This window comes from Lagenorhynchus albirostris, chromosome 20 (genome assembly GCF_949774975.1).
Source record: "Lagenorhynchus albirostris chromosome 20, mLagAlb1.1, whole genome shotgun sequence".
Taxonomy (NCBI): Eukaryota; Metazoa; Chordata; class Mammalia; order Artiodactyla; family Delphinidae; genus Lagenorhynchus; species Lagenorhynchus albirostris.
In genome coordinates this window covers 57,903,123-58,047,301 of record NC_083114.1, presented here as the reverse complement: position 1 = coordinate 58,047,301, position 144,179 = coordinate 57,903,123, and the positions used below count along the sequence as shown (strand labels likewise).

General features: G+C 41.5%; 2 protein-coding genes across 2 annotated transcripts; both read right to left on the bottom strand.

The window, feature by feature from the left end:
- Nucleotides 1–55,517: 55,517 nt before the first annotated feature.
- LOC132510901 (ATP-binding cassette sub-family A member 10-like) lies at nucleotides 55,518–62,435 on the bottom strand. The gene is given in 5 exon segments (XM_060133424.1): nucleotides 55,518–55,542; nucleotides 55,544–55,686; nucleotides 57,654–57,757; nucleotides 58,107–58,271; nucleotides 62,367–62,435. Coding segments are annotated over 5 exon segments (465 nt in total). The 5' UTR covers nucleotides 62,395–62,435.
- A 14,751-nt stretch (nucleotides 62,436–77,186) lies between these two features.
- ABCA5 (ATP binding cassette subfamily A member 5) lies at nucleotides 77,187–139,672 on the bottom strand. The gene is made up of 39 exons (XM_060133519.1): nucleotides 139,576–139,672; nucleotides 128,343–128,462; nucleotides 127,063–127,267; nucleotides 125,109–125,270; nucleotides 124,116–124,204; nucleotides 122,344–122,573; nucleotides 120,611–120,752; nucleotides 119,087–119,275; nucleotides 117,508–117,655; nucleotides 115,415–115,583; nucleotides 114,226–114,284; nucleotides 112,905–113,015; nucleotides 111,284–111,459; nucleotides 110,645–110,764; nucleotides 109,448–109,586; nucleotides 108,867–108,957; nucleotides 108,540–108,679; nucleotides 107,454–107,573; nucleotides 104,494–104,695; nucleotides 101,607–101,776; nucleotides 98,952–99,079; nucleotides 98,421–98,558; nucleotides 96,130–96,243; nucleotides 94,636–94,806; nucleotides 93,549–93,662; nucleotides 93,023–93,157; nucleotides 91,573–91,647; nucleotides 90,706–90,797; nucleotides 84,747–84,873; nucleotides 84,324–84,441; nucleotides 84,132–84,223; nucleotides 83,194–83,369; nucleotides 82,723–82,798; nucleotides 82,035–82,129; nucleotides 81,190–81,309; nucleotides 79,943–80,092; nucleotides 79,486–79,565; nucleotides 78,145–78,200; nucleotides 77,187–77,624 (listed from the first exon to the last, which is right to left on the bottom strand). Exons 2-39 carry the CDS (start codon nucleotides 128,442–128,444, stop codon nucleotides 77,517–77,519), a joined length of 4,929 nt encoding a protein of 1,642 aa, XP_059989502.1. The 5' UTR covers nucleotides 128,445–128,462; nucleotides 139,576–139,672; the 3' UTR covers nucleotides 77,187–77,516.
- Nucleotides 139,673–144,179: the final 4,507 nt, after the last annotated feature.

Below are 144,179 nucleotides of genomic sequence, written 5' to 3'. Positions count from 1 at the left end.
GGGTAAGGGATGCTGGGTCCTGGGCCAGAATCGATTCCTCTCCCCGCAAAGGTGAGGCTGACCCTCTGGGACTCAGGACACAGTCTGTGGCTATTGAGCTAATTGGCCTGTGTGGCCTTTGGTTTCACCGGGCACAGCCGTCTTGGGTCCAACCCTGGCTATTACCTAAGTACGGAAATGAGAGTTTTGGAGCCAGACGTTAAGTCATGACGAGTAGTAGCTCTGCAGACTTGCGTCTGACGACCTAATTTTCCACCCTGTTCGCTGTGTCCCATCACATCAACTCCGCCCTTGCCCCAGAAGCCTCCAGGCCCAGAGCCCCGTTTCCCAAAACGGAAGGATGCCTGTAGATGAGCCAGTCTGGGCCGGGTCTGCAGCCCTGAGCTGGCCTTACCCTTGGCATCTTTTCGTGGTTCTGTTTTGCCAGGAGAAGGGCCTTCCTCGGCAGCCTTGTCACCCCCTGTTTCCTCTGTCTTGTCGTCCGTGGTCTGGGCCCCTTGCCCCGTCTGCAGCATCTGACTGTAAGGCGAGGTCTGGGCTTCAGGCAGATCTTCCTTCTTGTTCTCCTTCCTTCTCCCACGGAGAGCTCTACACGGAAACCCCACCACCAGCTGCGACGCTTTTGAGGGATTCAACTGCCCCTAAATAAGTGGCCTGACGTGTGGTCATTAAGAGGAAGGAGGCGAACTGGAACACTTAACTTCATGAAAAATTATGTACGGGACCTCCCCGGCGGTCCAGTGGTTAAGGCTTCACCTGCCCTGGTCGGGGAGCTAAGATGCCTCGTGGCCAAAAAACCAAAAAACATAAAACAGAAGCAATATTGTAACAAATTCAATAAAGACTTTAAAAATGGTCCCCATCAAACAAATCTTTAAAAAGGTTATGTAATCTGGAAAGAAACTGAATTGATGCCGTTAGCTTATTCTTGCGTATAGTAGAATGAGAGAAGGGTGACAGTATCCCCCAAGTAGCAGGACGATTGGAGAACAGGTATATGTGTGCGTGTGTGTGCGTGTGTGTGTGCGTGTGTGTGCGTGCGTGTGTGTATGCATACGAATGAATGAATGAAAGAAAATAGTTCTTACAGGGATGAAACACAGGAGGTCAGGCTACAGCTAAGGTCTAGCATTTCATTTTTATGGGGTAGGATTAATATACTGCACGTCAAACTGTGTTCTCTCTTTCAGTTTTCCCCATTTCCCATTATATCAATTAAAAAGAGAGTATTTGGGGGAGTATTGAAACAGTTCTTCAGTGACTCTCAAACTTCCAAGTCATCCCTCTTGGCGGGATCCACAAAGGTTCTTCCTGATTTGACCCCTCCTCACTTCATCCCCTCCCCGCTCCCCCGAGTGCTGGAACACCCCAGGGCCCTCAGGCTTGCGTGACCCAGCTTGCGTTTCTCACTCTGCTGGGAGTGTAACCCTTTCCCCCTTTCCCTCCGTTGTACTCCCACCCTACTGGGGACTCCTCATTGCCACGTCCGCGAATTGTCCCAGCCATCGATGTAGACCTGCCCTCCCTCTGGTCCCCAGCCCCTTTCAAGCACCTCCATTCTAGTACTGACCAAGCGTGCAGTCAATGATCCGTCTTCATGTCTGTCTCCACTGTTAGATTTTACGTTCCATGAGGTCCTAGCCTCTGTCTGTTCACCAGTGTTTCCGAGCACGTGGCACTGTATCTGGCAAGAGGTAGTCGCTCAGTTCATATTGATGCATGGAAGGGTGGATGGGTAGAGGACAAAGTATTGGGTATAGGGAGAAGGGAATAAAAGACAGTAGATTAAAAATATTAACTACATGGGCTTCCCTGGTGGCGCAGTGGCTGAGAGTCCGCCTGCCGATGCAGGGGACGCGGGTTCGTGCCCCGGTCCGGGAAGATCCCACATGCCGCGGAGCGGCTGGGCCCATGAGCCATGGCCGCTGAGCCTGCGCGTCCGGAGCCTGTGCTCCACAACGGGAGAGGCCACGGCAGCGAGAGGCCCGCGTACCGCAAAAAAAAAAAAAAAAAAAAAATTAACTACGTGGAAGGGAGAGACGCGGGTGTGATCACTCCACTGCAGACCCACAGTGGTACCCAGGGTCAGTCAGGGGCTGAAGGTCAAGGTCGTGTTTGTACCAATGTTGTCTCTGGGATTTGTCAAGAGTGTCCAGCTGCGCTAAGGGCCCAGAAAACAGGACATGGTTTTGCCTTTGCCTTTCGTGGTTAGCACATCTGAAGAAGCACTAAGTGGTAACATCTCTGCTGAGCTTAAGTTCTTCCCTGAAAGCCAGAGAAACGTAATCTGAAACCCAGGCTCCTGGAGCTGAATCATTAGAAGAGAACATTAAGGTTTAGAAAGAACAGTGTCCCTCTGGGAGCCTTGCGTTAACACCACGTACGGAACTGTCCTCACTGAGCTTGGACAGGAACCTGGAATTTTCTCCATACCATATAAAAACAGAAGTGCATGGTTTTTCTCTGATGAGCTTGAACTTGGTTTCTGGAGTTGTGGTCTCTGAAGCCTCTATTCACTTATGGTGGTTCTCTGGCCCCTTCTCCAAAGATGCAACTTCAGCGGCTTGTGTGCGGCACAGTTGTGAGTAGCCGGGCAGTTTCTTAAGAAAAACAACATTCTTGAACTGAGAAGAACATCTGCTCTGTGTCTGATCATCAGAAACCTCCAACTTCGCTAGCAAGTTGTAACATTTGAACCGATCACCCAAGGCATATCTTGGCACATTAAGGAAATCTACACTCAATAAAGATGCTATTGTACGTGTCTCTAGGGCCCTATTCAAGGATGGAGGAGGGTTCCCCTCAGCCAGGAATGCTTGTTTATGAAGTTGTAGCTGGTGGTACCATTTATAGGACCCAGGCAGATAGGCAAATGAGTGTGGCCCACAGGACTCAGCTAAGCCTTTCCTTGTCAAGCTGAAATGGGCCATCGAGTGGCTGCCGAGGGGCGGGGATGCGGCCCCCACCCCGAGCACATTCTGGCCTGTAAAAATTACGCTCATAAAATGTTGGAAAGAAGAGGAGACCTTCTAAGGGGCCCCACGTCAAGTCACCCGTGGGGGAACGGACCACTTCCCATCTGTTTTAAATTAAATGTGTTTATTTTCTTTGCATCTCGCTCCCCAGCTCATTGTAATCGGTTAGAAAATGTCTTCTGTGATGTTAACTGAAAGCATATTTTTAATAAGTTGAACCGGCTCTTTGCTTTCACACACAAGGCAGTGACATGGCTTCTTTCACCGTGACTCTGGCGTGTCCTCCATGGCAGCTGTTGGACGGTGCCTGGGGCTCTATTTGTTCAACACTCGTTTTTTGTTCCCTGTGACGCCCCAGACTCTATGCTGGGTGTTAGGGGTAGAGTGGAGACAAGAGCGTCAGTGACTAAATACATAAAGTAATTGTCCTTCGTGAAAGTGCTAGGAGGGACATAAGCAAGGGACAGGGAGAGTGTCATTGTCAAGGACCACCTTCTGAACTGGGTGGGCTGGCTCTCTGGGCTAGAGGATTTGGATCTGAGGCCTGGAGGGTCAGAACAAGCCATTCAGATAGAACCTGGGAGATGAGTATTCCAGGCAGAGGAAACAGCTGTGTAAAGGCCTTGAGACAGTCGAGGGTTTGCAACATTTGAGGAAGAGAAAACAAGCCAGGGTGGTTGGAATAGACGGAGAAAGGGCAAGTGGGGAGGGATGAGGCTGGAGCAGGGCCGGGGCAGGCAGGGCCTCCTGGGGAACGCTCAGGATTTTCGATTTTATTCTAGAAGCCACAGAACGGCAGGAGAAAATGCCAGGCTTGGGTTTGCCTCTTACGAGGATTAGGTGGGCGAAATTGAGAAGGACAGACTGGAGAGGGGAGGGATGCCGCGGAGGCACCGGGTGGGAGGGGCTTGTATCAGTGCAGGTAGTGGTGACGCAGCACACTTTGGCGTGGCATCCTTGGAGACGGAGGTCAAAGGGTGGGATTCAGAGGTTCTGGAGGTTAGACTTGACAGGACCTGCTGATGCATCAGCCAGAGCGGGGGGGGGGGGAGAGGAAGACTCTAGAACTCAAGGGATCTGGTGGTGTTTTGACCTTAGCAACGGGGCAGTTGAGGGTGCTATTTACAAAAAGGAGAAATCCAGGGGCAGGGCTGTTTCGTGGGAAGGTGGGGAACAGAAATCCGTTCCAAACATATTGAGTGGGCAGTTCTGTTACTAAGCTCCGTGTAGAAAGGTCTCTTAGCTATAAGTCTCCTGAAAGGACACACTTTATAATTTATCGTTATAACTTTAGAAGTAATGATGGAAACATTTGGAGAAACGTGTGACGGAGCTTGAGACGGGGGAATCAGAGATGATTCAAGGGCTGGCAATAAATCTAGTGACGAACATCGCGTATGGAAATACATAACCGCGGATTTTCTCCTTTGCAAAGTCTCGTTGGACTTTATTCCTATATTGGAATAAAAGTACTGGATGAGGTGTGTGTGCAGGGAGTCTGAGAGCTGTTTGTGCCGAGAGGGATGGCTGAAACATCCAGAAAGGCCGAGGTGAATTACGATGCAGAGAAGCAAGTATTAATACTTAGGGCTTGGAAAGCATGCCTAGGGAGTGATACAATCTACTTATTTAATGTTATCCTTTCAGTTCCAGCAAGGGGAACCCATTTTTTTAAGCTACTCTTTAAAAATGACATTTTCTCTGTACATCAGGTATTGAAGAAAAAAAAAGGGGGGAACGGAGGCACCTCTGAACATTTCTTCAGCGGAGTCTCTGCCTTCCTATTAATTTTCAGCAGACTCTGTTTTCCCACCAGCCTGCCCACTTCCAAGTACAGGCAGTCCTATGCTTTTCTTTGCTTTGCTTATCTCTTTTCCTGTTTGCTGTTCTAAAGGCGTCCGTGGTGCTTTTAGGAAGCATAGTGTTTGGATGGTTGTTGACCAGCCTGTACTGCAAAATGCATTAACCTGAGGTTATCACAGGTAGCTGACTTGGAAGAAAAGCTTTTCCCAGTGGGTTTCTGGTTTGTGTGCCTAGGATCTCAGAGTTGTGCAGGGGAAAGTCTTCTAGTTTTGGTAGAAAAAGCTTAATTTGGGGGTCAGAGAGGCTTGGGTTGAGTCCTTAGCTCTACTGTCTTCTAGCTTGTGACTTAAAGTTTTTAAAAATTGAAGTACAGTTGCTGTACAACACTATATAAGTTACAGGAGTCCTAAATAGTGATTCACAATTTTTAAAGGTTATACTCCATTTATAGTTATTATAAAATATTGGCTATATTCCCTTTGTGGTACAATATATCCTTGTAGCTTATTTTATACCTAATAATTCGTACCTCTTAATCTCCTACCCCTATATTGCCCCTCCCTCCTTCCCCCTCCCCACTAATAACCACTAGTTTGTTCTCTGTATCTCTGAGTCTGCTTCTTTTTTGTTTGTTTGTCTTTGCAGTACGTGGGCCTCTCACTGTTGTGGCCTCTCCCGTTGTGGAGCACAGGCTCCGGACGTGCAGGCTCAGCAGCCCAGCCGCTCCGTGGCATGTGGGATCTTCCCGGACCGGGGCACGAACCCACGTCCCTTGCATCGGCAGGTGGACTCTCAACCACTGCACCACCAGGGAAGCCCTGCTTCTTTTTTTTTTTCATATTCACTAGTTTGTTGTATTTTTTAGATTCCACATATAAGTGGTATCATACAGTATTTCTGACAACATTTTTGAACCCTGTGTTTTCATCTGGAAGACGTGGGTAATGAGATATATGTAAATTGCAGAGTAGTGGTAAAGATGAGATGAGATGACATATGTGAAGTTCTTAGCATGAGACTTAATTCATACTGGTTACCACAAATATTATTATTAGACTTACAAACACAATGGTTGTCAATTGGACAGGAAACAAACGTCCCTGGTTTGTAGCTCTGTAAAGGCTGTTGACAAGCATCATAGCCGTGTGTGCAGGGGTGCTGGGGTAGGGTTCTCCATTCTAGTCTAACAGAAGTTGCACGCTGGACGTCCTGATTGTATAATTAAAATCAGCCATTTTTTCAGTTTGAATGAAAACTGTAAATTGAACAAGTAAGTTAAAAAATGGGGACCTTTTCTATGCAATGTGGATTACAAACTTCTTTCGAAAAACCATCTGGTGACATGGGCCCCCCACCGTTCCAGATGGCAACCATCAGCTGTGACTTAGAAGCTGATGGTAAGGTACCATGTGTCCTTCCCTGCTCCCTGCCCCTCTTAGAGAGCCTGGTCTTATATTTTATATGCACCCTTGGCTAGCTTGTATGACCTTGGGCAAATTCTTCTACTCTTTTAGCCTTGGTTCCCCCATCTGTAATGGAGATGTTAATAATAAAGCTTACCCCAGAAGTTTCTTTTGAGGATGAAAGAACATCGACAACAAGTTTTTCCACAGTGCTTGGCATACAGAAAGCACTCAGGGCTAGCTGCTGTTGTCGCCATCAGAGCACTTTGCAAATTAATAGCCATCTGATCGTAATACATACTTAGACGGACACTGATAGAAGTTGAACTGTGGGTAAGACAGACATATGTTATAGACATATCATATTTTTGAAAAAATACCAATACTGTTTTCTTTTTTGTACACCCTTGTACTTGATCCAATCCCCACTCCCCTTCCAGGGAGTAGCTTTTAGGCTGGATCTCGTCCATCACATCCACTCTCTACTCTTCTCCATCTTGGAGCTGACCAGTTGGGTTCTATCAGTGGAACCCCAGCCTCTGGTGTCCAGTTAGGTTTGGCCAATGGGATGCTCCAGTGAGGGGTGGGGAATCAAAAGAAGGGAGGATAATCATGCCAGTATTTATTCCTGTCCGGTTCCTTCCCTGAGAAGTTGCCTTGAGCCTGCGAAGATCCCAACCCAAGGATACTGGTTCTTTTTACACACTGTCTCCATCTGGGTTTGGAGAACACTTCCCTCAGACTCTCAGGTCTTGGACCTATAGGTGGTAATGATTACATCATTACTAGTCCCAGACAACATGCTATTTCTTGCTTTTCCCTATACCTCTCCCATAACTTTGTAAAGCCACTTTGATTTATCCTATGTCATCAGGACATTCCACTGTCCTGGAGAAAATTAGGATTATTAAAGCAGAAAGCAAAGAAAATGAAGTCAATTTTAAGATCCTGGCATTTCGAATCCACAGCGAGGTAGAAGCCAGGCTTTGTGCAGAGAGAAAGGGTTTTCTAAATTCCAAAAGGTTTCCTTTAACACATAAAGAGCCAGGCTAGACCAAGGAGGGTCAAAGCCATAGTGCAGAGCAGGCAGAGGAAATGCCTTCGGGGAAGTGTCCACAGGACGGGAAAAGAACGTGAAGACCGTGGCCACAGGAGGGCGATCCTGAGCGGAAAGCTAGGATGCTGACCGCAGCTCGGCCACCGAGAAGTGACTGTCTCCTCCCTCGGCGCCCCTGGCCCCAACCTGGTTTAAGCAAAATTAGGGGGTGATGAGGCATTAGAAGCCCTCACAGAAACCCTGGGAGGTGTGGGGGAGAGTCCCCCATGCGCTCCCAGTGTGTCTGCCGGGGTTTGGAGGTGGCGGAACAGCCAGGACGCTGGGCTCCTCGTGGCCCCGGTGACAGGTGGCCGAGGTGTTGAGAGCGGTAGTCCTGGCACAGACCTGTGTTCAGGGCAAGGAAGCAGGAGGCCACAACGCATAGGGACCTGGTGATTTGAGGGACCCCAGGGACCATGGGCTGCAGCAGCAGATGACAGCAGGACACCACGAGGGGCAGCAAGATCTGCCACCCCTGAGTCATCAGCAGCCCAGGACATTTAGAGACAAGACAGGCCCATAGCCAAGGACTCCGAGGACGCCTGTCACCTCCCTCTGCACCCGGTCCCTGCTGGGAAGGAGTGGGAGAAATGACCCCTTGATGGAGGGAAGGAACAGCCTGTGAGCTGACTCTTGATTTACCCAAACGAGGCTGAGTTAATGTCAAAGTGAAATGTCTCAGAGAACAGAATAAGTTACCCTTAATTGGCAATTTTTATTTTTCTTGGCCATCAGGAGGAATGGAAACTCCAGCGTCACAGACTAGTGATAAACTTCCTCTAGCTTCATTTTTCCCACACCCCTGTGCTCTGTGTACATTTCAATGCCGTCTCCTCGACTTTCTTACAAGATGGGTCCTTTACACTGGACCCTTGTCTTTTGAGCCACATTGAGTCAAACTAAAGGTGGTGAATCTATTCCGTCTAATACAATGCCTTTTACTTATTAAATTATTTTTACTATAATAACTCTAAAGTTATTATATTATTATTTCTTTCTTTTTATTTCTTTCTTATTAAAGAAAGAAAGAAAAATGTGCATATCCCCTCTACCATACCACAAAGACATCCACTTTAAAAAAAGTGGTTTTCTCATCCATGTTGCTAAAATCCTAGCTGACATGTTGGTTAAACCCTCTGCTTAAGGAAGGCTCTGCTACCAACACTCAGAGACGGTCCCCAATGACATAAAGGAAGAGAGATTTGAGCTGATTACCTGACCTTGTCATATGGCATCGGGCTTCTGCTCACTTGGGAGACCTTCCAGTTAGTGAAATGGGACATTCTTCGGACGGTGTTCAGATTCCACAGTGTGGACAGGATTTCACTCTTTGCTTCCTACTTCTTAGCCTTTGCCCTCATACAAAATCCCAGGCTTCACGGGAATTCCTCTCCATCCTTTCTCTGGCATCCTAGACCCTGGTTCTGGGACTCTGGACTTATTTGGAATTCTCTGGACGTTATGATGCTGCCGATGGAATTCCTAAGCCTTTTTGAGCTGGAGTCCTAAAGACGAGATCTTAGCTCTTGCTGACCTCGGCACGGTTTTTTCTCCTTTGTGCTCTAATGCACATGACATTGGGGGAGTGTTTTCCTTGGACAGGGGAATGAGCAGTGAAGCAAAATATATCCCCCTGCTCTTGGGTGTATTGCCCTGATTGGGAAGCATAGGTCGTTCCAAACGATGGCTTATTCTTGTGCTTCCATTGACTTGGAACTGGAAAGAGATGCGATCAGATCTGCCCACATCCAGGAGTAGGGGAGATGCCTATTTCAACAGGATTGCCTACCAGCTTCATCTAGATGTGAGATTATGGGTCTAGGACCCTACCGTGGTAAAGGCAAGCCGCTGGTGTTTTGAGATGCCATTTAGTTTTCTCTCCAAATATTCCCAGGGGTGTTCCCTCTGCCGTCCACAATTTGCAGGTTCTTCCAGAAGAGCCTTGGCTCATGGCCACCTTGGGGCCACACAGGAAGTTCTCAGTACCGGCAATCATGCTCCTGTGGACTGGCTTTTCAACTCTGACGGCAGAGGCTCTTCTTATATCAGCCCTGTGGAGTCAAATGGAGGAAATCCTGAATAAAATCTAGACACAAAATGTATGGACAAATGGGTGAAATAAATAAGCCATTTAATTGAGACTTTATAGTTTTTCCCATGAAAAACCAGGCTTTTTTTTTTTTCGTTCCTGAGGCCTGCTGTACTAGCTTTGCTGACGTTATCAGATGTTAAATCACACTGACTGAATAAAATGGGAAAAATCAGATCATGACAAACCAGCTTGGTGTTATTTCTATCATGATTTCCTCTTTGACCCATGCATACATAATGGATCAAAAGAACCATTTTTAGTTTCCAAATATACAAGAGTATTTTTGGCTTTTTTTGCAGGGGGGAATTGAGTTCTCACTGTATTGTATTGTGGCAGAGAATATAGTACATGTGTTTTACTGATTCTTTGATTTTTTTTAACATCTTTATTGGAGTATAATTGCTTTACAATGGTGAGTTCGTTTCTGCTGTATAACAAAGTGAATCAGCTATACATATATATATATCCCCATATCCCCTCCCTCTTGTGTCTCCCTCCCACCCTCCCTATCCCACCCCTCTAGGTGGTCACAAAGCACCGAGCTGATCTCCCTGTGCTATGCGGCTGCTTCCCACTAGCTATCTATTTTACATTTGGTAGTGTATATATGTCAATGCCACTCTCTCACTTCCTTGATATTTATTGAGATGTCCTTTACAGTCTAGTGTGTGCTCAATTTTTAGAAATATTCCTCGAAGACTTGAAAAGAATGCAGATTATCTAAGAGTTGAGATAAAGTTCTAAATATGTGAATTTTATAAGGGTCTTAATCATGCTGTTCAGCATCATTATTAATTTTTGATCACTTCATAACAGACGAATGTTAAAATCATAATTTAAGAAATTCAGTATTTCACAATTCTATTGACCTTTACTCTCTATGAAATTACCGCTTTTGTGGGTCAATCGAATATTGAAAATTTTATATGGTTCAATGTAATATTTTGAGGCTATGTTGCTGATGCTGGTTGTCTCTGGAATCAGAATCAGAAATCACCAGAGAGGGAAGAAAACGTCCCATCAAGAACCCAAATATTGGGACTTCCCTGGTGGCGCAGTGGTTAAGAATCCGCCTGCCAATGCAGGGGACACAGGTTCGAGCCCTGGTCTGGGAAGATCCCACATGCCACGGAGCAACTAAGCCCGTGCGCCACAACTACTGAGCCTACGCTCTAGAGCCCGCGAGTCACAACTACTGAAGCCTGCGCACCTAGAGTGTGCTCTGCAACAAGAGAAACCACTGCGGTGAGAAGCCCACACACTGCAACAAAGACCCAACGCAGCCAAAAATAAAAAAAAGAACCCAAATATTTCAGAGAGAAGCTAAGTCAGGATGTGTCCGTGTGACACAGGGCATTGAACTTCCAAGCAGTGGAGCAATTCTTTTATGGAGTAAGTATTTATTGAGAACCAGGAACTGTGCAAAGCACTGAGATACTTAAAAAGATAAGTAAGACCGCTCCTGCCTTCAGGGAACTTAGAGGAGGGAGAGAACATGATGTAAACAAGTACAGCTCGCCACATACAGGGCGTGGGAGAGGCGGAAAAGAGAGAGTAGTCAGAGCCGTCAATTCTGGGGTGCAAGAGCTGAAAAGGATTCCGAAAGGAGTGTCTTCACGAGCCGGACGCCAGAACACTGAGAGGCTAGCAGGAGATTTTGAGAAACCTAAGCCTATTGCACTAGGAAGTGGTGATTCCCTTTGGGTCAGACTGGACGATATTTGAGGTCATTAAAACTGTGAGGTTTGAAGAATTTTCTTTCTTTTTTAAAATACAGAAGAGGAAGATTTCAGCGAATGATGTAAATGGACCTAGAATTCTGGGTCTGGATTCCAGATTCACCATTCCAGCTACAGAGGCCACCGTGGTAGCCACCCTAAGCCGTGCACGCTGGTGCCGTGAGGCCATGGTGTCTCCTTTGTCTCCCAAAGATACGCCATCATTGGAGAGACCTGGAATCGGAGCTTAGTTAAACTGCAGCCTTCCTTCAGGAGGAGTGGGTAGAAGGGAGCTGGGATGATGGAGGAATGACCGCTTTTCCACGGGACACTGTCAGTTAAAAGAGACTAAAAGAGGCCCCCCGAGAAGAGGGTTAAGGAACAGTAATTACTCCACTAGAGAAGCAGCTGAGAGCTGGATCTATACGGGTTCAGGTATTTGTTCTGCACCCTGCCCAGGGCTTGGTCCTACATGATGAAGCTGGTGGTCATTTTGTTCTTTACACCTCAGTATGAAAATGGATTCCAGGTTAAATGTCAAGTATTAAGATTAGACTCAATACAACTTTATTAAATTCAGCAGTTTCAGAAGCTATAATGATGTAGATGGAGAAGAGCTGATGCTTACCTTAACTGTTTCTAAAAAGAGAGAGAGAATGAAAGAGACAAACTACAATAGCAAATCTTTTCTTCTACTGAAAAAAATATCTATTTGTATAAGATGATCAATCTCTTCATTCAATGTTATTATTCTTTATTCATTAAAACATGTTTCCGAGGTATTACTACTTGAAAAACCTGTTAGCTCTAATTGAAATTACTTCACATATGCATGGAAAAGAGTCATAAAAAATGTCTTGAAAATGTAATAATTCATATACTTCATCAGATGCTTAGATGATCTCATTCATTCATTGATTATTCAACAAAAATATATCCCATGCCAACCCTGCCCTGGGCATTGTGCCACCCAGTCCAAAGTCGGGGCATTTCATTATGTAGTGGGACACGTGAAAAGATGTTCCAGAAACTTCCTTAGATGTCACTTTATGGTTTCCGCTGAAACCGTAGATGAGTTTAAATGCAGACACGTGAGGACAGAAACGTGGTTTAGATGACGTTACCAGTCACAAAAGACAAATTTTCCTTCCCTGTTGAAGTCTAATAGATTGGAACTAAAAATGAATTATCTATGATGCTCTTAATACACTCTATTGGTAAACAAGGAATGTGTTTATTTTACTTAGAAAAGGCTTTGTGGGGGGACTTTTTCGTGGCACGTTCTTTCTTTTTTAGTGATCATACCCAAATGGTTCTTTTTATAAAAGCGTATCATAAAATCTCCAACATAGCCCTCAAAAGGAAACAGGTTCACATAAAATAACGGAGGTTTTGCTTGGATCTTCCAAAGAGGTGAAGTATGTCATTGACAAAACCGGAACGACCTCAGTGTGATGGGGCAGCTGAGAACCAGAGGAGTCAACAATTTGGGGGGAAATGGAAGCACCCAGGGCCTTTGGTGAATAAATGCTGGAAACGTCTGGGGAGATTTGGAAGTATTGCAGGCAGCCACTGAGTAATCGGGGGGCTGCTTCTTCTGAATGATCGTATCTAGACGGGGAAGAGGGAAAGTATGTTCAGTGGGATAGTCATGGCGTCGGATCACACACACACAAACATGCGTATATGTGGACTACATGCATATACATTTGATCACACGCATTATCTACATATATTTATAGTACAATTTTTACATCATATATATTTTTTGCGGTACGCGGGCCTCTCACCGCTGTGGGCTCTCCCGTTGCGGAGCACAGGCTCCGGACACGCAGGCTCAGCGGCCACGGCTCACGGGCCCAGCCGCTCCGCGGCACGTGGGATCTTCCCGGACCAGGGCACGAACCCGTGTCCCCTGCATTGGCAGGTGGACTCTCAACCACTGCGCTACCAGGGAAGCCCTTTACATCATATATTGTACTAATTGAATGCTGCTGAATTCCAGAGCCCACTATTTTTTCCACTCTATATTGATGTCCAGAGAACAAATCGTTGAAAACTTTAAAAATCAAATTGTGTGAACTTGGGCACATTTTTTTTCTCTGGGCTTCATTTGACCATTTTGAAAAGGGGAATCACAGAAATCTCACCGCCTGTCGTCAAAGGTTGCTGGAAAATTCAATGAAATAATCAAGTCAAGGTGCTCAGTAAGCTATACAAAGTGATGTACAAAAATAGTATTGTAAATGTACTTTATAAACATAGGGACCAGATGTCTTAATTTTACGATTGTGCAAGGAAATCAAAGGAAATTACCAAAATGTAGCCATTGACTTAGGCAAAGATCAAACAGAATGACAAAAATACTTATTATTTCAACTTAAGGAAAATAAAATGAACAACGTCTTTATTTAGAACAGTGGAATGTTGATGATTGTTCAGGCTGAGTGCTGAGTACGAGGGATCCTCGTTGCTTTTGTGTGTTTGAAAATTTTCATCTGAACAAAAGTATGAAAAACCATTGTTTGACCGTTAACGTTAGGTAGGATGGTGCTTACGAACAAGGACTCAGGAGCTAGAAGGCCAGGGTTCGAATCTGGCTTCTGCTAGTGTGCTGTCACACTTGCTGTGTGACCTTCAGCAAGTTTTTTGTGCCTTAATGGCCTCATCTATAAGATGAGGATAATCATAGCGCCTACGTCGTAGGCTTGTTCAGAGAATTAAAGAAGTTCGTATTTGATAAGCACTTAGTAAATTATGTATAAGCGTTTGGTAAAATAAAAATCTTTCGGGTTCTGAATAGGTACTATTATTTACAAGGAACATGAGGCTCAAAAAAGTCAAACAACTTCCTCAAGGTCACAGAGTTAGTAAGTGGCTTTGCCTGGGTTTGATTCTGGCTCAGGCTGTGACTCTAAAAGCCTGGCTCTAAAGGCCAGCGCTGTGTCCTGTGGGAGAGTTTCTACAATTCAGCCAAGTCGTAATTTGGCGAATGATACCATATTCCCCGTTGTGTTTAAGGGCATTTTGGAGGTCAGGAGGGTTGCTGGGCGGGTCTGTTTGCAGGAGGCCCAAGGAGCAAGTACTAAGTAGGGGTGCAATGGGAGACCCTCTCCTGTGACCCCAGACCTTTCTGGAAGGGCTTTGAAGGAGGCCAGAATTCCCAGGGGGCAGAGGTGGGGCCTGAGGAATTCTTTGCAGACTGTCATTGGGCCTCTTACTCCACAGCTGCTACGGATGTGACGTTCCAGAAACTGTTCAAAGAGCTTTACACATATGAGTGCATTCGGAGCATAGGTGCTAACCTGGATTCTCTTAGCCTACCCGCCCAAACTCCGGAAGCGTGAATCCTCCTTCAGATTTACTGCCATCATTTTGCACGTTGGGCCCATTTGACCTCTTCCACAATTCTGTGTGGGAAACTATAGTTATAATCTCCTTTCTAGAATTGGGAGAAACTGGAGTCTGGGGAGAGTTTGAGACTTTTGGACCACTGACCAAAAAATAGTGAACCTCTGGTGGGAAAGACTGGTCCATTTGGGCTGCTGTAACAGAATACCATATGTGGGTTTCTCACAGTTCTGGAGGCTGGAGGTCCAAAGTCAAGGCACCGGCAGATTTAGTGCCTGGTGAGGGTCTGTCTCTTGGTTCATAGACTGCTGTCTTTTTGCCATGTCCTCACATGTTGGAAGGAGCAGGAAAGTTCTCTGGGGTCTCTGTTATAAGGGCACTAATCCCATTCATGGCGGCTCCACCCTCATGACCTAATCGCCTCCCAAAGGCCCCACCTCAAAATACGGTCACACTGGGCGTTAGGATATAAAATGTGAATTTGGGACAGGAGGATGCAAATTCTATGGCACTGATGTTCATAAAAACAGATGTTGCACGATACTGAAAATATGAACTTCCAAATAAATGCCCCAAAAAAAAATTTAGCTCACGAAATTATTTGTAAAACAGCAATCCTAGATCCTTAGGGAATAATATACATGCCAGATTTTTCTGCAAGCTTGTTAATTATGTTTTTTTCCAGGCAGATAGATAGGCAACCCTTTGCAAAGCCACTCCATGGAATGATTTCATTCTTTAAGGACAGATTTTCAAGGTTTTGGGGCCTCACTGAAACATGGTCCAGTTGTGTCATCTGAGAATTCTTGGGATTGTCAAATATAGGAGGAGAAGCCCACTGATTTACCCAGTCCATTCAGATGACACTGCAGGGAGAATTTAATCAGAATATCTTTCATATAAAATGGCATTTCCGGAGATTTATGTAAAAAGAGTGAATATAAAGGATTATGATGAAGACAGCCTATTTCTTTTTCCTTTTGTTTTTTTTTTTTACATCTTTATTGGAGTACAATTGCTTTACAATGGTGTGTTAGTTTCTGCTTTATAACAAAGTGAATCAGTTATACATATACATATGTTCCCATATCTCTTCCCTCTTGCATCTCCCTCCCTCCCACCCTCCCTATCCCACCCCTCTAGGTGGTCACAAAGCACCGAGCTGATCTCCCTGTGCTATGCGGCTACTTCCCACTAGCTATCCATTTCACGTTTGGTAGTGCATATATGTCCATGCCACTCTCTCACTTTGTCACAGCTTACCCTTTCCCCTCCCCATATCCTCAAGTCTATTCTCTAGTAGGTCTGTGTCTTTATTCCCGTCTTGCCACTAGGTTCTTCATGACTTTTTTTTTTCTTAGATTCCATATATATGTGTTAGCATATGGTATTTGTTTTCCTCTTTCTGACTTACTTCACTCTGTATGACAGACTCTAAGTCCATCCACCTCACTACAAATAACTCAATTTCATTTCTTTTTATGGCAGAGTAATATATACAATGGAATATTACTCTGCTATAAAAAGACAGCCTATTTGCAGAAAGTTTCCTTTTTCACCTAATCACCAGCTAATGTAACTTGGAGGGAGGCCAGGGTGGCGCCCGTAACCTTCCTTGGTCATTTAGTGTCTCTGAGAGGGACATACACGGACTTTCTAAGTAGCAACAGGCCAGCTGGGTCTCCGCTGTCCACACGGTGACTTCACCACCAAAGCTGGGGGTAGCAAGGAGATCCAGAGGAGAGTCATCCACAGCGAAGACGTATTTTGTGTGGAGCCGTCCCCCTCTCCCAGAGTAGTCAGCAACCCCACGAATGTTCTGGAAAGAACCACAGAGGAAGACACTAGTCTGAGTGCCCAGAGGTGGTAGGTTACCCTTGCAGAGTGGACGGGGGGATTCTGACAGCCCCACCCTCCAAAATGAGCTCTGGGAAGCCTGGAGCAGGACTCTGAGATCCCAGCCACGGCCCCCCCAATCCCCCCACCCCGCCCTGTGGAGAACGTGCGCTGGGACGCCTGATCCAGACTGCTTTGTGCTCTGGGTACTAATGACTGGGTGAATCAGACACACAACAGCCAGTGTCTGCTCTCACCAGTGATCTTGTGGTTCATTTCTCCCGCCTTAACCCATTAATTGTCCCCTGTCAACATACTCTTGGAATTACTGTATTTTTCTCTTCGTGTTTATGCTGATTACGTATATGTTGGTCTTGCCTCCTGTACGCCCTCTTTGAAGGCCGGGGATGCGTCTCTTCTCCAGCATCTGTTATCCTGAGTGTCTGCTAACAGGTCGTCGTGCCCCAAGGGGGTGTGGGAAATGCTTCTTTACCCACCATCCAGTTTCTCTGTATGTCCTGCCTTCTGCTCTGGGAGCTGGCCTGACCAAACCTTCGATGACGTCTGGTCAAGGCAGTCCAGGTCAATGCCATTCACGGATAATAAGTTCCTCCTATGCTCGTAACACAGAGCTAGGCTCTTTAAGTGACTGAGATGCAGCCTGGGTCTTCCAGAGCCTTTCGAGTCAGAGGAGGCATGAGAGGAGCATTTCCAGCCTTGCTGTTAACACTCTCTGTTGGGTACCGTTAGTCGTGAAATGTGTCATCAGTAATTTGTTACTACTAATAAAATACTGAGTGAGGATGACTTATTTTTTAAAAATAAGTTTGGGACTTCCCTGCTGGCCCAGTGGTTAAGAATCCACCTGCCAATGTAGGGAACATGGGTTCGAGCCCTGGTCTGGGAAGATCCCACATGCTGCAGAGCAACTAAGCCCGTGCGTCACAGCTACTGAGCCTGTGTTCTAGAGCCCACGAGCCACAACTACTGAGCCCGCGAGCCACAACTACTGAAGTCCACGCGCCTCGAGCCTGTGCTCCACAAGAGAAGCCACCGCAAGGAGAAGACTGTGCACTGCAACGAAGAGTAGCCCCCGCTCGCTGCAACTAGAGAAAGCCCGCACGCAGCAGTGAAGACCCAGCACAGCCGAACATAAATAAATAAATAAATAAAGTGCTAAAGACTTAAAAATAAATAAATAAAAATAAGTTTGAGTGGATTCAGAGTTATTTTTATAATACCCCCTCATCATGTTTCTAGCATTATTTATAAGTGTGAAACTTTGTAGTTTTCAACTTTTTTTCCCCTTCTGGTGTACGTGCCTCACACACCCCCGAGGGCCCGTACAAGAAGTGGTTGCTTCATTTCAGCTGAACCGTAAGGAAGCTGGGAGGCAGCGTATGTGTGTCAGCCAGCTTACCGGCTCTGACCCCATGCCTTTCTCGCCAATGCAAGGAAGCTTCTCTGAATGCACATCATTCATGGTGACATGATCACAGATACCATCTTTTACGGGGAGAGGGAAATGCGTTCTGATGAGGAAAAAAAGAATGGCTAAAGTTGTTGGCTAGGACAGATCTAAGCTGGGTCTTGAAAGGTAGGCACAACTTGGACCGAGAACTGTGGTGTGCACGGGTCACCCAGCAGTGAAAAGATCTGGGCAAAGTGGCAGAAGGAGGAAAGCGTTGAAAGTGTACGGGGTCCTATGAGTTGTCCAGTGTGGGAAGAATGGTGCTGGGAGGGCTCCACGCTAAGTTGGGAAGAATACTGAAAGCTCTGGATGGAAGATGGAGGTGTTCAGACCTCATTCTGTATAGAGTGCAGAACCAAGTTATCCAAATATGCACATCGATTTGTATATTTCTATGTGCCAGGTGCATAGAATAGTTCTGGAAGAGTTCCCGAAGACATTGTTTCTAAATATAACATAGCAGGTAAGGGTCCTGACTCTGGAGACGATTAATCTGGATTCAAAATCTGGCTCTGTCGCTTATTGGCTATAGACCTGGGTTCACTGTGCCTCGGTTTCTCCACCTGCAAAACGGGGATAATAAAAGTGCTTACATCATGGAGCTGTTTCTAAACATTAAATGCATTAAGTGCTAAGTATGAAGTGGGTTAAAATATAACTTTGCTCAGAACAAGCACTCAGTCACTGGCAGCTGCTAATGGGATGATTTTTATTAGGATCTGGGCTGAGTGATGAAGTGGGTGGTCTGTGGTTGTCTGCTGATGACGTGGGTGAAATATGACACATCTTAACGAATCAAGTCGTATTAGCGGAGTGATTTCAGTCGCTGTGTTGTGTTCTCTGAGCAGTAAGTCGTGTACACAGCCCTCCAGGATGCGGCATCCAATGATAAACACAGACATACAAGTGTGGAAGAGTGAATCCACAGCAAAGCAAAGTGGTACCGATTCACTGGATCGCACAACCCAGGGCCAGACGAAGGTTATGACAACACGTTTCTCTAAGAGTTTGGAGAAGGAAGTGATGCCGTGCAGGTTGGAGACCTCTGGGAAGTCTTGGAGAGCTGAGGAGGAATTTGACCTGGCGATGTCAGTTTGGGTGGGAATTAGGTATCTGGAGAAGGGGGGCGGTGCTTCTGTCCTCTTTCAGGGTGTTGACCCAATCTGGTCATGCTTCTCACTCTGCATTCTTTCATTTATGCATCGTTTGGTATTTTAAGGTGTTTTCTAAATGTTCTCAAGCTCCATTGCGTGTGTGTCTATGCTTCTCAGGCCTTTATTATCTTTAGGACCTTCCCAATGTAGGGCTCTGTATAATCGTACTTTCAAGAAGGCATGCTTCTCCGGTTCTACAAATTATAAATATGGCCATCATATTTATCTCTTAGAGATCTATTAATCTGCACGTACAAATCTTTGCACGTTTTCTAGTTTTGAGAAACATTTTTTCCTTCGACCAAATCCTTTTTTTGTTGTTGTTAATTGGTCAGTGGGCCACTTATGGCATAGAGCAAACCTCCATTCACTCCACAGCTGTTTCGAAAAACTGCCTGAAGAGCTCTGCAAAAGAAGCTCCACTGACTTGGCCAAAAGAGGGGAGAGGAGCAGAGGAGAAGAGACCAGGAGGGAGGGTTGTGTGTTCCGTTTTCTCAGTAGCAAAAGCACCAGGAAGCCACATAGAAGAGAAATGGAGCTCGGAGATATGTGAAAAGGGGGACTGTCTAGAAGATGTTCAATGCAGTCTTTGCTGTTTCTTGCTCACGACTATTCTTTCTTGCATTCACCCTAATTTCCTTTGAAGGAGATAAACACCGTGGAGGGAGGGGCCGCAGGTGATGTCAGATGGGTGGCCTGAAGTGTGGTCAGCATTTGCTGGGCGCCCAGGCTGGCGGTGAAGGACCACCTGGAGAGTGGCAGATGGTAACGGGAAACACACGCAGAAGATCCCATGACAAGCATTCTGGGAGAGGATCTTCACTCAGCAGTGACCAAAGGGCCCAGGGCAGAGAAAAAGGATAAGAGAGGTGGGAGGAACAGGAGTTAGTGGCTCAGGAATCAGGGAAATGAGGGGGAGGGAACTGTGTTGATTGGATCTCTAGTGTGTGATGGTTAATCTTACGTAGCAACTTGGCTGGGCTACGGTGCCAAGATATTTCATCAAACCTTATTCTGGGTGTTCCTGCGAGGCTGTTGCTGGGGGTGAGATTTACATTTAAACTGGGGGAGTGTGAATACAGCAGATTGCTCTGCATGGTGTGGGTGGGCCTCATCTAATCAGCTGAAGACCTTATGAGAACAAAAGGCTGACATCCCCGGAGAAGACGGATTTCTGCCAGCACGCTGCCTGTGGACTTGAACTGCACCTCTTTCCTGAGTCTCTAGCCTGCTGCCCTCCCCCATCAGATTTCGGACTTGCAAGCCTCCATAAGTGCCTCCAATTGCTTCAAATAAATCAGTCTCTCTCTCTCTCTCTCTCTCTCTCTGGAGAACACTGACTAATACAGCGGTGTAATAGGTATTCTGTGCATATCTCATTTCGTTCTTAGGAGCACAATTCCAGGTCTCATAGAGGCTCAGTGGCAGAGACAGTATCCAAGTCTAAGTCTGACTTCCAATCTCCTACTCTGCTCATCATTCGCTTCTTAGGGTCCAGGGAAGGGCTTTTGAGAAACTTAAACTGGAATCCCTGGCTTCCTGTCTGTGGAGAGTCTAATAGGGGACCTACTGGAGACCCAAGTAACTGGGCTGGCTGCCTCACTGTGTGGTGCTGTCTGAGAGCAGCTGGTCTTCAAGGCTGAGAAATCACAGCCGTGGGTCCTTCCCTCTGAGCCCTTCCGTTTCAGTGGAAGGGGAGGTGTCGTTTCCATCCCAGGTGCCTGGAAGTGCAGCTGAGGAGTCTGTTATCCCATCAACAGCCTGCCAAAGGGATGCTCTGCCGTTCTGTTCCTTCTCAACATTTCCTGGCAGCTGCTGCCCCCTTTATTCCTGCCTCTCTCAGTCTAAACGTGGGGTTTGGAAAGCACAGGGAGGAAGGACGTGAATTCAGGGTTCAAGGGATAGGAGAGGAACTCCGACCCAGGTATGACCCACGTCTCCCGTATTCATCTTCCCTGTTTAGAACCGAGAAGCAGAAGGCCTGTGATAAGGAGGGAATTTTCTCATGCTTCCTTTCTGATCTTTGGAAGCTCCAGTTGCAGGATTGCAAAACCAGAGCAGGTTTTTCCAATTGCTTTGGGCAGCAGACTGAGCTCTCAATGTCACAGGCCTGAGCTCTCCACTTCATATATATATATATATATATTTTTTTTTTTTAATTTTTATTTATTTTTTAAGTTTATTTTTGGCTGTGTTGGGTCTTGTTGCTGCGTGTGGGCTTTCTGTAGTTGTGGCGAGGGGGGACTACTCTTCACTGTGGTGCGCGGGCTTCTCACTGCGGTGGCTTCTCTTGCTGCGGAGCACGGGCTCTAGGCACGTGGGCTTCAGTAGTTGTGGCACACGGGCTTCAGTAGTTGTGGCACTCAGGCTCAGTAGTTGTGGCTCGCGGGCTCTAGAGCGCAGGCTCAGTAGTTGCGGCGCACGGGCTTAGTTGCTCTGCGGCATGTGGGATCTTCCCGGACCAGGGCTCGAACCTGTGTCCCCTGCATTGGCAGGCGGACTCTCAACCACTGCGCCACCAGGGAAGCCCCTCCACTTCTTGAAATTAGGGCCAGCTGTTGGACAGCTGGCAGCTGTGGAAGGAGGGGGCTGGGAAGTATAAAACTCCACCAGCCTAACTGGCTTTATGCTCCTTTGAGCACTGCAAAGAGAATGCAGAAAGGGAAGCATGCCTTGTTTTCTTCAAAGGTTTTCTCTCAAGGAAATCTTTGTAACTGTAAATAAAATGAGGATGATCTTTTAAGTAGTGAGTGTATCAAAAGTTATACATCCCAAGGTGGATTAAACATATGAAGTGCTATCAATGTAGTCATCTTGACCACAAGCTTTTCTAAGTCTTTGCTGGAGTGTCTCTTCTGTAGTTGCATCTCTGCCCTCAGAAGGCATGTGTAAAAGCCCAGACGTTCATCACAGAGGAAGCAAGTTAAGATTAGCATGTCAGTAACTGTAAGGGGGCTAAGTATCATCGTTTCCACAATATGACAGGATTACGAAGCAAAGCCCAACTATAAGCTGAGAAAAGAGACACACTTAAAACAAAGTGACTCACAGAGGTTGAACTTAAAGAGTGGGAAAGGTCATGGCAGGCAAATATAAGTTAAAGTGTGACTCTTCATCTTGGTGTCAGACAACGTTAAAGTCATGGCGAAGAGCATGAAATGAAACAAAGAAGGTGCTTTACTATCTTAAAGAGAACCACATTTAAAATAACAAGGGCTTCCCTGGTGGCGCAGTGGTTGAGAGTCCGCCTGCCGATGCAGGGGACGTGGGTTCGTGCCCCGGTCCGGGAGGATCCCACATGCCGTGGAGCGGCTGGGCCCGTGAGCCATGGCCGCTGAGCCTGTGCGTCCGGAGCCTGTGCTCCGCAACGGGAGAGACCACAACAGTGAGAGGCCCGGGTACCGCAAAAAGAAAGAAAGAAAAAAAAAAGGCCAGTTGTCCATCCACATATCCTTGTGTTACTGTGCTTTACTCTCCAAGGGGAGAAGCTGAGCTTCTCTGGGAGGGACTGATGGCCCTGGACAGCTTGGTCAGTCACCCAGCAGCCCTTCTCCAGGGACGTTGCACAGACATTCTGGGAATCACCATCTATGAAATTCAAGGGCAGATTCTCAGCTATTCCAGGGATGCAGTGAGAAGGCTTTGCTTTCACCGGCTCTGGCTGTCCATGGAATATGCCTGGTGTTCTTCCCGCAGTGAAGAGAGAGTAAGATGTTTTCTTTTGGCTGTTTTCCCTTCACAGAGAAAACCCCGCAACTCCATATTTTAGGGTGTAGTGCCTTAGCGCATCACCTGGAGACCATAGCTATTTATACAAACAGCAGCAGACCCTGGACAGAGCTAGTGCCAGGATTCCCAGGTCCATTGCTCATCACCCTGACTCACCCTCCTAACACCAGCGCAGTCAGACAGTTAATTGGAACATGGCTCCAGGGCAGAAGAGATCCTGGTTCCATTTCTTAACCATGTTCTGTACCCAAATGCCCTTAAAGAGAAGTAAAAAGGTCTGAAAATGAACGCAAGCCAATAGGACGTTTTGAAGACAGCGAAGGGCACAGGATCAAAGAATCACAACTAACTGATAAAGAGTTTTTAAAAGAAACCTCCATAATCGTTTATCATTGATCAAGTTTTTGCTGGGTTCTGGGCACTGTACAAAGCACCTCACGTGGATTTTCTTGTCACATCCTCTCAAAAACTCTTTGAGAGGGTGCAGTGATCATCCCCGATGAAAATCGTGACAATGCCAGGGTTTTAGTGGGGTTTAGCAGGTTACAAAGGGCATATGGTAAGTTTTTGGACCCTTTTCATTTCTTAAAAAAAAACAACACACACACACACAAAACAAAAAACAACAACAAAAACTATATCTGGGTAAAGTCAAGTTTTAGCAACCTTGAAGAGAAGAAAAACACCCCCATAATCTCTACATTTCTTGGATTGCCTTTGCAGTAGAAGGGTGTTACGGGCTGGTTGAAAGAGTATGGTCAGACTGATTCACTTTGTTACACAGCAGAAACTAACACACCATTGTGAAGCAATTATACTCCAATAAAGATGTTTTAAAAAACAAACAAAAAAACCCTCCTTCCCTCCTTCCTTCCTTCCATCCTTCCTCCCCTCCTTCCTGACAAGATGTCGAAGTTAGAAACATTGTCCCTCTGTCCATCCATTTGCCATAAATTTTCAACTTTCTTTGGTCACAAACACCTGACACGGTGCCTGGTATGAGTTTGGGTGATGATATACAACTGCAGCTTAAAAATACTTGTTAAAACAGGAATGTGCCCTTTGCAAGGCTTGACTTAAATATGTAAAGGAACAGCATTGCCAGCCACCAATGCAACACTGAGGGAATTCATCTGGTTAATGTATGTGTCACACTCAGGCAGTTATCCTGAATGTCTCTAGACGTAGAAGTTACTAGTCCTGTAAGTGATATGGCTTTTTTTTTTCCCCGTGGGTGTGTGTGTGAGTTTGGGGGATTGGTTGGCTCTTAAAAGAAGATATCTGATCCACAGAAAAGGGCTGATTCTATCAGGTTCCCTTGCTCTTCTAAGCTTAGCGCTTGTAGTTGTTTAAAGAAGAACTGAGATGATTATCCTGATACCAATGTCTGCAAAAGCCATAAAGTGAAGACAAATCTTGTCGTTGGTCCCAAAGCTCAGGAGGAAGTTAGAGAGAACGGCCTGGCATGGGGTGATCACCCTAGCCCAGCATTTTCATTCCTTCTAGGTCAGTATATTTTTCTGAGATGATCCAGGACACTTCTACAGAGTTGGAAAACTAACATTATGTTCAACAACAAATGGCGGCACATAGGGTCATTGCCGTGAGGTCTTTGTTCCTCCAAAGACTTCAGACTAAGTATGTGCTTTTTCTTAGCTCCTCTGACTAGGAAAGGCTACCAGGGGTGGTGTAGGAACTTCAGTTATAGGGCAAAGCTACCCGCTCTTCTGGACAAATAAAAGGGATGAGAAGTATGTTCCTAGAAGAAAGTGGAAGCTTTTATCATTGTAGAAAAAAGAATTACTGCCTCGGGGTTATGGCTTTGTTTTGGAGAGAGATGAAGAACTGAGTGGTGTTTTAGGACTACCCTGGTAATCAAGCTTTCAAGGGACTGAAGGACACACTTCCAAAGGGCTGGAAATGGGAGGTCCCCACTGATGCCAACAGTGGGACAGCAGGAGGGAGCTCAGGGTGGCCTTGAGTGGAGATGTCTGGTGCTTTGGAAGGGACGGGATGGGGCCCGTCAGAAGGAGGAGTGGCCTTGATCTGCTTTCTGTTCCATAATCTCAAGATTGGAGAACTTCCATGGTACTTGGCTTTGGTCAACCATCAGGATGCTGTGGGATGCCACAAAAATCTCACTGTCTCTAAGAAGACTAATTCTGTGAACTCTGGAATTCCCCAGCATAGCAAAGTAGACTATGAGTGGAGGTCATTGCCTACACACCCAGCCCTAGGCTACAAAGAGATTATAATTTTATACAGCATTTCCAAAAGGGTATTTCAAGGAATATGATCGCAATGATGTCAACAGAGGGGTACTGTGGGGAAAAATCATCTATGTTTAAGGAAGTTTGGAAAAATATGTGGTTAAATGAGTTAAACCATTTCTTTTCTACATGATTTCTCAGGGCTTTTCATCTGCTATCCTGAACTGTGTATGTCTAAGAGGGAGATTGTATACATTTCAAGAGTCAGGTTTCAACGTAAAAGGTAGGTGACACTTCTCCTTACTTTTGGGTTATACAAGTAACAGAATATCATTGGCACATGGCTTAAAGCTGCAGAAACAGGCATGGATTTGTGTACTTGTGTGAACGTGTATACTCTAGGAAAGAACCAAACCAATGCCTTATATACAAGGATAGGATTATTGGTGGGGTATGGGGATGAGGCTGGGGTCGGGGGGAGAAAGAGATTCTTTGTGGCAGAGATTTAGAAAAGTCAGCACCCCTAATTGAAGGTCAAGGGTCCATGATTCTAATTCTGAATCCCTGGATGACCTTTGCAGGGTCACTTGGCCTATCTGGTCGTTTCCCCATACACAAAGCAGAAATTTGAAAACTAAGGGCTTTACAGACTTACGAAAAATCACAAGGATTAAACAAGCCCACGCTGTTAAAATGTTTTGAGCCCTGTGGTCGAGTACACGGGCTAATAACAGGGTGTGGTCCTCACCGCCAGCAGGATTAACTGAGGGGTTTGCCCAGCAGGCATGGAGTCAGTTCCGCCAGAACTGCGGGCAGCTAGCGCCCTGGGGTCAGGGTGAGTCCCACCCTGTGTGCTGGGGCTGTAGTGGCTTACCTCCCCCAGAGACAGCCCTGAAAACTGGAAAAGAAAGAAAACCTAGAACAATGAGCAGGTGGCCTGTCTCCTGTTGCAGCCGGAAACAAGGCAAAATGGCCCAGCCAACCTTCAACCAATATGACACCGTCCTTTTCTATTAGCCTAGGGCTTTTATGGGAGTGCCCAAGTGGTATCTGCTTGGAGACCCCTAAATCCTATACCAAAGACACGGGACTCCCAAGACAGGGTACATCCAAAAGTAATTTTTTGTGTTGGTGGTGATAGCAAGCTTGTGTACGTTGGGCGTGTAGCAGTATCCGCTGTCCAGACTGTATGCTTCCCCTCTCCCAGTGCTGAGTCACTGGGCTGTCGGGCGGTCTGATTTGAAAAGCCCTTGAGGCCGGGCCTGCCACAGGGAAGCGTGGCTCTTTTGAGTAGAGCAAGAGCGCCACCCTGAGTGGTACGCGAGTACTGCAGCCCCTACTGGAAAGCAGTTCGGAGATGGAGCCCAGCAGGCTGATTACCCGAGGCCCTTGGAAGTCTCAGCACCCATTGGAAATCTTAAATTCGAAATTGCCATTTTGATTTCCATCAACAGTTTGGGGCTCCTGGTTACTGACGTCCGCTCTCGAGACTTGGATTTACCCTAATACAAAAACTGATCAGATCCCCGAGCCAGTTCTCGACAGCAAAGAACAGGCTGAATCAAGCCGGACCCACGTTTGAAGTGCTCTTTCGTGGGGCTTCTAGCAAGCTGGGCTGTCCCGGGGGCTTGTCCCTGTCTGGCCTCTTGCCTTCTCTCCAGCCTCTGACTCTGCTCATGTTACCATGAGGCAAACAAATGTTTGCCTGTTTACGTTCTCTACCGAATATACCCTAGTACGAGCCAGGTCATCCCGGGCGAGAAATCAGTAAGTTGTGATGTTCTCAGCAAAGACAGTCAGTGGATGGGTGATGGTGGTACCCAGGAATATTAGCTACTGGATATTCATTTTTAGCCTAAGCTTGCATCAGAGGGGCTGTGTAGCTCTCCTCTGGTGGAAGGGAACTCAGAAGGCCCGGATTGAATCTCAGCTCTACTAGTTGATTCATTCAGTATTAAGTGAGCACCTGCCTCGTGTCAGGGTCTGTTCTTTGTGTTGAGGACTTACCAGCTAACAGAAAAGAAAAAAATCCCTGCCCTCGTGGAACTTATGTTACAGCAGGAGGAGGCCAACCGTGAGCATTATAAGTAAGAAAATTATTGTATGACAAGGTGATGAGGTCTGTGGGGAAAATAGCACAGGTCAGGGGGAGGGATAAGGTTGCAATGCTCAGTAGGGTGGACAGGGCAGGACTCTTTAAGAAGACGGCATTTGGGCAAAGACCTGAGGAGGTGAGACGACAAACCATGAGACATTCGGGGGAAGAGTTTTCCAGGTGCAGAGAACAGTGTGTGCAAAGGCCCTGAGGTAAGACAGTGCCTGATGTGACATCAGGGAGGCTGGAATGGAGGAACTGAGTGATTAGGGATGGGGAGAAATTTGTAGGGTTTAAGGCCAAGGAGGTATTAGGGTCTGACTGTATAGGGTCTATAGACCGTTGTAAGGGGAACTTTGCCTTTTACCCCGAGGGAGATGGGGAGCCGTCGAAGGGGAAGCCACCTGTGTCTCTGAAACACTGAATATGGGGGATGAGAGACAAAGCAGAGCTGAGTACGAGGATCTTGAGACAAAGGTCCTGAAGGATGGAGCTTCCTTTAGTGGAAATGGGCAAGAGTGTGTTTGGAGCAAGTTTGAGGGAGCAAACTCAGAAGTTTAGCTTTTTACCTGTGAGTCGGAGATCTCGAGAAGGCAGTTTGCTATGTACGTCTGGAGTTTGGGAGAAAAGGCCTGATTTGGAGATAAAAATTGGGGAGATGTCAGTATATCGATGACATTTAAAACCATGAGCTTAGGTAAAATTACCAAGGGAATGAGTATAAGGAGAGGCAACATAAGGAAAAGAAGATTCTAGAACAGAGGTTCTCGGGTAAGGGGTCTCCCTAGTCGCTAGTGAGTCAGGAGTTCACGGGAGAACTCAAGGATGGCCTGTCAGCGTCAATGGTACTATTCGTGCCTATAACCGCAAGGGAACTTACGTAGGTGCCTTAATTGTCGGTGATGCTTTTTTGTCTGACTGCAGCCTACTTCCCTGAGACTCAGTTTTCTTATCTGTAAAATGGGTCTAAGTATAATAACTCATAAGGTTATTGTGGTCATTGAATAAGAAGGTAGAAGTAGGGTCTTTAGCACAGTTCCCAGCACGAAATATGTGCTGAGAAATGTCAGCTCAATAGAAGAGTTTATAGCATCATTTGAGTCAAGATTCTGAGGCCCATAGTGGGAGAAACCAAGAAAATGGTTCTGTTCGTAGATTCTGCCTTAGCCTGGCTTATTCTCTTTGAACTTCTGTAGGTTATAGAAAAAACAGATACAACATTTGCTATGAGACATAGGACAAAAACATAAAATATTTAAAGAAAACCCCACACTATATAATAGATATATTTTCAGCAAATATACTAAAAGATCTAAAGAAATTTTGAGCAAGAAGTGATGATGATACAGATGGTGAAACGTTTTTTTTGATGATGATGAAACTTTTGATAACAGTTCACTTTAGAGAGCATTTACTATTTGTCAGATACTGTTTTAAGTATCATATTAACTTAATTCTCACATCAACTCTTCGAGGAAGGTATTAATATTATGTTTATGTTATAGTTGAGGACAATGAAACACAGAGAGGTTAAGTGACTTGTCCAAGGTCACCCAGCTAGGAAGTGGCAGAGCTGGGGTGAATGGAGTCTGACTCCAGGATCCTGGGAATCACAAGGGTGGACCCTTGGCATTTGAAGTCATTCTTATTTTTAAAGAATTTTATTGAAGTATAGTTGATTTACAATGCTGTGTTACTTTCTGCTGGACAACAAAGTGATTCAGTTATACATAGATATACATTCTTTTTTATATTCTTTTCCATTATGGTTTATCACAGGACGTTGAGTATAGTTCCCTGTGCTACACAGTAGGACCTTGTTGTTTATCTATTCTATATATAATAGTTTGCATCTACTAACCCCCAAACTCCCATTCCCTTCTGCTTGGCAACCACGAGTCTATTCTCTGTGTCTGTTTCTTAGATAGTTCATTTGTGTCATATTTTAGATTCCACGTATAAGTGATATCATTTGGTATTTGTCTTTCTCTGTCTGACTTACTTCTCTTTGTGTGATCATCTCTAGTTGCATCCATGTTGCTGCAAATGGCATTATTTCGTTCTTTTTTATGGCTGAGTAATATTCCATTGTATATATGTACCACCTCCTCTTTATCCATTCATCTGTCAGTGGACATTTAGGTTGTTTCCATGTCTTGGCTACTGTAAATAGTGCTGCAGTGAACATTGGGAAGAGGGAAAAGAAGAGGCTACTTCTGTCAGTGTAGGGCATTTGCTCAAAGCTGGAAAGGGCATAACCACATGCTTAGGGAATGAGAATATTCCCATTTCCCTTAGTGGGGGGGTTGCAAAGCAATGCCAGGAATGATAAGGTTATGCCAGGAGGTAGAGGGCTTCATGGTTTGAGGTCAAGTGGTTTGACCTTAATGTGATGGCTTGCGGGAAGCACGGACTTATGCTGTAGTAAGATTAATTTGAAAGGGGTTATATCAATGGCTTGAAGGAGAGTAGAGGTAAAAAGACTTGTTGTAGAGCTATTTTTATCAACTGCAAATTATATGACCTAATTTAGAAGCAGGACCGCAAAAGCACAGCTGCCGCTGTTCGCATTGTGCCTCACACATGGCTCTATGTAGCGACCTGTTTGGGAGGTGAAGTGAAACTGAGAAAAGCAGGACTTGGAGTCACACAGCATTGTCCTTGGCAGCTGATGGGCCAGGAGGCCCTGGGCAAGTTCCTTAAATGCATACGTTGGTTTCCTTACAAGATTGTTTGAGGATTGAATGAAATGGTAGAAACAAGATTGCCCACCGGCTATATTAACCTCAATGTCAAAGGAGAAAAAGAATGAGCACTTCCTTTAAAAAAGATGTTCTTTGCTTGTCAATCATCACCTATTAATCGCTGAGATTCATTTCCCCCAGTATTTCTCCTTGCTTAAAATGTTTTCAACATTTCACACGTGTTAATTAGGCAACGTAGCTCCATCTATGGAGGGCAGAAACTAGGAAAACCTTAGCGCTCTGTATTGACCACAAACGTCCGCTGGAAAGGAGAACCCATCGGTGATACACTTGAGTATTGCTAGAATTGGTTTCTTTAGCTTCCCTGGGCTAGAGTTGAGGGTGGTACATTAAGAAAAGATGGAGACGGCGTGAGAGCAGGGGTGTGGTGGGAAAAGAAAGTAACCTGTAGGAAGCAGCAGGGGGATTTTCATAGTGAGAGTTGGGAATTCAAATTCTCATAAGGCCAAGCGACTACCACAATCTCCATTTCAGGTAAAGAAGTGTGCTGGCCCATTCCTGGATGAGAATTCTTTCACCCTCTGTGAGATGCCTGCCTCATACCTGAAGCCAGCAAAGGCTTAGATTTCAAGTCCGAAGGAGAAGACCTTCCTGAGAAGGAACTCTGGTGGTCCCAGTACTTAGAGCCTGGTAGCTGAGACGGACCCTTTTGGAGCTCTTGGAGAGTAGACATTTTAGGGGGAATAAGGTGGAAAATTTACTTGGGGGAACGTTGTTCCAGAGCCCATTCAACTTTCAGATCCTGGGTGTTTTTTTTTTCAGAATCCTAAAGAGAAAAGCAAAGAGTACTTCTGAGCACTCCAAACACCCTGGGTCTAAGTCCCCTGAGACTTTTCTTTTCACTGTAGTCATAGCTAGATGAAGAAATAGGCCAGCAAAGCTGTCATAGGTTCAATGAGCGTATCTACCCTGTAAGATATTTGGAGTTGCCCAAGTTCCTGGACACAGGTGGGGACGCGATCAGACCGGCAGCAACTTCTTTGGGAAAGTCTAAAAGTACCTTAAATACACAGCATGACAAGGCTTACTGAGTTGGAGGTGGCAATGGGTCTTCTTTGTAGGGAGTCCAAGATAAGGTCATTGAATTTCAACTTGGCCTTTTCACTTCCACCCCTCAAATTTCTGACTTTGTCACACTGCAGGCTAGTGGCAACTGATGACCAGAAATCACCTGCCCTTTTGGTCAGCATGGGCAGAAGCAACCATGGACATCTCCTTCATTGCGGATAGATTTTTCCATAGCAGAGTGGAAATGGATCGGCAAGACCAGGTCCAGCATGCTTGCGTGAAACCTGAAGTGAAATTTCTCTCTGACTTGTATTGAAATGGGCACTTGCATCTGGTAGACGACACTTGAATAGTTATTTATTTATTTATTTGGTTGCCCGGGGTCTTAGTTACCACACGCGAACTCTTAGTTGCGGCATGTGGGATCTAGTTCCCTGACCAGGGATCGAACCCGGGCCCCCTGCATTGGGAGCATGGAGTCTTACCCACTGGACCACCAGGGAAGTCCCTAGACAACACTTTAGATTGAGCTGCTCAGGAGAGAGGGGATGGTATCTCCGCTCCCGACAGCATATGACAAGTAAGTCTCCGCAAGGGTCTGTGATGACTTTTAGTGGAATTGTAAGTGCTTAAAAAACCCAGAAGGAGGAGAGTAGGTTTCTGGGGCATGGTGCTTAATCCCCCCCCCTTTTTTTTTTTGCTTAAAGTAGCAAAATAAAGGGAACCAAATCCTTGCAGAAGAATTCTCTGTGGAAGATGAAGGTCAAGTGGAAAGGGAAATGTAGCTAGTTTATAATTTACTACTCTTGAGGGCAAAGCAAATTGCATTTCTCCAAGATCTGCTTAACCCTCCGCAGAATTCAGCCAGAGAAACCCATCTGCAAATCCCCAGACGATGATTACGGCACATAATTCTCCCTTTCCCTCTCTTCCAAACCGGGAAACGCAATATCCCACAACAGTGACCGAGAAATATTTAAAGTAGTTATGTTTAGTATGGAAAACATACAAAGAAGTTCTTTTCAAATTTAAAGTTCTAGGAAGGCATCAAACAGGAGAACATGATGAATTTCTTTTTTACTGTTGGTGCTACGAATTTTTAAGGCTGAAAGAGCCCATGCATTCTCACTGTACAGAGAAGAAATAAAGATCCAGTTCTGGGGGGAGGAGTGATCGATACAGCAAGAATTCTACCAGGTTCAGTGGAGACAGAATATTAAAATGCTCAGGTTAGAATCCAGCGCTTCCGATACCAGTGGGTTGATTCGCTTCCTAAATGGTTTATGGGGAAGCTGATTTTGTTGTTGTCATAGCTACAATTGTGCTCTCATTTCCTGGAACTCAGATACTGATTATGGGCAAAGCTTAGTAGGATGGTAAAGATGGGTCCTCAGCAACTCAAGGACCTACTGATTCAGTCTCCCCTCTCTGCTCTCAAGTCATGGAGTTGTTTACGTTGTCACATAGCAACCATGCACTGGGTCCGGGTTAAGGCCCATCGCTCCTGGTTCTGGGAAATTATCATCGACAGCAACAAAACCCTCACATACCTACTTCTTTATGAGCAATGTTTCCTGTGTTGTGTTCTTTAGAATGCTAGTTCCTGAGGGTTCCTTGTTAGATGGTCCTCTACGTAAATATTCTTTGGCCCATGAAGTGTGAAACTTTTGATGTGAAGCAAAATGAATCTGCTGAAATCTTTATTTACTTCCAAATGTCTCAGATCCTTCATAAGCTCGTAGAAGGCAAATATAAAACAGAGTATTTCCCCAACTTGTTGGAGTACAGACACCTTTTTTGCCAGGTGTCTTGAAGGATGGGTGTCCCAAGGAACATACTTTGGGAAAGGCTGTATTACTTCAGGCTGTACCTTAAGACCAAGTTCTCCTGGTAGCTATCTATTCCTGAAAAAAACAGCTCAAAATGAGGTTTTCATATAAAATTTTGTTAAACAGCAAATAGACAAAGTTCAAGGATTTACCTTGTGACAAATCAGGTACATATTTAAGCTTATGTATGAATGTGTCTTGATGTCATGCTCCTTTAAAAAACATCTATTTTTTTGTTTCCTTTAAATCCTGTATTTTATTTTATTTTATTTATTTATTATTTTTTTTGCGGTACGCGGGCCCCTCACTGCTGTGGCCTCTCCCGTTGCGGAGCACAGGCTCCGGACGCGCAGGCTCAGCAGCCATGGCTCACGGGCCCAGCCGCTCCGCGGCACGTGGGATCCTCCCGGACTGGGGCACGAACCCGTGTCCCCTGCATCGGCAGGCGGACATTCAGCCACTGCGCCACCAGGGAAGTCCTTGTATTTTATTTTTTTTTTAATTTTAAAATATATTTATTTTATTGAAGTATAGTTGATTTACAATGTTGTGCTCATTTCTACTGTACAGCAAAGTGATTCAGTTATACATATACACATTCTTTTTCATTTTCTTTTCCATTATGGTTTATCACAGGATACTGAATATAGTTCCCTGTGCTACACAGTAGGACCTTGTTGTTTATCCATCCTGTATATAATAGTTTGCATCTGCTAACCCCAAACTCCCACTCCTTCCCTCCCCCATCCCTCCTCCCCCTTGGCAGCCACAAGTCTGTTCTCTATGAGTCTGTTTGTGTTTTGTAAATAAATTCATTTGTGTCATATTTTAGATTCCACATATAAGTGATAATCATATATTTGTCTTTCTCTTTCTGACTTACTTCACTTAGTATGATAACCTCTAGGTCCATCCGTGTTGCTGTAAATGGTATTATTTCATTCTTTTTTATGGCTGAGTAATATTCCATTGTATATATGTACCACACATTCTTTATCCATTCATTGGTCAGTGGACATTTAGGTTGCTTCCATGTCTTGGCTATTGTAAATAGTGCTGCAATAAATATTGGGGTGCATGGATCTTTTCCGATTATGGTTTTCTCCAGATACATGCCCAGGAGTGGGATTGCAGGATCATACGGCAACTCTATTTTTAGTTTAAAAACTAAATTGATGTGTTTCATCTAGAATAACTAATTCATACTGCTATTTTCCTGTCGTTATTTGAAATACTGATGTTTTTCTCAAAAAATCCTAGTCATGTATGGAAACATGTCTTTCTTTTTTTTAATATGATTTTTTTTTTTGGCTGTGCTGGGTCTTCGTTGCTGTGTACAGGCTTTCTCTAGTTGTGGCGAGCAGGGGCTACTCTTTGTTGCAGTGCGCGGGCTTCTCATTGCGGTGACTTCTCGTTGCAGTGGCTTCCCTTGTTGTGGAGCACAGGCTCAGTAGTTGTGGCGCATGGGCTTAGTTGCTCCGCGGCATGTGGGACCTTTCCGGACAAGGGATCGAACCCGTGTCCCCTGCATTGGTAGGTGAATTCTTAACCACTGCGCCACCAGGGAAGTCCCTGGAAGCGTGCCTTTCATATCAGCTTTCTGTGTCTAGAACGGAAACCACCAGATGGGATGTTTCAGTTACCTGAAAGACATCACGTTTCAGCAGCAGCTGTAAGTGTGCATGACAAGTCCAACCTATTTCAGATTCCCAAAGTGCTGATGAATATTGTTCTGGTAAAGGCTGCTGGTCCCTTAAGAATGAAGAATATTCAGGGGTCCTGTTCTCCTTTCCTCTTTTATCCAGAGAGTTGCTGAACAGGAGTTTTCAGGGCATCCCAGCATCCAAAGCTACACTGAGGCTGCTGCTGAGGGATTGGAGCCCTTCATACGGCGTCTTAGGACCCAAGAGTCTCAGGCTCAGCTCCTGAAGATGTTGGTCTCCCACGAAGCTTGAGAACCTGGCGGATGTGGGCGTGTCTCCGTCCTGTGTACACCGGCCTTCTTCCTGCTCTGTTCCACCGTGGGAAGGCTGGAATGGGTGGTTTCATCCAGATTTTTTTGAGCTCCAGGAAGAAAGTTTGTTATTTTGGTGACTTTTGAACCTGGGTTGATTTTTTCTTGCCTCCTTTCACCCAGATTTTGGCTTAGATTAAGATGTGAGGGCTTCCCTGGTGGCGCAGTGGCTAAGAATCCGCCTGCCAATGCAGGGGACATGGGTTCGAGCCCTGGTCCGGGAAGATCCCACATGCCATGGAACAACTAAGCCCGTGCGCCACAACGTAGCAACTAAGCCCGTGCGCCACAACTACTGAGCCTGCACACCTAAAGCCTGTGCTCTGCAACAAGAGAAGCCACCGCAATGAGAAGCCCACGCACTGCAATGAAGAGTAGCCCCCGCTCGCCGCAACTAGAGAAAGCCTGCGTGTAGCAACAAAGACCCAACGCAACCAAAACTAAATAAATAAAATAAATAAATTTATTAAAACAAAAGATGTGAGTCAGGGAGGTCGTTCCATGTTCTGTCTTTTGGGCTCAGGGCAGAGGCACAAATGGAGTCCTGGGGGCTTATATGTAGAAAGTGGTCCACACAGGCGCTTTGACCCAAAGCCTGTGTTGATAAACAATGAGGTTTCTCTCCAGCGACTCCTTCACATGTAGCCTCGGTGAACCTTCGGTCATAATAAACAGATGGGGGATTTGAAATTCTGGTTCCCTCTCTCCCTCTTTCTCTCAATCTCTGTTCATCAGAGTCACAGAAGTAGTTTTAAGTGTGTTCAGACAAGTAAAAACCAAGTGGCTTATACATCTGATGATGCTGGCAGCTAAGAGCATTTTAGAAAGGCCCTGATTCGAGCCCCCTTTCCCGAGGGTAAACCTACAGGACAGCATAATGAGTAATTGCTCTTCAGTGGAGAGAGGTGCTTCCAAAGAAATAAACATTGAACTTTTCAAACTGTCCCATGGTTTAATGTGAATGTAGTTCAAGCTGTCCCCTCCCAAGAGGCCCCGTTTAAATTCTGGGGAGATGGACCTTTCCTATCCTGCTACCCTGATGGCATGGACTCGGCGCCATGCTAAAAGCAAGTAAGGCACCTGCCAAGGTGGTGTCCACATTTGACCAGAAGATGGCATAATCCGAAAGCCTATTTCCTCATTTCAGTGGAAGCAACGCGTTTCTGTTGTTCACATTGAGGTCAAAGATACAAAGCAGAATTGGAAGAAGACCAAATATCGTAAAAGGCCATAATTCATATCCTGAAGATTCTTGCTGTCCTTGGATGTTTCTTTGGGAGGGCCTGGGGGAAAAAAGCAGACAAAAGAAATCTCATATGTACATTCTGGGAATTTTTTTTTTGCGGTACGCGGGCCTCTCACTGTTGTGGCCTCTCCCGTTACAGAGCACAGGCTCCGGACGCGCAGGCTCAGCGGCCATGGCTCACGGGCCCAGCCGCTCTGCGGCACGTGGGATCTTCCCGGACCGGGGCACGAACCCGTGTCCCCTGCTTCAGCAGGCGGACTCTCAACCACTGCACCACCAGGGAAGACCATTCTGGGAATTTTAAAGACAATTTCCCATATTCTTTTAGAGAAAGGTACAGAAACAAAGCATTTTTATGTTGTAAAGAACAAGTTGGGGTACAGATGGGAAGAAGAAACTTTTCATTCCTCTTTTAGAAAGAGCTTCATGATTCCAGTTCCATGACCTTTCTTGCTGCCCCGAAGGAATAGAAACTTCCTGGCTTCTACAATCAGACCATTTGACAATTCTTATTCTCACGGAATTTAAGAATTGGAAAGGAGTTTTGAGAACATTTTGTCCAAGCTTTACCCAGCACAGCAATCGCTCTCTTTAGTAGACAGTAGAAACTCCGTCTATATGCAGACCTCACGAAGGTGGCTAGTACATTCACTCATGTTTCCGGTTCACCCTTGGACCCACTGGTGAGGTTGTTGTCTCAGTTGGACTGTTGCCATGACTACTCCTCCTAGGACTGCTTATTGAGTACTTTTCTCATTCACAGTCCACTTATTAAATGAATGTTCATTTATTTAATTGGTATTTACCCATGGCTTCCTGTGCCAGGCACTGAATGAAACAGGTGGTATATACGGCTTACCTTACTGAACCGTACACCTAGCACCTGAGACAGATGCCGTTAGCATCTCCCATTGCGGGGAAGGGAGCTGACACCCAGAAAGATTAAATAACTTGTCCAAGGAAACAAAGCTAGTAAGTGGAGGTGTTCATGGCAGGGGACTTACTCACAACTGAGTCTGCCTAAACGAGTTCATACCCTGAACCACCATGCTCTTGCATCTCTCAAAGTGCACGTAGTGACCCCCTCAGGGCTCCTGTCTTCTCGCTCTGCCATCTGAGCGTCTTCTTTGAACGTCTACAGACACATGTGCCTTCCAGGGCGCCTGGGTCCATCCTGTGCTCTCCATCTCCTCACTCTTCCACATGAGAACTCTTCAAATATTTGAGTGTTAAGAGCATGTCCTGGCATTTCTTAAGGCTAAACAGACCCAGTGTTCTAACTGTTCCCTAAAAGACATGGCTTGCGACCTCTATCCTGTTGACTCTCTCTTAAGGTCATCTTTTGTCAAAGTTCCTCTTTAAACAAGGTGCCCACAGTGGTGCGACCAGGCTAGAGAACAGTGGGTGTGATTGCTTTCCTGATCAGTCTAGGGTTCTGTCCAGGGTGAGAGGATATGGGTTCTGCGTTACATTCCCACAGCCAAACCAGCTATCATTTGACCCCTTAAACCGTTTAATCCCTTTGGGATTCGGTTTCCTGACTTGTAGGCCTCTTTTGTACCCGTTGTAACCGTTCTGAGGCGTGTTATTCTTCATTTGCTGGACGTCTGCCGTCCGCATTAGACAGTGCTCTGTGGGGACAAAGGCCAGGGCCGCTCTGTTCACCACTGAACCCCTAGGGCTTGCTCAGGTCCCGGCACAGGGTAGCTGTTTAATTGGTAAAATAATGAATCAACCACATGGGAATAATGATACCTTCTTTTCCTCCTTTACTGGATGGTTGAGCAAACAAATGAAAAAATGCATGTCAAATTTCTCTGTCCTGCTAAAATGTTGCTGCTACCATTACCAAGAAGCTCCAACACGTATGCTTTTTAAAGAAGTCCTGTTGCTGACGTGTGTGGAATGCAAGCCTCCCCGGAAGTTTATTCCTTAATGTATACAGTTGGTCATTCCTCCTTATTTATGTTATTTATTAAGCGTCTACGATGTGCTCAGATAATGTACTTTAGTTTCAAGTCCTATTTATAAGCTCAGCAAATTCTTCTCTCTTCAAGTCACGCTACTTTCCTGGATCCTAATCTTGGCACTTTTTCTATTGTCCCATCTACTTGTATCACTGACATGTGTACAGTCTCAACATATTACTTTTATTACACATGCAGTGGATTGGTTGGGTTTCTCCTTACCTTAGATGCACGAAAGCCATGTGTTTGTTTTTTGTTTGCTGGAAAAATCACGTGGGTGGAAAAGGCTGTAGAGCCTGTTTCAAATACAGGAAAGCATTGACGTGTTTTACTCTGTTTCTACCAATGAAGAAGAAGAAAGTGTGGCTTAAAGTGCTTTAATTACACCAGGGAACATTTTTTATCATGATTGAAGGTAATCAGTCCCTAGAGGAGTTTGTCCATTTTAGGCTGAAAGGAGCCTAGAAAGTAAAGACTTTAAGAGAAATTGATACTGATGATGATGGTATTGTTTTCAACTTAACTAATGTTCCCTACAAATGTGTTCCACGGAACTTTATCAAATTAGATTCTCCACAAAAGACTTGTCTGTTATATGCCCTTCTGGGAGATATATAATGTACTGTCAAGAAGCCAATATAACATTGTTTAACCCACTGTTTTCCAATCTTTTTTTGCTTTTAATTTTATTTTTTTTAATTAAAGTATAGTTGATTTACAATGTTATGTTAGTTTCAGGTGTACAGCAAAGTGATTCAGTTATATATACATATTCTTTTTCAGATTCTTTTCCATTATAGGTTATTACAAGATATTGACTATAGTTCCCTGTGCTATACAGTAGGTCCTTGTTGATGATCTATTTTATACATTGTAGTGTGTGTAGGTTAAGCCCAAACTCCTAATTTATCCCTCCCCCCTCTTTCCCCTCTGGTAACCATAAGTTTGTTTTCTAAGTCTGTGAGTCTGTTTCTGTTTTGTAAATAAGTTCATTTGTATCATTTTTTTAAAGATTCTACATGTAAGTGATAGGATATGGTATTTGTCTTTCTCTTTCTGACTTGCTTCACGCAGTATGACAATCTCTAGGTCCATCCATGTTGCTGCAAATGGCATTATTTCGTTCTTTTTTATGGCTGAGTAATATTCCATTGTGTGTAGGTACCACATCTTCTTCATCCATTCATCCGTTGATGGACACTTAGGTTGCTTCCATATCTTGGCTATTGTAAATAGCGCTGCTATGAACATTGGGGTGTATGTATCTTTTCGCATTAGAGTTTTCATTTTTTCTGGATATATGCCCAGGAGTGGGATTGCTGGATCATACGGCAGCTCTGTTTTTAGTTTTTTGAGAATGCTCCACACTGTTTTCTGTAGTGGCTGCACCAATTTACATTCCCACCAGCAGTGCAGGAGGGCTCCCTTTTCTCCACACCCTCTCCAGCATTTGTTATTTACAGACTTTTCAATGATGGCTGTTCCGTCTGTCTTGAGGTGGTACCTCGTCGTCTTGATTTGCATTTCTCTAATGATTAATGATGTTGAGCAGTTTTTCATGTGCCTGTTGGCCATCTGTATGTCTTCTTTGGAGAAATGTCTATTTAGCTCTTCTGCCCATTTTTTGATTGGCTTGTTGGCTTTTTGATATCGAGCTGTTTGTATATTTTGGAAATTATTCCCTTGTCGGTGGCATCATTTGAAAATATTTTCTCCCATATATATATATATATATATATGTGCATTTTGTTTATGGTTTCTTTGCTGTGTGTACATTGGTTTCCAATCTTGACTTCATTCTTAGACATATGCTATTTGCAAAATTCTTCAGGAAAAATGAAAGAGGCTAAAAATGTCTCTTTCCTTCTTGTAATCTGTGTCTGAGAGGCAGATATTAAATGAGGCCTCAGGGTTTTCTATTACAACAATAATCATAAAGGTCAATATAAGCCTTGCCCACTCTCTGAAGATTTTTAGTGCCTCAGATACCTAAAGCACATTCACGGAGTTCTCGCCCAGCCGTGGAGGCTCTGTCCTTTAAGTCTGGCCAACTTAGTCAAGGAAGCTACCTCTTTGGGGGAAGCCACCTGAGCTGAGGGAAGTGTTCCTTCCACCCCAGAAACTCTGCTTTGGTCCCTCTGCAGAAGGTGGGGCTGTGACCACCCAAGCCCCGGGGATCCCACACTCCCCAACACTCGTGACATTTTTAACTCACGCACCTGACCCAGAGTCATGCCAAAGGATAAGTGGAGTTTCCGTTCCAGCCTACATCACCTTTGCTGTGGCGAACTCTGTTGTTTTACTCTGCTTCTCCCTTCAGGGATCCCACCAGGCAGGATCTTGTAGTCCCGTGATCTGTCTCACAGGAATAAGAGGCAGCTGGAGCAATGCACTTCGGGAGACTTAGTCCATTTAGGGCGGATCTCTCAGTTTCCCAGGTCTTCACCCCTGCCTACCGTGTCCTAGTCCCGAGACCACAGACTCAGTCCCTGACCCTTCCAGGACCAGAGGCCAGTTCTGCCCATCTGCTGATATGAAAGGTTTATTTCTTGAGCATTCACACGGTGCTGGCCCCAGGTCTCCCTGCTCCTAAACCACGGTCGGGGGCTCTATGCCAGGAACCCTACTGAGTTCCTGAGTCTAATCTCGAACTTAACACTCCACTTAGTAGAGAGGAGCTTCCAGGTGCCCCCCCTCAAAATTGGGCAGCCTGGTCCCTGAGTCTTTCCTAAACAGCCTCAGTTACTTGACCACGATCTTGCCTGATCTTTCACCCTAGAAGACAGTGACGTGCAGTTGGACCCACGGAGCACACTCAGGACTTCACGAGATGGTAAAGCGTGGAGGTTATTACATGGACCCTGGGACCAGACTGCTTTCCTTCCGGTCCCACCTCTGACGCTCTACAGTCAGTGACCTCTGGTAAGTCACCTAGGCTTCCCAAGCTTGGATGTCCTCATTATGAACACAAAACAGCAAACTCATACAATAGGGTGGTCTATAGGATAGGGTCACTTTGAAGATTAAATTCAATATTACACTTTAGCGCAGTACCTAACACAAAACAGGTTCTCAATAAATAAAAAGAGAGGACGCATCAAAGAAAGAGATAGTGGCACCCTGAATTCTAATGCCTGGGGTCTGAGCTCCCTGGAAACAGGTTTCCTGTCAAGAACATTGAGTGTCATCCTATCATTAGAGCAGCGCTCCTCCACAGTGGATGTATTGCTGTTCTGACTTGGCTAATTCTTCTGTGTGGTGGCTATTCTGTTTAGGGGTGTCACTGGCCTCTACATACTAGATGCCAGCAGCACCGCCCTTCCCCAAGTGGTGATAAGAAAAAGTATTTCCGGACATTTCCAAATGTTCCCCAGGGGACAAAATCCCTCCCAGTTGCGAACCACTTCATTAGAGCAGAAACAGGTTGCTGAAAGCCAAACAACTCGAAGGCACGACGGTATATTCAGCTGATCATTTGCTTCTAAGCAACACTGTAGTTTGTCATCGTTTTTTGTTTGTCCTTTAACTGCCATGATACTAAAAAACACTCGATCGCATATCAGCATAAGAACCTGTGTTACTAAGGAAATGAAACGTTTAATAATAACAATCAAAGTAAATATTGAGTGAGAATTAAAAAAATATGTGATAGTGTGAATTGATCCTAGAATTACAAAAGAGAGGTAGGGACTTCCCTGGCAGTCCAGTGGTTAAGACTCTGCGCTTCCACTGCAGGGGGCGCGGGTTTGATCCCTGGCTGGGGAACTAAGATCCTGCATGCCACGTGGCCAAAAAATGTAAAACTGAATAAATAAAAAATTAAAAACATACCTAAACACAATATTGTCTGTAAAAAAATAAAATAAAATAGAAGTAGTCATTTATGGAATGCTCTATTTTAAGACATTTTGTTATTTACATGGAAATCTTTAATGTAACTGATTTTGGTATAAGCTATGGGGCGTGTATTAGCCTTATTGTTATTTTTTTCCGGATGGCTAAACTTTGCCCCAACACTAATTATTGAATGATCCACTAATTATTGAATAATCTGTATTTTCCTTACTGACCTGATGGCATCATATCCTGTAAAAAATCCTCCTCTTCCCCTGGTCTGGTTCTGGATTTTCTGGTGCTTCCTGTTGCTGTCTATGAGCCATTGCAGTTGGTGCCCCCTGGTCTGGAGAGTTATTGATCACTACTATTCTATGTGTTTTAAAAAATTTTTTGCAATTAAAAGAATTAAGATATAATTCATGTAACACCACAGTCACCATTTTTAAGTGCACATTTCAGTGGGTTTTAGTAAATTCAAAATGTGCCATTATCACTGTGTAATTCCAGAACATTTCCATCACCCCCGAAGGAAACCCTGTACCTGTTAGCCGTCACTTTTTTTTTTTTTGGCGGTACGCGGGCCTCTCACTGTTGTGGCCTCTCCCGTTGCGGAGCACAGGTTCCGGACGCGCAGGCTCAGCGGCCATGGCTCACGGGCCCAGCCGCCCCGCGTCATGTGGAATCTTCCCGGACCAGGGCATGAACCCGCGTCCACTGCATCGGCAGGCGGACTCCAAACCACTGCGCCACCAGGGAAGCCCTAGCCGTCACTTTTAAGTCTGCCTTCGTCTCTTCCCCCACCTTTCCCCGGCAACCACTAGTATACTTTCTGCCTCTAGGGGCTTGCCTATTCTGAACATGTCTTATAAATGGAATCATACAATTTGTAGCCTTTTGGCTACAAATTGTATTTGGATTCTTTCACTTAGCATAATGTGTTCAAGAATCATCCATGTTATAGCATGTATCAATACTTCATTCCTTTTTATGGCTAAAAAAAATTCCATTTCATAGACATGCCACATTTTGTTTATCCAGTTGATGGACGTTTGCTTTTTCCCACTTTTTGGCTATTATAAATAATGCTATTATGCACATTTGTGTTCGAGGTTTGGTTTGAACATACATTTTCAAATCTCTACTCCTGGGAGTGGAATTACTGGGTCCTATGGTAGCTCTATGTGTAACATTTTTGAGGAAGTAACAAACTCCCTCAACGCTAAACCATTTTGCTTTCTGACCAGGAATGTATGAGGGTTCCAGTGTCTCCACATCATCACCAACACTTGTTATTTTGTATTTTTCTTTCCTCTTTTTTTTCCTTTTTAATTGCAGACGTCCTAGTGGGTATAAAGTGGTATCTCGTTGTGGTTTTAATTTGCATTTCCCTAATACCTAATAATGTTGAGCATCTTTTTATGTGCTTGTAAGCCATCTGTTTATCTTGTTTAGAGAAATGTCTATTCAAATCTTTTCCTATTTTTAAATGGAGTTATTTATCTTTTTAGGTTGAGTGCAAGATTTTTAAAATATCTGTTTTGTGTACTGATCCTGGCCATGTTTGATTTGCAGAAATTTTCTCCTACTCTGTGGGTTATCGTTTTCCTTTCTTGATAGTGTCTTTTGACACACAAATATTTTTAATTTTGAAGTCCAATTTATCCATTTTTCCTTGTTTGCTTGTGTTTTGGTGTAATATCTAAGAAACTGTTGCCTAATTCGAGGTCACTAAGAAGTGCGTCTATGTTCCTTTTAAAGAGTTTTATAGTTTTCACTCTTACATTTACTTTTTGGATCCATTTTGAGTTAATTTTTGTATATGGTATGAAGTAGGGGTTCAGTTTCATTCTTTTGCATGTGAATATCATAGAATGTACTCTTGTCTTATACTTTCATGTTGGAAAAGGCCCAGTAAAGTCTTGGCAATTATACAGTTTCCAAATCAGGAAACTGACTACTTAATTCCAGTTGCGATTATGTGTAGCTGGAGCCGTGATTCGAATGCCAGCTGTTAGGGAGAGAATCGCATTCTAACAAACCCCGAGAGACTCTTAAATGACCATATAGCTCTTCTATATAAAGTTCTGAGGCTTCAGATTATGTCCCTTTGGCGGGGGGCATTGACTAAGGTGGAGACAGCTTTTAGGCAGAAGGAGAATTTGGCTGTAACAGCACTTGGTTAATGGAATTTTGCTTCCAGGGATCTTGCAACATTGAGTTCTGGGTCTGAAAATGGATAATGTGATGACAGGGTCAGTTCAGGGCCCGTTTCAGGGAGGTTCAATTTCCTTTACAGAGTGTCTCTCTTTTTTCCCCTGTATGCCATAGACTCAAATATATGAGACAAACCAGACCCCCTGATATGCTAAAAATTCCACGCTCTCCACAAAGGTGATTCAAAGATTAAAATGAGAAGCGTGGAGAGTTTTTATTCCTACTGGGCAATGGATACACTTTTTTTTTTTCATCCCCTAATGAAAAGCCAAGTTCTGTAGTGCTTTCACGAGGTGCCTCCTTTTTGGAACCATCTCTCCCCTTTTAGATTTGATGACTATTAAGTGTCCAAAGGTTGAATTAGGATCAATAATTGTGGCAGGCTCCCTTCATCTCTCTTGGCAAAAGAATTGCCATTGGAGAACATTTAAAATGTGAAACCCCCTTGACCCTGAGGTTTGGGCCAAAAAGTCCCACACAGACAGATCCTTTGAATTAGGTTCAGGGGTTATTTGTTGCTTGGAGTCACTGTGTTTCGTATGAAACAAGTGTGGATTGTCCCGGCCCATGTCGACAGTCTGGAATGGAATGTTGTGTCACCCGTCGGGGTGACAGGAGTTGGGTTTCCATTAATGAAGACTGCCCGTCTGTCACCCAATGCCGGTCCTAAGGATGAAACCTCCTCCGAGAAGGGACTGCTTGTTCCCTTGGTGTGGAGAAAGCCGAGGTTGTGTTTGTGTGGCCTTGTGTACCAGTGTCCAGTGGCACTCGAGCAAACGTATCGCCGTAGGACAGCGTCCAGGACACCTGCGGCCAGCCTCTTGTGAGCAGCCCGTGAGCACACTGGCTTGAAACACTGGATGGAAAGGATGCAATAGAATGAGGGGCCAGAGATGTTTTTCAGATAAAGCAAAGGAAGCCCCTGTCACTCTGAGAACTTGTCCGTTTGGCGCAGAGACTTTTTTCCGCCCTGTTTATCCCACTCACTTGTTTGTTCACTGCAAGGGGTTGAAAGACAACAAACATCGGAGTGGGATTTATTCTGATTACAGTTCTGGGTTCCTGGTAGAAAACTCAGAATTGCAGCTTCAGGAAACCACCGCTGTGGAATAAGTGTTCATTATCTCTTTTAAGAATTTTAAAATTTTATATTGGACTGTAGTTGATTTATAGTGTCGTGTAAGTTTCAGGTGTACAGCAAAGTGATTCAGTTATACATATACACGTATCTATTCTTTTTCAAGTTATTCATTATCTTTATTCGAGGCACTGTAAGACAGCCTCTGGTCCTGGATGCCAACATGGAGGCGAGAGGTCGCCCCTGCCACTTGGGGCGTAAAGCAGCAGGAATAACAGTTCCGGTCTTCTCCAGTGGAGGATCAACACAGTAGCACTTTGGGCTAAAATGCACATTCACCCCCTAACCCTCTTCCAACAAGTGAGGTTACTGAAGAAGAAGCGTGCTCTGAGCATGGAGCACATTATTTGGAAATAGGACGCTCATAGATAAAAATGTAAACAGACACCCGGACTATCACCGAGAGGAAGCGAATCTGAATTTCCGTCTTACCAACCAGCATTTCGTTCCCCCTGGAGCACTTGTAGTGCCCAAATCCCCTTTCCAGCCTGTTTGAAAAACAAAGCCCAAGATCTGTTCTATGCAGATCAGATTAGATCTTTGACCCCAACTAGCATTTTTTTTAATACATCAGTCGCAGGTAGTCAGGTTATCTTCATATAAGTTTTTTATGCTTTGGAGTTTTAGATCCTGTGCTACAATTCATTGCTCTCAAGACACATGCAGCCAAGTTTAATGTTTATAATCTGTCCACCTGATGAAATACAGCTTGAAATGCTTTCCTCCCATTTTCGGACTCTATTTTCCTCCATTTAACTCTAATAGATTTATTCAATGAAATCAAAACGAATTAAAAGCACCTGACAACGAAAAAAATACATCCGAGGCAGTTGGTGAGCAGTGACGTCTTTGCGGTATGTCCGTGCTAATGATGTTTCCAGGGTAAAAGCTTCAATTGTCTGAATTGCCATGAATTCTTCTTCCAGTGGGTAGTGAAGGTGGCTTCTGGAGACGTTTACTGAGTGCTCACTGGGGGCCAAATACATGCGTAACAACAGGCTTTCTGGCCCTTATCTCACTGAATCACTGTGACTGAGTTAGAAGGCAGGGACTCATCATCTGTGACTCACAAGGAAACTGAGGCTGGGCCGCCACGGGAACTTGACCCAATTGTCCAGGGAGGAAATGAGCGGGCCAGGGAGTCTGAAGTGAGGGCCTGACCTCTTAAGCACTAATTCCTTAGGTATTCAACTTTCTCGTTTATAAAGTGCTCTCTTCTTTTATTCTGCCCTTGACAAAGGACGATGTTTGGCCTTGTGTAAGCAAATACTGGTGACCAGAAACCCCATTAAGTATTTACGAATCAAACAACTACAGAAAAGGAATTGTTCCAATAAGCCATGAACTGTCTACCAGCTGAGCTTCATCTGTGCAGGACTCGGGTGATGACCCAGCCCCGCGTCTGCTCCCCTGCAGCACCCTGGAAAAGCGCAGAGGTCCCTGCCAACATTCAGCAGCTGCCTGTGCCCGGATGGCAGGAGACCAAGCCGGACAGAAGCTGGAGAAGGTGAAGGCCACCTCGGCTTGTGAGCACGGTCCTGTGGAACTTAAAAGTCGTCTGAAGGACTGAGCAGGCAGGCTAGGCTGGGTTAAGCTTCGTCTCCGTGTTTGGAAGGTTGTCCAGGTGTCTAGAGGGGACACTGGTACCCGTCTCATGGCTCTCATGCGTCCTGGGCCATGAATGTCAGTGCGTGAGGCAGAGACCTCCACAGCCCTGCCCGGGGATGGAGATCTACCACCACCTCCCGCAGAGTGCGTGTGGCCAGCGGGTGACGGTCCTTGCCCAGTCCACGTTCTTTTGGGATTCTTATATCATCCAAGCCAGGGCAAAATACGCAGGCATATAGACTTTGCTTTTTCTTTTCTTTTCTTTCTTTTCCTTTCCTTCCTTCCCTCCTTCCTTCCCTCCTTTCCTCCCTCCCTCCCTCCCTCCCTCCCTCCCTCCCTTCCTTCCCTCCTTCCCTCCCCTTTATTTTTTCAAAACACATAGTCGAAGGATCCCAGACCTTGGAGCCAGCCAGCCGTCTCTTCATCTCAAGCTCACGCACTCATGAGCTAACGACTTTCCCTCTTTGACCTTTAGTTTCCTTATTTGCAAAATGTGCAATGACTCACCCTCCTCAGTAAGACTTCAAAGAATAGAACAGCGGGCTTCCCTGGTGGCGCAGTTGTTGAGAGTCCGCCTGCCGATGCAGGGGACACGGGTTCGTGCCCCGGTCCGGGAGGATCCCGCATGCCGCGGAGCGGCTGGGCCCGTGAGCCATGGCCGCTGAGCCTGCGCGTCCGGAACCTGTGCTCCGCAGCGGGAGGGGCCACGGCAGTGAGAGGCCCGCGTACCGAAAAAAAAAAAAAAGTGAACCCATAAATACCCTAAACTGCCCCCAAGAGTCCAAACAGACAGCAGAACCAGCCCTACTACTGAACCCCCTCTCTCAAGGAGACGAGGAAGGATGCTGTCATCGGCCAGGTGAGAAATGTAGGGTTTGTGGAGAGGAGCTTCTCTTGTCCCCTCCCCGCATTAAAGCCGAGAATGAAAGAGGGTCCTCAAGAGAGAATCTTTAGTAAAGACGAGCGATGGGGGGCAGCTGCACTCGCATCCCTTTTGTGTCAAATATGCTGTTTCTGTGGGTCACGTGCCGGGGCACCAAGGAAGGAAGCTGGGCCGGCGCCATCTTGGCTCCCAAAAGCTTGCCTTCAGGATGAGGGCTTACCGGCAGCTCGAGGCTGCAGGCTGCACTGCTCATGGCAGAATTGAGATGGAAAGTTATGCCTCTTATGTGAGGGAACTGAACCATGGGGTCGGCCCTCTGGAACGCAGGTCGACAGCCAGCTTTTCAAAAGCTGCCTCTCAGACAGCAACGAGGGCCAACAACGTTGGCAAGAGATGCTTCGTCCACACTTGACGGAATGAGGTCTACACAGCAGCTGGTTAAGTAGAGACACTCATCCCCACCCATCTCAGTCAGAATCCTAGTTCAGTCCTGTGTTCGGGTCGGAGGATTTTAACGCTTGCGGAAGGAAAGGGTAAATGACTAGCAGAATTCGTATTCAAAGGTGGAAATATGTTTGACAAGGATGAGAGAATGACCGGAAATGGGACCCTGGGACACTGGGACACTGGGACACTCCCCGTTGACTGCGTCAGGACAGATTTGTCCTGTGTGCCTGGGACTTTTCCACTTTCAAAACGTGACGTCCTAAGTCCTGGGAACATCCGGTTTGGGGCAGTCCTGGCTGGTTGATCACCCACTCTGTCAGCTTCCCTGGAGTGACCCCCGCCAGAGGCAGGTCTCCCACTCCCCGTGTGACATTTTCTAGGGCTCGAAATGTGCCAACGACTTTAAGGCCGGTGTGACTTTAAGGTGGAAGGTGGTGGTGGAGCTCTGTCTGGAACATGATCAAAATGTGAGGTTTTCTCCTAAATATTTTAATAATTCGTGGGGTTTTTGTGGATAGGTTTGTAATCAATTTAGGGCTTTCATTTCTGAAACATGTGAGGTAAAGATCAATATTTCCTTTCCCCCAAATCTTTGAAATGGAACGCTTTCCATTTTTCCTGTACCATTTATTAATCATTCTCTCCTCCACAAACAAATTACTCCTGTTTGTGCAGAAATATGTGTAAGAGACTGTTCGTAACAGTTATTTTTGTCATAATAAAAAACAGAACTTCATTTAAATGTCTATCACTACGTAGATGTGTTTACATCATATTTATGCTGCTTTCGCTTCCGGAGGGTCTTGGAAATGTAGTTTGATACTTTCATCAGTTTGGGAAAGTTCTCTGCTTGTCTTTTTTCTGATACAGCTTCTGCCCCATTCAGTCTGTCCTTGCCTTCTGGGAATTCCAACTGCATGTATGTTAAACCTTTTGACTACATCACACGTATTTCTTGTGCTCTGTCCCAGCTTTCCTTTCTTTTTTTCTCTTTGTGCTTTAGTTTGGATATTTTCTGATGACTCGTCTGTGAGTTTACTAATCCTGTTTTCTGCTGTGTCTCATCTGTTGTTAAGCCTGCTGAATAATAATCAGTATCAAGGTTGCAAAGAACAAAGAACTTTATTTAGGGTCTTAGGAATTGCAATTCGAGAGACACAGACTCAGGTCAAACTGAAAGAGGATTCCGGGAAAGACAAAGTGGCTTATAAAGGTAGAAGTCACAATGTATTTAAAACTGTCTGGTGAGAATTGTGATCGACTCTGACACAAGAAAGGAAATATTTATCCTTAAGGGACAGGCGACCATGAGTTATTTAGGGTAAGGGTCCAATAAGTACCTTGAGTTTCTGGAACATTATGCAGATGTTCTGGGTCCTACGTTAAGACAATAAATGGTCATAATTCAGATTCCATCTGGGCTGAGACATGCATGAGTCTCACTACCTCCAGAGCCTCCGGGCTCCGTTCAGAGAGCTCTTTTTGCAATACAGACTCTGTTTTGATTTTCCTTTCACAAGCCTATGCAATGAGTTACTAATTTCAGATATTATATTTTTATTTATAAAATATTCATTTGATCAAAAAATTCTAGTTCTCTATATAAATTGCTATTTGTTTATCTGTTCTTTTTTTTAATTTTTATTGGAGTAGAGTCGATTTACAATGTTGTGTTAGTTTCTGCTGTACAGCACAGTGAATCAGTTATACATATACATATAGTCCCTCTTTTTTAGAATCTTTTCCCATATAGGTCATTACAGAGTACTGAGTAGAATTCTCTGTGCTATACGGTAGGTCGTTATTAGTTATCTATTTTATATATAGTAGTGTGTATGTGTCAATCCCAATCTCCCAATTTACCCCTCCCCCCTTCCCCCCGGTAACCATAAGATTGTTTTCCTTTTAATTTTTATTTATTTATTTAGTTGCAGCATGCGGGATCTAGTTCCCTGACCAGGGATCGAGCCCAGGCCACCTGCATTGGGCGTGTGGAGGCTTAACCACTGCATCACGAGGGAAATCCCCGTAAGTTTGTTTTCTACATCTGTGACTCTATTTCTGTTTTGTAAATAAGTTCATTTGTACAATTTTTTTTTTGGTTTCCGCATATAAGTGATATCATATGATATTTGTCTTTCTCTGACTTACTTCACTCAGTATGACAATCTCTAGGTCCAGCCATGTTGCTTCAGATGGCATTATTGCATTCTTTTTTATGGCTGAGTAATATTCCATTACATGTACACCACATCTTCTTTATCCATTCCTCTTGCTTGTCTATTCTTTCTTTTCTTTTTCAGTTCAGGGTGGACATTAAGGTCCTCATCTGCTAACTTCAGTATCTGAAACTCTTGAGGTTCCAGTTCTCTTGTTGGCTGTCTTTCTTAGCTGATAGTCAACTGACTCCCTTTTTATCATTGGCTGAATGATAAGTTATAGGGGCTCTGGTTTTCCTTCCAGATGGGTTAAGTTTTTTTTGGCAGCAGACAGAGACCCAGCAGTGCCCCCTTGACCATGAGCTGTGTAAGGGCTTGTCTACTTAAGTTTTGCCTTTCTGTTTTTCAACAGAAAACCCCTCTAACTTGGCAGACTTTGCAAGTATAAGGCAGCTTCTGAAATCTCCGTGAGCAATTTCACCCCCTTCTGCTCCCTTCCACTAGATTTCTTGGAGCTCCAGCCTACACTGAAGCTGTTCAGGTATACACCAACTATTAATATTCCAGGGAAACTTGTGTGTAGAACTTGGGGCTCACATTTTGTGGTTCCCTCCTTTCTAGGATTAATTTCCAGCCGCTATGAAAGCCATGAACTCTGGGCTCTGTCTCCTGAATTCAGTATGACTGCTACCTTCCACTTACGCTCTATTCCCGGAATTGGTAAGTACTGGAAATTCCCCTTAGGAGGAAAGCTGGATACATAATGGAGCTTGCCAGCATGTGTCCCTTTTTCTAAGGATTATATTCTATCCAGTGTTTGCATGCTTGTGGTGTTCTCCATTGCTTTTGAATAATTTCCCTCAAGTTTTGTAAGGGTTATGTCATCAGGAGGGTCACTCTGACATAAAACTATTTTGTCAGGGTGGGCCTGGCACACTATTGTTTGGATTTAAGTGTACATTGCCCTCAGAAGAGCAAGACAGGACTTTAAAACTTGACGTGATACGGAGGAGGGGTTGGGGGAGGGATGGAGTGGAAGACTGGGTTAGCAGATGTGAGCTATTATACACGGAATGGATAAACACCAAGGTCCTACTGTAGAGCACAGAGAACTATATTCAGTATCCTGTGATAAACCGTAATGGAAAAAAATATTTTAAAAAGAATGTATAAATATATGCATAACTGAATCACTTTGCTGTACAGCAGAAATTAACACAACATTGTGAATCAACTGGACTTCAATAAAAAAAAGCTGCAAAAGAAAATTTGACATGATAAATGATTTAGTGACTCAAATAAACAAGAGAAATTGCAGTATATTGTGTTGGAATAAGCTTCAGGTTCCAGGGTTGATGCCATTTTGAATATGTATGAGAGCTGGAAAATACACAGTGTGTGGACTATACGTTCCTTTGGCAGGAAACAGCACTACAGGGCAGCACAGTGTCCCTGGTGTGGAGACTAACTGTATTTGTAGGACATAATGCTGACACTTAAAAGCGCCTTCAAATCTGCAAGCATTACACTTCTGCAATGCTCATCCTGCAGGAACGCATTTCCCGCGCGCGCTTGTCAAGAAGCTTGGGTCAGATTCTCAGAAGATTTGAGACATTTGATGCCACCCAGGTGGCGGGAAGTAGAAAGCAAATATTTCTCTATTAGTGCAGGGACCATGCATAGGAAACTTCTAGAAGCATCCCAAAGTGGAAGTCCACGGATATTTAACAACTCAAACCAGAAGGTGGCATCCTTTGAAAATTCAGCTTGGCAAATAAAAGGAAAAAATACAGACAGGTGCTCCATCAGTTCCAAAACATAATGCACGCTGGGAAAAGAACAGCACTTTATTAATGCCCTGAAATGACATCTTAATGATGCTTTGAGGGATTTTTCTTGTTAAATTGTTTTTGGTTTTGAAAAAATTGGTAACAGAATCTCATGTGCTTTCTGGGAAAGTTGCAGACATTTCACAGTGTTCTAAAGAAAGTTTCAAAGGAAATTTTTTTGTTGGTATAAATAACAGCATGGAGTCAGAGGCACCTTTCTTTTCATTCTCTCTTTACTAGGGAAGAATAGCTACTAGCTACAGAGGCAGGAAGTGAAATAAAGCTGTCAGCCCTGAGACTTCTTGTACTAATGGTACGTGTAGGGGTAATTGACTTTCTAGCATCAATACCTAGCATTAAGGTTAATTACTTCTTAGAATCAGGAACCAAGACTGGCCAGTATAAGAACTCAGTTAAAATCCTGCCATGTTTAGAAGCTGTTAACACATAGAAATTTCTTTTGCTCTGACTCAGAGGGTATTCATATTTTGCATCCATATCTGGAAAATACGATAAGTCCCAAACACAGGAACGTAATTTAACATTTACTTGGGTTGCTGCTATAGAACATTGGAAGATGTTTTCTCTCTTCCACATTTCCACATTCCTAGCCTTAACAGTGCTCTCCGTTGACTTGATTTCTGATGATGGAGTTTCATCTCTTAGGGCACTCCGCCTCACCGACCATTTTTCCGGGACCCAGGAGAAAATTTTAAAAAGTAATATGTTGTTCCCAAATTTTGGGAACCCACCCTCTCAGTTTATAGTCTTCAGATACCCTTCTCTGCTCCAGGAATCCCTCTGGCTTTGCTTGGTCTACTACCAGCACATTGGGAAAGAGAATCTTAGTTTCATTATTATTCCTTCTCCAAATAAATCCACGTCCCTTTCACCCAAATACCTACCTTTGTTTGTTGCCAGGGAGCAAAGCGTTGTTTGTGATGGCTCACAGTATGTGTGTTGAAAGGGAAGGGAACAGGGTATCTTATGAAGAAACCAAAATAGAAAGCGGGGCAGGTAATCCAACTTGGTCATTGATCCCAAAGGACAAGGATGAGAAGGGAAATGCAGCTGAGAAATAAAAGACAGAGTCCAGAGTCAAGAGTGGAAGGCAGAGCTTGGAGAGGTCGTCTGGATGTAGGAACACTTTATAGATTTTATAAGTTGCCTGGACCCTGGCATACAGGCAAGAAGTTCTCAAGGGTGCTCATCTGGCTCAAGGTGGGGAGGTCAGAGTAGGATGATGAGGTCAGTACAGGTCCATATGTTGCCACAGGTTGACTATAAAGATAGAATTTGCTGGGGAATAGGGTGGGGAATACTTTTCTTCTCTCCCATCGATATCAGGCAATTTCCGAGTCTCTGGTTACTGTCTGTTTCGAACTATTTTTGCTCGGATATCAAAGGAGTCCAGTTTTCCACCCTTGAGACTTACAGTTTACTGCTCACACCACAGTGAGAGGGTCCCTTTCAAAACATGTGCTAGCTTGAGTTAGGGCTCAAACTCTCCTGTGACTCTCCACCCCTCCCCTCCCCAAGCCCTAGTCTAAGCCCTTACAGCCACCCCTCCTCCTGCACCGTCCCTGACCATGGCTCCTGCTTCTCCCCGTTGCTCCGCCCCTGCAGCCCCCCAGCTGTGTCTTTTGTTCCTTGCATATGCCCGGCATGGTCCCATGACAACATCCTTCTCCCACTCTTGCTTCTCCTGCCTGGAAGAGTCCTGCTTGCGGTTAATTTCCTCACCATCTTCAAGTCTTGGCCCAGATCTCACTTGGTGCTCTAACCACTCTATTTAAAAGGGCGATTCACCCTCTCTTCGCTCCTCATTCTCAATCCCCCTTTCTCTGCCTCCTGTTTTCTCTTCATACTTATCACCACCTAAGGTACCCTCTGCTTATGATGCTTATTTAATTGATTGCCTGAAATAATTTAAAAATGATGGCAGTCAAGACATGGAAGCAACCTAAATGTCCACTGACAGAGGACTGGATAAAGGGGGTGTGGTACGTACATACAATGGAATATTACTCAGCCGTAACCAGAATGAAATAATGCCATCTGCAGCAACATGAATGGACCTAGAGATTATCATACTAAGTGAAGTAACTCAGAGAAAGACAAATACCGTTTGATATCACTTATATGTGGAATCTAAAATATGACACAGGGACTTCCCTGGTGGTCCAGTGGTAGAGAATCCGCCTTCCAATGCAGGGGACACAGGTTCGATCCCTGGTCTGGGAACTAAGATCCCATATGCCACGGAGCAACTAAGCCCGCACGCCGCACCTACTGAGCCTGCACGCCACAACTAGAGAGAAGCCCGTGCACTGCAATGAAGAGCCCGTGTGTCATAACTAAGACCTGACACGGCTAAAAATAAAAATAAATAAATAAAATTTAAAAATAATAAGTAAAATAAAATATGCTTTAAAATATGACACAAATGAACTTATCTATGAAACAGAAACAGACCCACAGACATAGAGAACAGACTTGTAGTTGCCAAGGGGGAGGCGGGAAGGAGAGGGATGGACTGGGAGTTTGGGGTCGGTAGATGCAAACTATTACATTTAGAATGGAGAACAAGGTCCTACTATATAACACAGGGAACTACATCCAATCTCCTGGGATAAACCATAATGGGAAAGAATATTTAAAAATAATGTACATATGTGTGTAACTGAGTCACTTTGCTGTACAGCAGAAATTAGCACAACATTGTAAACCAACTATACTTCAATAAAAATAATTTAGAAAACGGTGGCAATAATTATTGTTCCATTGGAAGGAATACTTTTAGGTGATGGGATAACTTATCCTGAAGTTTATGTACATTCTGGGAATTTTTTTTTTGCGGTACACGGGCCTCTCACCGTTGTGGCCTCTCCTGTTGCGGAACACAGGCTCCAGACGCACAGGCTCAGCGGCCATGGCTCACGGGCCCGGCCGCTCCGCGGCACGTGGGATCTTCCCGGACTGGGCCACCAACCCGCGTCCCCTGCATCGGCAGGCGGACTCTCAACCACTGCGCCACCAGGGAAGCCCCAATATTGCTTATTTTTAAAATCTCTATTTCTTGTCTTTGAAGAGAAAGAGGGGTAAAGAGCATATTTATGCAAACACCCTCCCCAGTAACTAATGCAATATTAAGTGAATTTTAAAAATCTCTAGCCAGTGCAAACTCTGCTACCTTGGACAGTTCTGTATCAGGAAAACTTTATGCTGCTAACTGATACATGCATCACATTTTTTTTTTCTTCAACTCAGGGAAGCATAAGCACAATCCTTACTTATTTTCTACTGCTATTAAAATCTAATACAGGGGGCTTCCCCGGCGGTCCTATGGTTTCGACTCCACGCCTCCACTGCAGGGGGCACAGGTTCGATCCCTGGTCAGGGATCTAAGATCCCACGTGCCACGCAGTGCAGCCAAAATAAACAAATAAATTAATTAATTAAAAAAATAAAAATCGTAAACAAGTGAGGTCATTAAATTGAACACATGCAAAAACAACTCGTGAATGCATCTCATTTCTTTATAACCTAATGAGTTTCCCCATGTATTAATGTGTAATACACAGGTAACTTACCAGAAGGCCGACTCTGGGAGACCCGTCACTGTCATCTTAAATTTTTTTCATTCCTTTGTAATGTTTAATGATGTATACAAAAGGGGAGAAATAAACTACACGAATAAAAATAAACCATTCATTTGTAGTTTCTTCATTAGAAATGAAAGGGGGTGTACTGATATTTATTCCAATAACTGATGTCAACTCTTCCATCACAGAACGATTTGTTGTGACCTAAATTGGGTTGTTAACAAACAAATGCATTATGTTAACTGTAGAAGAAATACACAAGAAAACTATATTTTGTTTCTTTCCATTTTCATATAGAAGCATTTACATATTTCTATCAGCTTTTTAAAAATATGGTGAGATTCATAAAAAGGAATGAAATGGTGACATTTGCGGAGATGTGGATGGACCTAGAGATAGTCATACACAGTGAAGTAAGTCAGAAAGAGAAAAACAAATATAATATTGCTTACATGTGGAATCTAGAAAAATGGTACAGATGAACTTATTTGCAAAGCAGAAATAGAGTCACAGATGTAGAGAACAAACTTATCGTTACCAAGGGGGGAAGGAGAGGTGGGACAAATTGGGAGCTTGGGATTGACATATATCCACTACTATATATAAAATAGATAACTAACGAGAACCTACTGTATAGCACAGGGAACTCTACTCAGTGCTCAGTGCTTCCCTAAATGGGAAGGAAATCCACAAAAGAGGGAATATATGTATACATATAACTGATTCACTTTGCTGTATAGCAGAAAGTAACACAACATTGTAAAGTAACTATACTCCAATAAAAAATTAATTTTAAATGTCTAATAAATTTTTTAAAATATGATGTGTTAGATAGATAGATGAGGCTGGAGGAATAAACCACTCTCACAGTTCAGGCAAGAGATGCTAATGTCTTGGACAAGTGCTGGTGGCAGAGCTGAAGAGAAGTACGGAGATTTGAGCTTAGAATTAACAGGGCTGGATGAGAGACGGGATGTGATGGGTGAAGCAGAGGAAGTGATCTCTGATAATTCCCCAGTTAAGTGCATGGCTTTGGCATTCACTGAGATAGAGAAAAAAATTTTAAAGACTCAGTCACATTTAGAGAAAAACACCCACATTCAGTTTGGAACATACTGGTTTGAATTGCTTATGGGGCATCAAAGTAAACAGTCAGCTACTTGGGACTACAGTAGAACAAACCTCGTCCGCCACCCGTGTTTGCAAATAAAGTTTTATTGGAACCAGTCACGCACATTGCTTTATGACTGCTTTCACATTACAACAGCAGAGCTGAGTATTTGTAACAGAGACCGTCTGGCCCCCAGAGCCTAGAATATTTGCTATCTGGTCCTTTACAGGAAAAGTCTGCTGGTCGACAAGTTGAAGCAGGGTTCTTGGAGTTACCAGCATGTAAACTGTAATTAAATTTATGTAAATGGATGACACTGTGTAGAGAAAGTATATAGGGTGGAGAAATATGCGTTGGATAGAACCTTGTGGAACTACAGACTGAAAGATGTGGGAGTGTAATGATGGATAAGATTGCAAGAAGACTGAGAAGGAATGGCTAGAAAAGTGAAAGAAAGCCAGGCGAATGCTGCTGTTTAGTTAAGAGATCAAGTAAGACAAGGAAGGAAAATGTCACTTGTTGATTGACATGAGAGCTGTTACTGACCTCAGAAAAATTCATTTTGGTGGTGTGGTGGGAATAGAAATTATAATGAGTTGAGTCGAGCCTTAAGTGAAGGCAATCCTTCCAAGAAGTGGAGATGTTACAGGGAAGGAGAGTATTTGCTTGAGGAGGAAACATGGATGAGAGAAGGTTTTGGTAATAAGGGAAGAAACTGATCATTTTAAATACTGAAGAGAAGTATCTAGTTGAAAGGGGGAAGTTGAAGAAAGATGACACAGAAGGGAAAATCCGTTGTGCAACTTTCCTGATAGTGTTAAAGGGATAATGTTTCCAGCCTTTGAACTGAGGAAAAGGGTGGGTGTAGAGAGGAGTACGGCCATAGTTTGTCAGGGTTTGTGTTGGGAAGTTGGGGAGTGTTCCCATCCTACAGGTTCTATTTCCTCTGAGAATGAGAGGCAAAGCATCATCTCCTAAGAGTGTAGGGGTAAAGGGTGGAAGAGGAGGGAGAGACTACAAGTGAGGGAAAGGATACAGAAGATTTAAAATAGGCAGTTACTTCTATAACTGCAGCATTAATTGTGGTTTGAAAAGCCACAAACCCTCTTTGCCAGTATGTTGTCAAGGAACAAAAAATTTCATCACGCATAGCCCAGCAATGTTCTTTAAAGAGGAAGAAAAACATTCCCATCGTTATGCACTGGAATCAATTAATGGAATTAAAACACTAACTTTGGCTCTGAAGTGAAATATCTAAATGTCTGCTCCAAATCCATGGTTACAAAATCTAGAGCATTTCTAAAGCACTCTGCAAAACTGGAAGAAAGAAGAATATTATTAAATGGTTGCCACGGTAGTGAGACTCATTCTGTAACAAAAACTTACCATTAAGTTCAGGAGCAAAAAGTATATTACTTCCTTTCTTGATTTTATTAATTTTTCTATCAGTCATTCCCAACAGCGGATTCGATGAAGTAGCAAAAAAGATTGGAATCAATTCTCATGTAGTTACCTGAGTATTCAAAGTGTTCTCTCATAACTGGGATTCTATGTCCCCAGCTAAACTTCAGCCAATATGAGTGAGTATCATTAAACACAATTCCCACCATTTCCGAGTAGTTTTTTGCAAGTACTATGTCCATGGTTTCTTCATCAGGAGTCCCAACGATTGTTCTTCCTGCCATGTGTAAAAAAATATAATTAATCATATAAACTTATTACTAGAGGACACAAAACCAAGTTGCAACTGTTTAGGGTTCCCATAAAATTATTGGTGTTATATACTATCCCAAAGAGGTGCCTCTAAGGTAAGGGCTGAAAGTCTTTCCTATTGTTTTAAGTTCAGTGTGAATACGTGAGATGTGAGTGATACACCATTGACCCTCAGCAGTGGAGGTTTCAACTGCACGGGTCCCCTTATATGTGCATTTTTTCCAAAAGTAACTGCATTACTACACTACCCAGGAACCGGTTGAATCTGAGGAGGCAGAAAGGTGGGTGGAGGAACCTCAGATGCTGAGGAAACACAGATACAGGGGGCCGACTATAAATTGCTTGGATTTTCGACTTCCTGGAGGGTGGGCTCCCCTAAACCCCCTGTTGTTCAAGGGTCAACTGTATTGTTTTTAAAAAACCAACTGGCAGCATATTTTTTAGCATAATCGTAATCCCCATTTAAGTAAATAAAAACTGAGTTTGTGTGCCTATGTGCATAGAGTAATATACGTCTATATATGTGACCGTGTGTATGCTTGTGTGCCTACTACCCAGAAAAGATACACACAAATTTATAGGGAAGGAAATGGCGGCTAGGACGAGGGCAAAAGCTCTCATTGTTTGCTTCATACAAGTTTATATTGCTTAACCTTTTTAGGCTGGCTATTACTTTGGTAATTAAAATAATTTTAAAATTAGAAAAAGTATTTTAAATAACCAATAAAAATACTTGAGAATTTGGTGGGGTTTTTCCCTGCCAAGATTAGAAGCTGATTTCTCTCATGTGAAAATAGTATGCCAGTAGAAATAAATTGCATGCAAAGAACCAGAGTACAAAAATCAGAAGTAAAGTTAGAACCCACAGAGAGTTTTTGGAGTCAAGGACACTAACTTAAGAATTAAGCTCACACAACATTTATAATGAATGAGTTTACAATCTGCAGAAGCAATCCGCCCAACAGGTGGTTAATAAGTCCACTAATACTTTACGAAGTCCAATTTATGGCCTCCTTTTTAGTACTTTTTTATATTTGCATGTTTTATGTCCTAACACTTTTACTCCTTTTAGCACAGTGTTTAAATCCCATGCAGGCTGATGTCTACGTGAAGAAGAAACAGATACTCATTTTCATAGGGCGGCTGCATCTTTCAAAACTACTCAGCCTTCCCAACATAGAGTAAAAGGCCGTGGAACTTTTATGAGGCCAATGCAAATTTCACTGATGTTTCTCTAGAGGTTATACAAATCCTGTCAAGGTCAGAACAGCAAGAGTTAGAAGGATACAGACCGAGACGGTGAAAGAGGCGCTGTGACCAGGCCGGGCTGGCCTGGTAGCTGGCATTGGGTGTTTCTATAAGAAAAGGAGAGAGTCCGATGAGCCCTGAGACTGGGGGCTGGAAGCAGCAGCCGGCTTGCTGCGTGCAGCAGAGACTAGTCCCCGAGGCTCGTGTAAATGCTTCCGGAGTTACAAAGAGATGAGGTCAGGGACCACACGGAGAATGCACGGAGCGCCAGGTCTGGGCAGAATCCACACTGGGCAGGAGAGCCCGTGCCCAGCGTGGGTAAGCGAGGCGTGCCGAAGTCAGGGTTCCAGAAGCTGCAATGAAGAAAAAAAGAACGGGGCAAAGTGTCCAGGGGTAAAGTGTGCAGTCATCCAGCATAGGGTCCAACCTTCTTTTCCTGCTCCAACCTTACTTTTCGGGGCATGCAACATACGCACAATAATAATGACTCACAACACCACAGATTTCCAGGACGAGAGGGTGGAAGGTGTGGGCGCTCTTTAAAAAGCCCCCCGTTAAATCTATTTCCCTTCGAGAGGCGCCCTTACCTGTAGGTCCACAGCAACCCCTCCACCACGTATGAAATGAGGATCCTGCGCCAGTTGAAAACCACTAACCCACAGGCTGGGTAAATAAACTCAATTTGCAAAACAAACTTCAGTTTAAACATGAATACGTTGCATGATAGTGAAACGCGGGTCACTGAACAACACGCCTTTCATAAACGAAGCCAAAGCCATCTTATCCATTAGCCTCCGTGTAGGCCACCACCACCAGATCAAAGGCATTAAACTTATCCACGCGTCCCAGGACTTGAAGAGGCTGTTCATGAAAATGAGTAGCTTTGAAGAGCGCCGAAAAGAAGCACAAAGAGAGCCCCAGGAGCAGCGCTGTGGTCCACTCCTCCAGTACACGAAAGAAGAAAAATGAGCCAGGTTATCATGTGGTCCAGAGCAGTGAGAAACAGTCAAACACGTTTTAAGACAGAAAGTATCGTCACTGAGCGTGGCGTCATTTCACCCTCCAACTGTCTTCCTTTCCCAGCTACTATCTATCCTTTAAAGAAAACACCATTTCAAAAAACATACAACTTTGAGATAATATCAAAAATGTCTATTGATCTTAATCTAGAAATACAGCTCCCCTAATAGTAGAACCACTGCTGATTGTATGCCCTCATATGGATGTAATATAATTACATAGCATCCCATAGGAGATATTCTTGTCCAAAGGGTTTAACCTGAAGCCAAAATCCAATTTTTTGATCTAAATTCTGTTTGCAAGAAATGTAGGTGGTTGTAAATCAACTATACTTCAATTTAAAAAATTGCTTTAATAAAAAATAAATAAAAAAGAAACGTAGATGGGAAAGGAATGAGTTAAATCACAGAATGCAGAAGCGATCAGGTAAATACAGAACGTGGGTATTCAACAAGAGAACAGCTTGGGTCTGGTTGGTGCCTCGCTTGAACAAACCAACTTTAAGAGACGTTTGGGGGCAATTTTAGGAAACTGAATTTGGACACGGAATTCGATGATGCTATGCAATTACTGCTAACTTTACAAAGTGTACTAGCGGTCATGAAGGAGAATATGCCCTTAATTTTCATAGATGCCAGCTGAAGGCTTTAGAAGTCCAGTGTCATATATTTTAAGAGGGGAGTTGAGGGGAGATGGGGAGAGGAAGCCAACATGGCAGGATGTTAGCAGGTGGGTGAACAGGATAGGATGTGAGTTCATTGGGCTAGCATTTCTGCATTTTGAGATTTTAAACATTATTAATAAGTTTTCTTAAAGGTTACGTTGGGTGATCCCTGTAAGTGTACCCTTCATCAACACAGCCACTAAAATATTAGAATTGAATTGCTTTAGGAGCTAAGGATGGCGTGAACTCTGCTAGCTCCCATCCAAATGTTATTGGCAACCTAAATGGGAAAAGAATTTGAAAAAGAATAAATATATGTCTACGTATAACTGAATCACTTTGCTGTACACCTGAAACTGACACAACATTGTAAATCAACTATACTTCAGTATAAAATTTAAAAAAAATTTTTTTTAAAATAAAAAAAATATTTTTAATAGAAAAAAGAAATGTTATTGGCTCTTTTTCAACAGAACACAGCCTCTTTGTGGCCAAGGTGGCCCCAGATAGACCTCATGGGAACATACAGCAAACCTCTTTGTGCTGATGTGCACGTCCTTATACTAGAAACTAAAGAGAGCACAGAGATGCTGACAGTCAGTGATCTGGATCCTGAAACCACTCTTATGTGTGTAAAAGTATAGTCTTCAAAACAGATCCCCCCAAAGTTCTCTACTGTTGCTCATAATTTTTTCCCCCAGCCCCACCAATTAACAGAATCTTATCAAAACGTCCCCAGTCGAGTGCTATGATTCAACCATTAAAATCTATTTCATTTTGCCTGGCTTTTTTAAATTTCTTTTTTTCCTACTACTGAAGTTTGCCCAGGGTAAGTCTGAATCACTCCACAGATTCAAGTGGATTACTTATTTGGAGAATGGCTAGCTCTAGTCAATAAAATGTTACTTACTTTGTTTTTCAGGAACTGACATATGAGCCCATTAGTTAATTTTACCTTTTGACATAAATATTATCCTATTCTGCAACATTTGCAAAATATTATGTTTACAACCCCAAATCAACTAGCCCATAGAATGCGTGAACATCAAAAAGCAATAAAAATGGCATACTATGAAATGATGGATTTTCATTCACTAAATATGGTAAAATATATATTGTGAACCATACCAATAAGCTCTCTTTTTTCATTCTCCATTTTTTAAGAAAATTCTTAGACAGAAGGGCCTGAGTTTGTTGACACACGTGCCTCTCTTTTTTAATCATTTTGTCCTGTTCATCAAGAGAAGAGACAGTAAATATCACACAGCAACAACCGGGCAAGAAAAAGAGCAAAAACTAAAAATAAAAAATAAATCCAGTTACCCAAAACAGCTTCTGAACACTTTGAAAACATACTCCCGGATGCCCTCGATGAATGCCTTATTTGACATTACAGTAACACACATTCACTAGTTTTTAAAGAGTATAAAATATTAATGAATGTAAAATATCCTGCCTGTGGGCCTTTCTCTCCAGGCTTTGGTTATGAGCTAGATGAGGGCTAGGGTGTGTCTTGTCTCAAAAGTAAAGTTTTCTGCCACATCTTGACATTACAACAACCTAGAGTAAATAACTAACACAACATCGTAAAGCAGCTATACTCCAGTAAAAATTTCTAAATAAATAAATAAAGTAAATCAGAGAATAAGATGTTAGTAATGTTTAGAATCCAAAACAGACTTTGCCCTTGACTTAGTTTTTTTTTTAAAAGTTATAACAGAAGTAAAGGAAAGCTGAATCACTTTACAGTCATTCTTAGAATCCCAAAGAACTCATTTCTCCTCTTTAAACTCATGGGTCTCCCTTTAAGAAGTAAGTATGTCAGATACATACAGATGAAAACCAGAAACATTGGTTAGCTAGTATGATTGGAGTATACGATACGCGTAGAATCATGATGGGTAACAGGGAATCCTTCTGTGTTTTCAATTTAAAATTCCGGAGATGATCATTTGGTATCACAGCTCTGGTGACTTAAACGCATTCGAATAAATGTTGATGTTATATGCAAATTACAATGTTTAGAAAACTTGCTGGATTTCCTTTTTTTTTTTTTTTTGATAAAAAGCTAAAGCTACCAAATACCAAAATCACCTCTAAATTCTAACGTGAGAAAGTGTCTAAGGAAAAACACCCATCTTCATGAAAAAGAACCCACAGGGAGAAGCAACTTGTCCTAACGCAAACCCATTCCCAAGAAGTTAAACTCTGCAAATTCTCAGACGGCCAACCTGAGAAGCGTAAATCTGACACTCAACAATGTTAAGTATATTTACACACACTTCTGAGTCTATCTTCCATTTTACTCTCATGCTAAAATACGATTTTACTGAGTTTAAAAAATTAAATCACTCATTAGGTCTACAATATAAAATACAGAATAATTGAGAAGTATCAGAACAATCTGATAATTTAACAACATCAGTCAAGATGCTTGGCACTGGCTATGTCCTTTGCGCCTTAATTACCTTGTACAGAGTAAAAGGTAAAAACAAGTTTGACTTACTGTCAGGAAAATAGGAGTGAGGACCTGAGAAGCACCTTTGATTCACTGGTTTCTTTTTGTGCAGAAGAACAGTTAAGAATCCTTCAAGGACTTTTTCACAAATGCTTGCCTCTTTTAAAGCTGTTTGCATTCAGTTTGGCTTCTGAAAACAGGCCATGGTCTGTGTGTAACAAGCCTGCCAAACGCATTCTTTACTTGGTAAGTTGTTTTCTTCCCAGGTCTTTCTTCTAGTCCAATTGTGCCACAGGAAGGGTGCAGCTGTGGCTTGGTCCCTAAGTGTGTGTCACGTGGCATTTGTTTATTACTCTACCTTTCTGGCATATGCAAAAAAGTGATCAGATTCAAAAAGGGAGAAACAAAACCCCCAGTTCTGAGTAAGTCTGTATTAACTTTGAATGATTAAAAATTCAACAGCCACAAGAAAGAGCAGATTCAAAGGAAAGGACGTTGAACAGAGAAAGAAAGTGAGGATCTCAGAAATCACAGTAATTTACACGAGAAAACTTTACCGAAGACTTCACTGCACTTCAGTGAAGTGGTTCTTTGTATTGGCTGATTCCTATGTGCTAGAAGGTATGCTAAGGGTTTAAAATGAATTATTTTATTTACCCTCAAAGCAAAGCTGTGAAGTTGGTACTATATTTGTACACAGTTCACAGATTCGAAATGCAAGACTGAAAGTCGAAGTAATTTGCAGATGCTCAAATAGAGGCAGAGCCAATACGTGAGTCCAGAGCAGTGTCTGGACTCCAAACCCACTCACGCTTAACTACCACTGTGAAAATTATGCTAATAAAAACGATATCTAACATTCATTTAAATAGCTTAAGAGTTTAGACTAGATGGGCAGAATATTTTTTTTTTAGCTACAAATGCTGGACGTTCTCAGAATTTAAATAACCCCTGTTTATCAACCCTGAAAATCTGCTTACACGATTTTAACTGTAATCTATACATTTCTTGGGATGTGTACACAAGTTAATAACCACTCATGAAAGTGAAGGAGAGAGGGTGAAGCACTCAGAGACTATTCAGGTGATCACCATTTTCATTAAGAATATGGAGATAGGGCTTCCCTGGTGGCTCAGTGGTTGAGAGTCCGCCTGCCGATGCAGGGGACGCGGGTTCGTGCCCCGGTCCGGGAAGATCCCACATGCCGTGGAGCGGCTGGGCCTGTGAGCCATGGCCGCTGAGCCTGCGCATCCGGAGCCTGTGCTGCGCAACGGGAGAGACCACAACAGTGAGAGGCCCGCGTACCACAAAAAAAAAAAAAAAAAAAAAAAAGAATATGGAAATAAATGTTTCTTTGACTTTAATTGCACTGCCTCCGTGTTGTGAATCACATTTCTCTTCTTGTTTTCCCACTCTTTGCTTGAAGTAAAAGTCCATGAACAGGAAAACACCAAATATTTAACCTAGCTCCAATCCCAGACATTATTGACAACATTTATTTTAACGGGTGGAAAAAACAACTAAAATGATATCATAATACACACACACTTTCTTAGTAACTAAACTGAAAGGATAATTTTTCTACTTCTGTAACTTTAAGGATTGTAATCTCCAATATGGTGCAGTGAAGCAGTTACAGGGTTAGGAGTCTGAGGCCTACATTCCAAGCTGTCGCTCACCGGCTATGTACCTTGGACAGGTGACAAAAAGTCCACAGGCCTCTGTTCCACGTTTATAACAGGAGCCAACCTTTCCTGTTCCAGGCCTCTGTGCATTGATGACAGTGCATCACTGCTACAGGTCGCAATGCTTACATCCTCCAAACTTGGATTTACGCATGACCATGCTACGTGACGTTAACCCAGCCCCCCTCAGTACATGTCTCAGATATCTAATTTTTTTATATTTCTTTTTTTAGTTGAAGTATAGTTGATTTACAATATTGTGTCAGTTTCAGATGTACAGCAAAGTGATTCCATTTTATATATATATATTTTTCTGATTCTTTTCCATTATAGGTTATTACAAGATATTGAATATAGTTCCCTGTGCTCTACAGTAAATTCTTGTTGCTTATCTAGTTTACAAATAGTAATGTGTATCTGTTAATCCCGTACTGCTGGGAGTTCCCTCGCGGCCCAGTGGCTGGGACTTGGTACTTTCACTGCCGAGGGCCTGGGTTCCATCCTGGTTGGGGAACTAAGAGCCCACAAACCACTCATCCAAACAAACAAACCAACAGCTCATACTCCTAATTTATCCCTCTCCCCCCGCCTTCTCCCTTCGGTAATCATAAGTTGGTTTTCTACGCCTGTGAGTCTGTTTGTTTTGTATATAGATTCATTTGTGTTAATTTTTAGATTCCACATGTGGGTGACATCATATAACATTTGTCTTTCTCTGACTTACTGCCCTAAGTATATATTCTCTAGGTCCACCCATGTTGCTGCAAATGGCAATATTTCATTTTTCTTTACGGCTGAGCAGCATTCCGCCGCGTGTATGCACACCTTCTTGATCCAGTCCTCTGTCGATGGACACTCAGGCGGCTTCCACGTCTTGGCTACTGCGAACAGGACCGCTCGCCATGAACACTGGGGTGCGCGCATCTTTTCGAATTAGAGTCTTCTCCAGAGGTGCGCCCGGGAGTGGCACTGCACGATCACATGGCGGCTCTGTCTTTAGTTTCCAAGGGCCTCCACGCTGGTGTGCACAGCGGCTGCACCCGTCTGCATCCCCACCAACCGTGCAGGAGGCCCCCTTTCCCAGCTCTCTTTTCCCAATCGTCTCCTTAGCCTTCTTCCTCCCTCTGGGTCCTGGGCCCGAGGTCTGACCCTTTGCTCCCGGCAGGTGCACCTACCGTCTCCCCTGCAAACCCAAGCCCCCGGGGGACGGGCAGCTCAGCACCCTCCGTCTTGGCTTCGCGGAAACGTCCAGAGACGATCGGCCCATCCGTCCTCCCCCGAGTCAGAGCCCCAATCTCAGCAGAAAGCACTTGATTGCTGAAACGTGCCAGCCAGCCGCTGAGCCTCTGGGGGGAGTCGTAACCTTTTGCTGGTCGAGGGTCTGGAATATTCGAGAATCACCAGAGCGCGGGGCAGGCACGCGCGGGGCGGGGAAGGGGCAAGGGGCGGGGCCTCCGCTGCCAGAGTCTTCCAGGCCTGGGCAGGGGCCTCAGTCGCGTCCTCACGGCCTCAACGACACACCACGCGTTCTGTTCGCTCGCAGGGCCGCACCCTTAGGAGTCCCGCCGGGTGGGGCCCGCGGGCAGAAGGCACCCTCTGGGGTGGGGGAGGGGCGGGGCGGCTCGCGGGTCAACCAGAGGTCACGTCCTCCCCGTGACCTTCCCCCCCCCACACCCTAGCGGCTGATGGCCCTCACAGCTGCCGTTTAAGAGAATTCACTTCTGTATCACCGTGAATCCCACCCTCCCCGCAACGTGATGAAACTCGTGTATTTGGGTAACTTTTACATCTTTCAAGAAAAGTCACATGTTTTGCCCTCAAAGTCTTCCGTGTCTTTTGCAAGATGCGTTTCTACGAAGCACAGAGTTTCTGTTACAAACGTGATAGGATCTATTTTTTAACATTTTCTAATTAATTGTTGCTGGCCTGGAGGAGCAGGGTTCATTTTGCACGTTAGTTTTGAGCTCTGCGGAGCTCTGTTTATTCTGATTGGAAAACTTCGGAATTTTCTAAACCAAACGTTAATCTGCATAGATTGTTTTACGATTTCTGTTTTCTAGCAATTCTCACGATTCTCTGAAGTTGAATTCCTGGGATAAAGCCGATTGTTCCTGATGTAGTCTCACTCTCTGACTCTTTTATAATATCCTGTTTCTTTTCACGGTGCTGTATTAATTGTATCTGTCGTAGTTGGTATTTCCTTCCATAGTCTCCGCTTCCTCCAAATTGCTTTTTTCTCCGTTTGCTCATTAATTTTAAAAGCACACAGCTAAGCTGTGCTCAGATTTCTGACCTAGAGAAACCGTGAGTTGATTCATGTACATTGTTTTAAGATGCTACATTTGGGGATGATTTGTTATGCAAAAACGGATAAGGAATACACCAGTTACTTCTGTGTAACTCCCCCAAACACTCTAAGCCCTGTAAAGTCAAGACTCTGTATCGTTAGCCTCCGTTTCCCCAGCTCCTAAGCTAGTGTCTGGCCCAATGTAGGAATTGAAGAACAAAAGAAAATGAATTTAATCATTGACAGACTGACCCACTACAAAGCTTGTGACTGGATTTCAGTCCAGCCTGGGGGGCCCCAGGCACTCCAACACCTCAGAGCGATGTAAGACTTCTTTAACTTGGTAAAAGAATCTTCTGATTACGGATTCTTCACAAATGTGGCTTATTGAAGTGAGCGAGCGGCATCTAAGTCAGGTAGAATTAATTTTCAGGAGCCTCCCAGGGGAAGTTGCTAAACACTCCAGAGAACGGGTTCCTTCTTCAGGCCTTTGACAACTTTTGTCCAGACCCCCCTGGTTTCACTTGAATAGGATCTTCTCGAAGCAGGCAATTTGGATACATTCAAGCCTGAAAATCGCCGCTGTAGCTAATGCTGACTCTCGTTTTACTGTGCATTTCACAACCGACCACTGCTGACTGATATCTTCAGCTGACTTGGCAGGAAGACAAGACACATGGTGGGACTTCAGCCACCACTGGCCACCTTTGGCGATGTGCACCCCACCTGGGTGTGGGAGCGCGTGAACACCCCTGAGAGGTCTGCCTGTCACGCATGGGGCTCCCACTAGTGAATTCAGTATTCTGCAAGTATCGCAAGACAGAAGCCAGATGCCATGACAGGGCTAAGTGTCACTTTATGGCAGGAAGGGATGGAGAATATAAGCCCTGATGTTACACTGCCTGGGTTCAAATCCCAGCTCAGCCACTTAGGAACTCAGGGTCACTGGGTAAATCACTTCACTTCTCTGGCCTCAGAGTTTCCAGCTGTAAAGTGGAAGGTGAAAATAAACGTCCTTCTTTCTCGGGGTTGATGTAAGGATTAAATGCGATAGTCAACACCAGTGGTTCTCAGACTTGAGCCGCATCAGAATCATCAGGACGGTTTGTTAAAACACAGATGGCTGGATCCCACTCCTGGGGTCTCTGATCCCGTAGATCTGGGGGGGATCTGAGAATTCACACGTCTAACAAATCCCCAGCTGATTCTGATGCGTCTGGCAGGGAAGCATGAGCCTACAGAAGTGCATAGAACAATGGAACAACGCCCTGCACAGAGTGAGCCCTTGATGAATGTCAGCAATCGCTCTTTCTAAGTCTTAGTTGTTATACATCGAGTCTGCTTTTAAAATAGTCCAATAAAATGGCACTTTTGACTCATCTTGATGCTTTCTCCCGCCTGAACATGATCATGGACATTCTTAAGTCCTCATTGATACGGGAAGAAGATAAACTGAGTTTTCTCACATGTGTGGGTATCACTAGTCTTCCTATTAGGGGGAGCAGTAAAACTCAGACTGTGATTATATCTTTATTGCCAGTGGCTCCCGGAGAACCTGTTTCCTGGAGGTTTTGTGGTCCCGTCTCTGCCCATCCGTCTCCCCATCATCCCGGCTGCCAATAACATCGACTTTCGGGATGAGAGATAACAGGATTCCTTGCCTGTCTTTTCGAGAGTCCCTGAAAGGTTTACTTTTTGTGGCTCCTTAAAGGGACCAAAGGAGACATTTAACACTGATGGTTTAAAGCCCAGTCTCAAGCGCTTGCTGCACACAGCTCCTGTCCGTTCTAACCTCTGGCTGTCCTGCGGGGACTTCTCTGGCTCGCTCATCACGTGTTCTTTGTTCTGACATTCTGAACCTTGCTGTCTCCTATTTCCCAAATGAACTAGCACAAGGATGACCCTTCTGCTCCGTGGAGTTTAGGCTCCGGCTTCCCAGGCTGACTTGCTGGCTCCAGCTTGGGCTCTTCTTGGGCCACGGCTTGCGCTGCCTCCATCCACCCCTTTCTGGATGGGGACGGGGCCCCTGCAGCACAGCCCTCTGCTGCCATCTGGTGGCCAGAGGCTTCCCATTTTGCCGTGTCTTCACGAGGCACTTGCAGCCTGTACTGTGTTGCGTTCACATCTGGCAGGATTGGAAACTGTGCGTCTAACCATCTCTGCGGTGGTGGTCGGGGTGGGGGGGAGACTGGACCTTAATTATGAAGTCTGAGATAAAACGTTTTTGAATAAAAAACTCCCTGGCATTGCCACATTTCCAGTGTGAGATTCATTCTCCTCCAGCTTTGAATTTAAACTGTAAGCTGTTATTCTAATTTCTTTTGACTTTCAATTACACTAAAATGACCGAGAAACTTGCAGTGGCTTTTTAATACAATTCAGTCCTCAATTTTATTTGCTCAGTAGTCTGCTGGATAGGCCTTGTATCTCCTACTTCACGAGAATATCCAGGAAGCCCAAGACAAGATCCTGGGGTTTGCATCTTGCAGTAACAATATATGTGTTGATTTAAATGACTGTAAGTCAAAATAGAGCCAGTAGGACTTTTTTAAGGTTCTTACCTTGAACTTCAAGATGTAAGCAAAGATATACAGACGTGTGGCTCTGTATAGACGGTTATGTTTTCTCGGGCACACATTTCTAATATTCATAATGAAGGCTTCTAAATAGTGATCCCCGCCCCCAAACGAACAGTCCCCAATTGGGAACCTCATTAAGAAATGGCTTAAGAGGAGCAGAAAAATAACTTGACATGTAAGAAGAAGATAGGTCACAAAATAACCAAAAGATAATCCAAGATGAACTCAAAACAGCACTAAGAGAAGCCTTCCAATATGTACACAAAGACCTTCAGAATAAGTTTGCAGACGGATTCTATCGAACTCTGATACAACATCTATATTTTAAAAATCAGAATTTAAAAGATGTGTCTTCTACCTCAATCCGAGTGGACCAGAACCAGGAGCCCACCGCCCTTGAGCAGAATATGGAACACTACCTGTGTGTGCAAAAACCACAGAAATGTGTTAAAGATAACTTCTCCGCGGAAACCTTTGGGTAAATGAATCTATTTTCAACTCAAATCTATGCATTAAATCGGTGTTCTCAAAGAGGGATATTTTCTCCCGAGGGGACAGCTGACAAAGCAGGTTATGCCAACTCCCAAGTGTGTCTATTCTGATCATAAATTCAGGGACTGCAGACAGAAAGCCCAGAACATTGCAGACATGAGAACACTGGGTCTCAAATGTGTTCTCAGAATTGCCTTTCTCTGGATGGGATCCTTGCCTTCCGGCGTCGTACCTGAACGTTATCCATTTTACTACTGCTAAGACATTCTGCACTTTTTATGCCACTGTGATTCTCAGCTTAGGAGCCGGTGCCGAAACCAACACTGCTTCAGATGTTCATTTCCTTTACCTACTGGACCTCTCCACTCAGACGTCTAACGAGCATCTCAAATTTTAAAACTTATTCCCAATCTTTCCCCCACATCCTTAAACCTGAACTTTCATGCTCTTCATCCCATCTGACGTTAATAGAAGATGAGGTCAAAGAGATAATAACTGAGGACAATTCCACCCTTCCAGCAGCTCAGACAAAAGAAAACTTGGGGCCGGTGACTCTCCTTCCCACTGTGCCATCCTACCTCTACCTTCAAAACGTTGAGAATCCAACCATTTCTCACCACTTCCTGATTCAACTCATCTTAACCTCTTGCCTAATCAGATGCAGTTGCCTCCTACCAGGTCTTTCTTTCTCCCCCTTCCCCTCCCCACCACTGCATCCCTTTTACGTTCAACACAGCAGCTAAGTTGCTCCTGTTCAAGTATATCAGATGATGTCCCTCCTCTACTCAAAACCCTCCCATGACTTCTGGTCGCACACGAAGTCCACACAATGTCCATCACAGCCCCTGGGGTCTCTCTCTGAGCCCATCTTTTACTAGTGCCCCCAGCTTGATCGGTCCACTCAAGCCTCACAAGTCCTGTTGCTCTCAAACAAGCCACACACTCTGCCTCGGGGCCTTGGCCCTTGCCGTCCCTCTGTCTACACTGCTCACTCCCCAGCTCGCCGTCTCAGTGTGGTGTTACCGTCACTCACCTGCAACATCCACTCCACTCCAACATTCCTTATCTTTTCTCAGCATCTAATGCATTATATACATACATATTTTTTAGTAGTTTGTCTCATTCTGCTATATTGAAAGTTCAGTGAGGACAGAGATTTTTTTATTTCAGCTACGTATCCCCAGTGTTTTTAAGTGCTGATTCAAAAGAGGCATGCAATAAAATATTTGTGAATACACGAATGATACAGGAAAAGCAATCTTTGTTTAAACCTTAAAGATTTTGGACACCGTCACAGTTCTCAAGGACTACCTAATGCCTTGGTTTGGGGAAGGTAAATTCTGAAGCATGCATACTTAGTGGTTACAACCACCCTTTTAAAGTTGTATTTCTTTAACCAGCCAAATAAAAGCTAGACTTGCATATATTTGAAGACCAGAACTTCCATTTTTTAGTTTGTAGGAAGATTTATTCTTTCCTTAAAGAGCAGAAGAGCAAGGATGACTTACTTTTTTAGTCTTTACTTTTTACTTTAAAGTTTTGAATCATGTTGTGTATATTGTCTATTCATTAAAAATTAAAGCAGGGACTTCCCTGGTGGCACAGTGGTTAAGAATCTGTCTGCCAATGCAGGGGACACAGGTTTGAGCCCTGGTCCGGGAAGATCCCACATGCCGTGGAGCAACTAAGCCCGTGCTCTGAGCCTGCGCTCTAGAGCCCAGGAGCCACAACTACTGAGCCCACGTGCCACGACTACTGAAGCCCGCGCACCTAGAGCCCGTGCTCTGCAACAAGAGAAGCCACTGCAATGAGAAGCCCGCGCACTGCAACAAAGAGTAGCCCCCGCTCGCCGCAACTACAGAAAGTCTGTGCACAGCAACGGAGACCCAACACAGCCAAAAATAAATAAATTTATAAACAAAAAAATTAAAGCAAAAATGCCTTTAAAAATTAAGGAATATAGTTGACATTAGAATTAAGGGTTTATCAATTTATAAAGCTGGACCGAGAACACTTTTGATCTCATTCAGTCACAGACTTGATTTCACATACTTTTGACGTGTTTGGATGTAGTCAACGGAAAACAAGTATCAATTACATAATAATTACTTAATAATGTCTACAGTATAATGTGGCCAAAGAAATTATGAGCCAATACATAAACAAGAGAATTAGCATTCAATATCTTTTCCTACAACAAGAATTAGATAATGTGATGCAGAACAATAATGATATCACACTGTTAATAAAATGACTACAGTATTGTGGTTAATGAGACATAGAAGAATTACAGATAAAAAAAGGGAAATAAAATTGCAACCCAAGTGAGGGATTCATTTAGCCAGTCTTCAACTAAGGAGGTTACACTATAGTTACAACACAGAACTTGGAAAATCCTATTACCACGAATTTAGATGCAACCTGACAATAAAACTTAAGTGATATCCTGTCTTAGGAAAAAGCACTGGGTTGCAAAAACCTGAAACTGTTAAGTCACAGCTAGAAGCTCATAAAAAAGCAGTCACCTGAACAGTTGCCAGCTGACTCTTTGAGGGTAGATGCGGGTTTTATGCTTATGTTAGCATTTACTGTAATTACGCCCTTGAGCAGTTCCAGTCTTTACCTGGGCAACCTCACCAGCATCACCCACCTCTTAGTCTCAAGTTATCAAGAGGTGAACTTCGGTGACCTGAGATGGCCCTTTTATTGGCAACTGTTGTGACCCTGGGAAGGTCTGTGTGTAGACATGGGATGAATTGGGAGATTGGGATTGACATATATACACTACCATGTGTAAAACAGATAGCTAGTGGGAACCTGCTGTAGAGCACAGGGGGCTCAGCTTGGTGCTCTGTGATGACCTAGATGGGTGGGAAGGGGGGAGGGGGGAGGGAGGTCCCAGAGGGAGGGGATATATGTATACATATAGCTGATTCATATGGTTGTACAGCAGAAACTAACACAACATTGTAAAGCAATTATATTCCAATAAAAAAAAATTACTTTAAATTACTGATTTTTTTTGGAATTCTGTATTTATGCAAGTGTGGTAGCAAGTTTTCTAATCATGTAGTTTTGAGTATTCTATTTTTAAGGTGCTTAAAATTATTAATTTGCTTAATCTGCTGAATTAGATTTACAAGAGCTGCTTTAGGTACTTGAGAAAAATTGGTTCATTAAATTTAAAATCTTACCTAAGTGTTAAGAGAATCAATTTATTCAAACATTCTAAGGAAAATGATAAATATGTATTAAATATTTGGGAATAATTTAATTTGTTAAATGTAATAAAATGTAAGTAAAAATGATTGCTTTATATTTTCACAAAATAGATTTGAGATAAAAAGATCTAAAGAATATCTAGTTTAAGATTAAAATATGAATATGAATTTAAACACAAGTAACCGTCAATGTTCCCCCTTGAACATTCTTGTAAAAACCCCACAGATACTAAAAATAAATTACTAACAATTCTAGTGCCAGGTTTTTTCTTCATTTTTAATATGAGACACTCATTATTCGTTCATCGACACTAAATAACAAAGAATCCATTTCATACAAAATGAAGGGTTGTCTTAAGTTTTCAGTTCTTAAAGCTTATTACTAATAACATAATCATATTTATTTTTCTTAAATGGCAGCATAATTACTTACATATAACACATTATGAATGAAAAATAAGTAAACTTTTACCTTATAAGAATAGCTGATATAAAAATTATTCACCTGAGAATAGATTCTTTCATTTTATGTAACATGTTCTTTCAGGAAAGAAAATGAAAAATCAATGTTAGGAATATTAAAAATACATGAGGGGTAAGCATTTCTACTAAAAAAAATTAATGTGTATTTATGTTACATAAAAATACAGCATGATTTTTCCTCAAATTCAGAGCACATTTAGAAGAAAATGTTGTGTGACCAACAGAACAATAAAAGCATGACAACACTTACCCTAAATAGAATTGTGCCCCAATAAAATAGTGTTACTACCACTAGCAAAGCATCTGTCATATTATATTAAAGTACATAAGTATCTAACCTCTTTCTACTAGACTGTAAGATCTTACATGGCCAAAGTGGATAGTTATTGTTCTATCCAAAGAACCCATTGCTTGAAACTTGATCACTAAGATGCCTGTTGAATAAAATTACTCTAAAAACATTTTAATGATAAAAATATTGGTTTTAGATAGTTTGGGCCAATTTAAAGGAAAAAAAGGCTTTAAAGAAAACCCACGGCCTTTTACTGAGAACAAACTGGAAGAAAGATTAAGAGCTCACAAAGAGAAACGTAAAGGACGCTCATCATTGTGTTTTTCAGGCCTCATTCCTGACGCTGCAGACAGATGTTTGCATTATTAGTCACGAACCACAGTCGCTCTGTGAAGTCCGGGTGTTCACTTTTAAGATTTGATTGTGGGTGGAAAATATAAGGCAGGTGATGTGGCTTTTTCTAATTTTTCCTAATATATGTATTTATATTCATTTGTACTGGTACAGAAAAAACGTTTTGAGATTATAATTTAAGACATTTTGAACTGTACACTGTCAATAAAGATAAATTTCATATTTGACCTGCTGTGTCCTTTTCTTCCCACCCCACTTACCCTTGTTTTCCTAAGTAGTAGTTAAATTATACTTCTGAATAGAAAAAATTCTCTTACTGTGAAAAAATGGGAACAGAACACTCCTACATTTTAATTTTAATTAAATTAAAATAATTTAATTCATGACCAAAATATATTCACTCTAAGTATGTAAAAACTTTAAAAAAAAGTCCTTTTTAAAAAAAATGCTTACAAGAGCACAATAATAGTGAAGTAACTGAATGAACTTAATAGATAGGAAACGTGATTATGATTGGTCAGCAGAGCTACAAAAACACCCCCCCCCAAAAAAAAGAAACCCTGGGTATTTACATGAATATCAGACACTAAAAGATATCTCTTTACGGCACTGGTTAGCAATGACTTGCTTAGAAAATACAATGTGCTATTTACTAATTTATCTACAAAGGTAAAGATTTTCTTTCCAAGGTTTCCTACTTGTCTTCATCGTGTAGTACTGTAGTGTAAAAGTTACAACTTTTACTAAAGATGGAAAAGCGAGATTCTCAGGTGAAGAACCAAAAGGTAGGTATCCTGAGGCAAGTGCCCTGATAATGAAAGATTAAACGCACTAGGCCACTGAATCCTACGAGGAGAGGTAACTTCGCTGCAGGCTGTGGAATCCGACCAGAGGCTGTGTAAAACAGCTCATTTAGATTAGTTAGAAGACAGACCTCTGAGACGGCACGTAACGCACCTGCACTGTTAGCAATGTGGCCAAAGCAACAGAGGAAGGTATCAGTCATGTACCTTGTACCGAGGCTGAGAAAGGTACACTATTGTACATCAGCTGCTAGAGCCTAAAAGCACAGCTGTCTTATTACACGGGACGGCGAAAACTGGAGTTGCACCTACGTTAGTTAATAGCTTCATCAAAGGGTTTGGATCTTTGGAGGAGCTCAGTACCAAATCCTTCTGCTGTGGCGGCTGTGCTTTCGGACTCTTCACCCCTAATACATTTGTTTTCACAAAGTTAATAACTTTCACTCATCTGGTTGAAATATCATGTCCACTAGTAGGATTTATATTATATCATATCTATAGTCCACACGTGGGCTCTACAAGGAAATATTTCTAAGACTGTCTTAACCATAATCTTACTTCAACTCTGTCAGAGAGTGAAATTCTGGCTTCTTATTAAAGAGAATTATGTATAGTTTACTTATCCTTAATTTAAGGCCCAAAAGCTTATTTACATTCCACCACATTCCAAAGTGAATCTGAGATGAGTAACTAAATAAATCTACACGGTGATACAGTTAAAACTCTATAAGGGAGAGAGATATTCAAATAATACAGTTTATTTCTAGAATAAAAGATAATGTGTCCTTTGGAAGGAAGATGACAAAAAAATTTCTATCTTCCACGAGGGGTGGAGGTATGGCTTAATTCTTGTAGCTTTATAGATGTCTGTCATTCTAGCCACAAGCAGTCAAAGAATCAGACTATCACATAATAAGATTCTACACATAGTCTTCCACAATAATGGAAACACCTCTGAATTTTACCGTAAGCAAAAGAACTGTGACGAGAGCACCGTACCTGAGTTACTTGCGTCTAAAATCACTAACAGAACGAGGTGTCCTTCCAGTTATTCTGGCTGATGATGCCACCCAGTGAATGTCACTTCCTGCAGACCTCTATGTGCACTGAGACTGTCCAGTGTTCAGGCTTTTAGGACGCCAACTTCCATTCAGTTTCTTTTAGAAATTAAAAAGGAGAAGCAAACTTTTGCTTTATGTCTCTGTTCTATGTGTTATTTATGTATTCGTTTTTTATTTAGATTGGGGTATTACATACTTATGTAACAAGATGGTATAAACTTAAAAGATAACTGTTCAAAATAAGATGATTCTATCACTATTTCTTCAAATCATAAAATCACAAGCACTGCTTCTGAAAAGTGAAAAAGTACATGTTCAACTTCACATACAGACTACAGTGCAGTATACTTCGGATACAAACGTGCAGTTTCAATGCATTATACACAAGTTTTATTTGAAGAAAAGCAAAACACACAACCAACAGCATTTCAATTAACAAAGTCAGGAAAATCCCACGTGCTTTCATGGTTCTCCAATTACCGTTCAAGCAATAAACGTTTAAACCAAAGTTAAAATAAAGTGAAAAAGAAACAAATGCAGTAAGCAGACTGAGCAACACAAATTCAAAATACGACTCTGTCTTCCTGTGTCCTTTCCCACCAAAGTGTGCTGTTCGAAGTACCACAAGTGTTATCTTCTTCCTCTTGTTCTTTAGTGAGTTCTATAAAAACCTAAATGAAAATAAATTAATGAATACAATATGCTGCTGTGCAATTATCTTACAAAAATTTTAACTAAATCAGCAATAGCATAAGGCAATACCTAATTACATTAACAATTCAAGTATCAAGAGATATACTGCCATTAATATTATTTAAACAGAATAATCTCCACTAATCCCACAAAAAGATGAATGTTACTTTAGAGGATTAATAGATTATTTATTTTTTGATTAATATATTAAAGTAGCATCATAAAAATATTTATAAATATTTAAGCAATGTAATTTCAGATGTGCTAATATGAAATACCCCCATCATGACTCATTTTCTTCCAACTGAAGAAAAAATACTGAGCTATTCAAAATAAGCAGATGGAGAAGCTCAAGTTGTTATTTACAAAGTTTAGGAATATTCTATAGCGATTGGTCTCTGGCTCACAATCTCCTTCCCTGTCCAATATATACCTAAACAATTAGATACTGGACACTTTCTTCTACAGAAGAACTTTTAAAATTTAACTTTATAGTACCTGTTCCAATGTCGCTTGAGAAAAGCTGTATTCTTCAATGGCAAAAGTACGTTTAGCTGTTAAAATATAAAAATAATATTTCACTTATTCATATTTTCAAGTAATAAAATGGCAATAACTACTGAGTGGCTAACAATCTGGTTTTGTTGTTGTTGTTGTTTTAATCTCTATAATCAACTCATTTCGATTTAAAGCTGCCAACACAGGTCACTTTCCTCTATCTGCTTCCTTTCTCTCCCAGCCGCCCAATTCTCTGCGGCCCTAAGTGCAACATATTTCACAGGACGGACTTGCCTTACTCTCCTTTTCCAAGCAGCCCCTCTTGCCCCTCCTTTCCTGTTCTCCCTCATTCCTCCTGTTTTCACGTGTCTTCCGCTCCTGCTGTCTCTCCCATCCCCCAGTCCCAGTCCAGTCCACTCTGGACTTCTTACACTAGGTTCTGGATCTCATGGGTCATGTGTCCACACGCTTTTCTGTACTTATTTTAGGTCCGTTTGCATTCTGGCCCAATATCAAATTTCTGGTTTTCTATTCATTCCTTTAATTCTCCCTAATTACTTCAAATGTTCTCTTTAATCATAAAGAAAACAGTAGGAGGGACTTCCCTGGTGGTCCAGTGGTTAGGACTCTGTGCTCTCACTGTGGAGGGCACGGGTTCAATCCCTGGTCGGGGAACTAAGATCCCACAAGCCGCGAGGCGCAGCCAATAAACCAAAAAACGTATATTTAACGAAGTAACACTTTTTTTTTTCTTTTAGAAAGAAAGCACCAGGAAGTTTCGTAGTTTACAAATGCCGTAAAATAACCTGTACATGAATACGTGCCCCACCCAGGAGACTGCCTCTCTCTGCTGGTGAGGTATCTTTATCCCACCTAACATTTATTTCTTAAATGCCAAGATCCAATAAACTTCTTTAAAGTTTAGATTTAGGAATGCCTACCCTCTTGCACTATGAATTTTCCTCTCCCTTCTCTGCCTGCCACTGGTGTCTTGCTACCATTGCTACCTCTCTGGTCTAATACGAAGTAAGGATTCACGAAATTCAGTGCTCCCACTTCTGGACTGAACTGGTGAGGGCTAATTAAGATGAACTTTCTCAGAGACGCAACGTGAAAAACCGCGGTGATGTCCAGAGTGAAAGGTTTACACTACAATACAGTTAATCTACAAAATCCCTAGCGTGTGAGTATTTACCTACAGCTTAGATTACATTAGTAAAAGGTCATCTTCTTACTTACCATAGTTTCTACAGTAAACTTGAGTCCCAACTTCTAAACTTTTTAATAAAATTCTTTAATAATTCGAAAGCTACCTCACAATGTTTTTCAAATATTACTTACCTTCTTCCAGCTTAGAAAAAGATTGTGAAAGGGATTGAACATCTTCCTTAGGAATTTTATAAGCCAAAATAGAAGAAAAACTGAAAGCAAAGATAAAATACAGGTAAATTCAAAATAACTACTATGCATTCTGAAGCTTTGAAAGTTCAAAATGAAACTCCAATAACTTATTTTGATACTTATTTAGACAAAAATTATTTGAAATCTTAAAATATTTCCATGCACAATAAAATAACTCTCTCATTACTCCTGGATAAGAACTTTAAAAACTTTAAATACTATTACATGTTGAAAGATCTAACATTAAAAATGAGTCAGCTTCATAAAACTCCATTCATCAAACTACATTAGTCCAATATTGGTTATACTACATTTTTTCATTAATCCTTAATACAATAACCAATTTTTATGATTATTGCTGTACAAAGAAATGTAACTAAATTTTTTAAATCTTTACCTTTCCTGACGGCTTGCATTTGGGAAAATATGCTGAATTTCTCTTTGAAGACGGTCTACTTCTACGTTTTCTATCCAGTCCTTTAATTTGATTTCCAAAAAGTATCCTTTTCCAAATTTACTCTTTAGATGTTGGACTGTCCCAATACATCTGTAGTAATTTTTAAAAGGAAGTACAGATATAAGATAACCTGACAGTTTTGAAGATAATTTCTCACTTAAGAATGATTTAAATAAAATTCCCACATTAGAATACTTGTCAATTTATATAAAAGGTGAAAATATAAGAGATAATACAGAGTTTTCATATACCCCTCCCCCAACTTCAGTTTCCCTAATACTGTCATCTTGTATTACCGTGACACATTTGTCAAAACTGAGAAACCAACGCTGGTATATTATTACTGAGTTTACTGCCTTTACTTGGACTTCACTGGTTTCTCCACTAATGTCCTCCTTCTGCCCCAGAGTCCACCCAGGATCCCACTGTGCTGTGTGGCCACACCTCCTCAGTCTCCACTGCTCGGGGACACTTTCTTATTCTATCCTTCTTGGTCTTGGTCATGACTTGGACAGTTTTGAGAACTGTTTTTGTAGGATGTCCCTCAATTTGGGGTAGTCTGATGTTTTTCTCATGATTAGACTGAGGTGTGGGTTTTTGGAGCAAAGAACACAGAGCTGAAGTACTTTCTCATCACGTCCCAGGGGGCATGTGATGACCACGTGGCCCTGCCTGCTTAGGGTGGTATTTGTCCCATTTCTCTGCTGTAAAGTTACTATCCACCCCTTCCCATACTTTAGAATACAGACTGGCTTTAAGTCCAGGCGATACTTGGGAGATACTACACAATCTGGCATCTTTCTGTAAAGAGATGTGTCTCTACTCCCACATTTATTTACTTACTCCATCGCTTACCTATATGAGTATGAACTCGTATATTTATTTTATACGCTGGGTTACAATCCCATACAATGCCTACCAATTTTTAAAAAGAGCAAATATCATGCCTGAAAATAACACTCTCAGTTGTTGAATAATTAAGCCAATTCCAAACACAGAGTGGCTGGCCAAGTTTTGGAAGAAAGTAACATACTTCCAAGCGATTCTACAGAAAGCTGATAAAACAAGGGAGCATTTTTTAACATTTAAGCTAATGTGTATTATTATAAGTTTCTGAAATGACGGCGTTCCAAATCCAGACGCGTGCTCTGCCCTGCACCCCTCCCCCCTCCGCGGCAAACAGCCACCTTAGCTGCCCAGACACCAGGATAGCCACTCGGTCACAGACAGCCTCCACCTCCTCCATGCAATGAGTGGCCAGGATAGCTGCCCGCGTTTTGTTCTTAAACGCAGCTCTAATTGCTCTCCTACAAAATATAAATAAAACGAAAAGAAGGGAAGGTGGCACCTGAAAAGTTCATGAAAATACCTGAGTTTTAAAAATCCAACTATTTGGTTAATTTAAATTTATCAAATATCATTGCTATAATTAGTATATTCTGCCCAACTGTGACTCTTCTATCCCAACTCATTTTACCTTATTTTTGAAAGCTTGTCAAATGGAAAGAAAGTTCACGATTTCAAGCGTTTCTATGGGTTAAAAGTATGCTAACCAACCGATTACAGAAACTGATAGCTTTTCACGTTATAACAAAAATAGCCACAGAGTCACAGAGAAAACTTAACATGCGTCTGAACCAAACCTCACATTTTATAGACATGGAAACCTAGGCTCAAAGAGTTGCTCAAACAATGATGAGTGCCTAGAAAGAGAGTTCCAATGGACATGTAGGACAATACTGTTATGAGATGTTTACTTACGTATGTTGCTTTATACAGGAACAAGAGCCTTTAAGAAACCATTCAGACAGCAGTGCTCTCATTTTTGTCCTAGCACACACAATATACTGTCAACAGCTGATGAGAAATATGATCAGGCTTAGAACGTCTAAGGGGATCTCGAGAAATTTTTAATTACGATTTCTCCTTTTGTGCAGGATTTTTAATCGATACATGTATGTAACTAACACAAAACCACCCGTGGTGATGCTACAGCACAATGGGTCTCCAGCGTCCCTGACGTCATACTTACCACATGTGCTGTTTGGCTTTAGGGTCCATACCTGTGGATGGCTCGTCTAGCAGAGTAACGGGAGGGTTCCCCAGCATACTCAGAGCAAAACACAGCTGGACGGAAAGAAAACGGAGCGCGGGGAGGCTATAAGAAACTCTATCAGGTGGACCTAGAGTCTGTCATACAGAGTGAAGTAAGTCAGAAAGAGAAAAACAAATACCGTATGCTAACACATGTATATGGAATCTAAAAAAAAAAAAAAATGTTCTGAAGAACGTAGGGGCAGGACAGGAATAAAGATGCAGACGTAGAGAATGGACTTGAGGACAAGGGGAGGGGGAAGGGTAAGCTGGGACAAAGTGAGAGAGTGGCATGGACATATATAGACTACCAAATGTAAAACAGATAGCTATTGGGAAGCAGCTGTATATAGCACAGGGAGATCAGCTCGGTGCTTTGTGACCACCTAGAGGGGTGGGATAAGGAAGGTGGGAGGGAGACGCAAGAGGGAGGGGATATGGGGATATATATACACGAATAGCTGATTCACTTTGTTATACAGCCGCAACTAACACAACAATGTAAAGCAATTATACTCCAATACAGATGTTAAAAAAAAATAGAATGTGAAAGAAGAAAAGAAAAAGAAAAAAGGAACTCTACCAGGCACCAGACTGTACACACACTTGTCGTTTAATAAAAGTACCTTTCGCTTGATTCCTGCAGGGAGTTTCTTTACCGTTTTCTGGAGATGTTCTTTTAGATCAAGTGCATTTGTTATTCTGCAAAATACACAATACAAAATGAGTGTACCATGATGCACATAAATACAAATATAAAGTGATCACTGACACTGTTTTTTTCCTAGAACAATTATTCTGTTGAAGCTCACTTTAAATAAATTAATATCTTGATTAAAAGGTTCACTTTAAAATAGGTTTCATGACATTTATAGGTACATTCATTCTGTATTTATAAATAAAAATGTTTCCTTTTCATTTTCATGGCTGTCATAATTTGGTAAAGAATATATGAAAATATATATGAATATATGGAAAATTAATGAAATTTTCTATGAAAATTATGATCCACGGAAATGCCTGTTATGAAACTTTAAAGCCGTGGCATGTGAACCTTTCTCCAGGTAACAAAAGGGCTCTAAAGACAATTATTTTACCGAATTATGACCTCTTTCATGTCACTGGCACTCATTCCTTTCACAGCTCCATAAATTTCAAAATGTTCCTGTAATGTAATCTCCGGCCACAGTGGGTTTATCTGAGGACAGTAGCCCATACACTTTACGGAATCATCATCTCCAGCTGGGTCTGAAGAATAGTCTCTTAGAAATACCTGCAGAAATATAAACCAAGTGTAGTGACTATTTTTGCTTAACTTACATCGTAAAGGAAGTGGCAAGTGGGTTAATTCAAACTCCTTCCAAACTCCTGACTTCCTAAAGTCAGGGTCACAGCAGGTCAGATTCTCACCCTTTTCTGATGAAGAAACGACACACATGGCTGTGTCAGAGATGACTGACATGGCTAGAAAAGGTGGCCAGGGATGCAGGGTTGGGTGGGAAGGTAAGGCCCATTTTAACCAGGAGGATCAGGGGGCCCCACGGAAAGGTGTTTTCTGACAAGGGAACATGTGAATTTGCTCATCTGGTTTTCTGTGGGGTAAGGAATAGCCAACATAAGGAAAACCTAAGGTAAAAGAAGAGTGAAGTGTGCCCGGCATCTTCCAGCAAAGAGTGAGCCAGCGTGGCTGGTGTGATCGAAGGCTAGCTGACGGCAAGGTCAAGGTTAGCTCCTCTACTTCCTGAAGTTAATACAACGGGCTTCTATGAAGTCAGTGGACAAATCACCCATGCTTGTAATCAGCATAAAAGCAGAAATACTGTACATGTGTGTGTTCTGCATGTGTGCATGCAAATTTGACTATGTACATTATTCTCACAGATAACCAAAAAGATCATAATTTGATCAAGCTATCCTAAAAAATTCATATTAAAAACATGAAATTTGAGCATAAAAATCCCATTTGTCACTAAAAAGTTTATTTTAATTAAAAATATAAATCATATTCAATATATCCCACACCATTATACCATACCTGGCCTGAAGTTGGTTCTATATCACCAACCACAATATTAATAATCGTACTTTTGCCTGCACCATTTGGACCCAGTAGTCCCAAGATCTCTCCTAAAGGAATTAAAAGAAAAATTGACATATGTAAATCAAACTAAAGAATGAAAATTCTCTTCCAGGAAAGTTATTCAAGAAAAAATAATTAAATACCAGCCTTTTTTCACACAGAAGGAGACATATTTATTTGCCACTTTCTTTATTTTTCTTGTAGGAAGAAAATCTTTCTTGTCTTCATATTCTTTATGCAAATTGTTGACCATAATGGCTGGCTTCTAATAAGGGAAATAGGATTTAAAAAAGAGTTATAACTCAGATATCCATCGTTCAATGACAGGCCGTACACAGCTCATGGCTGTGTCGTAAGAACTGTATTTGCTAATAAGGGGTACTGCCTAGATAACTATCCATCTATGATGGGAATAATGGTTTGTTCAAAAGAAAGTGGACAAACATATTTTTTCAAAGACAAACTTCTTGGCAATCGATTCATATAAGGGGACAATTTTCGAGGCTAACCCTGTGCAGAGGGGCTGCTCACTGCTCACCGCACGCGGCTCAGTAAGAGAGACTGAGTTACCTCCTCGTGGCGCTGGCAGCTCAGCAATTCTTTGACCTTCACCCTTTCAGCTCTGACATCTTCATCTTCATCCTCATTGTTTGGTGGTTCTGGAAACTTCTTACTTTTGGACTTTGTTGTAAGGGTCCTGAAAGTATAAACAGATTTTCAAATAATTAAAATGGTAAGAAATTGAAGCACTACATAGAGAAAAGACTGAAAAAAATATAGCAACATGAGATCTGTTGTCGGAGATCAGTTATCTCTTAAAGGTAGAAATTACAGAGCTATTTTTCACTCACTGACATCATTTGGATGAAATTATCTAAATTCATTCATTTATTCAACAATTATTTATAACCAGTATGTGTCAAGCACTAGTTCACAGAAAGATAAAAAAGATTTAAAAAAAACCAACACAGACCCTGCTCTCAAAGAATTTACGTCTTGGGTGTACATGAGATGACCCAGGCAGCGTGGACAGAGAGGCTGAAGTCAGCATCTGTAGCAACACCATGAAGGTGGGCAGAGGAAAGAGCGCTTCCGAAGGAAATTCTGAAGTACTATTAAGAGAGGTAAAGAGGCAAATAGAAGTTGACATTATGGGAAAAAAAAAAAAGAAAGAAAGAGGAGAAAAGTTTAAGGGAAGAAGTCAGTCACATTTAAGGCTGTAGATCAGTTAAAGAGGGTGAGCCTACTTTACCAGACAGAGAGGAGCCGTTAGTTTACCTTACCACAAACAGGAGCAGCCAAGAGGTGAGGGCAGGAGCCAGATGGCAGGAGTTAGGGAGTGAATGGGACATGAGAAAGGAGGTGACAAACTGGAGGTGGAAGCTTTCTGGCTATAAAAGGAAAGAGACTGTCTTTTCTCCATTGTATATTCTTGCCTCCTTTATCAAAGATAAGGTGACCATATGTGCGTGGGTTTATCTCTGGGCTTTCTATCCTGTTCCATTGATCTATATTTCTGCTTTTGTGCCAGTACCATACTGTCTTGATTACTGTAGCTTTGCAGTATAGTCTGAAGTCTGGGAGACTGATTCCTCCAGCTCTGTTTTTCTTTCTCAAGATTGCTTTGGCTATTCGGGGTCTTTTGTGTGTCCATACAAATTGTGAAATTTTTTGTTCTAGCTCTGTGAAAAATGCCAGTGGTAGTTTGATAGGGATTGCACTGAATCTGTAGATTGCTTTGGGTAGTATAGTCATTTTCACAATGTTGATTCTTCCAATCCAAGAACATGGTATATCTCTCCATCTGTCTGTATCATCTTTAATTTCTTTCATCAGTGTCTTATAATTTTCTGCATACAGGTCTTTTGTCTCCTTAGGTAAGTTTATTCCTAGGTACTTTATTCTTTTTTTTTTTTTTTTTGTGGTACGCGGGCCTCTCACTGTTGTGGCCTTTCCCGTTGCGGAGCACAGGCTCCGGATGCGCAGGCTCAGCGGCCATGGCTCACGGGCCCAGCCACTCCGCAGCATGTGGGATCTTCCCAGACCGGGGCACGAACCTGTGTCCCCTGCATCGGCAGGTGGACTCTCAACCACTGTGCCACCAGGGAAGCCCTAGGTACTTTATTCTTTTTGTTGCAGTGGTAAACGGGAGTGTTTTCTTAATTTCATTTTCAGATTTTTCATCATTAGTGTATAGGAATGCAAGAGATTTCTGTGCATTAATTTTGCATCCTGCTACTTTACCAAATTCATTGATTAGCTCTAGTAGTTTTCTGGTAGCGTCTTTAGGATTCTCTATGTATAGTATCATGTCATCTGCAAAGAGTGACAGCTTAACTTCTTCTTTTCTGATTTGGATTCCTTTTATTTCTTTTTCTTCTCTGATTGCTGTGGCTAAAACTTCCAAAACTACATAGAATAAGAGTGGTGAAAGTGGGCAGCCTTGTCTGGTTCCTGATCTTAGTGGAAACAGTTTCAGTTTTTCACCATTGAGGACAATGTTGGCTGTGGGTTTGTCATATATGGCCTTTATCATGTTGAGGTAAGTTCCCTCTATGCCTACTTTCTGGAGGGTTTTTATCATAAATGGGTGTTGAATTTTGTCAAAAGCTTTCTCTGTATCGAGATGATCATATGGTTTTTCTCCTTCAATTTGTTAATATGGTGTATCACATTGATTGATTTGCATATATTGAAGAATCCTTGCATTCCTGGGATAAACCCCACTTGATCATGGTGTATGATCCTTTTAATGTGCTGTCAGATTCTGTTTGCTAGTATTTTGTTGAGGATTTTGCATCTATGTTCATCAGTGATATTGGCCTGTAGTTTTCTTTTTTTTGTGACATCTTTGTCTGGTTTTGGTATCAGGGTGATGGTGGCCTTGTAGAAGGAGTTTGGGAGTGTTCTGTCCATATACCATGGAGAAAAGACAGCCTCTTCAATAAGTGGTGCTGGGAAAACTGGACAGCTACATGTAAAAGAATGAAATTAGAACACTCCCTAACATCATACACAAAAATAAACTCAAAATGGATTAAAGACCTAAATGTAAGGCCAGTATCAAAGTCTTAGAGGAAAATATAGGCAGAACACTCCATGACATAAATCACAGCAAGATCCTTTTTGACCCACCTCCTAGAGAAAGGGAAATAAAAACAAAAATAAACAAATGGGACCTAATGAAACTTCAAAGCATTTGCACAGCAAAGGAAACCATAAACAAGACGAAAAGACAACCCTCAGAATGGGAGAAATTATTTGCAAATGAAGCAACTGACAAAGGATTAATCTCCAAAATGTACAAGCAGCTCATGCAGCTCAATATCAAAAAAACAAACAACCCAATCCAAAAATGGGCAGAAGACCTAAACAGACATTTCTCCAAAAAAGATATACAGATTGCCAACAAACACATAAAAGAATGCTCAACATCATTAATCATCAGAGAAATGTGCAAATCAAAACTACAATGCGATATCATCTCACACCGGTCAGAATGGCCATCATCAAAAAATCTGCAAACAACAAATGCTGGAGAGGGTGTGGAGAAAAGGGAACCCTCATACACTGTTGGTGGGAATGTAAATTGATACAGCCACTATGGAGAACAGTATGGAGGTTCCTTAAAAAACTAAAAATAGAACTACCGTATGACCCAGCAATCCCACTACTGGGCATATATCCTGAGAAAACCAAAATTCAAAGGGAGTCATGTACCACAGTGTTCATTGCAGCTCTATTTACAACAGCCAGGACATGGAAGCAACATAAGTGTCCATCGACAGATGAATGGATAAAGAAGATGTGGCATGTATATACAATGGAATATTACTCAGCCATAAAAAGAAATGAAATTGAGTTATTTGTAGAGAGGTGGATGGATCTAGAGTCTGTCATACAGAGTGAAGTAAGTCAGAAGAGAAAAACAAATACCGTATGCTAACACATGTATATGGAACCTAAAAAAAAAAAAATGTCATGAAGAACCTAGGGGCAAGACTGGAATAAAGATGCAGACCTACTAGAGAATGGACTTGAGGACATGGGGAGGGGGAAGGGTAAGCTGGGACGAAGTGAGAGAGTGGCACAGACATATACACACTACCAAATGTAAAACAGATAGCTAGTGGGAAGCAGTCACATAGCACAGGGAGATCAGCTCAGTGCTTTGTGACCAGTTAGAAGGGTGGGATAGGGAGGGTGGGAGGGAGGGAGATGCAAGAGGGAAGAGATATGGGGATATATGTATATGTATAACTGATTCACTCTGTTATACAGCAGAAACTAACACACCACTGTAAAGCAATTATACTCCAATAAAAATGCTAAAAAAGTAAAAAATATACATATGATCAAAAAGAAAAAAGGAAAGAGAGGGGATAAGAGCTAGAGAGGGACTCAGGTTTCAGTGCGATTGATGAGTACTTTGTTTTATATGGGAGGAAGGTGACCCCCTCCCAAAGGGAAATATACCCTAATAAGATCCAAAAGGGAAAGACACAGAAAGAAAGAGCTGACTGAGCAACATCCTTAAGCAGACAGAACACAGGAAGACTTGGATAACAAGGGGGACACCTTCCTCTGGGGCTGGGAAAAAGCAAAAGTGACGAAAGATGTGGACAAGTGTGTACACATTTTATAATTTATAATCAGGTGCTTCTGTTTCCTGAGACAGATGGCACCATCATCCACTGAGAAGTAAGAAGTGAGGTGAGCTGAGGTGACTCTGAGGGATACGAAGAAGGCCTGCGAGAACTATGGAAAAGAAAAACATAGGAGGGGACTTCCCTGGTGGCGCAGTGGTTAAGAATCCGCCTGCCAATGCAGGGAACATGGGTTCGAGCCTTGGTCCGGGAAGATCCCACATGCCGCGGAGCAACTAAGCCCATGTGCCACAACTACTGAGCCCGCGTGCCACAACTACTGAGCCCGTGTACCTAGAGCCTATGCTCCGCAACAAAGAGAAGCCACCGCAATAAGAAGCCCGCGCACCACAACAAAGAGTAGCCCCTGCTCGCCACAACTAGGGAAAACCCACACACAGCAACGAAGACCCAACTCAGCCAAAAAATAAATAAGTAAATAAAAAAAAAAAAAGAAAAAGATAGGAAGCTGCTGAGTAGGTAAAGGCGTAGGGCTGCCAAACAGCATTAAAACAGAGCTGAGTTTCTATGGGATGAGTATGTAGCATCATCGATGGCTCTGATGCAAACAGAGGGTGAAGTGGAACAGAGACAAAAGTCACTGGCTTGGAGAAAATCAGAAACTGAGGGGTTACGATGTTGGAAGGGTTACCTGTGTGGATGCTGAAATCTCCCCCCAAACGAGAGCAGGAATAAAGGCAAAGACACAGAAGGAGAGCCAGACACTCTGCCTCAGTGGATGAGGGGCGGGTCCAGTGGCTAGTGAATAACCACTATACGTTTTCCAATACTTTCCAGTTTTCTCCAGAATGTGAATATTCAGCAAATAAACAAATACGTGAGAAATATAAAAAAGAAATTCAGAACCAATTTGGTACCAATGGCCATATTTCAAGAAATAACTCTTCTTCAAATTTAAAACATCCTTTGAAAAAAAATGCACAGACTTGGAGAAAATATTTTAAAATATATCTGATAAGAGATTGTAACCAGAATATATTAAAAAAACCCTCAAAATTCAATAATATAAAGACAACCCAATTTTTTAAATGGGCAAAGGATTCAGATTGACATGTCTTCGAAGTAGATATAAAAATGAACAATAAGCACATGAAAAGACACTCCACATCATGAATCATCAGGGAAGTGCAAATAAAAACCACAGTGAGACACTAATGTGCACCCACGAGAACAGCTAAAATCAAAACGACAATAATACGTATGGGCAACAACGTGAAGAAAACAGAACCCTCATCCATTCCTAGGAGTAAAATGGTGCAGTCACTGTGGAAAACAGTCTGGCAGTTCTTGAAGAGGTTAAACATAAAGCTACCACAATGACCCATCAATTCCACTCCTAGGTATCCTCCCCAGAGAAATGAAAATATACGTCCACACAAATACTTGCACCCAAATGTGCATCGTAGCATGACTCACGGTAGCCAGAAAGTGGCAACAGCTCAAACGCCAACCAACCGATGAACAGATCAAGTGTGGTATAGCCTTACAATGTAATATTACTCGGCAAAAACAAACAAAAAGGTAATGAGGCACTGCTACATGCTACAACGTGGATGAACTTCCAGAACGTTACGCCCAAGTAAAAGAAGCCAGACAAGAAAAGACCCCACCTTGCATAATTCCATTGAAAGGAATGTTTAAGATACGCAGATCTATGGAGACAGAAGGTAGATCAGTGGTTACACAGGGCTGGGGGCCAGCTGAGCGGGGGAAGGACGTGCCCAGCAGACACAAGGTTTCTTTTTGGGGGTGATGGAAACGACCTGCAATCAGATTATGGTGATGGCTGCACAACTCTGTCAATACAGTAAAAAAAAAAATTAAAATTAAAAAAAATTAAACCTGAAATTTAAAAAACTGACCTGAAAAAGGGATCCTTTCTTAATGATCTGCCTCCATATTTTTTCTCGTAGTACTGTAAGAGGAAAATCCACAGCACACACTGCAGGTAAGGCTAAAAGGAAAACAGGTTACAGCTCGTGACTGAATCATTTTGGGTTTTTTTTTTTTCCCCCGTGTACCAACAGAACCAAAACCACATACATCAGGTTCCTTTCCATCACTGAAAAACTTCATCACAATTTTTTTTTGCATGTCATACAATGAGTTAAGAATAAATGTTAATGGATGGACATATATACACTACCAAATGTAAAATAGATAGCTAGTGGGAAGCAGCCGCATGGCACAGGGAGATCAGCTCAGTGCTTTGTGACCACCTAGAGGGGTGGGATAGGGAGGGAGGGAGGGAGACGCAAGAGGGAGGAGATATGGGGATATATGTGTACATATAGCTGATTCATTCTGTTATACAGCAGACACTAACTCGACATTGTAAAGCAATTATACTCCAATAAAGATGTTAAAAAAAAAAGAATAAATGTTAATACAAACCAAGGTTGATTTTTAGTAAAATGACCCTTCACATACTTTTCTACCTCTGTAAAGTTCATCTGTTGTCAGCTTCATAAATTATAATTTTAAAAAGCTTTGTTTTTGCTTCTATGGAAGCCAGAATTATCATTAAATAGAATTAACGACGTGAAAAAGACCAGTACATTGAAGTGGATGTATTCAGTAAGTGAAATGCATATTAGCTAGCATTAACTAACACACTTGACTTCTTATGCACCTTCATTTTTATGCAATGGAATAAAAACTAAAAAGAGAGTTAAAACCATATGACCAAACCACTCATAAGGTAACATGCTAACACAGTTATTTCTTACCGATATAACAGCCACCAAAAGACGATCCCATGGGTTGTAGGTGTCCTCTTTTTTTTGCATATTCTTCCAAGAAATCTAAGACAAAACGTTTTGAAAATTTATATGTGGCTGTGATACTGTGATATAATGAAATGTGGTGTTTGACCACAGTTCCTGGCACAGAACTTCTAAAACCCTTGGAATTTCCTGAGTGACAGAGGGGACAGGAGTGTCTCTCATCGTATAAAACAAGCCCCTCTCAACCTCAGCTGAGTCTATGCTAATGAGGGGACTCTCAGAGGAGGATGGAGGCTGACTGACAGAGGACCAGCCAGACTAGAGGGCTGGAACTTCCGGCCCCAGGTGCCACCACCAGGGAGGGGAGAAGAGCGTGGAGACTGATTAGCTCATCCTGCCCAGGTCATGGGACCTCCACAAAGCCTCTAACATGCTGGGAGGACGACTCTCTCCGAACTGCACAGGGACAGGAGCTCTGCCCTTGGGACCTTTCTGGGCCCTGCCAGCCAGTTCTAGAGCAAAGTACTGACCCCCGGCAAGGGGTCCAAGTCAGACAGAACGTGGGTGGCCTGGGGACCCACGACCCGTGACTGGAATCTGAAGCGGGGGGCTGCCTGCAGGACTGAGCCCTGAACCCGTGGGGTCTGCGCTAACTCTGGTCAGTGTCAGAACTGCTGAATGTCAGGGAAAACCCACACGTTTGGTGTTGGAAGCGCTGTGCGCAGAAGAACCAATTTTCTTTTAGCTGCGACGTGTAGAAACGTTCAATTAAAACGAAAAACGTGTATTTAACAGCAAACACGTCTTCTCTATAAATTAGCTACCTGTTAATATTTATAGCCATGTTTTGTAGTTAGATTAAAATTTTCCTCACCCCAAAATATGCCTATCAGAGCAGGTATAAATTATAAACTTAAGCCAAAAAAAGGGAAGGGAGAGAGGTAAGAAGGTGTGTCAGTAGAATTAATCAGCAATCGTCCTAAATTAATTCATCACTTAATTTTTTTTCTAACCACAGAAATTGTTTTCAATTAACCAGGCTTAATAAAATTAATTTGTTCCTCTATTTTTTTCTTGAAAAAAAATCGCTCAAACTTCATTTTTCGTCATCCCTGTACAGTACAATACACTTGAAAAACTCCCCCAAAACTCCCCAGTCCAACACATATGGACTGCAGTCAGATCATACTTCTAATTTATGTACATTGTTTTGGGCATGAAAGACCATGTAATGAACACAGTCCTTCTCCTTTGAGAATCTGCAGTTTAGAAACATGCTTGAAAAGATTCCACAGTAATTTTACATTTACGGCTACATTAATAATATTTAAATCAAGTACTAGCAGTCAACACTTTTTTTTTTTACTACTTCAGTACAAGAGCTAAGATCCCAAAGATTAGGCAGTAATTATTTACCCTTTTTAAAAAATACTAGAACACCTAACAGACCTACCTTTATGAAACAAATCAGGCAACCTAGAAGCGGATAGATTGGAACCACTATGCACAAAGCATAATGAAGAATAACTGCAACTGTATATCCCATAAAATAAGTTATTTCGGTGACTGCAATGCAAACCAATGCTGTCTAAAGAAAAAAAATGAGAAAACAAGTGAAAAGATGTTTAGCAATTTCAAACAAACTTACTGGGTGCCTCAGCATTAACTATGTCTTTAATCTTCTAATAAAACCTGGAACCCCAGCAGATACTTAGCCAGAAAGTGTCAGAGCGCTGATACCAGTTTTTTGTAGCTGGCATCCTTGTCATGCTAGCTGTTAAATGCAACAAAATATCATCCCTTCATGGAGTGGATGGGGCTGAAGACGAACATACACACTAACAGACGCTGCTAGCTAGCTAAGTTCTGCACTTAGAAAAGACACAGCAACCCTTTCAGTATAACCGTGAAAAGAGTTCATGACTTGCAAATAACGCGCTAGGAAAAGCTGAGACAAAATAATATAAAATGTGACTTACCACAGAATAGATAAATGACCAAAATTCTTTGGTATTTACAATGTTTTTAAAAGTGAAAGAAGTAATATAGGTAAACAGAATAACTGATGGAACATAACCAATAAGGCAAAAAACCTGGAAGACAGAAATGTGTATTTTTATTTAAAAATATGAGTAGCTAACCGTACATATGATGTAAAATACCAGTCACATTAAATCGTTAGGGAATAATTACTCTTCAAGTTTTATTGCTCAGCAAATCGCTCCAAAAAAATGGAAACTGTAGTTCCTTGAGGAGTTTCTCCTAAATCAATAAAGCTCATGTTTTTAACTGCTAACACAATCTTGAATAAGCCATTTAAACTAAATACTATTTGTAGCTCTTTTTTTATGCCAAGTAAAATACTGTCTCTTACCATGTTACTATGAAAAGCAAGCATGGCTGGTTACGGCTTTATCATCTCCATCAACTATTAGCTTCCTTTTACTGTACCGCATTTAACGCACTTTGTAAATTTTTAAGAAAGACATTTATTAAGTTATAAGGTGGAAATTAATCTGTAAGGTCAGGATGGCCTCTGGCAAAGCTCCTAAGCGGACTTTCAGCAACCCCAACCTACCAAGCTCTGTTTTCGCTTTTTTCTAATATGATTCATAGGAAAGGATCTAGTGTCAGTCATTGACATGCGAACATGAATATGAATACAAATCACACTCTTCCTTAGTATTTGAAGCCATACTTTAAATTATGGAATAAAAGAGCTTCTTCTCTGTGAAATTATTTTTGGCCACAGAGACAAAGAAGACATTTAAAGGAAGGACTGTTTAAGTATTCCTGATTACATACAAGTAGGCAGTGTACATGAAAGACCACCTCAGTTTCAAGGAATTATTCCACAATGGTAAAGTTACTGTTTTTAAAAATCACTCAGGGCAATATAAACTGCATTGATGATAGGTATCGTACACAAAAATTAAACAGATGTCGGTTCTGTTTTCTGGAACGTCACCATTACTCAATCAGACAATTATCACATTTATAAAGATCTAGCTTTTTAAAATAACATTTTATTTATAAATAGCATGAATACAACTGATGTTAACTTACCACAGAAAGGAACTTGACAGCATAAAAATATAATCCGTGATGAAATGAAAATAAACTGCCTAACATCAAAGTAAGAACCACCGTGAATAAGGGGACGTCAACAAGAGCCTGTCCAATCCAGTATGCAGAAGGCAGAAGACCCGAAAGTTTAAGTTGAGTGTAAGCTTTGATCTAAAAAAAGAAAAAGGCAAAAACTGATTGTAATTTTAAACATCTTGCAAACGAAAAACTCTAGCAAATGATTGTAGAACTTTTAATTTTACATCAACAAAAAAGGTCACATTCTGTCTACAGGTAATAAAAGCCCTCCTACAGCTAAATATAAATTCTATCTAGCCTGTAATCTGGCTCATTATTTCTGAGGTGTAAACATTTCAACAAAATTTTTCAGCATCAGGATACAGCAGTGCTGCTAAGAAACACAAAACTAAAATAAAGTAAAAGGTGTCATGGGGGTTATAGCTGTGCAAACAGTAAGCGGCCAAAACATAACTGCTTTGGAAATTCTGTGGAAATAGAGAGAAAAACAGGTTTCTCACTTTTAAATATTGACTTTTCATGAAAACACTAATAAATGGCCAAGTACCTGCTGATTTACACAGGGCTTTCAGCTTAAGTACTGGTGATGCATTGGAAAGCCTTTTACACACTCCTGTGTATAAAAAATGTTAGCTGTTTCTTATCACCACAAGGGAATAGCATTTGCAAGTGTACAAACAGTAAACTTAAATGATCATTGTTTTCCTAACCCTCTCGTTATTTAATTTGAAATTTTAAGAATCTTTCATAAATCCAAACACCTAACAATCTTATTCAGTTGATTTTTGTCATCTATGAAATATCTGTTCATAATAATGAAATGTGTTATAAGAAAGAGCTAGCCATAGAGGAGGTAAGAGAAGAGTGGGCTATAAATATTAGTTAAGACAAAGAAGAGAAATGATTTAAAAAATGGACAACTTTCGTGTTCAATGAATTAGAAGAGGGAAAATATAAATTTCAATATAAGTATAAAAACATAGACCACGTCAAACGCGATGATTTTGGATAATCCATGCTTTTGTCATTCACACATTGCTGGTAGGAATGCAAGATGGTTCATCCACCCTGAAAAGCAGCTCAACAATTTCTTATAAAGCTAAACATGCAATCACCATACGACACAGCAAGTATACTCTCGGGCATTTATCCCGGAGAAATGAAAACTTACATTCACACAAAAAGCTAGAGCAAATGTCCATAGGATCTTAATTCATAATAGTTAAAACTGGAAACAATCCAGATCCACACCATGGAATACGACCCAGCACATGACGGGTCCTCAAATAATAAGTGAGAGTTACTACTATTACCGTAACAAATGTATTTATACTCCATTTACTTCTTGAAATAATAATTGCACAGAAGTCTTGCACTCACACAAGGTAGGCTAACTTTTTGTCTAAGATTTCTTATTAGTCAACTGCACCTGTAATTTTTTAACTGAGTCATTACCTTATGATTCTCTGCATTCTCCATGGCAAAGTAAGGTGGCATCGCGGTAACAATAACCCCAAGTAAAGCTGCTTGAAAATACAGCTCGATTTTAAAAACGATGTCTGTAATTCCCTGAAAGACAACCACAGAATAAGAAATAGAACTGGGAATCACTTTATATCATGTTACTACTTTCTAAAAGACTATCAAAACCTCCGAAGAAACATGTTAGGATACCTACCCTAGACAGCAGTCGACATGAAGCAACAGGTGGCAGAGTCAGCAGGCTATAGTACCAGTTTGACATATTAAGTAGCTATAGGATCCTGAGCAAATTACTGTCCTTCCATTTTCTTACGGTAGTACACAGAATAATACAGCACATTAATTAAGGTTCACCATTTAGTTAAAAATTATACTGTCCGTGAAGCACAGTAAACCTGTCTCCCAGTGGTTCTACGCAGGCAACGAACGTGGCTCTCTCAGAATGACCCTGATGCCTTCACCGGTACCTGGACTGGACTACAAGCCAGCTGGGATCTAGGAACCCCCCTTTTCTCCACTGGGAAAAGTCATACCCGAGCTCAGCTTCCTACGGGGCCAGGAGCTTCTTATTCCCAGCAGGGGTGACCGTAACTCCGATAGGCCTGTGGATCCAGGTGCGGACAGCAAACGTTCCCAGACAACCTAGTAAACAGCTGGTGCCCCAAATGCAAACTACCCAGAACCACTCTCCATGCCACGGGATGATGTGGAAAGAGGCTGCATTCTGTCGGCCCCGGCCTCCCAAGTTTCTAGCAATAAAGCCAGTTCCTTAATTCATGCCATATGACGTTGTCGAATTTGTCCCAGACTCTGGTACCTTACAGTGGAAGACCCAGACAGAACCGACAAATGTGTAAGCTGAGTAGCACAAGAAGTGGAGATTAATGAGATGACAGTTGGACTCAATTACACAGAATCTCATCATTGAAGGGGAAAAAATGTGGAACGTGAACAAGATTATATCTGTGAATAGGGAACTTTAAAAAGTCTCACTCTTTCCCTCTGGTTTTAAACAACGGTATGGTTGTATGCCAGTGTTTGATGGAAAATGTTAAGAAGCAAGATCTTTTGTAATAGTTACAGATACACACAAATGTGGTAACATCATAAAGATGTGCACAGGAATTAAACATTTTGAACCGTGGAGGAAAGAAGACTGGGGAGGGACGCACTGGAGGTTTCACCTGTGTCTTTAACGTTTTAATAAATAAGAAAAAACAAGATACTAACATTTGAAATATGTGGGTACTATATACACAGTTGTTTACTTTCTGTAGGATTGAAATATTTCACAACAGCAGCAACAAAAATCACAAGCGATGATCTACAACTCCGATGATGATTTCTATATCACCTATGCAATGCTGACACAATATTTATTTATCACAATAAATATGTATCACAAATATTTATTTCCTGCCCAGAAATCTCTCCAGATTCATACCTTCAAATGCCACCGGGATAACCAATCTCTCCACAGGCTCAAAGCTGAAATCAATATCTCCATTCCACCAAAACGAGGCCAAAATCTCTCTTCTGCCTATATTCTCAAAATTGGTGACTGAAACTACTACTATGTACCGCTTTACCCCCAAAATGTAAGAAATACGATGCCTCACAAAAGCAAGAGTGATAGAGTATGTCACGTCTTTTAACATAGAGTTGCAAAACTCTATGAACATAATAAAAACCACTGAATTGTACATTCTTATGGGTGAATCAGATGGTGTTTGAAGTACATCTCAGTAAAGCTTTTGAAAAACAGTATGGCAACAGAAAGCAGAAAATGCTATTACCGAAAGATATCTGTCCATTTATTTTTCAACATATGAAAAACAATACTAGTATTCAGAGAAAAATGTTGACTGTTTTCCTGGAGACTTAAGTGGCTTTTCGTATCTATAATCCAACAGTCTGTCCTAGAGGAAAAATGACTGGGTGACTTCTCAAGGTTCAATACCCAGCATGTAGATTTCCGATGAACAATATTCATTTTTAATTGTCTAAATTTTTCTTATCTAATATAAAAACTATTCATGCTATACAAAAATATCAGTACCAAGACAGAATCTCCTTGACCATGAAGCGAACTCATGCTACAGACTCCTAAACCCAGGATGTGAACCATCCCCAGCTCAAGTTTTAAGACTAGGAGATGTCACAAGATGAACTTCTACAGATTTCATCGGTTATTATCACTTGGCTCTTACTAGTTATTTTATGCACACACGCACACACGCACACCTATTTTTAAGTTTGCTTACTTGAACGAATGGGGTATTCCAGATCTGGATGCTTTCGGTCACATTTGAATGATAAAGATAGTAGTTGCTAATGATATTCATCAATACAGGTAAAGAATAAACCATAGTACCGTTGAAAACAGCAGTAAAAACATAGTCCTACAATTCAAAAAAATAGAGTTATTATACAGTATACAGAAATATAAATGACTATGTGATGGCTATGTACCAAGCTTTTCTCACCAGCTAAGTTAACTCTCACTAACTGTACTGAAAACGGGTTCAACAAATCATAGAAATAATACTCAATGATAGATAAAAATAACCTGGTTTGGAATCTAGATATTTTGATATTTTAAACAAAAAAATGACATAAAAATAATTAAATTCTTCAGAGCTTTATTTATTGGTCCTCCATCGGGGCATAAAATATATTCTAAGTAAACACAGCCAGCTATTTCCAAAAGTAAATTTTAATTTCCAACTAATAAGGTCAAATCAGCAAACAACTGATTTTAGAGGAAATCGCTTAATCCCACACACGACTCTTACCTTTTCTGACTGCATCACATTTAAAGCTGCGCTGTGCGGAGAGGCAGACACGTAGTCACTGTCATTAAACATTGTCACCATTATGTTCTGGGTGGTGAAAAACCTAAGAAGATCACTGATATCTGAGTCTGGTATTAGAAGATAAGCAAATAACAAAGAATCAGTTTAAATGAGAAACAGACACAGGCTTTTAGTAACATTTAGAGCTCTCTCTCTTTTTTTTTTTTTTTGCGGTACGCGGGCCTCTCACTGTTGCGGCCTCTCCCTTTGTGGAGCACAGGCTCCAGACGCACAGGCTCAGTGGCCATGGCTCACGGGCCCAGCCGTTCCGCCGCACATGGGATCTTCCCGGACCGGGGCACGAACCCGTGTCCCCTGCATCGGCAGGCGGGCTCTCAACCACTGCGCCACCAGGGAAGCCCAGAGCTCTCTTTTTGAAGAAGTATTTTCTCTCCATTAGCTAAGACACGATTAAGAACATTGGCTCTGGGACCAGTCAGCATGAATTCAAATCCAGGTCCAGACACGCAGACCTCAGAACAGAGCCTGACACACAGCTACTGCGCCAATTTCAGCTGCTGCCGCTGCTACTGATATTACTCGCATTCAGAGTGTACCTATAATATGTGAGATCTGGTCAAACAGTAAGAATACAAATCTATCTGGCAATTTTATATAACAAGGTAACGTGCCACGCTCAGAGAGGTGGGAGCCAGGGTGTGGAGTTACGTGGCATCACTCCCTGGAGGATTGCTGCATGATTTGAACAGACAAACAGTATAAATGTCAACTGCGTTACTACTTTAAAATAGTAAAACCCATAACCAAGTCTCCATCTATATTCTCTAAATAGCCTGGAGCTAAGGGGGAGAGTCTGAATCCTGTCTGAGGTCTAAATCTATACCAACATGCCTGATGAGTGGAAACACTTCTCTGTCCATCACAAAAGCCAGGATTCAAGGACGGACAAGTGTGGCTTGGAGAGAAATCAAAACCAAATAAAGGAAAACACTAGCAGTAACTGAGCAGCACGGCCGGTGGCTCAGACTCAGCAACAAACCTGAGTGTCAGAAAGAAGGGTGCTTCTAGTGATAGGACATCTACTCCCAACCTAGTGCCTTAACTGATCTCTCATTTCCAGATGCCAGAGAGGCTCTGTCCTCTCGAGAAGAGGGCTCTATTATAACTGAAGGAACTGTATCACCTGTGATAACAGAAAGCTTTGCCAGGAGGATAAGAGACCACCCAATACATACACACAGAGACCACTGAACACTAAAGGAAATGTGCCTTTAGGACCAACAACAAGGTCTAGGAAAATGTGAGATAGACAGATAGAAAGACAGACGGATGTAAGCAACTCTAGAAATACTTAAAATTAACAGATGGGACAAAACTTTGAAAATACTATAATTTCTGCAGATCAGTGAGAGTGAACACCAAGCAGAAATACTTGAGATAATGTACAATTCCCCAAACACACAGAAAAGGTCACAATATCAGAGTGTAAGGCTCCATGTAGTACTATCTTTCAGCAATGTGAAATGTACATTAAAACCAAAATAAGAATTCTAATGGGAGCAATAAATTGAGAAACATAACGTTTTCTATTCAAGAGTGTTTTCTATCACTAAATACCTTCTTCCTCCAAAAGAATAAAAACAGAGAGCTAGAATTGAAGAGCGATGATTGTAACGGCCCTCTGTAACTGTCCCTAACTATCACTATTATTTTAACACCAGGCAAAGCTTTTCAGTTAATAGTGAATCAAAAAGGAAAGATACTAGAATACAGGTGAAGTGTTGGGAAATGTTAAACTCCAAAGAATTTGTGCGTGTAGAAAGGGTGTACGAAATGCAACTTTCCAACATAGTTCAGCAGGATAAGCAAAGGAAGCTGCGTCTGCTTTACTGTAAACTACAGAGCAGCTCACTTTCCTCTTCAAGAACCTCGGGACTATAAACTATCCACACAGATGGGAGATGGTGTAGAAACATCTAATTCACGTCAAATTCTGAATTAGGTTTTAATATTTTGAAAATCGAAGTCCTATATCAGGTTTTTAAAAATTTATTCTGAGGTTTGCGCAAAGCCGTATGTTTTAAAATTTCTTTCATATTTGATTTAATTATGTAATAAAAAGCATCAATAGCAAGTCCAAAAATATCCATTACAGATTTAATGTATTTGATCATAGAGATTTCTAAGACAATTGTCCTTAGTTCTAGTTTTTCAGATAGTCCTTAAAAATTGTTTAAACACTTCTATTTAGATATCTAACTGCATAAATATTACATGCCGTAACTCTTTCTAAAGAGGGTTTTTCAACTTCTGAAGTTTATTTTGCGCATCATAAACTTTGAGATGAAACACGCTGCTCTGAGAATAATGTCGCTACTCTTAAAAATGGAAATTTTATGATTATATACAGTATAAATCAGAATATTTTAAAAACTGTCATCTACACTTAAACCAAAATTTCATTTCTGTAATACATTACTCAGCATCAGTGAGGAGTTTTACTTAATTTAGGTTCATGCACACAGACCACGCCTTTAACATATATATATTTCTAAAATCCAAATCTCTGGCCTGTATCTACCTCTCACCCCAGGCCCCACCAACACACATTCACAAATCTGCACATACTCTCACCGGTAGAATTTTGAAGAAGCAGACTTGTTCTGTATTTATGAGGCTTATCTCCAGGCTTTAGGAAGTATAAGTCTGGAACAAGTTTGATAGGAACAACAGCATTTTTAAAAGAGTGATGCACCAGAAACATAAAAATCTGAACTGCGAAAAAAATTAAAAGCAGAAGCAACCTGAAAGGAAAAAAAATACACAGTTCAAGGCACATTAATACATAAATCTACAAAACAATCTTCCTTCACATGACAGTTAAAAGGTACTCATTTAAAAAAGAAAAAAAAAAAGAAAGAAAAGAAAAGGAAAAAAAAAAACTTGAAAAATTCCCACTTGGGAGTAGAAATTCGACTCTCCAAAATGGTCTCATGACAATATTGGAAAGAAAGCCAATATTCAATAATAAAATTAAAAGTTATAAAAGTATATTTTAGATCAGAGCCACCCTGAAATTTTTATAGGGCATGTAAACCTGTAGTTATAACTTAAAAAAAAATACACATTATGTCACATTTATCCCTCTATTCTCCTGAAGGAACTATTTCCTGCCCTACCTCTATCCTATGTACTCTCCAAATATTTTAGAAAATATATGATACAAAAATATTTTAGATACAGTGAAGAAAATAAAAATAGAGTGAAAACTTCAGATGACTGGTATCTCTGAAATGTCACCCTAACCACGTCAATTCCCATCTCTCCTCTACCGTGAGTTATAAGGACCATAATGTGCACCTGGCCCAGCACACAATTCCACTACAACCGCTCAAAATGCTCTTCCACCTGAGAGACAGGTAACTTTTTGTGTGTGTGTGCGGTACGCGGGCCTCTCGCTGCCGTGGCCTCTCCCGTTGCGGAGCGCAGGCTCCGGACGCGCAGGCTCAGCGGCCATGGCTCACGGGCCCAGCCGCTCCGCGGCATGTGGGATCTTCCCGCACCGGGGCACGAACCCGCGTCCCCCGCATCGGCAGGCGGACTCCCAACCACTGCGCCATCGGGGAAACCCCGAGACAGGTAACTTTTCATCTCAGCCTGCAAAAAATCTCTACAGTGTGTGTGACAGGTGTCACAACAGTGGGTAGAGAGAGCTTAGGTTATCACACATCAGCATTTTATAATTTTCAGAAACCCTATAATTTTAAGTCATTCTTAAATTGTTTTAAGTAGACCTATATCAGCACTGCCAGAAGCATACTGCGTTGAACTCTAGTTCCATAATAAGTTAGTGGGTGTTTTAGGTTAAAAACAAAATTCATGATTAAAAAATATTTGGAAACTCCAAGTTAAACAAAGTTGAAATAATTTCTTTAGCATAGAACGGCTCATGTGTTTTTATATGCTAATGGACAAATCTTTAAGAGAGGAAATGTAAGTTATAATATTTTCTACATGCACGGTCAATACAGATTTGACCATGGAACACTTCTTGTAGCAGGCTGAATGTCTGTCACCCTCCTCCCAAATTTATACACAGAAGCCCTACGCCCCAAAGCGATGGCATCTGAAGATGAGTCCTCCGGGAGGTCATCAGGGTCAGATGGGGTCACGAGGGCATGGCCTCATGACGGGATTGGTGCCCTGAGAAGAAGAGGCACCAGAGAGCTTGCTCTCTGGTGGCTCTTTCTCTGTGTGCACACACAGCGAGGGGGCGGGGGGGAGGGTGCCCAGCTGCAAGCCAGGAAAGTCCTCAACAGGACCCGACCATGTGGACCCTGACCTCACTCCCAGTCTCGGGAACTGTGGGAAAATAAACTTCTGCTGCTCAAGCCAGAAGATAAACTTCTGCTGCTGTTATGGCAGCCGGAGCCGAGATTCTTTTATTGCTTTTCAGGGAGTATTTTATGAGAGTAGTATTCAATTAAATAAACGGACACATGCTGATTTAAACAAAGGTTTTTCTCTCACTAATGCTGACACAGGAATAAATCAGATACGTGATTGACATTTCTTTGATATTGAATAAGTCTGGGCAAAAAGCAAATGAATTCAGCATATTTCAAACATATAACAAAACTCTTATTCTTTATATATATATATATATATATATATATATATATATATATTTATTTTTTTTTTTTTTTTTGGAACGCGGGCCTCTCACTGTTGTGGCCTCTCCCGCCGCGGAGCACAGGCTCCGGACGCGCAGGCCCAGCGGCCATGGCTCACAGGCCCAGCCGCTCCGCAGCATGTGGGATCTTCCCAGACCGGGGCACAAACCCGTGTCCCCTGCATCGGCAGGCGGACTCTCAACCACTGCGCCACCAGGGAAGCCCCTCTTATTCTTGATTATTAAGTTTTATTTCTACCGCCATTCTGGATCTAACAAGACAGCGTGGTGTATAAAAGTACTTAACGTTACTTCTAAATAATTCAGCGTCTAGCAGCCCATGGGAACCTAACTGACAGAGACACGGCTAAGTGGAAAAGATGTCATTTTGATCCCAGTTCTACCCGCTATAAGCCCTTCTTTATATTTCCGTTTCTTCACCTTGATAAATAAGGATAAAACTTATTCTTCCTGCTGTTTACCAAAAAATGGTCATAAATGTTAGTAATAGAGGCAAAACAATTGTGAAAAATGTAAATGCAAAATAAAATTTAAATGCAATGACAGTAATTCAAAAATTACACAATTAGAGAAAATTATTTGTCACTCCCTCATTTTATAGATGAGACCAAAAAAATGCTAGTTTTAAAAAAGAGTTAAGGCTCTAATGATATCCAATGAAATCACCAGAGGTATAATTTTTTTCTCTGACATTGTGAAATTGCCATTTTAATCTCTCAAAACTACACAGATTATTTACATATGTCTACATTTTAAAGACTAAGATGGTAAATCTAGTTTGTATCCTTAAGAAAACAACTCGTCAGACGGAAGAGCGGTTATACTTACACTGATCTCACTGATTTGCTCTCACGTTTCAAGGTAAGGAAGTGAAACTTTGCAATTTTAAACACCTGCTGTTTCCAAACACTCATGGTGCTCACCAGAGAAGCCTTGGTTTCAGAAAGAATAAGCAAGCTCTGCTCCATTTCATCAAAGGGTTTTGAATGCACTTCTTCCTCTGGTGGCCGCTGAGTAAATACACTATAATCTATTTGCCAAAACAAAACGATAGAAACTTACGTTATCTTCCTTAAAAAGATGAAAACCTTTCTGAAGCATGTAAATTTCAAAGCAGCACACACCTGGCAGTGATACAGGACAAAGGGGACAGTCATATACTTTGGCAATGTTATCGAAACTGAACGTGTGCACAGTTTATGACCCAGGACATTCTCTCTCAGGTATAAATCCAACAGAATTATGTACAGAGGCTCACTGAAACACATGCACAAGAATATCCTTAGCTAGTACCCTGTGCAATAGCCACATGCTGGAAAGAACCCAAATCTCTATCAACAGGTGAAAGAATAAGTCATGAAATATTCCTGTAATAGAATAGTGTAAAACAATGAACGTGAACAAACTATTGTATAACCATAGTAGCTTGATCTTACAAACATTACATTAAGTCAAAGAAACCAGAATAAATATAAGCAAAAGAGACATGCTATATGATTGATTCCATTAGACCAAAACCTGACAAAACTACTGGATGGGGATAGAAATCAAGATACGTTATTTTCACAACAGTGATTTGACTTAAAAGAGATGAAAAATAATAAAAAGAGACGAAAACTTGTTTCGGTATGAAGAAGGACTTAGGCTAAGTTTAAGAAATGAGTAAACATTAAAAATTTTAAGAGTGGAGCAGAATAATGTATAAAATAATATTTAGGTACAACCTGGCTGTCTTGGCATCTTACCAACTCAACAGTCTGAACGGATGACTCAGTAGATGGACAAGTCCAGTCCCTGTCTTCCCCTGACACAGCGACTAATCAAACTAAAAGCAGGTCCTGAAATACTGCATATCACAATCATAGTACTCAGTGAGCTCCAACTAGCCTTCTACAGAATTTGATATATACTAATCTTTAAAAAATAAAACAATTAAAATCGACCAAACTGAAAGCAAGCTGATGTTAGAGGTAAATTTATTTTGCATAATGGGCTTAAAGGTACTATAGAGAAAAGTGAATAATACCTGAACAGAGCTCACCCTTCTCATTTTCATTCCCACTTCCCAGATGTTTCTAGAAACTACTTCATATGCCTCAAAGTAGTGAGCAACACACACACAAGCACCTTCTCCATCTAGCTCTCTCCGCCATCCTCAGTATTACGGACATATGCACTGTTAACGCATTCTACATCCTGACCTCTAGCTCCCTTCATTCCTTCCATTCCCATACCTTTCTACTCAGTTTCATCAAACTGACGGATGCCCAAATTTAAGATCTTGCTATCGCTCCAACTGATCCAACATTTTCACATGAACTTTCCTTCTCTAGCTGCAATCCGCCCCTACGTCCTCATCGTAAGCTCACCTTTCTTCCTCCACGTTTGAGAGAAACATCCTTTTTCCTTCACTCTCAGGACCCAGCACCACACCAGTCTCGCTACCCTTCAACCCATTCTCAGCTTAAACCTCACGGATCTCGACCGCACCACTGAAATCACTCGCGTCAAGGTCACGACCAGCTCCCACCCTTCCACATTCCCCGTCTTCTAAGCTACCAAACCCCCCTTTTGTGCCGCCATCTTCCTCTTCACAGCAGTCAGCAGAGAACTGCCCACTTGCTCTTGCCTCAAACACCATGCTGCCCCAGCTCCTGCATCTTCTTTCCTGAAGACAGAAAGGGTGCTACTGGTGCCTTCCTGGTCAGCCCTCCCTGGCCCTTCACTGCTCACCCTCGGGGCTTCCGTCCACTGCGTCCGTGCTCGCCACCGAAGCACCTCATCCAGTCCCACAGGGCCATCGGTACACAGGCGGATCCAGCGTTTGTATCTTGAGCCCAACGCCCTCCTTTAGCTCCAAGTGTGTGAATCAAACAGCCCACAGGCATCATCTCCACTGGGATGTCTACTAAACCTCTCAACAGTATAACCAAAATTCACACCTGGAGTCCTTCTTTCCACAAACCTGCTGCTCCCCGTTTCTCAGGAAAGGGCAATTCCATTTCCAGTTCTCAAGCCAAAATCTTAGACACTGTTCTTGACCTCCCGTTCCTCAACCCCTAGCGCTAAGCCATCATCTGCAAGTCACCAGCAGCGCCTCTGGGAGAAGCCCGTGCTGTGCATGTTTCCCTATTGTCACAACCATCCTAGTTCAAACTAAGACGAACTGCAATAGCTTCCTAGCTGCTCTTCTGCTTCCACACTTCCCTTAAGTCCACTCATCATTCAACAACTGGAACGCAGTTTTTAAAAATGCAAATCAGATCACGCTACCCCTTTGCTTTCAAACTGTCTGGTAGCTTCATGTCACACTAAGAAAACAAACAAAATGTTTTTCCAGACTAAACATGTTCAAAGACTAAATATGATGTGGCCCCTGGCCTCCAGCTCTGAGCCCACTACATGCTACCCTCTCCTTGGCTCTCCACGGCGGCCTTTCTTCGTCATCAGAAACATCCAACCCATCCCTCAACCAACACCTGTGCAGTAGCGAGTCCCTTCACCTGGAAGGCTCTGCGATGAAATCTCACTTTTCCTGCCGTTCAGGCCTCACTTTAAATATCACCCCAACCCAGTCCCCCCTGAGATGCCATCTAAGCTATCTGCCTCCTGAGACCGCCCCACTAATCCCTTCATGACTCCTATCACTCTCTGTAAATATCTATTTACCTGTTTATTTCTACCCTTTCTTCACCGAAATACAAATTCCACGTGCTTCTACAATTATTTGTCTTGATCACTATCTGTCTGGCTCATTGCCTAAAATGTGCCGTTAGCTTTGTTTTTACCTGCTTGGTCAATTTCCGCTTCAACTTCTAGCTTTAAGAATACATCTTCCAAAGTCGTCATGGAAACACCATAAGAAATAACACCCAAATCTGAATGAGTGTCTAGAGCAGCAAATAAACCTAAAGGAGAAAAATGAAAGAGCGTTGTGTCATTAAGCACACTACCATGAGTTCTTCTAAAATGTCGTTTTAAAATAGCACATGACTGAATTTACTGGGCCGGCACAGTGTTCTCAAACTGTTTGGTCTCAGGACCCCGTCAACATTCTTAGAAATTGCTAAGGACCCCAAGGAATGTTTGTTTAGGGAGATATATATCTATTAGACATGCATCATAATATAAATTAAAACTAAGAAATATTTTATAGACAGAGTGATGGGCAGAGTACATTACGTTGACACATGTACTTCAATTCAGTTAATTAATGATTCCTTATTCTCAAAAGGAAACCATAGAAAACCACATAGAAAATTTCTATCTAATTATAGGAATGCTATGGGAATTCTGCATAACGTATCTTCAACAGTAAGAAGTATCCTTTTGTTTATTAAGTCATCTGTCAACAGATAAAGGACACTGAGTTTGAGTTCCTCATCAAAAAGCAGAAAACTAAATGTCACAAATAAAATAATTCAAGGGTTTACCATATAATAATGTAATTCATTATGAAATCATGAAACTGGAAAAGAGCTTAGGACTTATACAAACAACTGTGTGTGTGTGTGTGTGTGTGTATACACATTTGTGTGTGTACGTATGTATATATTTGTGTATATGTATATTTATATTCTTATTCCCAGAACAAAAAAAGGGAACAATTTCTTTCTTTCTTGACAATAAAACAATTATTTACGTAAGTTAACACACTAGTTGGAGTTTCTTGCATGCCGTTTATAAAAAAAAGAAATGTTAGCTTACAGCATTTCTGATTTTCAAAAGCAAAATAAAGCAGAAACGGAATATTAACTCTGGCGACCTGCGAGAGCGTAAATATTATATAGAAAAATAAACCAAGTAAATTAAGAAAACTCATCCCCAATGCAAGAACCTGGTTCAGCAGTCAAGAAACTGAAAGTAAGGAATACCCGAAAATTTGTCCATGTCCTTGAAAGGCAAGCTATACACAAGCTGCTGGTCACTCTGTTGTAATAAAGTAGCTGCAGGTATATGTTGTTTAACCAGAGAAGAAAGAGATTCCGTGGCACAGCATCTGTCAATATACATGCTAGAGAAAACCAAAAACCATAATTTTCTATGATTACTCAGTCAACAGCCAGAAGTAAATTCTGAATGCTTTAAGTTAAAGTTAGTGCCATACAAAAATGGCCAAAGCACATCATGGCAAAGCTTAAACACAGTAACAATAGCTCAAGAATATAATAAGGAACAAGGCAGTAAAGAATGAATGATACCTCAGGCGGTAGCCAATCCCCCATTTACTTTTGAGAAAAATTGAAGAACCAACACATTTTAACATTCCTTGTGATATGACAGCTTTCCGATCTGCAAAAAGAGATTTGCGTTTCAATTTCAGAGTTAGTAACAGCATTAATAATTGGCATTTATATTTTCTGGATTAACCTATGAGACACCAGTGTATGAGCTCATTAAATTATCACAACAGCCTTATGAGGAAGGTATAGATTATCATCACCTGCTTTTTCGATGAGACCAGGAAGGCAATAAGAACATGTACAGTTTGCCCACGTTTCAAGTGGCTATTAAGTGACAAAGCCAGGGGTTCCACCCAGGCAGTGTAAGTCTACAGTCTACTTTCCTAACATGCTCCAAATGTCTCGAACTCTTCCCATAAGGTTACTAACAGAAGTGCTTTCACAACTTCCTTGATAGCCAAATGTACAAACGACAAGAAAGCAACAGAAACAAAGAACGCACAGCTTCTTTATTTATTCCTCAGAATTTAGCATTTCTATGTCTAATCTCCCATTTGGCCCCATGACCTTAACCTTTAAAAATAAAGTAAAAATCTCACCAGCAAGAATGTCAGCTTCATCCATGAAATGAGTACTAAACACTGTCACCCGATTAGCTTTTCTGTATTTAAGAAGATTCCAAACAATATGACGCGAACAAGGGTCCATTCCAGCTGTCGGTTCATCCAGCAACAGTACCTGTGTGCAAACGGGTGGGCAAGGCAGGGAATCCTCAGGAAAACTAAAATATATAAAATTCATGCAGACCCTGCAAACCTTCCCCACTTAAAGTTACTCTATCCAATCAGAAATGTATTAGGTCTGAGTTTTCCACTCATATATGAGTTAGCATAAATTTAAAAAACTATCAGTTTGGCATATGAATACCTTCTTTGGTTTAATTTTAAAGTACAAATGTCTGTAATGTATAAGACATAAGTATAATAACAATCAGACAGACAAACTAAAAAACAAAACACCGAGTATTTCGCTTTTACCTGAACAATTAAATTTTGTAGATGTAACAACTGCTCGTTAGAGAATTATGCTCTGTATTAGTTCAGGGAAAGAAAGTTATTTTAAGACTATTTTTAATTTTGAAAATATGGTGGTGGGGATTGGGAGGAAGATAAATTGACACAAAGCCTGAACCACAGTCCTCCCCAAGCTACAGCAGCAGGGCATGTGGCAGGATGGTGGGCACCCAGGGGGCTCCCGGCCACAGGTGTGCACCTGGCAGCTTTCTAACACTGTGCAAAGCAGTGACCAGCTGGTTCTCTGCTTCTGCCAGACAGAGAAGAGCACAAAACAGACCAAAAAATCAAATCAACAGAACAGTGAAAAACGGAACTGTTTGTTTGATTTTGTTCTTACTTTTAAATTTTTATTATAACCATTACAAATGTATAGAAAACTGAAGAGAATAATAAACATAACAATACTTTTATAGCCACCACTGAACTTTAACAAATGTTATTTTACTTCAGATCTTCTCTCAGAGAAATAAAACTCTGCAGGTATAAAGAAAGTCAGTCCTATCCATTCCCCTTCCGAGAGATGGCCACTAAATTAAAGATGCTGCATATCTTTCTGACTTCAGTTTTAAAATCTTATTACTATAATTACATCCATAATAACATATAGTATTTTATGTATGTTTAAAATTTATACAATGTGTGTATGTGTATCTTTCTACAACCACTTTTTAATTCAACATAATTTAAAATTATCTCATCAATGACACTATATCTGCTTACCTTTGGATCCCCAAGAACAGCGATTCCTACAGACAGTTTTCTTTTCTGGCCACCACTTAACCTTCTGGCCTGATTATCTTTGATAGCCTGCATGTCTAAATCCAGTAAAACCTTCTGCACCTATGAAAGTAAAGTGTCAATAAACGTTTCTAAAATCACATCATTTACATAATTATCAATATGAGTTTTTAAGTGTTCTAATTTTAATGTCAACTTTTAAAATGTTCTTTTAGTCCAGAACTAAATTTTGACATATATCCATGCATAATTTTGAAATAATAGCTAAAAGGATTCCTGATGGGAAGGTCTGCTGTACTTTTGTGACCCCTGGGTGGTGGGAGGGGATCAGTGCAAAGACTCCGTGTGTGTCTGTGTGGCAGGGGAAGGGGGTGGAGGCGAAAAGAAAAGAAAAGAAACGTCTATATTGAGTGACTAGAATCCTCCAGATGAAACAAGGACTATTTTCTATGTGCTAAAACTTTTGCTCCAAGTTCTAATTCTTTATAATGACTTTCTGTTTACTGGCTCAGAACAGGTTTTATATTTAGATTTTCAAGCATATTTTTATTACAGAAGTTATTGCACAAGGTTACTAATTTACAGCAAATAAAAGTAAAGATTTCTATATAAATAACATACTTCTTGTATTATATTATTGGCTGGTACTCCTTTGATTGAAGCCAAAATGGATAAATTTTCTTCTACTGTCAAAACATCAAAGTGTATATCTAACTGTGGACAAATGCCAATCATTTTTCTTGCTTCAAACATTTCATCTATTTCTGAGACTCTGTGTCCATATACAGATGCAGACCCTAAAAGCAAAATATATGTATTTACATTAAATATATTAAGAATCAAAAAGTATATATGTTTTAGTATATACTAATAATTTAGTTATTTGTATGTAATAGACATAAAATAAGAGTCAATATAAATTTGGAGGACACAACGCACCCTCATTTCCATACTGGTGGAAATCACCATCATACTGGTGATTTGCTGCCACGTATATTCCAATCTCATTTTCCTTCATTTTCAGGGCATATTACAGAGTGGAAAGAGCAAAGAACCATAAGTTTAATACTAAACAAAATTATCTATCGGTGCATTAACTAATATTCCAGGAACAATTTTCCCTCATTTCCAGGCATTATGCAACAGTAAAGAGAACAAAGAACTTAAAATTTACCCCAACCAGCTGTGTGGCCTTGAGAAAATCACTTAATCTAAATCCAAGCTTTTTTCTTCTATAAACTGAACACTAACATATCCCCCTTTACTGAAGAACTATTAAACCAGTGTGCTAACCTATGGAGAATTGTAACAGAAATAATAAATCCTTATATGATGAAAGGTATTATAATTACCCTCAAGGAGTGACACAGAGATAAGCAACAAAATCAAACTAATTTTAGAAGTGAAACTACATCTAAAAAGATGCAGAATCAGGGCTTCCCTGGTGGCGCAGTGGTTGAGAGTCCGCCTGCCGATGCAGGAGACACGGGTTCGTGCCCCGGTCCGGGAAGATCCCACAAGCCGCAGAGCGGCTGGGCCCGTGAGCCATGGCCGCTGAGCCTGCGCATCCGGAGCCTGTGCTCCGCAACGGGAGAGACCACAACAGTGAGAGGCCGCGTACCGCAAAAAAAAAAAAAAAAAAGATGCAGAATCAGTACACGGAAGTTTGGCCCTTTCTTAAATTAAAATATTTATTGTTCTGCCACTCTATTTGGTTACTGTGGAAAAATGGAGCTGCTGTACTGAATTCTCACCTACAGGGCAGTCACATGTAACAATTATACGTTTGAGGCATTGCTCTTACAAATCTATTTTAGGAGATTGTACTGACACTCGTCATTCTTTCCTTTTGAACTACTGTTGGATACTTAGAAGTCTTTATTTTCTCAACCAAAATGTCTATGGGCCTCATTTATAATTTCCAATTAATTACTGATTTATCCTTCCTTGAAAATGAACAGTAAACAAAAACACAAGTAAAATATCTGCTAAAACAGGCACAAAAGTAGATCCTCCTTATTAAATATGACTGAGTCACTGTTATTTTCCATTGAAGAGAAAACAAATGTGTGTAATCAAAAAAAAAAAGAAAAATATCTTTACAGACACAGAAGTTGATCCCAAATCAGTGACAAAAATCAATCGGTACATATCACAAGGATAAATAATTACCATGGTACCTTAGCTAATAACCCTAATAAAACAAAGTAAGGGATTTTTCTCTTTAAGTCAAAAAACTCACCATCCGAAGGTGGGCACAGTCCACAAAGAATATTCATCAATGTACTCTTTCCTGTTCCACTGTGGCCAAGTAACGCAGTAATCTGACCCTCATATATGTCAAAGGATAAATCTAGTTCAGGGAAAAAGGAGAAGTCTCAAATGTGATTCTTATTTCTGTTGAGCCATGTAAGACAATACACAATACTTGAGCAACCTTGAAAGAAGTCAATAAATTTAAAGACAGATTTAAAGTTACCGGCATATTTAATAACATAATATTTAATATTATAACACAATAATAATTCTTTGTTATAGTCAATGGTATGAACAATAAGAAAAATGATACAAAATAAGCTTTTTCTTTTTTTATTACACTAACCGATTTAGAGGGGGCACAAAACATGGCGGGGGGGGATTTCTGTGTACCCGCTTTGGGGAACTTCCAAGGGAATTAAAACAAAAGGACAAACAAAAATTTGTTCCCAAGGGTACTTAGAGGCATGTTAAATCTACTGGCAAAAAACCAGAAATTAACCAATAGCTTGGAAAAGGCTAAGTAAATGCTTTAAAAGTTCAATTTAAACAGGAGTAAAGTAGAATGAATATCACCAGATGGATGTGTCAGTGTCTGAAAGGAGACAGCAGAAAGGGGGCTGAAAACCCAGCTTCAAATAACTGTAACCCCTGATCTGATGAAGGTGATCTCACGCTGACAGCATCCCAAGATCTGCAGGCCAGACGCAGCTTCAACTCCTGCCTGAGTGCCCAGCCTGCCAGCCCCGCCTTACAGATTTCAGACTTTTCAAGCCCCAGTCGTGTGGACCAATTCCTCAAAAATCATCTTCCCCCCTTCCCGCCCGCCCCTCCCCACAGTGCTCTCACACTCTGTGTATATGTGTGTATATATATTCTAACGATTCTGAAGAACCCTGACGGACACATTGCTAAACACGCCACAACTGTCAGGACAGCTCCCCGTGACAAAGAACTATCAGACCCAAAACGTCAATAGTGCCAAGGCTGAGAAACCCTGTGTTAGGACAAAAGGAAAAAAAAAAAAAAAGGAACTAACATGTATACACATGCTAATAATAAAATGAAAAAGGACACAGATTTGTTCAAGGAGTTGACTATTTTTCATCTCGATAGATATTACTTTTTTCTTTTACTACTTTGATGCTAAGTTTTATTATGACCGTTAGTCACATAAATAAATGGAAGTATCCCTAAAGGAAAGAGAGAAAATTGTGGTAAAGAATTTAAATTTCCCACAAGCTACGTACGTTGTTTTTCCATTTGTACTTTAATGCTATGGACTGAACGCTAGGAAAGCTACTTACTTCTCAAAGCCTCCACATTTTCACCTTTCTTTCTGTATGTCTTCTGAATACCACTGATTCTGAAAAACACCATTTTCTACTTTATAAGGATTTAAAGCAATCTATAAGTACGTGTTTCCATGTATAATATTTTTAATCAAAGCTGTCATATTTAACGGGAATAATAATAAAGTATCTTCCTACTAAAACAATAAACCAAGGAAATCTGACAATAATAATAAAAGTATTTGAAAGAAACTACAAGAGAAAAGTATAGTATTCCTCTCCATTTTAAGTGTTATTCAGTTTTCATGATAAGCCAACTTCTAAAAAGAAACTGAAACATTTGACTCAAGCAATTTATAGATTTCTTATTTCACATTGGATTCTCTTCTGTTTGTAATTAATCAATACTTGTTTATCAGTTAAGGGAGATTAAAAACCGAGTGCTATTTCACATCAGCACTTGTCTATAAATGTGAAGTGATTCTCTCCTTCCACTTTGAATGTTTTACATAATTTTTGAAGGAATGAATGGTCTTGTTCACCAGTTTAAATTTTACTCTTAAGAAGGCAGACCGCCAGCCCACTGACTGCATCTTAAATATCTAACTCTCCCTTGCTTTTATACATTTTTCTTAAATTTAAAAAACACAAATTATACTCCAATTTTTCTCGCACTTTTATTTCTTTTCTCGGTCTCATTACTTTTTTAATTTGGTTTTGACTGAACTAGAAGGAACAGTAATGAATTTCCTTCATTCTCAGAAATTAAGTTGATGTGACAAGTTAATTATGTCACAATTTCTAAGGGTCTATGAAATCAACAGAGCACAGTTTAGTGTGGTGTATATCTCAGACAATGTAGCCTGAATAAAAATAGAAAGTTAATGTTTATTCTGTTTTAATCTACATAATGAGGAAACTTTAAAATAGCTTAATTTTATAAATACTAGGTTTTATTACTTTTAAAAATTTCTATTCAAACATAAAATTTCAAACCTAGCAGCAACCTTATTCTAAATGGTCGCAAAGAAAATAAAAACTTGAAAGAGAATTAGCCCTTAATACTGGTTTTTAAAAAAGCATGGAATGTGCACCAAATCTTCAAAGATACCATACTTACATGCATTATGTAAAAGATAGGATTTAAATGTGGCATGTTCCATGAGCAGTTCTTAGACCTAAACTGCCAAAGATTAAATCATACCTTATGGCTTCTTTTCCTATAAATTCTGAAGAAACAGGCTCAACAGTTTCACTAAAACTAATACTCCCACTAACATTGCCCTCCGATAACTCCTTATAATTTCTTCTGCTCTTTGACCAATATGATGGCTTCAAAAAATAAAACGATGATCTCCGTAAACCAAATTCTCCTGAAAAAAAAAAAAAAACAAACCTGAGTTATCCTAACAAATTATTTCTGAAAACTAGTTATTAAATCATAAAGGCAGTCTGTGAAACCTAAGACAACCTAGATCTAACGTTTAGACATAAAAAACTAAATAGATAGTGTGTGAAAAATAAAAGTTTTACTGACAAATAACTCTTGTCCAGAAATAGTTTCAGAGTTGCTGAGAGTCTAGGGAACGTAAATGTAAGCAAAGTACATTTTCTGCCCTACAGAAACTTACATCGTTATGACTACATGTACATACTAAACGGCTAAAACACAACGTACAGCATGAGGCGTGCCACGCACAGTGCTAATAAGAGTTCAGAAGAGGAAAAGTTTACATCTGGATAGCCTGAAGGCTTGAATGAGTATCAGCTTAGTGTTTGAAAACAGACAGTATTCAGAAAAGTTGATATTGTTCATAAAGAAGACTTTTTAGAACTAGGAGAAAAACACAGCCACCAGGACCGACACAGGAGACTTAGCTCTGACTGCCCACACAGCAAGTACGTATTTTCTCCCTTTCTCCCCAAGGAAGCGACCCTTCCCGTCCTTTCTAACGTCCACCCCTCCTCTAGACGAGCGCATGTTTCAAAGGGCTCTGATCCCAACTACAGAGAGATGCCCGTGGACCTAATGAGCCCCTGGCAGGCTCTGGTGGCTGCTACCACTGCAGCGACAAGCAGGTGCCAACCAGACAGGAGCGAAGGGTTTACTGGGGGAAAGGCAACCTCTCCCTCTCCCTCTGGACTGGAACAAAGAAGCACAACCCCGTGCAGCCAGGAGGAGAGCAAACCTGCCAGATTGAGACCAAGAGGCAAGAACATGGAGAAGGTGGGTCCCTGATGACACAGCTGAGCAAGTCCAACTGACCTGGGGTCCATCCTATCTTTGGACTTTAAAGAAAACGCTTGATTTCCTTCTTGTTTAAGACAACTAAAGAGGTTCTCTGTTATGGGTAGCTAAAAATAATGTAACGGATACACTGCAGGTGTGTTTAAATAGATAAATAGGACCGTGTGGATGGATGCAAAATACAATACAGAGGGGCACGGGGGCTAAGAAGTGACTAAACACATAAAAGCAGTGTGGAGGAAATTAACATATAACAAGTTTCTACTTGCTTCTCCAGGCTGTGCCCACCCTGCAAGGTGTCTGAGCAGGAGGTTAGCTTGATTAGAGGGAACGGTGAGGTTCTTAGACAGACGTGAGGTAGGCAGTTAGATGGGCGCTGCCACGGCGGTCTAGACTAGCAGAGCCCACCATGCCTTCCTGCAACTACAGAAACGTCCTCATCTGAGCTCTGCAGTGTGGTGACTAACAGCCAGGCGCGGCAACCGAGCACCTGGCCCGTGGCCTGCGCTACCCGAGAAGGAACTGTTAGCTTGTTTGATTCGAAGGAACTCAAGCTTTGACAGCCTCCCCGTCCTTCCTACACGACTGCAGGTCCGGCACACAGACGAAAGGAAAGAGGAACTCGGGGGGAAAAGGAAAGGGGGTGTTGGATACTTGGTAACGTTTTGAATCCGCACAAGTCTGCTCTCGGTGCAGGATGAGGGATGTGGGGAGTGGGAGGGGTCACCAGGTTGCTCGTGGTGTCGGAGCTTATCGGGTGAAATAACAAAACACTGTAGCCGAAACGATGGACGTGGGGAAGGACTGAGTTAAGGAGCTCAATTAGGGACTGAAGGTTTTCAAAACAAACTGATCTCTTTTCATCCACAATCTCCTTATACATTCACTAGCAGTTAATGAATAAGGGACGAAATATACTTATTTAAAATTAAATTAAAAGCTGTAACAGTGAATACGACTTAGAAGAAAAATTTTTTAATTAAGTTAACCTTATGTGGGCAAAGAAACCTAAATATCTTTGCCGTAAAATCCAATAACTACCTGCGTACCTGGAATGACTTGATCAAGATAGACAGCCAGAAGGACATAGAATATGCTGTTAAGGGCCAGCATGATAATAGTAATAATCAGAGGATACGGCCCTTCAGTCAAATTAGAAAATAGAGCACCTTCATTAAAATCTTCTAAATGCATGACCTGAAAAACAGAAACACCAACTTTATTATATAAAAATGATAACATATTTTATCATTTTATAAAATAGCTAACACTATTTAGAGCTTCTCATAATATCCGGAGTCAGTAAACTGGGCCTCTGAACAGATTAAACAGTCTCCACCAAACTGGTAACATGAGTTTATAAAGAAAACAATAAACTTGACCAAACCGTGAGCTAACTACAGCAACCCCTTCCAACCATGTTTTCAATGCTGTGCTTCTAAAACCAGTATACATCTATTTTTGGGGCATGTGCAATAATTCTAATGCTATGATTATCAAATGAAATAAAAACTGATGCAAACAAAAGGGTTATGGTCCACAGAGAAGTCAGACAAATTAAGTATTAGAGGATAAACTTATGGTCAGCACCTTTCAACACTGAAAAGGGAGAAGGTACTATAATTAATTAACACAGCTATTAAATTATTCATAGTAGATACAGGTGATAGAGCAGAAGGAAAGCAATAGAGACTGAGGCCTCGTTTAGGTCTCAGCCCTGCCATTAAGTAAATAAACTTTAATTATGCTGTTCTGGACTTCAGTCTCCTCATCTGTGAAATGAAGGTGAATTAAATGACATTCAAAGTCCCTCCCACTCAACAAAAACCTATGAATCTATAATTCTCCCTTCCTAAGGGGACTCAGTGGACTCTCAAAACATGTAATAACAGCTCTTAGGTCTCAAATAATTAAAATTCGTTTAACTCAATATTCATAAACAAGCAAAGTCTCACAAATAAGAAGTCTATCCAGCCAACATGAATAATCTCTTGTATTAAGTAATTACATTTTTTCTTTACACATTAACCAAATTTGTGTTCTAATACATAAAGCAGTTTCTTATAAGAATTTTCCCCTTAGAACCTGAGTGCCCCGTAAAGACAAATAAAAATCAAATTTATAAATCTAAATACTATTTAGGTAAAGATAATCTCATGAATGTTGGACCTATAAAATCCACAAGGTACTACTTTCACTACTACAGTCAGGAAAAATTTGTTCTGCTTCACACACAATTTTCTCCCAGGTGCACGTTGAGATAAATTTACAACAGGGAGCAATAAATCCAGGCCACAGAGCAATCTAGATTGCCTGACTCATAAACCCATGACTTCTAACAAACCGAGTTACTGCAGTGAAACAGATTATTGAGATACACTAAAGTGAAAAGTGGAGAACTTATTATAAACAGGTCATATAAATAAAAAACTTTAAAAATGGAGAAAATATAAATGAAACCAATATAAAAGGTACTCCAATATTCAAATATCATTCCTTTTTCATGTTGAAAATTTTAAATAATTTTTTTTGCAAACTAAGGGCAGTATGCATGGTAGTATAATATGCTGCATGGAAGTGGAGAGAAAAGAAAATATTTAGTGAAAGCAAGATATGTATATTACCTACCTGTGCAATACCAATCAAGAAAGTACACTGACAGAAGGGACTTAGAAGCCACACTAAAGATTTGGGAAAACTTTCCACGAGGACTATCAAAAGGCCAACAAATCCAAGAGCCACAGTGACTAAAAATTCAACTATTCCCACATGTTTTGATTTTTTAAAAAGAGGCGTCAGCATTAAAGCAAAAAATACCTGTAAGATATAAATATTAAGGTTAAAGCATTGTTCATATACACTGGTATGAAAACAAAATTAAATTTTCCTTGTGAAAGAACAAGTTATTTTCATTAGAAAATACATTCATTAAAATACAATTAATTTCTAAAGGCCATGGTGAGATATTTAATTTTCATACAAATAGTGCTCTACATTAAAAATTTAAACCGACAAATATTAAAAACTGCAGTATATCTATGTAATAGGCAAACATGATCATCTCAGCACTGTAGAAACCATAAACCACCGTGTGTTTCTGCAGTTAGATACGGACAAATATGAACAAAACAGTATGTCAACAAGCTTTTACACAGAGCCCATCTTTTCAACTTCACGTGTTGACAAGAAACAGAGCCAGTTAAAAACCAGACAATTATATAGAGGAGCATATCAGTTATTTGTAAATTATCATGTTAAACAGCAGGAATGGGACTTCCCTGGTGGCGCAATGGTTAGGAGTCCCCCTGCCAATGCAAGGGACACGGGGTTGAGCCCTGGTCCGGGAAGATCCCACATGCCGCGGAGCAGCTAAGCCCATGCGCCACAACTACTGAGCCTACGCTCCAGAGCCCACATACCACAGCTACTGAGGCCCGCGCACCTAGGGCCCGTGCTCCGCAACAAGAGAAGCCACCGCAATGAGAAGCCCGTGCACTGCAATGAAGAGTAGCCCCCGCTCACCACAACTAGAGAAAGCCCGTGTGCAGCAATGAAGACCCAACGCAGCCAAAAATAAATAAATAAATAAATGTTAAAAAAAAAAAGAGCAGGGGTGATAGTCAAAATATTTAACAACGGATACAGCATGGGCACATAAGCCAATCAGGATGGAAACTGGGACCACTTAAAACAAAAGCTTGTCATGGACATCCAACATTTAACCAAACTACCCAATGGAAATCAACACTGTCAAAGAGCTACATTTACAAAGATATATCTTTACACGACATCATCCTGTAACATAAATTAACTTGAAACAGTCAGGATCTCATAAAAACAAAGGAATAAAATGTCTAGTACCAGACAATCTTAATGGTGTATAATAAGCACAATTAAATGAAGATAGTGAAAGACAGACACAGAGGAACTGTATGTGGAATACATCATATGAAAACAAGTTAAATTGAAACTTGAGAATATCCTGTAACTTTTCTAAAAATATGGAGGCACAATGATACAACTCATGTATCAGTAGCCTAGTAACAATCTTGTCTTTCATGGGAAATCGACTGTAAGTAAACCAAACAGTAAGACTTTATTAATCAAATATTTTGACAGTTCTTTATTCCCATTTCAAATGAAAGTACTTACAGATGATAAGCCATACAGGAAAAAAAGTAGAAATATCACAAAGCAGCTACTTTGAGGAAATAAAGAAGAAGCTGTTGCAATGACTGCCATGAGAAGGGACATGAGAAAAATCAAACTTGTATACAGAAGGACCCAGGAGAGCCTGCAATGGGAACACAGATACATTTATGGCTAAAGATATAGGCTTTAACAATTAAAAAAAAAACAAACATTTTAAACAAAACTTCAGCTTTATTTTAGCCATTTTATTCTTAAAATTAAGCCAATCTCTTCATTTCTTTGTATGCTCATCTATTGAAAATTAAAGCTCTCCTATGTAATTAAAAATACAGCAGCATTGGTTAAGTTGTCAGTAAAAGTATCATCTGACACAGAGATAAAATGGTGACTATCTTTCCAAGAGTCAAAAAAAAAACTGTACAGATTTATAGCAATTCATGATTAATTTAAATCTAAAACCCTCAAAAGTTCAACAATGCACAATACTTCTGATTTTCTTAAAATACGAAAGAGTTTAATGACTGACCATTTTCTTTATGGTACATGCAACAAACTGATGGCTTTTGGTACTTTAGACAGTAGAGGTTACCTTGCTAATCGACAACATAATTACTACAGGAACACAATGTGAGATCAGGAAGATCAACAATGGATTCACTACAGGACTCAACATTTCTCCTCAAAATCAGAGCTCAGTGAAATCACCACAGTATTTAGTTTCATTTTATTTTCATTTTTCAAGTTAGCAGATAATTTAATGTATGCTATCATAAAATCACCAAAATAGGGCTAAAAGATCTGAACTACCAAAACTAAAACCATTATTTTACAGAGGCAAAACTGAGACACTGAGAAACTGATTTGCCTACATTCTTCCAGCTACTGTTTCCTCACAGAATACTTTAATAACCAATGCATCTCAAAAACCAATCACTAGTAAAACGACAGGAGAAAAAACTGCGCAAAGATGCTATGTCATACAGAATGACCCCATTACATAAAGTGTTTTAATTAACTGTTGCATTGAGCTAAATGGAATAAAATGGTCTACAATAATAACTCACATACAACAGTATTAACTTTCCCCCCCAAAAAAGAGGTCAAAATAATGTTGTTATTACATAGTGGAAAAAGTACGAAAAATACACCTAGAATTATTTATAAAAATGCATGCCTCTATAAAATTATCATTGTATAAAAAAGCTAATGTGCTCATTTGTGAACTTGTTTCTCTAGAAATTACCTGCATATTATAATCTTAAAAAGTTCACAAAAATAACTTTCTCCAGGGGAAAGAAAGCCCATATACTACATACACAAACTTCTGTCGTTTTGATTACATTTTAATAACATGTATATGCTATGATACCTGAGGAGGACTGTAACAGGCAATTCATTTCTAACTTCCCCAAGTCTCCTATTTCCTATACACTGAAATATACACTGAAATACATGGAGCACGCCTCATCAACTCAAACAAAATATGAAATAAAATTTAAATATATAATATCCACATGAGCTTTCCAAAGCTCACCTCCCTTATGTTAAAACAAGCCAACCAATTGCTGAAGCATTTTGATTGGTCTCAAAAAACTCCAAGACAAAGGCAATAACTGTGAGAAAACAGCATCAGCACCTCATCAAGTCAGGTGAACAACAAAATTACAATTCTGAAGATTTGTATACTTATACGATTATTAATCACACTGAATAACAAAGTTTTAATAACATACCAAAAGGCAGTGTCATGCAGTCCCATTATCTTTAAAAACTCTTTTAACTTCTTCTCTTTTTCTGCTACGATATGAATTGCCAAAAAGTATCCGAAAGGTGAAAATGCTATAACTAGGTATATTAAAATTACTCCTCGGGGAAAGGTATCTATTTCCACAACAGCAGTTTCTCCCATAAGGACAGCCTTAGTTGGCTCCAGCTTCTTCCAAAAAGAAACATTGGTCTTCAGCTGTAATTAGAAAATGTAAATACATTCAATTAATTTAGTTCTGATAGTAGCCCCTAAAATAATGTGACAGTTATACCCCCAAATTTAATCAATAACCTCGTACAAACACCATCCTCAAAAAGCTACACACCAGAAATAAAGTGATTGACCCCTGCATCATGATACCTATAGAAAACTGCTTTTACTCATTCTGGAGGCATGTCATAAAGTTTAAAGTCTGAAGTTCGGAAGTATATAAATTTTTATTAAATAATTTGTCAAAGAAAATAAAACTGCACATTATCATCTTTAGCTGACAATTATATGCATCTTAATAAAAACATGCATTTATAAAACTGAGGAATTAAGGAATGATCACTAGTACGATGAAAGAATGACTCTTTTTAAAATGTTCTTTTAGATAGTAAGTCCTTCTAGTGTTTTAAAATCTATATATGCAGCACGCATATAGACAGAACAATAAAACTAGTTATGCCATCTGATACACTTCTACTTAACATTCAAATGAATGGCTAAAATGAGATCTGCTCCACCTGTTCATCTAGTATGGTCTGGGTTGTGGACAGCTAAGGTCTTTAGCCAAAACACAAATAAGTACTTTTAACACTGTCAATGTGATATGCCCTATATTTCACTGTCATTACCTTAATCTTCTGTGTTACTGAATACTGTATCTACAGTACATTTATACCATGTTGTGAGAGTTTATAAGATAATTCTATATACATCATCTCATATGGTTCTAACAACAACGCAGTCAAGTAAAGCATTATTTTTGTAGTCATTTTACTACATAGCAGTCTAACAACTAACAGAGACAGGTCTCCTGTTCAAGGTCTCCTGTTCATTTCTGCTAAAATGTGAAACACTGGATCAGGCCTAAGCATGTCTTTAGAACGTAAATGCAACAACATTTATACACAATCTTAGTAGCAGTACAGTATTAAAATACAGAACTGGGAGCCCAAAAGCGATAGTCTGAATTAGCTTTGCCACTAATTAACTGAGTTTTGGAAAGTCACTTATAACCTTCCTGTGCTTCAGGTGCACATATAAAATGCAGACAATAACAGCACCCTTTAACATAGGGGTGTTAAAGATTAAATGGGTTGATCTTAGTACATAACTTTTTAGAAATAATGTTTGGCAAACAAGTGATAAATGTTTGTTAAATAAGAAATAAAATCTACCACTGTGATTAAGATAAAGATACTCACTTTCTTTAAACTAAGTCATTCTTATTCAAGGGAAAAGGTCTGCAAATGTAGACCTTTCATAAATATTATCTACAGTCAACACAGATATGATAATACTGGTATACAGAATGCTGAATCACATGCTTAGAAACCATCAAGTAAGGTGGGTTTCAAAAAAATTAAGTCAGAGAGTATGACTTCTCCCTTATCTCTTTCCATAAAGGAGTTGTATTAAGTTATGTATTTTGTACATTTGACAGCAGTCAAATGAAATCCTGTGGTAAAGACTTCGGGGATGATTGGTAAAACACAGTTTGACTCTATTTTCTTCCTTTTTCATATTTACCTGTATAATGGCAGTATCTATCGAGGCCTGTAAAACTGTGAACCCTGAGGACCAGTACTGAACAGCCTCACATGATTTTGAACAGCCAGCTACGGAGAAAAAAAGGTGAGACGTAAGATTCTGCAATATACAAGTGTTTTCTTTAAAGGCAGCACACATGGGGTTACCAAAGTAATATAATTAATCAATCTCTACAGGACCAAAGAAAATAAGCAATGGCCCTCCAAAGGCAAACAAAATCTATCACGTTCCTTATTGTTTACTTCAAAGTTTTGAAATTGAAGAGTTACATGTGTTAGGATACTGAATCGTAAATGAATACAAATGGAAAGAAAGAAATTAACGGTAAACACAGTTATTTAAAATAAATCAGTTTTGTGTTTTAAGGCAAGCCATTCTACAATGACTTATCAGCTTTAAAGATCTTCCAGATGCAATGGCAAGTTCAGGTGAACAGCACAGAAAAAAAGAAAAATTCTGTAAGGGCTTTGCGGAATCAAGTCACAAACACAGTACTTAACAGTGACTTTAATATTAGTCAAGAAATGTTTGTGGTTGATAATTATCTTTTCAGAGGTTTAGGCATTGAAGGCTGTTTTCCATGTTTCCAACATAAAACTAATAAGGTTTATTGGTGGAAGACCCTGAGATTTTAAAGGTACGCGCCATACCACATATGAAAACAATTACATGGAGAAAAGAACAGACTTAGAATGTCATACAATTCAAGATAAAATTCTGTTTTGTTACTGTAAACAATATAAATGTATTAAAATTAAGGTGGATGTTACATAAATTATACTTCATATTATGTATATAGATGTAGACAGATAAATACACATATATTTTTATGCTACAGCTGACAGTCTTCTTACCTGAATAACTATTATTTAAAATGCCAATGGTGGACACCATCAAATTTTGCATATGAACTATAGGAGCAGCAAAAATGGGAATTTAATTCATTTTCATTGATTTTTTAGGGCCATTTACCTCTTGAATCCATATAAACAGAAGACACTGGAATCATATCAGGAAAAAAACGGAGTTCATAGGACATGAAGTCTTTGAAAACCACACCTACAAAGTTGCTGGGCTTAGAAAGACTGGATGCTAGCAATTCTTTTTCACTTGTATATTCTTCGGTAATTATGACTATAAAATATTATAACAATTTAGTTAGCTCACAAATTTGAATAGTTTATTGTAATACAATACACCAAGTTTAACATTGTATTTGATGAATGTAATATTTCATAAGCACTTGTCTGATGCTCTAACTTCTTAGAAAATGAATACAGCTCTTCTAAAAAGAAACTAAAAAATGAATATTAAAATAGTGCAATTTTACAGACACTATTTCTTAGCTGTCATTTGATGACATAAATTATGTATGTGTCATGTAACACATAAGTTATTAACGTAATAAAATAGATCATATGCTTTATATGCAATATATGTAGTCCACTTATCTACGTCAAAGTAAAACCATACAAACGACTCCTTGATAAATGAGTGGATATTTGATTTTCAAATATTCCTTCTTACGAAGAAAATTCCGTAATCCTTCCTCAGAAACTAAATGTGTATGTTAGTAACTATGAGACACTCGTCTTTGAATAAAAATTGCCATTTAAACCCAATACTGCTTGTTCCTTTCCTAGAAGATACATGAAAAAATACTGTATCATCATTAAGCTCTTTTCATACCATAATCTTAATTTTTCAACATTTTCTTGAAGTCTTATTTACAATCAAGCAGTCTTCACTACAAGAGGCTCAGAACATGTCATGAAATGGGAAAAAACACGTAGGATCAGTACTTAACTTTACTACTTATTAGCTGTGTGAGAACAGGTAAGCAATTTAGTTCCCTGAACTTTAGTATCCTCACCCACGATACCTAGCTGATCACAAGGGGTTGTTAATATCGAATGTAGTTACAGACATGAAAATGCTTTGTAAATTATAAAGTATTACTTAAATGTTAATTCTCATGATTTTCCAGACCTTGAAGGTGTACATGGAACTCCAGGATTGATCTGAAGAAAGAGGGTGTTAATTCAACATCCTACCAGTTAAGTTACCATGTATGTATGTACAGTCTCACGTTCAGAGTTCTGCCATTAAAAAGACAGAACTTAAAAAAAAAAATCTACATACATTTCTACTATTCTGGCATCTAAGTTAATACACACTGACTTGGATTTCTTTAGCATATATACTTTTGTCCTACTCAGAATTACCAATGAATTTCATTCTCAACATTTCTGATGAGTTCTTCTTAGCTGACATGCTAAATTCTTATGGCTATCATGCTGCTTATGCTTAATATGATAAACCAACAAATGTATTCTATACTAGTAAGATGAAAATATTAAACAGTAATACACCAGAAAGAAACCACTGGGGAGAAAGCTATTTGCCTCGTGGTTGTATCAACATCTTCTGTTTAGTGCCACATTATCCAATAATGCGTGACACACACTAAAGTCAATTACAACTAACAATCCTATATGATGGAAGATAACAGGTTATTTTCTTATTTTCTACAATTCAGCATTTCATTAAATCAATCATCCTGGCATCAGCATTACTGTCTTTATGTATTCCTAGTTTCTTAATAGTTACGTGAGTCAGAATCAAAATGAAGTATTCCTTCAAATCTTTTATACTATACAAATATGCTATTTTATAAATGGTCTATGAATTAAATATAAAATATTAAAACATAAAATATGCTTCCTATTACCAAGACTATAAATTAAAGTTTCACAAGAATCATAAGGCAGCAGAATTACATGATGTTAGTATTTCTATAACACTATGTTTTGGTGAAAGGACATATATCTAAATGTTAAGAATGGTATTTACTCAATAAAGCAAATGGCAAAATACTGAAGAGGCTTTCTGCAAGAGACAGAATACACATGTAAACTCACAATACCGTTAGGAAGGTGATCGGTAGAAACCTTGTGCATGATGTCTCTTGTAATATTAGTCACTGGTGTAAATCCAAGAACTAGGTTAGAGAGGACAGATTTGTCCATGGGGTTAAGTTCCATGTCAGGCACCTCTTCATAGATCTTATTTGGATGCATCATGCTTATTAATACTAACCAAAATAAAAAAAATAGTGGAAAAAGAATTTCCTATAACAAAGGAAACAAACAAAATGATTACAAAGTATAACAATGGCAGCAAAAATCATCAAGATTTCTATGAATATAACTAATACTAACAAAAAACATGAGGAACTTGGGTCTCCTCCCTTAAGTACAAAAAATAAAAGCAATTCCATCCTAAAAGAAATACTGTGCTGAACCTAACCCAACAGCATATGAATTTTTCCTTTACATTCAATTTTACCAAAATATTTTAAAATTCAAGTCACCATAATACATTTAAATGACATAAAAGCTAACATTTAAACATCTTAGATTACTAATATAAACTATAATAATAAATTTACTCATACATGACTTTATTCAAAGTAACTTACCAAACATCTGTAATAGGGATCACCATAAAAATGTCTTTATTCAAGTCTGAATTAAAACTCATGCTTTAATTACAGCTAAGTTTCTACTACTAAAACTATACTCAATTATATTCAGTAGTCAACTTTAACAGGGGTGAACTCATTATTGTTTCATCTTGCTGTTTAATTGTTCTGCTGGCTTCAGGAGAAGATCAGCAATACCATTCCATCCTTTAAAATCACTAGTAACTGGTTGGCCAGAGTTCTTACTTTCTTTCACCTTTTAAAGTAATGTATGCTAAATAAATAAATAATAAAGTAATGTATGCTTGTGGGAACAAATATGTGACATAATTTTAGTAATTATGAGCAATTCAATCCAGAGTCCAAAAGATGGCCGGCGATAAGGAATAAACTATGGAATAATGTTCCATGAAGTTATCTGCAGAATCTATTTTTCATTCCATGAAACGGGAAATGCATGCCTCAAGGTTCAAAATCAAGCACTGATATTAGAAATTAACTAAATTTAGACATCATTATTAAAATTTTTGACATTCAGAAAACATGGGATAATTTAGGTATTTTTCTGAGGCCAACACAACAAGTTTTTACAAGCAAATTAAAGGGACCTAAGAATATAAAATTATAATAAAAATGTATCCAGCAAAACAAATCATCTTTTAAAGATGGAACATACTAATGCAAAATAAACTGCAATAAGACATAATGGTCACTTAACTTACCTGAACGCTACTTTTTTTAGTCCTGCATTTAATGAGGTAACTCTTCAGTAGGAGTGTTCTGGTCTGTCTCCAAACTCCAACTTCCCGAATTGCGGTAGCCATGTTTTCTGGATTAGTTTACTAAAGAAAGGAGATTGGAAAAAAAGAAATTGGAACCACACAGTCAAGTATATGCCATTTCTAATGTCAAAGACAGACAGATGTTTCAGCCTCAGGCTAGACAGTTAAGCATACTCCACACTGTCTCTCCTACCCGGACAGAATGCACGGAACGGCAATGTGAAGATCCTGAAAAGTAAATAGTAGCATGTGAAACAAGGGGGAACCGGAATTCCACTTTTTCTCTTCCAGTGTCCTCTAAACTGAACGCACTGCAAGTGGGCACTGGGACACAGAGAAAGCTCCGGAGGAAGCTCTCTAGTTCTGGCTCGGTAGGAAACGGAAGTCTTCTGCTCACGGAGAACGGGGAAACACCCAGTCTTTTATTCTTTTCTACATTCTCCTGTGCCCTTGTCCCCAAGCAACCCCGTTTACAGCAGTGTCAGACTGCAGTGATGAAAGCTGAGTCCAGCTAAACTCTCTCGTCTGAGTGGAGCTTCTTCCACAAGGGTCGGGAGACAAAGCCCGCCGCTTTCTGCTCTGCCGCCTTCCAGACACAGGGCCCTGAATGCGGCACATGCAGTCGCCGAAGTGCGTGGCCCAGTGGGGCAGGAAAACCCTAGCTTGGCGGCTGGAAGATGGAAAAGAGAAGCCACAGGGAATCAAAAAGTAGCAGGGAGAGCAAATGAAAAGAGGAGTTCAGGGAAGCAACGCAATGAAGTTGTTCATTAGCTCCTGGACTAACACACCCAATCTGGGTAAACATGCATCTTATCCTACTCTGTGCACCAAACACTTGAGGAACTGAATTCACAGACAGACCCACCGCTCAGATCCGGATGGGTCACTGGGCGGCACACACGGACAGATTCAAACTGCACTGCAAAGGCTTCTGAAAACTAAACCGAAATTAGAACCACAGTTGAGAGAACGTGGGCAGAAACTGAAGACCTGAACCTAACCAGGTGGACAGCACGCTAAAAGAAGACATCAATGCTCTCTACGGGATGAAAACAAAACCCGCAGTCGCACACAACCCAAAATGACTCCGGTAATGAAGCATGTGAAAAATGTCACTCTACCCACAGGTGCCACTGCCAAGGTGACACAGATTTTGAAATTATCTGATGAAGACTTTAAGGCAGCTACTTAAAAAGTGCTCCAGCAAACAGTGGCAAGAAAACAGTCATTCCTGAAAACAATGAAAGTGTCAGCAAAGAAACAAGATATCAAGCAGCACCAAGTAGTCATTCTAGAACAGAAAAACACAGCAACAAATACACAAGATCCACAGAATGGGCTCAAAAGCAGAATGGAGACAACAGAAAAACAGTCAGTCAACTTGATAGATCAAGAGAAGCTACTCAATCTGAACAAAAGAGAGAAAAGAGGTTTTGTTGTTGTTGTTTTAACAATTAGCAGTACCTCAGAGAACTGTGAGACAGTAACAAACGGTCTAACATTCAAACGATCAGAGACCCAGAAAGAGAGAAGTGTGTTAATGCTGCAAAACGTATTTACAGAATTACTGGCTGAAAACTTCCCAGATTTGGCCAGAGATGAAACACCTAAGAGTTTCAAGACGCTTGATGAAACCGAAACAGGATAAATCGAAGGAAATCCACATTCAAACACATTGTGATTAAACTGATAAAAATGAAAGACAGTGAAAAATCTTGAAAGCAGCCAGAGAATAACCACTGCATCACCTACAGGAATACTGCTTTGAACGAGAGCAAATTTCTCATAAGAAACTCCGTGGCTAAACTGGGTACTCATCTGGCGGGACTGCAAAGGGGTTTAGCTGCTGAGGAAAAGTTTGGCAGCTCTCCAAAAGTTAAACAGAATTCCTACATGATCCCACTACTCCATGGGGACTCAAACAAGTGCACGTTCACGCAGGGTCATAACTGTTAAACAGAGTTCCTACGTGATCCCACTATTCCATGGGGACTCAAACAAGTGCACGTTCACGCAGGGTCATAACTGCCAAGACGCAGAAACAGCCCAAATGTCTACCAACAGACGAAGGGAAAAACAAACTGTGGTGTATACACGCAATGATTTACTATTTACCATAAAGAGGAATGCAGTACTGATACATGCTACAATGTGGATGAACCGCAAAACATTACGTTAAGTGAAAGAAGCCAGACACAAAAGGTCAAATCGGATTCCATTTATGTGAAATTTCCAGAATACATAAATCCACAGAAATGGAACGCAGACTGGTAGTTGCCAGAGGAGAAGGGGAGAAAGTGCTTAATGAGTACAGGGTTTCACTTTGGAGTGACGGAAACAAATTTCACCTCAGTATACTTTTTGAGCTGTATGACCTAAATCACTGCATCACAGGCCCAGTAGCCCTCTTCCAGGCTAAGCTGACCCTCTGGAGGCCCCTGGGGCCCCTTCTGCGAGTGGACCTCTGTTGCAGCCACATCGCAGGTCTTCAAAGAGGTTATATGCAAGCAGAAGCCAGCCTGGTCGGGCTCCCGAGTGCACTCTCCGTGGTCCCTACTCCAGTTGGCTCGGCCCCGTCACCTAGAAAGGTATCGAGAGGGCAGCTTGGAGGAGACACCACAAAAGTCCCGCTAAGCCTTCTTCAGAGAGATATTTGTTCCTTGTTTTATATAAACCTATTTGATGGCAGCCACTGGTGTGACCCCCTCTACCACAAGGACAGTCTGTTCCAAGCTGGCTGACCGTCTCCACCTGGATAAAAAAGCAGGCAACTTTTTAGAGGCAGCTTGTCTTACCCCCCAAAAGGCAATATACATAATTGAAGTTTGGATCAAATAAACATCCTCTTTATATGTGCAGAAGAGAGCTTTTTCTTAAATTTAACGATGAGATTTAGACAACTTTCATTCCCTCTGTGCTTTTTTCTATTTTCTCAATTTTCCCATCAATATGTGTTCCTTATATGGTGGGGAAAAAAGTAATTACACAATTAGATATACTGTAAAAATATTAAATGAGTAAATTAAAAAGAGCAAAATTGCAGCAGCCAAGAAAGGAGGATATACTCAAAATAAATGCTCCCAACAGCCTCATTCCTGTTATATCAGATCCTGTAATGAGCTGGTGATCACCTCTAGGCCGATGAAAGGAAGGAGGGAAGGAGGGAGGGAAGGAGGGAGGGTGGAAGGTAGAGAAAGGCAGACGGATCACACTCATTCGACGATGATTTACTACGAAACACAGAAACACTAACCAACTTAACAGCAAGAACCTTCTCAAGCTATCTGCCAAACACATCGATCTAGTGGGAGCCACTGAATTATTCATTCCAACCGAACGCTGCAAGCTCCATGCCTCATTTTTAGAAAACAGGCCCCTCCTGAAGCAGCTGATGGACTCACGGTATTCTTCCTTCCTTCGAGAACTGCTCCCTGAACTCAGGGTTGAGCCTTTAACAGCCTTGCCTGAAGCCCATGAACCTGTGCACACACCCCGCCATCCCACCAGACACACCACGACTACCATCACCACGGCCACCTCTGAGCGGTAGCATTTAAGTTTTCTCCAGGGCAGAGTGGAATTTTTAACTAAGAGACCCAGAGACTGGGACTCATGGAAACAGTTAGATTAATAGAAGCACTTAAGGAAGTTCATACATTCTCGGAACTAAGCTTTCCCCTAAGGTTTGATACCTGCTGTGCCCAAAACCTGATTCTTCTTCCTTGGACTAAGTGAAATGCCCTATTATCTACCCAGTATATTTTATTTTCACTTAAGCTGGCCAGATCAGTTTCTATTTCTCACATCAAAGGACTCAGCCAGTTTTACAGTATAATGTGTTCTTAACTCCATGGTTAGAAAACTCCGAAAACAGCGGTTTTCAAAGTGAAGTGTGTCAGGAACAAAGGGAAATCTTAAAGACCCACGTGCCTCCCTGCCTACTAAGTGTCCAGTTCCACTGACGCTAACGGGAGTGAGCGTGCAGGCCCCGATAAAAAGCGGAGAACCACTGATGTAGTTTTTAAAGTAGCTTTAAAGTAATATTAACAGGGAGATAAATGTCTCTGCAGAAGATGACGCACAATGACTAATCAAAGGAGTCACTTCAGTGTCTATTCAGCCTCAGTTTTGTCCTTTCTTCCAAAGCACAAAATCCCTTCTGCAGCAAAAGGTGTTTTCATGCTGTTTTCCTTTTGCCCCTGAGCTCTAATTTTTCTTCCTCATCGTTTTTCCTCAGCCAGAATGTCTTCTGTCTCAGCGCAGAAAGAATTCCGGGAGAGGCAGAGTGAGAGGGAAAGAAGAGTTTGTTAGTACAGGACGCTTGTGAGAGATACAAGCCCACAGGCAAGGGAGTGCCGTCCTGAGAACTCGGCGGGCTACATTTTTATAAGCAAAGGAAAAGTGGGGAGGGGGGAAAAGACCACCTGCTTTTTCATTCTTCAAGTCTTCCACTATTAACTCCTCCTACATGGTGGGCGGGGGAGTTTTTGACCCCATATGGCCCAACTGGGATTGTCATGGCGCTATGGAAATGAGCAAAACGGCGGTCCTGTTACACATACTATGATATTGTAAATTATTTCAGGTTTTGGTATAATGTCACCTTTCCCCGATATCTCTGCTCTTAGTGCATGCAGACATGTAAGCCCCTTCTCAAGGATCATCAACTTGCCGACTTCACTGGGCAGGATGTGGGTCTCATGCCACCATCGTTTCATTGTTTGGGGGCATGTCTCGTGCTTCTGCTGCTTGGTTCTGTTGTTAAGCAAACCTACTTTCTTGAGTGATCGTTAACTTACAGGGTCTCCCATACTTTTTTATTTATGATCCCCTAGTGGGATTAACTATTTAATTACCTACTTTGACTCCCTACTCTGTCCCTGTCAGAATGACCAAAAGAATAAATACACATAATGCTGAAAATGGTGCCTGGAACATGGCAAGTAATTACACATGTTGATCACTACTGTCTATAAAAGTAGTATAACTAATATCCTCAAGGGATATCATACTCATGAAACAAGGACAAAGCAATTCAGAGAAAGCTACTAGAGAATTTGGAAATGGAACAGACAGATAGAAATAAAATTCTTGCTAGCTGGGGTGAGTGCCAAATCAGTGAGTTAGAATGGACTGAGTCAAGGTAATTCCCCCAGAATCAATGGCCAGAGGACAGAGGGAAGAAAATGCTGACCAGGAAGCATGCACTCTGTTATGAAGTATACAGACGAATCAGTGCTATGACTCACCTGAACAAACCGATGTTTTTTATATTCATAAGCTCCAGTCTAATCATGTGAAAAATGTTAAATTTCAATAACCTTGAACTTCCATCTACTCAAATTATTAAAACAAAACATCTTCAAGAAAGTAAACACCTGGTTTGGGTGTTTGAAAACTAAAATGAAACATTCTTAACATTGATTCTTCATTAACTTTTAGTTTAATGTTCACCTAACCAGTAACTTCAAAGCTGTAGACAGGTTTTTATAAACTGACAACAATGAACCTATTTGCCCACCTGGGCACCCACAACCCACGGAGTTTAAGCAGGTGCAATTTGAAAAGGGCTGTGGGGAATAAATCAGGCGAGGTTGGCTCTGCATCATGATGTGAAGCACTAACTACTGTAAAAGGCTCCTTGCAAACCACAGGTGCTGAGGGAAATATTGTGCTGCTTCTTCAAGTGCTGAGACCACAGTGTCTCTGCGAATTAATGTTTGTCCTTTGGGAGAAGACGGAAGGAAAATGAAAAGAGGGAAGCCCGCACCTCCCACTGGTGGGGTGATCATAAAGTCCCCTCTGCTCCCCCCGCCCCACACTGCTTTGCAGGGTAGGGAGGGGGGATTTGGGATGGAGGAAGGATATGGGAAGGCAGTGCTTTCTATACTGAAGACCTCTGCCGAAGATAAAGAGACCGTGTCTGAGCTGAAACCAAGCCCTATGGGCAGGGCACTGAGGTTTCCTGAAAGAAAGGTGGAAATCCACCCCGCAGAGGTGACATGAAAGTGGCTCTTCTGACTCCAGTGCACAGCTGAAAGCGGGGCTGCAAAGTTAGGAACGAGGCACGGCCAGCAAGGGGACATCTGTAAAAAGTTTAACTCGTCCTGTGCCTTTTCCTGGACCAAAAGAAAACCCATATTTAGCATAAAGCTCTAAATTTCCTCTTTCTACACTATAATTCCCCTGAATTATCCCAAACGTTATAGCCTTATGTGGTGAGATTCAAAAGGACAAAAGCAAAAGGCAGTGAAGGATGCTTGGCCTGCCCCGCATTTAACATTGGCTGTTAAGTGGGAAGAGAATCATACAGTCAACATCCAGGAGGAGTTTACTCACAAGTAACAGAGTTCACACAAGCCCAGGGCATTGTAAATAGAGACGACCAGACAACCGTAAAAAAGCAGCTTTTTGAGTAGACAACACATGTAGGACCTCTTTTGCAACGTATATTAGAAGATGACCCTTGAAAGCACAAGTTCACAACTTAAGAGCAATAAAACTTCTAATGGCATAGTTTTAACAAATTGTACTTTTTGGAAAACTTACAATACTTGACACAGTTCCAAAGTCTTACCAAGGCAGTATCTTTAAAACTCTTAAACAAAGCCAATTCTTAACTGCTCGAGAACTATGACAAAGACATAGAAATATGGGTACAAAATTATTTTTAAGAATATTTAAAGTGTCTTTCCATTGCTCCACAGCGTATCTGGGGAATGTGTTAAGTTTGTTATAGAGCTTTAAATAATAATTAGTTTTATGCACCTAGTATCACTAAAGGTTTAATTAAATATTTAACTTTCTGCTGGAGGAAGGAGGGAACGAAAAGTGCTCACTGAACTGAGAAAGCACCTTGAGACCGAAAAACAAAACGAGGCAGGCAGCTGCACGCAATCAATGGATCCGTTTATTACAGGGTAACTTACTCACAGGGTGGGCTCCGGATCGGGGAAAAATGACCTGCAGCTGCACTCCCCTCCCCACCGGCGGGGGCCACTGGGACGACTTTAGAGTTAACCTAGCGTATGGAGGCAGGTGCTTGGAAACGGGACGTGTACTTCTAAGTCAAAATTCATGACTGGGTACCTAGTCTCGTGGGCACCGGGAATATACATCACCGTTGTTTGGGGACTGACAGAGCATGGAGGCCACCTGATCCTAACGATTATTAAAACAGTTTCTATTAACTGCAAAGCTTTGACAACAGAGAAGTGACTTACTGCACAGTTCAGTCCTGGGTAGGGTGGGTGAAAGGCCAGGATAAACTGTAAGAGCCCAGGATGGCGTCAGTAATGCTAACAGCCATATATCCATACTTTTCCTAGATAAAAATAATTCACATTAAATCTAATAAGTTGCAAGAAAACGGAAAGCCCACTAAAGCCCATCTTCCTTTTCTAATGCATTAATAGTTGACTTAAAGACTGAATTTACATAACCCAAAATTCAGTATCAGAAATTCACTACTGTATTAAAGAAACATTGATTACTATATGTGCTACGAAATATATTTCACCTTTGTCAAAGCAGTAAAAATGTGCATGACCTTTAGAAATAACTGTCAGAAAAAATTATCTAGAATGTATTAATTTTAGTTCTGAGAGGAACAAATTAAGATTATATCCTATAAAAAAGGAATTGAGCCATCCGAATGTTCACAGCCATCCTGGCAAAAGATGTGGTCAGTCAGTCACCTTAGCAAGTTTGAAAAGATTCCTGGAAACGATCTAAGCTGAAAGTATCCCCAACAGACGACTATTAGAGGTGACTTCTCATCCACCCAAGCAGAGCTGATTATTACTCCCTTGTTCCAATAAATAAACTGTAATTGCGGTTACCATACTGTGTCATCATGATTTGTTTACATCTTAATCTTGAACTTGACCATGAAATCCGTGACAAAAAGACGGCCTTCTTTGCTTCTCTACCACCCATGGTAATACTAAAACCAGTATCATCTTACCGCAAGTTCCTTTATCCAGATTTGCTGAGAGTCTATAGATCAAAGGTCTGTAACGGAGCCCGAGGGGGTTAAATCCAGCCCACAGGCTGTTTTGTACAGCCCAGTAGTTAGGAATGGTTTTCACATTTTTAAATGGGGGAAAAAAATCAAAGAATAACAGTATTTTGTGACATGTAAAAATTATAGGAAACTCAAATCTCGAGTCTAGAAATAAAGTGTTATTGGAGCAGAGCCATGCTCAGCTGTTTCTGTGCCGCCTGTGACTGCTTTGTGCTACAACGGCAGAGTTCAGTAATCAAGACAGAGACCATGTGGTCCACAAAATCTAAAACATTTACTGTGTGGCTCTTCACAGAAAAAGCTTGCTGACCACCCTTACAGACAAAAGGAGGAAGAAAGAAGAAAAGCGGCATAGTCATTAAACATTTACTGAGGGATTTATGCACCAAACTTTTTAAAAAAAATACAAAACGGAGTTAGACACTGTCACTGACTTTGCAGATAGATAAAATTTAATATAATGTGGTAAGTGCAACTGGGGGAAAGAGTCTGGGAAAGAGTGGAATGCAAATTCCAGGCAGGGAAAAAGAATGGAAGAACTAGACTCCCCAAAGGGGCTTGACTTGTGTAAAGAACAGGGAAACCTGCAATGAGGCAGAGGCTCGGGCAAAGTGAATTGGGGCAAAAAGGGCAGGTGTACCCTCTAGATGACACTATTAGGACAGGCCCTGGAAACAGGTTGTCAAATACCTTATATGCAAAATTAGACTAGACATCTTTATTTTGTGTACCCATACTTCCTTGACTGCACTTTTCATACCTAAGAATAATTGTTTAATTGCCTGGCAATCCCATATTTCACTAGTCCTTTCACTTTCCTAATCCCCAAAGCTTCCACCCACAGCATCGCCCTCAAATGATGACCTTGATCCCCACTTCACTGAGAAACTGAAGCCATCAGGAGAAATTTCCGAAACGTTCCACTACCCCTTCTATCCACCTACCTACAGCCGCATCAGAGGTAATGTTATACATTTCAACAAGGTGCCATTTCGGCCTAAACTGAAGATTTTGTTTCCACTAGAACTCTGAGAGATAAAAGCTAAATGGAATCTGGTATCAATGAGACCTTTAATTTAAGATTTATTTTTTAGAAGAAGAGGTTAAGAACATCTTTGGCAGATGACTTGAAAGAAGTTCCTGCCCAGCTACACACATCACTGGCTTCTCAACTAATAAAACAAAAGCACTGTCGGGACTTCCCTGGTGGCACAGTGGTTAAGAATCCACCTCCCAATGCAGGGGATGCGGGTTTAATCCCTGGTCAGGGAACTAGATCCCACATGCACGCCACAACTAGAGTTCGCATGTCACAACTAAGGAGCATGTGTGCCCCAACTAAAGGAGCTGGTGAGCTGCAACTAAGGAGCCCGCCTACCTCAACTAAGACCTGGCACAACCAGAAATAAATTAAAAAAAAAAAAGGCACTATTAAAATCAAGCCTTTTACAGGAATTCCATGGTGGTCCAGTGGTTAGGACTCGGCACTCTCACTGCTGAGGGCCAGGTTCAATCCCTGGTCGGGGAACTAAGATCTCACCAGCAGCGAAGCACAGTCCAAAAAAGAAACCAAGCCTTTTAACTTAACAGGGAATAAATTATAAATGTTCTCTTCTTCTCTAGTGTTCTAAAATTTACTGAAGGTAGTATAATAATAAAAGAAAATAATAATTGTCAATATGATTTAACCTAAATTTTATGACAGTATTTCTTGCTGAATGGGAAAATAATGCAATGGTACCCACATGACAAGTTATCCAATACCTTTTCTTATATATAACAGGTTCCTAAAAACTTGTGCTTACAACTATTCTAGGACGATTAATTCACACACTAGCAAAGATTCCAATTTATGAGAATACTACAAAATTCTTTTATGCAATCATCTCCTCAAGCTCAAGGGCAGAGATTACAAATCGTATTCATCTTGGCATTCTTGGCACATAGCTTAGCATCTAGAATATAAAAGACACTCAGATAAACCTGTAATGTATTAATAATGTATTAATGTATTAATAAACTTGCTTTGACCCTGAATGCAAGATTTCCCTATACTGAATCCTGTTTGAAGGAAAATACACTTAAACAGCACATATTCCAGGATTAATGCCTTACTAGTTAGCTTTTAACCCAAATACCCCCAAGAGCCCTAACTGCCCTAATAATGTTCTCTTGTACGGAGTCTTCCCTAAAAATATGTAACATCGCTCTCTGGATAGAAGCAAAATATAGGGCATCAAGGACGAGAATTTAGAGTCTGGCATCCCTGGGTTGGAAGCTCAGCCCTTTTGGCTAGTTGGGACCGAAATAAGTGACTTAACTTTTTTGAGAAGCGTTTTCCACATCTGCCCAATAGAATAAGACCCCTCCGACCTCCAAAGGATGCTGGCAAGACTGAACGAGATAATACTGAACCTGCCTCACGGCTGGGAGTCCAACATACACTCCTTTTCTCCCCTTCCGTTCCTGCACAACGTCCTCGATGGAAAGTAAACGTGACTGCCTTTATTCTTTCAGACTTATTTAGAAACGTCTGTCCAAGCCTTGGGAGCCCAGGAGCAACCCTCCTGCAGCTATTAGCGCCGGCAGCCTCCCGAGCTTTCGCGTCTGCCGTAGTATCAATACTTCCACGCCTGGCGCCTTGCGTTTCGGGAACCAGGGCACTTCCCCCAAAACCGTGCCCCAAGCTCTGCGCATCTCTCCCGAACTCCTCCTAGCGCAGAGCGAGGAGCAGCCCGAAGCTCCCCAGGGAACCCGCGCTCGCGGCCGGGTGTTCAGAGGGAATTTCCTTCCCAACATCTCCGCCCTCCGCAACGGCGCCCTGAGGATGGAGACCACCCCGGCCAGCCCAAGGCAGGGGTCCCGCGGCGACCCCGGCATCCGCACCCCGACACCCCGGGGGGCGAACAGCATCCTCCTCCACAGGACACGCCGCAACCGCGCTCTCCCCGACCTCGGGGACCCTTCTGCCCCCCAGCTGCCGGCTCGGCCCCCTCCGAGCCCCGCTGCACTCCAAGCCCCAGACCCCCCGGCCGCACCCACCGCCCCTCCCCCGCCGGCCGCCCCTCCTCGACCCCTCACCCCCTCCCAGGGGTGACAGCCACCCCGGCGGGCCTCACACCCCGCAGCCCTGGGCGACCGCGTCACCTCAGGGCCGGGCCGAGCGCCGACCGGCCGGGACACGCGGAGTCCGCGGGGACCTCAGCTCGGAACAGTGTCCGAGAGGGCGGCCGCGCGCGCGCGCCCCCGACGCTGCAGGACGGGGAGGGCAGGGGCGGAGAGGGGAGGGCGCGGTGCCGGAAGCCGCGCTCCGCCCCGCGCAGGACGCACCTGAGGGCGGGGCACCCCGAGGACGCAGCCAGCAGACGGGCGCGCTCCCGCCGCTCGGCCCGGCGCATCCCGGCGCAGGCGCGGAGAGCGACCCTGGGGGCGGGGCCTCGAGGGGCGGGGCCTCGAGGGCGGGGCTGCGAGGGGCGGGGCGAGCGGGCGCTCCAAGGCCCGGGAGCCCTGGGTCCACCTGGACGCCCGTCTCTGCAGCGCGGCCTCGTGGCTCAGTCCCCGGGGCCCCCGGCGCCTCAGATCTGCCTCCTTCGTGGAGACCTCGCCCAGCTCCCCCCGGGACACTGGCAGAAACAACGGGCTTGAAGTCAGGGACTCCGATTTGAGTCCAAAGTCTGCAGTATCCTGGCGTGTGACCTTGGTCCGCCGCCCCATCCTCATCTGCCTCCTGCGTCATACCCACTAAGAATCCTTTCTTCTCTGCCTCTCGGCTTTTAAGCGGTCCCCTCCCAGGTCTGCATTCCGCAGCCCCTTCTGCTTCCCGCCGCCCTGTGTGGGGTGCAGTGTCTTCGTGCCATCAGACCCTGACCTAGGACATGTGGACATTAAAAGATGCTTCAGATTCCGAAGTGTCCTCCTGAGAGTCTGGGATGTGGCAGATCCTGAATCTTCCAAATGGCCTGAGACATACCGCATCTGTGGGAGATTCTATACCGCACTTATATTTGCTAAAAATGTAAACTGGTGTTTGCCCAAATTGCCCAAATTGACCTAAATGGTGGTCAGAGTTATTGCAAAGGAAGAAAAGCTCACAACAGATTTTTACTCTCCAGATTTCTGTATGGTCACATTTCTTTGCACAGTTTTTTTACTTTTGGGGCATTTAACTATTTTAAGATCTTAAAAATTCCGTTGATCCTGTATACATTGTGTTTTGTTGTTGTTTTTTTACTTATCGTAGTTTTTCTGCTCCTTAAATTTAAACCAAATCTCTCCAACAGTCACTCTAAGTTCTACCAAAATAAACAAAAAACAAGGAAATGTGTTATTTCTCCTACTGAATATGGATTAAACAGGAAATTCAAAGAGCTTTAGCGGAATCCATTATGATTAAAAATCTGGCAGTGAGAGGGGAAGGGAGACAGAATGTTCCAGGAATTACATCAGAAAACTGAAGAAGGCAAGTAGTGAAAACTATACATGATGTATTCTTTTCTCTTTTGGAATATCTAAGACATTTTAGTTACAAGTTCAGAAGAATGCATTATTAATGGCCTAGGATTCGTGGGCATGTAAATAAATGGAGGTCAAAAATAAATCTACTTGAGAAAATGTGTTACCGAAATATACATTCACCCCAATTCTCCGATTGTACTTCTCACTAGTTGCCTCAACTGCTTTAACTTCAGAAGTCTATGCATCATTTCTACCACTATTCTAGACATTTGTTTCCTGAGTTTCTTATCCTTGCAATGTTCTCTGTCATTCAGCCTGCCTATACTTCTGCTCTTGCTTCAGTATAACATGACCAAAACCAAAAAAAAAAACCTCATCACCCCAGACAAAATGATCTCACTTTCCTCTCAACTGCACACATGCTACCATCTTGTTCACGTGGTTTTACTTATATACTCTCTTCAATCATATTGTAAGTAGTCTGAGATTAAGAGCTTTTTCTTATACCAATTTAAACTTCCAGGTCTTGTGCATCATAATGGTGTACAGTAAATGCTGTGGATAACACTGCTGATGAGAAAACACATGTACAACAGTATGTAAACACTGTCATTATTATCCCCCCAAAAGGTCACCACGCACTGAACAAAATCTACCTAATAAAAGAAAGATATTAAATTCTTCTTATGGGTGGATGACAAAGTTATGAAAATATGGTTTGTGGAATCCTAAAACAGAGAGAATGCTAAATAAGACCTTTTTAATAAAAAGACTGCTGCAAAGGGATGAACTGGCCATGACATGTTTTACTGTATCTTTGAGCCAGCTACTTAGCAGACTGCATGTACCTTGTGAACAATTTAGCCACATAATCTCGATCTAAATTTCCATAGTTACCAGGTCCTGGTACTAAATAAGCAGCTGCAGCAAAGATGTTCCTTTCCAAGCTTCTGTATCTAGGAAAAAGCAAACGAGCTATACTGCTTGGTTGTCATGGTGGCAACCCAAATCCCCATATCCAATTAATAGAGTTCTAGACAAATAAATCACATGGGAATACACAGACCGTAGAGGTCGTAGATTGAGATGTAACAAGTTGCCTAGTTGAACAAAATAAACGAGGACACACCAGAATTTTCACAGTATTTAACATAGAAAAAGAGAATTTTTCTTGCTTGCTACTCTAAACGCCAACCTACATCCTAACCTCCTGCTGGCAAACAATGGATTCTATTTGTGTTGCTTTTTTACTTCCTAGAGACCAAAGCCTTACTTCATGGCTTTCTGATGCTATTTTATCCAAAATTGAGAGCAAAATTGCTAAGTTGTTAGGGCATGGTTTTTCTGCAGCCAAATTAGTACATTCTTTTGCATGATTATCAATACACTGAAAACTACATAAACCATTTTAAAATCTATAACTATTAAACACTATTTATTATTGTTTTTAAGCATTTACCATTTCTACAAGCTAAAAAAGTGTGCCAAGAGAGTGATGTGCTTTCTAAATTTAGTGTGTAAATGAGGTATAACTTCAAAGAAGTTCAGATTGGTACCTTTTTCTAGAATAAGGCAGGACAAATCAAGAAACACAGCCTTGACTGACAAGGCTGAAAGAGAATCTCATGTCTTTAACAATAGATTTCCAAACTACCATCTCAAATGTGGCTGAGATTGTTAATAAATGGCTTAGGGAAATGATTAACAATTGGTGGAAGGTTGGAGAAGGGAATGACTTCCAAAGGTACTTTTAGTTTGTTGGGTGTTTAGTACTGCTACTACTACTAATTATTACTACTGTTTTCATTACCCTAAAAAGAACTTCAAGTATTATATTCTTTCTTTGTGTTTCCCCAAATGGAAAAATTACTCAAGGAGATTAATATTTGAAGAATGTCTAGCCAAATTTGATACTTAAAAACTCAACCAACCAACAAATGTCTATGGAGTTCCTAGTAGTCTTGCTCAGCAAGAAGCCCCACTGTTCAGGGGAACCAAAAAAAGGTCAAGAAATCAACAATTATTCTAAGACCGCAAAATAATAATTAAAGAGCATCTAATGGAAGATAATACCCGTTCCACTGTTAAACTATGTGCTGCAAACTATAAAGTACCACAGAGAATTCATTGAGGTCTAGAGTTACCAGGTACCTTCAAGAGGGAAAGACAGGGAGGAGGATGCTTTAACCAGAGTGGAGAATGTATCAGAGAGCACAGAGAAACAAGCCTGCATGGCTTTTTATAAACACAGGATTATCAATTTACCTAAAAGAATAATAGATAGGCTAAAAAAGAGACGACCTAATCTGTGCGTCCTTTCCTTCTTCACTAAGGAACACGAACTTGAAAGTAGTAAAGGCAAAACAACATAGGAAGAGAGCTGAAACTCGAGATGGCTGAGGAGACTGTACACAAACACCTATCTGTTTCAAATAAGTTCATGTTTCTGGGCACAAACGACATCCCACAGCTGTTTATAGGTAATCTAAGACCTACTGCATTGCTGGTAAGTTCAGAGAAACTGTAAAAAATGAAAAAGGTAATAGATCACCTGCTTTAAAAAAAAAAAAAGGTTTAAAAGACACTGAAAACTTTAGAACAGGAAAGTAAAACTCCAGAGTCCATCATTCAATATATTTTATGAACGTTTATAAGAGAGGTTGCTGGTCACTAAGAACCAGAATCACTAAACTAAGGATGTCATGCTATATACTATACTTCTTTTTTAATCTTTGAATTAAAAATGGGAATTATATAGTCACGATAGAAATTAATTTCAGCAAAGCATTTAATCTGGCCCTTTATGATGTTTGTGGATGAGACTTGACATAATAATAATCAGGTAAACTCAAAGCTGGGTAACTGTAGCCAAATTTTTGTTGATAATCTTTCATAAGTAACATCGGTTAGGATACAGAAATCATTTTCTGGTCAAATCAGAGTATGAAACAAAACCTACATAGCATAGGAAATGTGACTGAAGATAGAACCAGGAAACAAAATTCATTTTAACAATTTGAACTCTAAAACCTAAAAGATACAATTTAACAGACATATATAACAACCCCCACATTTGTTCAAGTTGGAAAGAAAACTGCAGAAATACAAAATAGGCTATAGGTCCTGGCGGTAGCCATGTAAACGGCACGCGGAGGGTGTAGTGTCTGCCCAGATCTATAGGAGTTACTAGGTCCACTCAGGCAGCTAGCTGATGGTCATACCTCTAATCCTTCCATCTGAAGACACTATGCCCACAATCACCTAGCCCTTGCTTTCCTTTGGGGATCCCTTTGCCA

Coding starts and splice junctions, on each gene's coding strand:
- ABCA5 (XM_060133519.1), bottom strand. CDS start 128,444: ATGGCTACCGCAATTCGGGAAGTTGGAGTTTGGAGACAGACCAGAACA. Junction 125,271..127,062: donor TACCGATCACCTTCCTAACG/GTATTGTGAGTT, acceptor AATATTTTATAG/TCATAATTACCGAAGAATAT. Junction 81,310..82,034: donor AAAGCCAAACAGCACATGTG/GTAAGTATGACG, acceptor TATATTTTGTAG/GAGAGCAATTAGAGCTGCGT.